Source organism: Coptis chinensis, chromosome 5, assembly GCF_015680905.1.
Source record: "Coptis chinensis isolate HL-2020 chromosome 5, ASM1568090v1, whole genome shotgun sequence".
Classification (NCBI taxonomy): Eukaryota; Viridiplantae; Streptophyta; class Magnoliopsida; order Ranunculales; family Ranunculaceae; genus Coptis; species Coptis chinensis.
In genome coordinates, this window is record NC_141460.1 from 1,970,786 (window position 1) to 2,114,964 (window position 144,179).

General features: G+C 37.9%; 6 protein-coding genes, 1 non-coding gene and 2 pseudogenes across 10 annotated transcripts; 3 read left to right on the forward strand and 6 right to left on the reverse strand.

The window, feature by feature from the left end:
- Positions 1-27,332: 27,332 nt before the first annotated feature.
- Positions 27,333-32,957, forward strand: LOC147496235 (E3 ubiquitin-protein ligase SPL2-like). 3 transcript variants are annotated; one of them, XM_086559239.1, is made up of 2 exons: positions 27,333-28,741; positions 30,757-32,957. In XM_086559239.1, the coding sequence occupies exon 1, from the start codon at positions 27,496-27,498 to the stop codon at positions 28,654-28,656; it is 1,161 nt and encodes a 386-aa protein (XP_086415365.1). In that variant the 5' UTR covers positions 27,333-27,495; the 3' UTR covers positions 28,657-28,741; positions 30,757-32,957. The 3 variants fall into 3 exon arrangements, with proteins under 3 accessions (XP_086415365.1, XP_086415364.1, XP_086415366.1); XM_086559238.1 differs by lacking the exon at positions 30,757-32,957 and adding an exon at positions 29,289-30,638; XM_086559240.1 differs by lacking the exon at positions 30,757-32,957 and adding an exon at positions 29,613-30,638.
- On the forward strand, positions 32,481-34,354 carry LOC147496236 (E3 ubiquitin-protein ligase SPL2 pseudogene; annotated as a pseudogene). The gene has a single exon (XR_015194570.1). The product of XR_015194570.1 is annotated as an E3 ubiquitin-protein ligase SPL2 pseudogene (transcript).
- On the reverse strand, positions 33,369-38,551 carry HAK5 (high affinity K+ transporter 5). Its single transcript, XM_086559237.1, has 9 exons — positions 38,083-38,551; positions 37,752-37,974; positions 36,884-37,132; positions 36,748-36,798; positions 36,342-36,602; positions 36,177-36,229; positions 35,888-36,002; positions 35,523-35,777; positions 33,369-34,828 (listed from the first exon to the last, which is right to left on the reverse strand). Exons 1-9 carry the CDS (start codon positions 38,272-38,274, stop codon positions 33,750-33,752), a joined length of 2,478 nt encoding a protein of 825 aa, XP_086415363.1. The 5' UTR covers positions 38,275-38,551; the 3' UTR covers positions 33,369-33,749.
- A 21,936-nt stretch (positions 38,552-60,487) lies between these two features.
- On the forward strand, positions 60,488-61,075 carry LOC147496238 (uncharacterized). The gene has a single exon (XM_086561471.1). The coding sequence runs from the start codon at positions 60,488-60,490 to the stop codon at positions 61,073-61,075; it is 588 nt and encodes a 195-aa protein (XP_086417597.1).
- Positions 61,076-65,704: 4,629 nt separating this feature from the next.
- On the reverse strand, positions 65,705-65,799 carry LOC147496239 (small nucleolar RNA R71; annotated as a pseudogene).
- Positions 65,800-91,194: 25,395 nt separating this feature from the next.
- On the reverse strand, positions 91,195-92,498 carry LOC147496240 (Bifunctional inhibitor/lipid-transfer protein/seed storage 2S albumin superfamily protein). Its single transcript, XM_086562436.1, has 2 exons — positions 92,151-92,498; positions 91,195-91,512 (listed from the first exon to the last, which is right to left on the reverse strand). The coding sequence occupies exons 1-2, from the start codon at positions 92,470-92,472 to the stop codon at positions 91,391-91,393; spliced, it is 444 nt and encodes a 147-aa protein (XP_086418562.1). The 5' UTR covers positions 92,473-92,498; the 3' UTR covers positions 91,195-91,390.
- An 886-nt stretch (positions 92,499-93,384) lies between these two features.
- TRNAF-GAA (transfer RNA phenylalanine (anticodon GAA)) lies at positions 93,385-93,457 on the reverse strand. The gene has a single exon. It is a non-coding gene; the product is annotated as a tRNA-Phe (tRNA).
- On the reverse strand, positions 93,458-94,557 carry LOC147496242 (uncharacterized). Its single transcript, XM_086559242.1, has 3 exons — positions 94,331-94,557; positions 94,092-94,207; positions 93,458-93,982 (listed from the first exon to the last, which is right to left on the reverse strand). The coding sequence occupies exons 1-3, from the start codon at positions 94,460-94,462 to the stop codon at positions 93,640-93,642; spliced, it is 591 nt and encodes a 196-aa protein (XP_086415368.1). The 5' UTR covers positions 94,463-94,557; the 3' UTR covers positions 93,458-93,639.
- Positions 94,558-96,025: 1,468 nt separating this feature from the next.
- DUO3 (Homeodomain-like superfamily protein) lies at positions 96,026-106,426 on the reverse strand. Its single transcript, XM_086559241.1, has 9 exons — positions 106,315-106,426; positions 105,001-106,235; positions 104,531-104,894; positions 103,390-103,474; positions 102,185-102,241; positions 101,532-101,591; positions 101,213-101,434; positions 99,430-101,127; positions 96,026-96,878 (listed from the first exon to the last, which is right to left on the reverse strand). Exons 2-9 carry the CDS (start codon positions 106,220-106,222, stop codon positions 96,630-96,632), a joined length of 3,957 nt encoding a protein of 1,318 aa, XP_086415367.1. The 5' UTR covers positions 106,223-106,235; positions 106,315-106,426; the 3' UTR covers positions 96,026-96,629.
- Positions 106,427-144,179: the final 37,753 nt, after the last annotated feature.

The window sequence follows — 144,179 nt, forward strand, 5'->3', positions numbered from 1 at the left end:
TATTGAATACAGATGTCATCTTTTGCTTAACATGAGTACCAGGCATCTTGCACTACACAAAACGACCTCGAACATCACAATGTCAGGTCGTACATCAAAGGCGGAGTCAAGAACGACTCAACTACAACAACCACGCAGTGGTTAGTTATCAATCAATTCAACCCAAGGTCCCATAAAAGGACCCTAAATTAACTTAACGCCAACGTCAGGGTTAAGCATGATTCAACTGTAATTGACACTCAAAGGCCAATTATCAGACAAATACAATCCAGGGGTCCTCCAAAATGACCCCAAACTAGCTTGCGACCTCGACAGGGTTTAAGTTGGACTCAACTATAATGGTCATTCAAAGGCTAATTATATCAAAAAGAAGTTCCCCCAAGAAGGAATGATTCAGCACGCACACCTAAGGGCACAAGAAAGCCTAGGTATCAACTACACAAATATATCAGGTCATCCACGAACGCTCTACAACCTGTTACAACCAGATGACCTATCAAAGTCCAACAGTTCATCAATTCTGAACACAAGTCGTCACACAACAAATCAAAAACAGCAAGAGCAATTATATGCAGGCAAACATCAAACAAAATCTCAGCAAGTAATTTAAATATTGCTACTTAAATACAAATTTGGATAAATACTAAAGGCCCCCAGACTATCCCAGGAAACCGACCTCAGTATCCCCATCATCAAAAATATAGTGTATCAGTAGCAAACAAACAAACAGATTGAAATATTGTTCCAAGAGACTGCAAACAAATAAATTTACCAGAGGAGATCAATACTACACAACATGAGAAACTTGCTCTACATTCAAAGGATCCAACTCATAACCCTCTACAGCAGCAGAGCTGTTAGTCGGATCATCAGCCACTTTCAAAACATCCAAGACAACATCATCAGGAGAGGCAGCTGGAGCAGCACCTAGGTCGGAGGGCAGATCAAATTGTCTACTAGCATCTGTAGCAGTACTTCCACCAGTTACCACTGCAGCCCCACTTTCGACAGATTTTTTCATGGCGTTGTACTTACAATCTAGCTCCATAAAATCTTCAATCAGAACATACTCAACCCCCACTCTCCACCAAATCAACCAGGTCATCGTACTTAGCCTAAGCTTTTTCAGCGACGGCCTGTGCCTTTCTGAACTCAGTAGCCCAGTGCTGAGTCTCTAGCTTTGAAGCATCGAGAGCAGGTCGTAACAAGGCCACATCCCCAGCCAGATCATGCACCTGAGCCCTCAGTCCAACCACCTCAGCCCTCTCCACCTTTTGCACAGCCACCAGCTTGTTATAGGCCTTCTTGGCTGCATCCAGCTCCTTTTTGTACAGGTCGGAGATGGTTGCCATATACCTCAACTTCCTGTACATGGCCAGCACCTAACAACCAACAAAATAAGTTAGATCCACAACACTTACAATGCATAAAGAAAACAAACTCAGATCAACAGAGCACTCACAAAGCATAGCGATCGATCCATCTCTTTCAGGTGCGCATCCAAGCCTTTCCCAGAGTCCAACTTACACCTATCTCCATCAAGAACAATGCTCTCTAGCAACCCTCCTGCCACTAATGTGGACTTAAAACTACAATCCCCATTCTTCACAAACTTCCTCAGCCCACTCGTAGGGTCATCATACATGACAAGCCTACTCAAAACGTCATCTCCACTCTTGTCATTTGGGGCCGCACTCCCCAACCCCTGACATTTTTGGGTAGCTGGCTCAACATCCCCAGCTTTCTTTTTACCACGGGCCTCAGCCTCAAGTTCATCCTCTTCAAAGGTACCCGACCTGAAGAAGCACAACTTTCACCAACAAGCCAGGTCGTTCTTCAGACTCAAAATGGGACCTCTTCGCCCCCTCCGTCTTAACCACTTCAGAGCGCCTCTTCATATTAGGCCTCCAGAACAAAGTGGGAGCATCACCACTTCCACCAGCACTTACACCAGCACTACCACCAGCATCTCCACCAACACTACCAACAGCACTTCCACAACCAACCTCAGAGCATTTGGAGGCAGAACGTTCACCATCACCCACCTCAGAATGTTTGGAAGCAGAACGACTTTCAGCAGCTCCTCCAGCCGTCCTCATTGGAGCAGAACGGCTATCAGCAGCTCCTCCAGCCATCCTCACCGAAGTAGAACGGCTATCTGCAGCTCCTCCAGCCATTCTCCCTCCAGCCATTCTCCCTCCAAAAATAGGTGCATTTTTGTGGCTCTCCCTCTCCATTGTAAAATCCGAGCTAGAATCAGAGATATCAACAACAGCCTTGCAAGCCCTCTTCTTTTGCTCCAGTTTTTTACGGTTGATTTTCTCTCCTCCACGCCTCTTAAAATAATGCGCAACCTCCCCTAACAAAGCTCGTTTTTCCTCCAAGCTCAAACAAGCAAGCCTTTCTATAGCACCAGTCTTAGTACGATCAAGAATATGAACCTCTGCACAAACAAAACAAATAAGTCAGAATGTCCAAAGTATAATATAACATACACACGGTATGACCTAGAACAAACGACCTACCCTCCAACCGTACAACACGAGTGTTCAACTCACAATGAGAAAGACAATATCTACCCACAACCAACAACAGCCTACGCCCCCAATTCTCATTACTTACTCCCACAATAACAGGAGACTTCCCCTTCCCGACCTGAAAACTGAAGTTTAGAGCAGCCGACCTCTTCACAGTGAAATGCTCTAGCACATCTGATAAGCAGATGTTATAGCCCCTCTTATTCAATAAATCTAACACATGGAAAATCCTCCAACTGTTCCCTACGAACTGACAAGGGGCTTTTCCCAAAAACTTCAACACCTCCACAGTAAGACGGGAAAAAGACAACCTCATCCCAGCCTTCAACTGCCCATAACAAACCACTACCCCTCCACCCCAAGGAACGTAATCACTACTATACAAGTTCCTCTCCCCACTCAGGTCGTACATGGCCAGGTCGGCCTCTACCCAACCAAACTCCTCCCTCAAAGAAGCATAACAATCCTCTAACCTAGGCCTCCTCGCATCATCAGCCATCATCTCCAATGACGAAGACGATGAAGACTCATCACCACTACAAACCCTAGCTTCAACTTCTTCAGCACTTACTGTTCTCTCTCTCCACTCATCTATCTCAACTTCGCCACTTAAACTATCACTGGTCATAGACATTATGAAAGTAAAAAAAGATAAAGATCAAGTTTTTTTCAAAGAACGCACCTGGCAAACGAAAGAGCAAGAAGGATTGTTGAGTATTTTTTTTTCTCTTTTCCTTTTCTTCGTTGAACTGGTAGAATGAAGACACAAAAGACCTTTCCAATAAAACAAAACCCTTTGACAGCACAAACCTCAAAGAAAAACACTCCTTTTCGTATTCCCACAACTGCAATCATGACTCGCTCACAAATTGCCGTGATTTTGGGTCCACGAAACCAGCCCAATAGTTCCCGCACATTTTTCAAAACCCGATTCAAATAACCAGCTATCTAACACATGTTGTCAAGCTTTATTTTACACATACTTTTACCACCAAGGATGTACATAGAACATATAAAATAAAGGGAGTTGTGTAAGTACCCTCCATTCTACACTACAGTACACGTGTCCACACACCAGGTCGTAATTTATCAGCTTGTACCAATTTACCAGAGCGTACCAGCGACCCAACCCCAAAACGTCCCCAGCATCAGTTATAACCATTTATGGAAGCAAATCAGTTAGCGCAATCCTAGTGCTCAGTCAATGCAACAATTAAGAAGACATTTACTTTGTAACATCAAAGTAATGGCGATTCTCCAAGATAGCACACAAGGTGGATCTACACTTCATAACGGCCTGGAGCAAATATGGAAGGTCAGCCCAAACATTTATAAATAGAGAGAGATGAATTACGTAAGGCTTGATTGAAGTTTACCCCAAGAAACTTGATACGTAGGCAACTCTTATCCTAAAAAGAGTACAGCCAATACCCTTTAAACTCAACATCTGGTCGTAGGTATAAAACAGCAACATCTACACTCAATAAACAAAATGGGGGGTTGGGGTGGTTAATTACAAACATACAAGAGTTACTTACAATGTTCACACACGGTAGCACTATAAGAGCTTAAGAAAACATGTATTAGACATGCTCTGGAACCTCCCATTTGTTATACATGAGGGTAATATAAAAATAACTTGTAAAGAAATTGTTTACGAAGTTACAAATTACTAGAAGGTATACCATTTTATAGTCATACTTTATTTTGATAATTATTTTGATATTATGTTCCATCTAGCTAGATTCAAATAAATACCAATTATTCACACATATCTCACTTTTAAAACCTCACTTGGTACTTCATGTCAATTAGATCAGGTTCTTATGGTGTCGTGTGATAGAAGAGAAATTGTGACATAACTAAGAATTGAATCTTAAATGCAAAACTACTCTTAATATAATACGCCAAAACAAAAGTTTGAGTAAGGAGCTATTTGTTTTTTTGGGTTAAGTTATAAGAGGGTCTTATAAGACCATGTGTTATAAGAGGGTCTTATAAGATGGTCTTATAAAGTGGTTTGTTTTTCATTTTAACTTCCTCTTATAAGCACTTGTAAAAATAGAAAAAGCAAATACACGACATCCTATAGATGGTTATTTGACAAATATAATCCTGCTTTACATCACATTTAACTTGAATAGATTAATTTGAAACAAGTGTATAGTTTGATTTTTGATTTCAAATCAATTTTGATGATTAGAATATCGATTTTAGGAAACTACCTTAATTGGCGGTGGTGGTGGTAGTGGAGGTGATGATATTGGTCTTAATAGCACGGTGGTGGTAATGTACGGTGATAGTCTTCATAGTACAGTGGTAGTGGTAGTGGTGGTGGTGGTGGTAGTGGAGGTGATGATATTGGTCTTAATAGCACGGTGGTAGTGATGATGGTGGTGGTGGTACTGGAAGTGGTGGTGGTCTTAATCGCACGGTGGTGGTGGTGGTGATAGTCTTAATAGTACGGTGGTAGTGGTGGTAGAGGTGATGATGGTGGTGGTAGTGGTGGTGGTGATGATGGTGGTGGTAGTGGCGGCAGTGTTGGTGGTACTTTTAATAGTTTGGTGGTGGTGGCTAGGGCAATGGAGTTATTTGGAAAAGAAAATAATGAAAAGGGAAGAAGAGAGAAATGAGGCTAGGGGTATATGGACGGGGGTGTTTAAGTCATTTTTCAAGTTATAAGACCTATAGAATTGAAGTAGATCCAATTTTGGTACTTATAGAATTGGAGCCTCTTATAAGACATTTCTAATAGAATGCCTCTTATAAGAGGCAAAAAACAAACAAAAAAAATATCCAAACCAAAACCACTAGGCCACATCTTATAAGAGGTTATAAGACCTCAAGGTCTTATAAGAGAGAAAAACAAATGGCCCCTAAGAGTGTAAAACCCACTTAAAACGAGTGGAAAAGAAATCAAAATGGAAAGAAAGAGATTATTTTTAACTACTATTGAATTTGATTAAACTAGAAAATAATGAAATGAATTAGAATTTGTGAAAGATGATAAAAGAATTAAATGAATAAGTTCCATCTCCAAAAATCATTTTAATGGAACTGGAGTTTGCTAATTTAATTGCATAAACTAGTTATAGACAAGTAGTTATAAAATAACCCATTGTAATTTAAAAAGTATCTATAGAATTCAAACTGCAATCACATGGTTTATGGAATTGCATGAACACGATGCCTTCCTAGATTTATTTCTCACCTTTCCGGGCCTTTGAGCTGGAGTTACAGCTGGTTCCCCGCCCCTTGACATTTTAAATTTCTGAAGTATTTTCTTAGGCAAACTGCAAGCCTTACTTGCAAACTTTCTTACGACTGTGCTGTCCAACGATTACCAACTCCGAGGAGTAATTGGATATTGCTTTACTAACTACACACGAGATATCATTAAATGTAACCGTCAAATTGTCAATTTCTCCATATATTTGAACTTATGTAAATAAACAAATTATATGGATTTGAGAAGAAGCTCTGGGAGAGAACATAGGTGGGACTCACATAGAAATTTAGGTGGAATAATCTCAACAACAACATGACCATATTTTGATAACTCCACCTTGGGGGCTTGGGGCATACCGCCTCCACCATAGTCACCTCTTACTGTGGTTTGTTGTCAAGAACAACATATTTTATCCAAAGTCATTGGCAGATATGCTTGGTGATCGTCCACTGTGGGCGAATTAACAGCTGGATGTCAGTAGAAATTATTTCTTCTACCACTAGTCTCCCCAATGTCTGCCACAGTGGTTCTTCAGTTAGTTGTTTATTCCCCTTCGCTATCAAAATCTGCTTGACACTGTTGGCCTTAGGGTATGACCCAACAAATCGCAATTTTTTTTTGTTTATGACTTCCTGTAGTTCTTATTTTTTCATAAAACTTGTGATTTAGTTGTGACCATCTTGCAGAGATTCTTCTTTGGAGGCAGGCTTATATTTGGTCCTGGCGTGAGGTCAGTTTTACTTACAATTGTTCTTATATTTGGTCTCGTTTTGTGCTTTAGTATCTCAAAGGGAGGTCTATGAGTAGCCGCACCTTATTTGCAATCTTATTAATGTAGATCTTATTGGCGGAAGATTCAGTTTAATTGAATCTACACTTTAATTGAAACACAATTTAAAAAATACCTAAAAACACTATTTTATTGAATCTCTCAATCACAAATCACACACATAAACATAACTACTGAAACCCCTAACTACAAGCTTGTTATTTAAAGTAAACTTAGAAAGCATAAACCAATAGGAACATGACATGTGTCCAACTAACTAATAGACTCGAACCATGGGCTTGGACTCCACGAAGGGGCTCACTCCCATAACATATAGAGGGAACATAGGCGCACGCCTATGACACTGACAGACTCGACTAATGTTCTACATCACTCTCCTCATTTTGATGAAGCTTGTCCACAAGCTAAAGTAGTGGAGCGTCTGAAGCTGGAAATACTGACAAAGCTTCATGCTGAAAATCTAGGACAAGATTAGGTGGCTTGGCAACAACATCTTCAACCTCATCTTCACCTTCAGCTAATAAAACAGGGCGCTTCTTCTTCTTAGGACACTCAGCAACAATGTGATCCAAACGCCACATTCAAAGCACTTTCTAGCAGCACTATATGTCCCAACAGTCGACAAAGGAGTAGCAAATGTAACTATACTTGCGTAACCAAGATAAGGTGCGTAAGTCGCACCGGTGAAAGCACTCGTTCAGCACGCAATGCATATTTAAAGGCAGTAGCCATGTCCTCAATCTCAAACATGATAAGTGCTTCACGAATTGACCTGCGCAGACCATTCAAATAACAACCCACCCTCGCTCATCGGGCTTCAACCAACCCAAAGACGAAAGTACACAACAACTGAAACTACTCAGTATATTCTTGAACCGACGACAACTGTTGTTTCAAATTCTGTAGACGAATGAACAAATTTTGATGGTACTGTTTAGGAACAAAATGCGCATATAACTCTCGGCGCATACTAGCCCAAGTGCAAACACGCCTGTAACCTTGATTAACCCTCCACATATTTAATTCATCCCACCACACCAAAACATAACCCTTCAACTTAGTGGCTGCTAATTTAACCTTCTTTCCATCATCTAAGTTTTTATAATCAAAGGCCTTTTCAATTTGATTAAGCCAATCAATAAACTCGTCAGGATCGAGTTTACCATCAAAGTAGGCACATCAATTTTAATATCACCTGCCTGACTTCTCTCCAATATTCGGAGGAAACGATTAACGTCAACAACCCCATTATCAATATTCTGAACACCATGATCTTCATCAAAATAATTAAAATGGTCATACCTTTCAAAATCACCTGCGTGACGGTTAGGGTCACGGTCTGGCCTACAAACACTTCGATTAGTAGAAGGAGAAGAAGGAGGAGATAGAGACCGACCCCTATTCTCTTGCCTTGCATTGCGAGGAATGGGTTGTTCCCAAAAATTCCTATCACCATCAACCCAGTGCTGCACAGGACGTTGGTTACCACGACCTCTGCCTCGAACCTGATTAACACGAGGAATCTCACACCCTTGTGGAGGAAGACGCACGCCTCTAGCTACCTCTTGCATTGGTAGCCCTCGATTTTGGCTATTAGGGTTTAACCTTGGCTGAAAAATCGGATCTTGTGGCCCTTGGGGGCGCACGACAGGTAGCTGGTGGACTGGTGGTGGCACTATGGGTGGAACTCGTACAGGGAGCTTTCCAACACCGTCATCATCTTGACCAATACTAACAATAGGTGGTATACGATCAGCTACTTCATCCGCCTGATGAACTTCATTGTTGTTATTTACTCCCACAACGCTGTCCTCACCATTAGTCGCTGGATCAATAGGCGCAAAAGTGTTTCGAAGAGGGATTGTACCACTACTCTGCGATGACGATCATCGCATTTCAGCCACCAACCATTATTCGGGTGGTGGTGGCGGCCGCCTCTCTCTCTCAGATGTGCATTGTTGCAGTAAAGTTCTGGAACATCTGTGTCATGTTTTTCATGTTTTCCTTTAACCGAAACATGCGAGTATCCATGGATGGAGGACGACCTCGAGTTGCTTTGTTATTCACCATAATAGCACAAAAAATTTTGACTTTTTGAAGAAAAAAAAAAATCACCGTGAACAGTAACCCTTGGTGAACAGTGATGCGGTGAATAGTATCCGGTGAACAGTACCGTGAATAATAATCCCTGGAATTAATCTGCTCCGATACTAAATAATGTAGATCTTACTGGCGAAAGCTTCAGTTTAATTGAATCTACACTTTAATTGAAACACAATTTAAAGAAGACCTAAAATCACTCTTTTATTGAATCTCTCAATCACAAATAACACACATAAACACAACTACTGAAACCCTAACTACAAGCCTGTTATTTAAAGAAAACCTAGAAAGCATAAACCAATAGGAACATGACATGTGTCCAACTAATTAATGGACTCGAACCATGGGCTTGGACTCCACGAAGGGGCTCACGCCCATAACATATAGAGGGAACATAGGCGCACACCTATGACACTGACAGACTCGACTAATGTTCTACATCGCATATCACTTATACTGGCTGCTTCCATTATTTTCACAATATATGTGAGTTTCCTCTATTTCAATCGCTTCATTTTCAATTATTAAAAGCCTTTTAATTTTAAAAGATCTTGAATACACTTCAGTATGATTCTGGAGAATATACCAGGGTATTCATTTTGAGGGGAATTTTCCTTTTTGGACATCATGGAGTACCTAATTATGTCAAACACTCAAGGACACATTTTCATATAATCTACAATTAGTTATCCTAGTTATCCCTTATGTGTACCACTGTTGAAACTCTGTGAAAGACCATGGAATCTGTTTAACATCGAGACTCCATACTTTGAAAAAAAAATAAAAGGTTGTGTCTGATTCGTATCCTCGTTTCTATGTCGGATACTACGCATGTACTTTTTTAAGGTTATATACCTCATTCTTTGGTTTTTCGTCCTCTTTGATACTTTGTCCCGTGTCAGATAATACACATACCCGTGGGAAGGTCATTAGATAAAATGTTAAAAAATGAACTCAAGTGGGTCTTAGTATTGTGATGAGTACAAAAAGGAGTCGAATTAATGGAGAAACAGAACAATTACTTCTTAAGGTGCTTTTGCTTTCTGTATAATATTCCATTCACGTCAAGTTATCCATGGCGACACAGGATTGTCTTTGCCGCTAGTTTTGAGGAATACATCAAAGAAATCATTGTCTTGACTGTGCTATTTTTTGAGTTTTTTTTTTTCTCTTTTTTGGTCTTTAAAAGTGGTTCATCTATTCTTAAGAGAAGTTTAAGATGATTTAAATGTAAATCTTCTACTTGGGATTGACCATGCACCTCTGTTTTTATTGGAAACTCGTCCCCAAGTTATGCATAGCATGGGAAACCTTTTTTTTTTCTCTAAGAATTGCTTATCTTGTACAATCACTGTTTTTTCAAAATGTGGATCTTTTGCAACTATTTTATTCCTGGAGGGGTCATAATGATGAATTCGTCCTCATTGAGTCATTCGTAAAAACTTTCTCCTGTTTAAAGTTGATGCCTATTTAAAAGTATGTTCATCCTCTTCGAAGGTGATATGGTTCTCTGTGACTGATGTAGTGGTTATGGGAGGTAGAAAGGAAAACTTTGAAATATGTTACGACTATCATTAGCTTCTATGTCATTCCTTAAACGAGTGAAGCTGCTAATCTACGATGTAATACGTGCAGATTATTATTCTTCTCTTCCTTACTTCCGCAAGGGATCCAGGTATAATTCCACGTAATTCTCATCCTCCTGAAGAAGAAAATGAAGTTACCTTTAGCTTCCATTCAGCCTGGATAGCAAACCAGGGTGTTGACTCTAGTATACCACTCACAAAAGATGTTATTGTCAACGGTATAGTCATGAAAGTCAAGTACTGTCAGACGTGCATGTAGGGTTTTTACCGATATCTCATGCATGATTCCTACGTTATATACAATTACGCTAAATTACATGCACAAAATAGCACAGTGGAAACATAAGATCGTACCTTGGTCATAGCTTTCAATTCGAAGTTCCAAGCTTTGATCTACCGGAGAAGATGATGTTCTTCGCACACTCAAGATCTTCTTCTTTTCAACTTAGCTAGAGTCAAGTTCCAACCACGAATGGGAAGCAACCTTTGTTCATGAACCAAGAACCAAGAACTGACAATGGCTAGCAATGGAGGTTACCACCTATGGAATCTCCACGAAAAACTAGCTTCTACTTTAGAAAACGTTGGAGGCCACCATTAAAGGGAGAGAGAGCTTTACTTGTATTTTGGGATGATTAATATGTGAGGAGGGGGGGTCTATTTATAGAGCTCTCCCACCTCCTCAAAATTGGATATGACTCACACGGCAAATGGTTCGTGTGACCCTAGCACACGTATCATGATATCTGTGAAGTAGCAAGTCGCAATGAAAAGCCCGACATAGTGATCTACCATGAAAGTGATCTTAAAGAAGACGAATCCGGAAACCTAATATCCGGAGAGTATGTGTATACCCCAAGATCTGTTTGTTTCATCACTTTGACAAATAGCACTCATCCCTATGAGTCCACACCATAAAGTTAAAAACATATCACATGATTCACAATTATCATCAATTGTCCTGGCCAGGTAGAATCCCAGTGATTGTGTGATAAACCTCCAGTTCTTTTACCTTTTGCACGCAAGTCATTGTCGTCAGAGTTCTACCAACTTCCCAGTATGCATCCAGTCAACCTTATAGTAAGAGCTTGTGGGGAGCAAACCAAAGTTATGAGTAGCCCTCTTATTTTCTTGACAAGGTCAAAAGTTCAAGGAGGGTACCATTCGATATGTTTTAAACAAAAAACCTATCAATTGAGCTCACATAGCAAGAATTTTTAGGGATATTTATTTTCTTGCTCTCAGGTGGTCAAATATACACATGTTGTGTGAAAACATGTCATGGCAAGAGTATCTAATTTGTTTACTCGACAATAGATATTTGTATGTCCACTCATACCATGCAAGTGTTGTCATCCCTAATGACAATTCCAAGGATACTTTGCTCCCACTTGGCAACAACCGTTTGTAGGTTTAGGCAGAATCTTCCCTATGAAGCCTGTTTCTTCTTATCCAATTATAAGAAGGGGCATGACTCGGCACTAGGTCCACCCTTCCCATAAGGTTTAGTGACTTGTCAAGCTAAAACTCCCACTGTTTAAAATGGAAGTGATTGTTCATGTGAGTGAACCAGTCAACCCTACTGACATACATATGAGATGATTACCAGTATAATGAGAATGCAATCGATCTGGAAAGAATGCACGTTTATTTATTAAACCATCAAAGTGTTCTTAGCATAATCACATCCTCTTTAACCCAAGCATTTTTACATGTTCAAGGAAGAGTTCCTTTGGAATAGGTTTGGTCAATGGATCCGCAACCATTTGATCAGTGGATATATGTTGTAGAACCACTTTCTTCTTCAGTATCATTTGTCGTGTGTAGTGGTACTTTAACTCTATATGCTTGGTTCTTCCATGGTACTTTGGATCTTTAGTATATGCAAAAGCAGCCATACTGTCAGTCCAGATGTGGACTGGTTCAGCAGCTCTTAAGAACACTGACAAGTGTTTGATGAATCGTCTGAGCCACACAGCCTCCTGTGTGGCAAAGTAGCATGCAATATATACTTAGCTTCCATAGTTGAAAGTGCTATGGAAGTTTGCTTCTTGCTGCTCCAAGATATATCACCTCCATTCATTATATAGATATATCCTAAAGTTGACTTCCTCTCATCAAGGTCTCCAGCCCAGTCGGCATTGGAGTACCAAATTAGCTTAAGATCTTTCCCTTGGTAGACAAGCGAGTAGTCCACGGTGCCTTTGAGATACCTCATTATCTTCTTGACAGCCTTCCAGCGTGCGACCCCAGGATTTGTTTGGAACCTTGATACTAACCCAACTGCATAGCAGATGTCTAGCCTTGTACACAACATTGCATACATAAGGCTTCCGACTGCGCTTGATTATGGTACATTTTTCATAGCCTGAGTTTCAATAGGATTCTTGGGAGACATTTCAAAACTCAAAGACTCTCCTAGACTTACTAGGAGATCCATTTGCTTGCAATCAATCATGTTGAATCTTTCCAAAACCTTCTTGATGTATGTCTCATAAGACAAAGACAACAAGCATTTGGGTCGATCCCGAGTTATTTTAACTCCTAAGACATAACTAGCTTCACCCATGTCCTTCATTTCGAAGTTTAATGACAACCACTCCTTAGTGGAATTTATCAATGCCTTATTGTTACCTGCTAACAAAATGTCATCCACATATAGAGATAGAATCACAAAACCATTTTTAGATGTCTTGGCATATACGCAATGGTCCTCATTTACCATTTCGAATTTGTCTTGAAGCATAGCTTCATGGAATCTCATATTCCATTATCTAGAGGCCTGGTTTAAACCATATATGGATCTATTCAGTTTACACACTTTGTGTTCCTGACCCTTGATTGAAAAACCAATGGGTTGATCCATATAGATTTCCTCTTGTAATTCTCCATTGAGAAAAGCAGTTTTGAATCCATCTGGTAAAGCTCTAAATCTGAGTGGGCAACCATTGACAAGAGGAGACGTATGGAGGCAAATCTCACAACTGGTGAGAAGGTGTCCTCATAGTCTATTCCTTCTTTTTGGGTGTAACCTTTTGCAACAAGGCTGGCTTTGAATTTGTCTATGTTCCCTTCCGCATTTTTCTTGATCTTGAGAACCCACCTGTTCCCAATAGATTTCCTGCTTGGAGGTAGATCAACTAAGTCCCATACTTTGTTTTTCTTCATCGACTCCAATTCTTCCTTCATAGCTTCCATCCACTTACTTGTATTGGACCCAAAAATAGCCTCCTTGAACGTTTTAGGTTCATCAGATATTTATATAAGTGCATTGGTCATAGATATCTCCCCTTCAATCTCAAACCGACGTTTGGGGATATGGCCTCTAACACTCTTACGAGGTTGGGATTGATCAATCAGTCGACCAATGCCATTGTCACTGGAATCAAGGTTGATGAAAGTTTCATCTTCGCCTTGTTCAACAGCAGTTATAAGGTTATCAACTTTGTAAAGTTGTAGATCCTTATCAACCTCACCCCTCATTGGGTATTGATCCTCTAAGAATCTGACGTTACATGCTTCTATTTGTGTGACATTCCCTTGAGTATCCTCCCCTAGGAAGACATACCCCTTAGAAGTCTCACTGTATCTTATAAAGACACACTTCTTTCAAGGAGCACCCAATTTCCCAAATTCTCGATTTTGAGAAGTGACAAAGGCTGCACACCCCCATGGTCTAAGATAGTTCAAAACGGGTTGTCTACAAGTCCATAGTTCATAGGGTGTTTTGTCAACAGATTTTGAATGAACTAGGTTAAGTATGTGCGCAGCCGTTAACAGTGCATCACCCCAAAATGAGAGAGGCAACTTAGCCGGAGCCATCATAGACCTAACCATCTTCAGCAGGGTTCTATTCCTTCTCTCAGAGACACCATTCTGCTGAGGGGTATAAGGAATAGTTAGCTGTCTAGCTATACCCTTATTTTCACAGAGTTCCTTAAACTCATCAGAAAGATACTCACGTCCGCGGTCAGTTCTTAAGGCCTTTATTGTCCTATCACTACTACAGAAAAGCTCATATACCACTATTATTTACAGTGGTAAAAAGCCTTTAGCCACTATTTTCATACCATGGTAACAACCACTGTGACAAATACTTCTAACAAAACCGTGGGAAAAAATACCTCTTATAAAGTCAAAACCATGGTACTCTTATATACCACGGTTTTGACTAAAACCGTGGTTAATAGTCTGAATAGTATAACTGTTTATACCTCAGTTCTTACCAAACCGTGGTTTATAGTCATTTTAAAAAAAAAATAAAAACCCCTAATTATTTGGTTCTAATCATATTCATTGAACCTGCAACCTGCCCATTTTCACCATATATATATCCACACTGGATTTAAAAACACATTGCTCAAAGAAACAATTCGTAGTGCAACATGAACAAAAGAAATAAATTTAGACATCAAACACAAAAACATTGAATTGCTAAAAGAGTTTTGAACTTTTTCGAGTCATCAATAATGAAATAAACATCCAAATTTACTTGTTCTATCAAAATAATAATGACCTAACTTGTTCCATCAATCAAAAGAGAACTCTATTTGTTCCATCTAAAATATCAAAAAAATTGTGAGACCAACACCAAACCTTAACTGGAATATATGGGTCAAAACCTAGTTAAGACACAACGCTTGGCTCGAATGCTCCATTATGCTTGGATGAATCTAAGAATTTCAAGTCGAACAACATCAAGTTCCTCTTGTGTGTATGTATCTTTGAGGGATAGATTTGTTATCTGCACGATCAAAGATCATAGAGTAATATAATAACTAAATAATGAAGAGTAACACAAAATAGAGAATGATGGTGTATGACGACCTATACCTTATTTTCAAAAGAATTATCTGAACAAACTTCCATTATTTCTCTCATAAACTTCATTAATACCCACACTCTTTACTACGAGGTTGGTACGGGACCTAAGTACAAACATGGAAAATATTCATAAACATATACATATTTTTCCAAACACACAGTATGTATGCATAAGAATTTGTTTAGTACCATAATCCTCTCCTACTTCATTGGACCTTTACTTCCTTTCCCTTCTAGTCTTTCTATTTTCATGACCGCACTTCAACATAAGATCAATGTAAAACCTAATTAGTAAGTAAAAGATAAGCACTTAATGATCTAATTATTTCATATACCCATACACACTCATGACAAACCTGTTCAAATAGATATCTATATCATTAGCTAGATGGTAGACTATGTATCGAATCTAACCAATTAATAGTCATTCGCGATAAATTAATGACAATCAAAACCCAATGTCCACTACAAAAAATCAGGCATGTATAGTTGAAAAATAAAAGACATTAAAATTACAGTATACATTCCAATGAATATGACAAAACATGGGTAGTAATAAAAACATCAGACAATATCCTTACCTTGAGTTTTGTAAAGGATAAGAATAATTTTCTTTCCACTTGTATTTTGCAAGTTTTCTATAATAATTTGAGTTTGCTCATGCCCTTTTTTTTTTGCTAAAAGGTAATTGATTAAATAAATAAAATGAAAGGTTACAAGAAAAAAGAATATGAAGAGTAAAATTTGTCTAGTGTGAGTAACATCATATGTGCACCCACCTATTACATCCCAAAATTAAGTAGTGAAACAAAAGTAGGTAGTAAAATGGTTCTCTAGGTTTCTCTCGCCAAACGAAAGTAAGTATTGAAGAGCCATTACCCACTACCCATCCATGAAGTTCGGTCATTTCCTTTAGGGCCCAACCGATGCCCTGGCCGGGAGGTCTTGTAATCAATCTATGTGCCTGACCGATTTGTGTATTTTTCTCTCATAAACTTCGACCAATCATTCTCTTCAGTGAGAAGTCCCCAAGCTTGTTTCATGAGCATTGGGAGACAACATCACGACAACTCACAAATTTGTCATAAAGAATCTTAGAGAAAGAAAAGACACAATCATAATTACTAAAACTAAAGATGAATATCTAAAATTTATAATAACACCAACAATAAAATTTTGTAGATCTTCTAACCTCATTAAGGTGGTTCCCACAATTAAGGCATGGACATCTCAGCACATTTTATAAAATACTTGACCCTTCCTCGTATTCATCAGATAGTCCATCCATAAACATCTAAGTCTTATCCATACCCAATGTCAGAAATTTAGTACGCGACTACTACATACACAAGAAAAAACAAAAAGGTCGATAAGCAAGATAAAATCATGCAATTCATAAATTTGGGCTCAATTGGGTGGTTAAAGCAAATACAAACAATAGTATAACCTTGTACTAATCAAACTATGCGCGCAAAAAGTGTAAGATAAAGGCTATAAAATTCAGAGTTGATTCTACAAGTTCCAAGTATAGTATTCAGAAAAGTTCAGTGCACATGCCATTCTACCTAGTGATATAAGAAACTCCTAGCAATCATAATATTCAGTACCCTAACTTTGCATTGAAAATTAGCATATGACTTAACATTGAAAATTCAAAAGTTGTAGCTTTCATTGCCAAATGAATTTGGCACTAAAATCACATTTAGAGATTTTAATTAGAAACCTATTTCTCATTTTGTCATATGGAAGGATGCAGCAGTCAAAGTGTCATTAGAAGTGTAAAGTTTCAAATATTCAGTGGTATTATATGAAATCTCAAACTCATCTTCCTAGTTAATTAGAGCCACGACTAAATCGATCAATGAGATAACCAATATGGTGTAACTAACAATGGCTATTGGTAATCAGACACTAGCACTATGTATGTATTGTAATTACCTTACAAAATTATTTTTTCTTAATTCTTGATAAAATATGTGTGCATATCCTTGTGACCGGCCCCTTGTGATAAGAATTAACATGTGAGCTTTGAGCTTTAAGTGCATAAGGTTGATCAAGAAGATGATTGTCAAGTTTTCAGATGTTTTGTTTTTAGAACTAATTAAATCTGCAATATAATTCAGGAACAACCAGATGTTTAGAACCTAGCTAGCTATGTTAGTGCCTCTATAACTTGTTTTGTTTTCCTCGACCACTTTCGTAAGAAGGATGTCAAATTATTCCTCGATCGTTGAATATTTGTCAAAGATTTCTTGAAGTTCTTCCTAATTAACTTTTTGATCAATTTTAAATAGAAAATAGCTCTAACACCACAAAAAATTCAATTAAAGAGGTAATGAGACTCTTTAAGGTTGACTTTGGAGGATGTTCCTTGGAGATTTGATGAACCATGGAGATCATCATATCCTGGTGAATATACGAGTTAAATTTGAAGTTGTATTCCCTCAAATTATTGGTGCAAGCTTTTGGAGAAACAAATTTCTGTTTGTGTCCACTTTGATTGGTAAAAAAGGCTTTATCATTGACATATAATCTTGGTTCAACAGGGAGATGAGGTGTACTGATTTTTGTACTTATTTTAAAAAAAGGGTACTGACTTTTGGCAGTGAAAGGTCATTCTTGGGCTGATGACAAATAGTTAAGAAGTTGAATCAGTCACCTAAAACCTTGGCCATATAATTCTCATCCTTCAGAAAGCATGGAAACCCATTAAGCTTCCCACATTCCAATGAATGCATAGAATCTATCTTTCGCAACCAAAGCAAAACAATATTCCATCTTTCTGTTTCCGTTACATACACACATCACAAACTTGAGGGTTTTTCCGGACTAGCTTTCCTAAAGCATTGCTTCCCAAGAGCCTCAGAGCACCAGAGATAACAATGACAAGTACTTTGTCTAATGTTGAGTTAATTAATTGCCGACAGTTCATGCATCCACAACAAATAGACCAAATGCCCAAATTCTCATAATTTATAAACATGATATCAACATATCTATTTTCTAATAATAATAACAAATTATACTACATGAATCAACAAACACGCATCTAACACTATTCTTCTGAAATTCTAAGTATCTAATAGAAGAGAGGATAAAGAAACCACAAACAAAACCAAACAAACAATAAACCTGCATAAGGGATAGAAGAAGAGGATTACCTGGAAGTAGTAACAACTGCCAAAACAAGTATGTAGCCTTTGTTTAGCGGACGCTCCTTGCTGCAAGACTCAATTTCGGTACTAACACAAAAAGAGAAACAAGGTTTTTAATCAAAATTATCATATACAAAAATCACTACAATTCTGGGCTTTACTTAAATTGGAGAAGAAAATTACATTTTTAGAAAACCCTATTAACATCTACCAACGATATAAAGCAAAACCACTAAATTTACAGCCAAAATCGAGAGAGAGGGAGAGAAAACCAAATACCTGATACACGAAATTGGGGAGAGATGAACAAAATCAATACTTGAAACCGATATAAGTTGAGAATTCTTTGATTTTTTGGTAACTAGTTGGGAAGTGTTCTGTTGAAAAGAGAGAGTTTTAGTCTTGAGGCGGTTTCCCCTTTTCTTTTTTTTCTTTTTTTTTTTTGTTATTTTTTTTTAAAGGGAGTGGGGTTTTGGTATATTGCTTTACCTACGGTATAAATTTTTTCGAAAACATTAGCCACCTTTTTCTGTAGAAACAATGGGGTATATAAATATGAGAAAACAAAATAGGCGTATTGGCTTGCACCGTGGTATATGGCGTTGTTGTATAATCTTATTTTTTTACAAGAACAATGGTATTTGTTTGTACCAAAATTAGAAAAAATATCCTTACCGTGGTAAGTGAGTATTAGCCACTGTTATTGGGAAAACAGTGGTTTATACAACTTTGCCAACCGTGGCTAATATGTATTTTTGTAGTAGCGTATCAAGTTGATTCTCAACAAGGTTCTTGTACTTTTTAAAACAGTCCAAGGCGTTGATTTGTGAGACATCAAGTACACGGTCCCATAACGTGTATAGTCATCTGTGAAGGTAATGAAATACAAAGCCCCATGCCTTGCTGTTACATTCATTAGTCCACAGATGTCTGAGTGAATAAGTTGTAAAGGATAAGTTACCCTTTGGGCTTTCCCAAAAGGTTTCTTGGTAGCCTTTCCAGCAAGACACCTTTCACAGGTTTCCATTTTAACAGAGGTTAAGTTACCTAACAACCCTCCCCTTGCTAAGCGGTCTATCCTACTGTCTCCAATATGTCCTAGTCTAGCATGCCACAATTGGCAACCAACCATTTTAGACATAAAAACTTCAGTTTGTGCTAAGTGTAATGTCATAAAAGAATCCATTAAATAAGCATGACCTATCAAACTGTTATTCAAAGATATCTCAAGCGAGTTCTGGAAAAAATTAAACACATAGGATTCTTGAAGTAATTTCAAAACTGATAAAAGATTTCTCCTAATTGAGGGTACAAAGAGTACTTTTTCAATAAGGATGGATCTCCCACTCGCAAAATCCAACCTACAAGTGCATGTGCCCAAAACATCAGCTACACTTTGGTTTCCCATGTGGACTCTCCGAGTTCTTTGTGGAAGTTTCCGGAAATCTTCAAACAGGGACCTATCCCGGCTTATGTGGTCTGTCGTTGCTGAATCTACAATCCAATATTGTGATGAATCAGACAGCATGACAGTACTTATCACATTGACAGCACTTAAAGTAAAACTTACCTAAGGAGAAGGACATGTCCTATCATAGTGTCCCATCTGATGACAAAGGAAGCATTCAACACTAGTCATGTCTATTGACTTCCTAGGTTTCTTTTGCTGTGGGTCAGGCTTGGTCTTTTCCTTGCCTTTCTCTTTTCCACTTTGCTTGTTCCAAGGAACCTTCCTCTTTTTAGAGTTGACAACATTTGCTTCAGTTTGAACAACATGCTTTTCATTGAGAAGCCTTTGTTCCTCAAGCTCACATTTCCTCTACACCTGTGCAAAGTTTGTGATACTGTCGTCATGCGTCAAGATAAGACAAAATTGTTCCTAAGTTTTAGGTAAAGACCTAATGACAGCTTGAATTTGCTGTTCATTTGACAGGACCTGTCCTGCTTGGGCTAACTCAGCAACCATGTTCCTCATCACCGTGCAATGTTGTGTCATAGAGGTATAGGGCAGCTTGATAAATTTGTCAAAGCTCATTTGTAGCCTCCTCACCGTGGCAGCGTTTGTACCCCAAGGTCCGCTTTTTATCGCTTCCCATACCTCTTTAGTCGATCCAAGGCCATCATACCGCATCATGAAGTCATTCTTCATGGTGCCAAGTATGGCAATTCGGCAACATTGTCTCTCGCTTGTATACTCATTGTACTTCCTAAGTGCGGCAAATATAAGCGACTTGTGTTAATCCTTCGGGTAGGTTCTCGCTCTTCTCGCTTATTACGCCAATGACCTTCCTATCTGCGAATTAGCCTAACTTTCCTAGACCAAAGTTCGTAATTCTTATCGTTTAACAAGTCCTTTTCAGGTAACATGGTAAACGGGGATTTTCCATCGGGTGCCATTCTATCAAGTTTGAATTCCAAAAATAAGATACTACGAATAAGAATCATCTCTTAAAATAAATCTAAGTAATCCACATTTTTACATATGAGATGATCATGATAATCTACTAGCATAATTCTAGCCATTAAATAAAATCAATGCATTTGACTATCAATAACATATAATATGCAAAAAATCTACTACTTAAATTTTTATTTACATGCAATAGTAAAAATCCAGATTTAAATAATTACTGCATGGTAAAAATAAACATCCTAATGTCAATTTTTCATCATGAAAAAATACATGTGAAAAATCCTAAAATTTCTAGAGAAATAATCTCATAAAATAAATTTCCATGTAAAAATTTATAAGGAAAAAAAATTTCCTAGAAAAAATTTCCACTAAAATTTTAAAAAAAATAGCCAAATTATTTCCCATAAATAATTTATTTTGCAAAAAAAATTTAAGCAATTTCTAATTAATTTTAAACAACCTAATTATTTTAAATTAATTAAAAGATTTTGAAAAAAAACTCAATTTTTCAAAAAAAAAATGTAGATCACAAGATCAAAACTACAAACAAAAACATGCAAACCATGGAAAACCTGGCTCGATACCAATGTAGGGTTTTTACCGATATCTCATGCATGATTCCTACGATATGTACAATTACGCTATATCACATGCACAATGCTATATCACATGTACAAAATAGCGCAGCGGAAACATAAGATCGTACCTTGGTCATAGCTTTCAATTCGAAGTTCCAAGCTTTGATCTACCGAAGAAGATGATGTTCTTCACACACTCAAGATCTTCTTCTTCTCAACTTAGCTAGAGTCAAGTTCCAACCACGAATGGGAACCAACCTTTGTTCACGAACCAATAACTGACAATGGCTAGCAATGGAGGTTACCACCTATGGAATCTCCACGAAAAAAACTAGCTTCTACTTTAGAAAACGTTGGAGGCCACCATTAAAGGGAGAGAGAGCTTTACTTGTATTTTGGGATGATCAATATGTGAGGAGGGGGGGTCTATTTATAGAGCTCTCCCACCTCCTCAAAATTGGATAGGATAGAGTCCCATATATACTTATCCAAAATCAGTTAAGAATAGAATCATATACTCATCTAATATAGGCTAGGATAGAGTCCTACACTCATCGAATACCTGGTGGTTATCCTTATCTCTGTGCTTTATCCTTATCAGGTCTGACCCAACCTTGTTTCTAACAAGTGCATGTTGTATTGTCCACCTCGATGCTCTCACTCTATCTGCAATAACTACGTTGAATGCTTTGATCATCATTGCCTGTGAGTTGGGCAGTGCATTGGTAAGGTACACATCCATTTTTCTTCTTCTTTTTCCCAAAAATTGTTTTGATTGATGAAAGCACACTACTATCGGTAAAAAAAAGGTGAAAGCACACTAATTCTGAACTTTGTTACTTATCTTACACTATACAAGTTGTTCCCGAAACCTTTGCTGATTTGCATTAGACTTTGTAAACTTCAAATGGAGCTGCTGAATTTAATTACTATGTACACATTAAACTGTTTAAGTTATGATCTTTAAGAACATTCATAGTCTGTATGCATGTGGAGCAGCAAAGATGAATACTGCTTAAGGCACCTACTCTATATTCTCAAGAAAAAAAAAAAAAAAAAAAAAAAAAAAATATTATATTTTAAAGGTTTGCTTTGTCGAGATTATATGGCTAATGTGTTTGACTCAGAAAACCTCCAGACGATAGTTTATCTCTCATTTAATTAGTTTCTTAATTCGTTATGAGTACTTCACAGATAATTATAATACTATATGCACGAGAAGCGATACAAGGATTTTGATTTTATTAGTAGTGTAATGCAATGATATTGGGGATAAAACATCCTTCAGATAAGTCCAATTTGCATCATGTTTTCAGTACGGTCCTGTACATTGTATAAATTATCACCTAATGGCTATTGCTGCTCCCTCATCATTCAAATTGATATGGCTCATAAAACAAGAAATGATAGTCATGATTGCTTTAATTAAGGCATAGGATGTTGTTGATGAAACCTATATATGATCAACACCCTTTACAAGTTTACAGTATTGCGGATTTTTGCAGTCTAGAAAACATGAATGCTAAAGTTTAATTTACTGGTAATTGGGTTGGATGATTGATAATATGCTAAGTTATATTGGCACGTATATGTTTGTCCATATCTGACACGGATACGAAGTGTCTGAGACGGGAAATAAGAAAAATTGAGGTAAATCACATACAATAAGTTACACGGACACGTGGATACGTATCCGATACAGATTATTTTTGAAATATGACGTGTCCATGTAACACAGATTATTATGGCATACCTTTGTATTCATTGGTGATTGCTACAACTAAATTGGTTCAATTTGTGCAGAGGAATTACCGGGTTTTTTTCATGTTTGTGACTTCAACAACTATGTTTTGCCTATGTATTTTTTTCCTTCTGCTGGTTGGACATAAGGAGCACAATGAACACACACCATTGTAACCTCTGGAAGGCTCTTAAGAAATCCTCTGTTTTAGCAACTCTCATTTTGTACACATTTGTGGCTGCTTAGTTTGTGGGTGGGCTCACGATCTTCCACGTCTACTTAATCTGCACTAACCAGGTATTGTTCCTTTCTGATTGTCACAACTTGCTCATACATTTTTTCCTCAAGCACATTAAGTTACAGTCGTTCTTTTTGCAGACAACGTACCAGAATTTCAGGTACCGTTATAGTAGAGAGACAAATCCTCATAATCTTGGATTGATACGTAATGTCAGAGACATCTTCTTCTAAAAAATTCCTGGTTCCAAAAATGACTTCAGAGCAAAACTGAAGAAGGACTACTCTTCAGCTGTCAATACTTCATTGTCATTGGGTCATCGCTTGAGTCTAGAAATGCCCAAGAAAAACTTTGACATGGAAATGGGTGGGATAAGGCAGGCTGTTCTTGCAGGGGAGTTTGATGATATTCAAAACCAAATAGATACTGTAGCAAGCTTAGAGAGATGTGGAACCCAACCAAGACACACGCACTGGGATCATGAAGGCAGCTGAGAGATCACACCCGATATACATGCGTTGGTTGCTGAGTTTGGAATGGAGCGTGGCTCAACAGATAGAGAAAATATTGGATGATTGAAGTAGTTTCTGATATCTACATCTAAAAGACGTATTGTTTTATTTATGTGTATGCTGTAAACTAGTCATCTACAGCTAAAGGAAAAGTTTTTTTTTTTTTTTTTTTTCGATAATTAGGAAAAGGCTTCTTGTATCACATATTCACGTACTAATCCCTTTAATTAAACAAGGGCTGTTCCAATCAGGTTTCAGTGTTATTGTGTGTCAGAACCGTGATATGTTGTATAAATCAGGTTTTGAAAACCAATATATATTAAGAGTCTATGATGAGGATTTTGGACATTTTACACCATTCATAACAAAATTGTTACATGTCGGTAGAAACAGTACCGAAGGTTTGAATGTTCCAGAGCAGTCCTTTTATGGGAGAGCTGTAAAAACATTTAATTGCTGGTACACGTATAATATGAATAGTTCATGCCTCGAGAAGGAGACCCCCTTTGCTGAATAGAAAATTTGCGAGAGCCTGTAAGTTAAACAAAACAAACCAAAAAGTTGGTTAGGAAATATATGTACCACAGAACGAAAAGGAAGAGACATGCAATAAACCGAAGGAGGGGGGATTCAATTCTTAGTTTTCAACCAAAGTATGCGACCACTTTATTTAACAGTATGTGCCACAGTTGATCAGTGTCCTTAATTAATAATTCGATAGCGCATACAGCAGCCAGTGTTGCTGAGTTTTCCAATTGCCATTGGTGATGCTATAAAGTCTAAACATGTAGACGTACATACCCTGAGAGAGAGAACCAATATTCTTTGAACCCCCGCCCTCAATGGCTTATATCATTTAATAGATTATATTGAGAATAGCCCATGAGGGAGAGAGTTCATAGAAAACAGATTCTCTAAGTACATCGTCCTGTTTTGCTTTCTTTAAGATAAACACTTGGATCACTTGTTTTTTCTTCTATTATCCTTAACGCTAAAATTAAAAGAGAAGAAGGAAAGGGAAGAAAAACACAAAAGGTTCGTCCATTTATATAGTACTACTCAGCATACATTTGGAATATGAGGATATCACATACTCGTGGATGTCCAAAAGCTACTGAGAAAATGAGAATCATAAGCATTACCGCGTGAAGGGATGAGTCAGCTGTTAGTAACTTTCAGTACACCTTCTTCTTATGCTCCTCCATATATTCCTCCCATGCATCAATTGTTAATTAAAGGGCAAATAGAGAGGACAGCTCACCTACCCTTACGAGCTTCCTTGCAACTTGCCATATTACCTCCTTATGGTTGATTTGAAATCAGGTTATTAAGTATTTAAGTGTTTCATACTATCATGGTCGACATCCAACTTTTAAATATATGGTCTCACGGTAATGAAGATTGATCATCATGTCCAAAATCATTCCATTTTGAAATCTCACCCGGCCATCCAAAAATCATAAAACCCATCATACAGCAACTGAATCTTGTTGTACAACTACATCAGTTACAAGAAGACCATGTAATTAAATGAATATTAATCTAATTAAGATGCATCTAAGTAGCAGCTTGTGAGCTTTTCTTTTGGCATTGTGCTCTGTGGTACTCCTAGTGCGTGGGTGGTTTAGATTATAAGGTCTATAAAAATTTGCCAATTCAACGTACTCTTTTCTGGTAATGAAAAGTTCCATGACATGATAGTAACGAATTGAAGACCGACCAGCATTGCTAAATCAAAGTCAAGTCTTAACTCTATGATCATCAGGTGAGCCTGATGGTCTGGTGTGATAACAAGAGTCTTATAAATTGATCGAGTATCCGTAGAGTAGTTGACTTGTCGATTGTCCAAACAACTGAATGATACACACTGTGGGTCATTTTGACTTTTGAGGTTCACCAAGTATTTCTCTAAGGTGATAGAGCTGATGAGTACTGATCAAGATTCTGGCAAAGGAACAACTTGTTTTCCAACTCAAATGAGACAAACAACGTGACATTCGTTATGTACAAGATAACAAGAACGCCTAACAAGAATGTATAGAGTTACTGATCGATCATTCCAATGAATTGAAGCTAGTATATCGTGGTCTTGTTTCGCTTAAGGGTAATTGTATTTCAAAAGAATAAAGGTATCAGTTACATCAAGTTACGAAGATTGTCTAAGATGGAATAAGGCATTGTGATGCCCCATTCGTTTACAAGACCCAGTATAGGGTTGTGGTCGATGTTGGAAAAGAGCTTAAAAATTAGAATTATGGAAAGATGCAAAATAATTAGACGTGAGTCACAAGGTATAAACACGTTAGTATGACACCTTTCCCAGTCCTCCCTTCCTCACTATTCACTAACAATGACGGAGTTCTCAATCCCATTGTTGACTTAAACTACAAAAAATTCTCTTACTATACTATAAAGCTTGGATTTTCTCAGCATATATATACAAAAATTTAACACTTAATAACCACGTTTCTATTTGACCTTAATATAATGCCAAGGACAAATTAAACCTCGTCGATGTACATATCTTAGTTTGACGTCTGAATATTTGTGGGTTTCCTGCTAGCTTGTCTCATTACCATTCTTAGTATGAGTGTCGTCTATACTTGAGCAGAAAAAAAAAATCTATACTGGCTTAGGAAATCAATGAGGGTTTGTCGCCATTCGTAATATCTCAATTTCAACAAGCATAAAGGACATCATCGCCACTAGGTATATGAGTCTGACAGAACTGTCCGTCCTAAAACTCATCGATCTTTCGGTCAGTTTTAAGCTCAAATCATTTTTACTTGGTTCTTGACCAATCTCAGTTACTGGATCAATGCGAATTACATAAAAAGTCATACAAGCTATATGTATGTACGTATACCTCAAGCCTTACACAAATAATAATGAGGGGACACCGTACTGGGCTCTTCATATCCACTCAAACTTATTAACCTGTAGCCTCCAAGAAGCTATTAGAATTGAAGGCTTTTGAAGGAGAAGGAGCTAGAGAAAAGACGTACCTCAGTGCAATCAAAATATGATCGAGAACTAATTAAAAAGTAACTAAGCTTTTTACCAGCCTCGCAGGCTCCCAATACATAGAGATCGATTTCAAAGACGAACTCTGCAGGATGTGATTGGGAGCCTTTGAGGGAGGTCTAAAGCTATGTCACTCATTCTATACCAAAGAGTTTCATCCGCTGTGAGATAACCCACATAATGCGATCAGGTGTTTATATAGCAATAACTATGTGGAGGTTCGTGCATGCATTACAATCCACTGAGAAGGACTAATTATTATTCGCCTATATCTATTGATGTACTGTTGTGTTTTGGGGCAATTAAATCGATATCAATCCAGAATAAGTATAGGAATCTTGATTACCTCTTGCATTGTTTCAAGAGTCGAGAGAATTGTATATCTTAATCGATCTCCACATTATGATGGGCTTGGCTACGGATACACTTGTACATTATTACAATGATTTTGGATTTTTTTTTTATCTGGTCCATCCAATGAGATCTGTTCAACTTGACTCGGCGATTGGAAAGAAGAAAAAGAAAGGTGTAGAGATCTTGTCAATATTCGATCAGAGATATGGGCCTTGAGCCCAAATAGTAGCCCAAATTAAAATAGGGCCATATATTATTGACATCATTCGAGGTAGGTGTGTTCTAACTCGTTACGAGTTCCCAGCTCAATTCTTGATGATTACACTCTCTGAGTAGTAAGTACCGAATTCCCAATTACTTTTATCGTTTTGATTAATTAATTATTACTAGTTCAATTTACTTAATTCAAAGATGTCATTAAGCGACACAGCCTTAAGTGTTCTTGCCCGTTTGGGCTTATCTAATGATGGTGCCTTTGCCGGCATTGCCATCGGTTACATTGCCGTTCAAGCCTATTATAATTACGTCTCCTCTTCCACTGCCCTCCATAAAATCACCCATGCCAAGTCCGTTCCCATTTCCGACCTCCGTTCCCTACTTGATAATACCAGTGAAAATCTCGTTGTTGTCCGCGGTTTTGTGCAAGCCAAGTCTTTCCTCAATGGGAGCTGGCAGACATTGAGGCCCAATGTTATTTCTCACGATGCTTCTGGTGAGACGGGCGTGGCACTCCAGAGAACCCTCTCTTACGTATATGATGACTGGAGTATACTCGCTGGAATCACTTCCGACTTTAAGAGACTCCCCTTTATTGGAAGAAGGAAATCCTTGAGAACCCCGAAGCAGACTTCGTTGAGGTCTGTTCCTTTCGTTCTCGTTGGAACTAGTCTGTGGCCACATCCTGAGTATGTTTCCGTCAACTTGGAGGGATCTGATCAGCCGTTACCCCTTACAACGGTTTACAGTCATTTAGAGCCCGTTAGTGTTACTCCCTTAACATTTCTCCAGGCTATTTTCGGTCATCCCTATCCTGTCGGGGTACTTGATGAAGAAAAGATTCTTCCCCTTGGTAAAGAGATTACTGCCATTGGAGTTTGCTCTTTGCAAGAAGGAAACCCGCAAATAAAAGCCTTCAAGGACCTACCCTACTTTTTAACTGAAAAGTCAAAGGATGATATGGTCCAACACCTTACTTTTAAATCAAGTATTCTATTCTGGTGCACAATCATTTTTGGATCGGCCTCGCTTGCTATACTAGGTTATTCCTCTTTCAAGAACTGGAGACGTTGGAAGGAGTGGAGGCAGCGAAGGCAAGACCTGCAAGCAAGGAGTGTTGAGATTGATGAAACTGATGATAGTACCCAAGTTCAGGACGATGACGGGACTGAGGATATTCCTGATGGACAGTTGTGTGTGATTTGTCTCATGAGGAGGAGGAGATCTGCTTTTGTTCCGTGTGGACATTTGGCTTGTTGTCAAAGATGCGCCCTTTCAGTTGAACGTGATTCATCTCCAAAGTGTCCCTTGTGCAGGCAAGCAATCAGGACTTCTGTTAGAATTTATAATTCTTGAATTGATGAATCGTCGTGTAGTCAAACTAAGTAAATTGTGCTTCAGATCCCATTGGAGGCAACACAACGCATAAAGGTTCCTATTGGTGAGATATATGTTCTTCATTTTACTTTTTCTGGTACAAGAGTCTACACAATGTCCTTTTATGGTTGTGCATTTTGATATGATCTTATTGAGTGTGAGTTGATGAATGCGACCAAGTATTTCCAAGTTCGTTCGTACATAACAATATACAATTGTATTGTTTCAGTAATACCTTAATGCAATATCTTAGACTCTTTTAACTGGAAATATATATAGTGCCTGTTTGTGCTCGAATTCCTTTGTTCTTACGCATGTGTGTGTTTTCACTTGTAATTTTTTTTATTTGTTTTTTTAAATCTTAAGGTGTACAGTACATATTTTTACTACACCAACTCATCAGACATGCCAAAAATTTTCGTTTGCTTACAATTTCTTACACATGTTGTAGACTTTGCATTTTTTTTTCCCAATTCTTTAGGAGACCATTGCATATGTTATTACACACAGGTCATGATACATGTCTGATTGCTCCTTTGGATACGAAAGTGAATGCATTCTGGCTCTTAGGTTATAGTACATAAGTTCATTACCTATCTTATTCCATGCAGTTCATCAGACATATCTTATTATACGCAGTCCATCAGACATATCTAATTTCACCTTGTATCTCGTACAAGATACTAAACGTTGAAGCCTGCCACTTGGAATACCCATTATTTTTCCTTGCGAGAAGTTGTTCCTTAAGAAACTGTACATAGCGTTAACCGCAATCTTCTTGACCAACGAGGACTCCTGTTCTGCATCCACTTCTGTTTCTTCAAAAGAACCACCCTGTAATCCTTTGCTTTTTGGAGGAACTGTGTCGTATCTTCAGCCGATTGACCGGCTATTGATTCAGCCAGAATAATATGTTGATTGATTTGTGAGAGCAGATGGATGGATCCAGATGATACACCAGGTCTATTATTTTGTTGCATGGACGACTCAGTGTCCATGGTGGATGATGCCGCTCCATGTATTTTTCCTTCTGTTTTTAACAGACCAGAATGCATTGATTCAGCCAGAATAATATGTTGATTGATTTGTGAGAGCGGATGGATGGATCCAGATGATATGCCAGGTCTATTATTTTGTTGCATGGACGACTCAGTGTGCATGGTGGATGATGCCGCTCCACGTATTTTTCCTTCTGTTTTTAACAGACCAGAATGCACGTGCACAATGCTCCCTGCCTCGAGCTGTTGAGCAGTGGCTTATCAGTGGCCCCGCCTTTTAAGGATTTAGCGGTGCTCAAACTCCTTAGGTCCTTCCATGGCATCTCTATATCCATACTGTCCAACACATCAGATCATCGCGTTGTCTCTTGGTTCAACCTGTCAGAAAAGATAACACTCCTCCATCCCCACTTTACTGATTGGAACAGATGAAACAATGACATGCACAAGTGGATGAATGTGATATTGGAGATGAAGCGTGGAAATATTGATTGAATGCCTTGCACAAGTTCGGAGTGTAAAGACCAATTCCTCGAGTTTGTTTATGTTGGGATTCACAGCCAATTCTCTCATATTTTTTCAAAAAAAAGTTAAGCCCCGTCGGTTTAGAGTTGTGGGATTTGAACGTGTGACCTGCATTAGTTTCCATACAGCTATAGGATAAATGTCTTCTAATACAGAAACTGATACCAGATGTGGTTTAGTCTCCTCATGTCTTTGGACACAGCTTGTTGCATATAAGTTATCAAGTATATCGGTATATTACTTCTAGTCAAAATGGTCTCCGTTCTAAGCTTTTTCTTGTCTTCAAAATTTCCCACTTCAGAGGTACTTGTGTTAGTTGCTACATTGTATTTATTATTGTTACTGTTGTTGTTGTTGTTGTTGTTGCTGTTTTTGTTGTAACAGTGCAGAATACCACATCATTGAGACCGTTAAATGCTAATATATTCGTATTTTACATCGGTAGTGTCTATATCTTGTAATGTAACTGCTGCCTCTGGCTCTTAGCTATATGAGGCTTCCAAGCCTCTGGAGTTTTTTTGTTGCCCAACTCTGTATTTAAGACCGTGTCATATAGGTAGCGCTTTATATGTGTAGCAGTGAGCCCGCCTTTTGCATTGCCGATCTGTTAGTGGTCTGGAAGGCAACTTTGATAACAGAGGCTTAGGAATGTATACTTCTCCAGTTCTCCGTCAGACTTGGCTGAAGTGTGCACCACCTTAACCTTTGGGAAACAGCCTAGCTTAAATGGAGACTGGGATATGATTGCAAATGCTTTAGATATCATAGCTTGGCTGGCAATAATGAAAAGCAGCAACAGCCACAACAATGTTGGCCAGTAGAGTGGATCTGCTGATCGGTAGTCATTAGCAGAGGAAACGCTTGGTGCCTGCGTCAAGTGCCATGGGAAAATTGATGTTCTTTTTTAAACAGGTCATTCACATATCAGGCATAACTGACCTGGACTTGACTTGTAGGAAGTATCAGCAACATGACTCTGGGAACTTTGTAAGGTACGCAACTTGTTCCAAATAGTCTCAAATCAGTTGCGGAAATGTGATTCTGGAGAAACTAATCTGAAAATCTGTAGTCTGGCAATCACTGTTTGGTCTTGCTACAAAAATGTTACTGCTCGAAGTTGTGAAGAAGTAAAACAAAGTTTGAATACTTGGTTCCTGAAGAAAGCAGTAAACTTCTGAGGAGAGGAGCTAGATTAGTAAAATTGTACGCTTTATTTGAATTGATCGAACAGAGAAGTGGTTAAGATCAGGGAGCATTGCTTTTGTTCGTGATGCATTTTGCTTATAGTTACTCAAATAGTTTTATGGAAAACAAAACTAAAAATAAAAGAATCAAATGCAACTTTCGAAATGGTATCGGTCACCTGTAGGACACAGTACGACACCACGAAGAGATATCCATCACCCTTGCATGCTTACGCTGAAAATAGTCTGTTATGTAATCTGGATTAAACGTAGTTATTTCGATGGAACTAAATAAAATAGACGTGATGCAAACTATTGAGTGAAGAAATGAACTAATCCAAACACTTCACCAAGTACACAATTCTGTTTAACAATCTGATCGTATCACATTACTACGCATGAAACCAGTCCACTACATTGCAACAACAACGCAAGATGATCTCCTCCCAGTAGTGACTATCAAAGTTTTGCCGAGAAGAGTGCCTTTATTGTGAGGGTACCCTCCTCTTTGAGTCTTTGAATCCTAATTCGGGTATACTAGGGGTGGATCATTGGAGTGGACCTGTTTTCATGTTGGACCTAAAACGCCATCTTCAAAAGTTATATCTTGTATCCATACCACCGGTATTCCAACAACAAAAATTTCAAAAACCCAAAATCCTATGTGACCGTTCACTCAGCAAGTAGCAATTCTTCTTCCTATATTTATTCTGAGTTTTGAAATAATAATAATGTCTGCAGACAATATTAGTTTTATAACCCGCCTGGCCATAGATACTAATGGTGCCGCAGCAGGCCTACTTCTGGTTTACTTTGCCATTCAGGCATATTGTCCTCCAATGCCAAGTCTGTCCCCATATCCGATCTCCGTTCCCTCCTTGACCATGATCAAGATGCCAAGGAGGAGGACAACCCTCTTGTCGTAGTCCGTGGTTTCGTCCAATCCAAATCTTTAATCAATGTTCTTGTGTCTCACGTTACTGGTGCTTCAGAGAACCCAGGACGAGTGGAGCGGACTCATTGTTGGCCGTTGTTGGTAAAAAAAACCCAGTCTTTCTATCGACTAAAGGCTACTTCATTATGAACTGTTCCTTTTCTACTCGTTGGTGCTGCTGAGTCTGCTGTTGGAGTTGATTTAGAGGAGGGTGAGGGTTCTTTACCGGCTACTACAGCTCACCAACACCTTCAGCCTGTTAATACTCCCTACACATTAATCCAGGCTCTTTTTGGTTGCCCTTACCCCGTTGGTCTGCTCGATGAAGAGAAGATACTTCCACTTGGGAAGGAGATTGGTGCCGTTGGAATTATTTGCAGTTCACAAGAAGATGGGAACACTCAAATCAAACCCTGCAAGGAGCTCCCTTATTTTTTAACTGGCATGACCCAGGATCAAATGGTGGCACAGCTTACCTCTAGGTCGAATTTGTTATTCTGGAGCTGTATTGTTTTGGGAACAGTCTCAGTTGGTTCATTGGGGTATGTGTTATTTAAGTACTGGAGGCGAATGGAAACAATGGATGCAGCGAAGGCAAGACTTGCAAGAATGTAGGACGATAGTACTCAAGTTCGTGACAAGGAGGATGCAACTGAGGATATTCCTAATGGACAGTTGTGTGTGATTTGTCTCATGAGAAAGAGGATATCTGCATTTGTTCCTTGTGGACATTTTGCTTCTTGTCAGAGATGTGCTCTTTCAGTTGAACATCATTCGTCTCCAAAGTGTCCCTTGTGTAGGGAAGCAATCAGGACATGTGTTAGAATTTTCTTGAATTGTGGAATCCAAGGTGCTACCAATCTCACTTTACACAAGACAGTTTTTTATTTTTTTAAGATTAAGCTGGGGTTAAGGCAGACCCCCACCTGTTATTATTGCAAAAGGTTAAACCTTACAAGCCTCCCTAAGAGTTAGATCATTAAAAGGAGGAACACAAAGACTTTATACCGACAGGCTTCAAGCCTAACATACATAATAACATACTAATCGTCCTATAATAACATAATAACACAAGACAGTTGCATACAAGTATGTCGTACATAACATTATACAATATTTCTTTTTTACTAATGCCCTGGTGCAATATTTTAGACTGCTTCAACTGAAAAGAAGTAGAATGCCTGTTACTCTTTCTGCTTATAATATCTTAGTTCTTATGCATGTGCGTGTTTTTCACTCATTTTTTTTGCTTATAATTTCGTATACGTGTTGGAGACACTGCTTCTTTTTTTCTTTACCGGCCATTACATAAATGTTTATTACCCACAGCTCATCAGACATCAAATTTCACCTTTGGCTTGGAAACTGAATGGATTCTGGCTCTTAGGTTATAGTACCATACTTCTGGAAACTTCAACATGATCAATTTCCTCATACCTCGTACAGCATACCAACCCGTAGAAGTCTGCTTCTTGGAATAGACATTATTTTTTCTCCTTGCCTGAAGTTTCTCCTTAAAAAATAGTACATATAGTTAACCACGATCTTCTTAACCAAAGAGGAGTTCTGTTCTGCAGCCACTTCTGTTTCTCCCAAAAGATATACCACCCCATAATCCTTTGCTTTTTGGATGAACTGTATCTCATCTTCAGCACCTTGGATGGATCGACTGTTTATACAGCCGGAAGAGTTTGCTGACCGACTTGTAGGAGCAAGATGGATGGATCCAGAAGACACGCCGGGACTATTATTTTCTTGCAGGCAGGACAACTCAGTGTGCACTGTGGATGATGCTGCTCCACGTATTTTTCCATCTTTTAATAGACCAGAATGCATGATGCTCCCTGCCTCGAGCTGTTGAGCAGTAGTTGTTTCAGTGGGAGCACCTTCAAGGACGTAATGTTCATGACGGATAAATTCTTTCAAGTGTTCTACTAGCTGGTGCTCAAACTCCTCAGGTCCTTCCATGGCATCATTATATCCGTACCGTACAACGCATCTGAACATCCGGTAGTCTCTTGGTTCAACTTGTCGGAAAAGATAACGCTCCTCCATTGCCACTTTACTGATTGGAACAGATTTTATTGAAACAAAGACGAGAACAGAATGGATTGATGGGATGTTGGAGATGAAGTGTGGAAATATTGGTGGAATGCCTTGTACGAGCTCAGAGTACAAAAGACCAATTCCTGGAACCCTATTTATGTTGGGATTCATGGCCAAATCTCTCATGAAATCGCTAGAAACCTTATTCCTAAGCTCAAACATGTATCTTTCTTTGTGAACATAGTGCCAAAGACCCATTATTGTCATCAGGACAAGTGAAAACGCTATTGGAAGATAGCCACCTTGTACGAATTTAGATAGGACTGAAGATAGATATACAGCTTCCATACTGCCAAACACCAGATAGAACATTGCTATCCACCAAATGCTTGTCTTCCATATAACAAGCATAATCAGAGTCACCAAATTTGTTGTGATAAACATTACTGCTACCACTGCAATGCCTGGACAAAATAGACATAGGTATGTCCTTTAGATGTCTCTTTGAAAGAAAGTTGGACTGCTTAATGGTGAATTTCGTTTTAATGCAGGTGCCCAATTGGTTTAGAGTTTGTAGGATTAGAATGTGTGATCTGCGATCAGATCGCTTTTCACCTGTAAGAACTGAGCTCATTAATTACCATTTAACTATAGGATGCATGTCTCTCTCCAATAGTGCTACCAGTTGTGTTCTATCCTCCGTATCTCTTAGTTTGTATAAGTTATTTAGTTAAATGATATACAACTTTTAGTTAAAATGGTCTCTACTCAATTATTTTCTTGTCTTTGAAATATTAAACTTCAGAGGTAAATATTTTAAGTAATGGCTACTTTGCATTTTATTTATGAATATTATTCTTATTAATATTAACACTATTGTTATTATCTGATACTACGTCATGATGTGATATTGACAGTTTGACACTATACTTGGTCCAATATAAAAGAGTGCAGAATGCCATAACAATTAGACCCCTAAGTGCAGATATATGGGGATTTTTAGGTCAGCAGTGTATTTATCTTGTAATGTAACAGCTGCCTCTGCCTGTTAGCTCTACAAGCTCCTCGAATCTGAAATTCTTTGTCCATTTATGTGTCTAAGACCGTGTCATATAGGCAAGGATATATTTGTAAGTCTAGCAAAAATAATAAGCTCACCATATGCATTCCCGATCTGTACAGTGGTCCGGAAGGCAATTGTGACTATAACTGAGGCAGTCATGATCATGTAGTTTAGCTCAGGGATATATACTTGTCCTTCATACTTGGCTGATGTGTGAACTACCTTAACCCTTGGGAAACAACCTAGACTTAGAGACTGGGATATGATTGCAAATGCTCCAGATATCATAGCTTGGCTGGCGATAATGGAAGCACCAACAGCCACAACAAATGTTGGCCAGTACAATGGACCTGCAGATAAGTGGAATCATTAGTAAGGAAAACCTCTGGACTGCTTCAAGTACGTAAGTAGATTGATACTGCTACTTGCACAGGTCATTCATATAGCAGGCATAACTGACCTGGAATTGACTTATAGAATGTATCAGCAACATGATCTGGAAACTTAGTTAGGTACGCAGCTTGCCCCGAATAGGCACAAATCAATGATGGAAATACAATGCAGGAGAAACTAATCTGTAAAATTATAGTATAGAAGTCATTCTTTGGAGTCTTGCTGGAAAAATGTTACTGCTCAAAGTTACCAAGTGAAAAAGATTGAAAACTTTGCCCCAGAACAGAGTACAAAACTTCTCAGTAGCTAAATCAGCGAGTTTCTGAAAATCCATAGAGACAGCACGCTTTACTTACTTGAATTGATCGGACAGAGAAGTGTCCAAGATCAGCAAACATTGCTTCCGTTCCTGATGCAGTTTACTTATAATTACTGAAGTAGATCTAAGGACAAATGTATAGATAATAAGTAAATAAAGAATGAGCGAGCCAGATGCAAACTTTCTAAACCGTATTGCTTACCTGTAATACACAGTACGACTCCACCAAGAGATACCCATGCGTGCTTATGATTTCGCTGAAAATAGTCTACTATGTATTTTGGATTAAAAGCGCGCAAGATACCAATATCATACTTGAATATGTTGTAGAGGCCAATGCCGGCTATAAAGGAAAACCACAAGATGATGATTGGGGCAAATGAATAGCCAACTTTATCAGTCCCAAACTGTTCGGCAGAAAAGAGAAGGATCAAGATTACCACCGAGATGCCAACAACAGCATCTGAGAAGAAAAAAGTTGGAGAAATGGTTCAGTCAAGTTTCATTAGTTGCAAAGTTACATTGCATTCATATATATAAGACAGTATAAGTTGATATAGTTAGTGCTTGATAATGAGTAGATGCTGCAGGTTTCAGAGTACAAGTACTTTGATCGAGGGCCTTTGCTGACTGCTTGATACCACTCACTGCAGAAAGCACTGCACGGCAAAGATATAAACTGGTCAAATTCGGACTATAAGCATTTGGATTGGATGAAAATAGCTGGTAGTCTATACAACTTACCCGAGATAGATGGAGTCAAAATTCCGTCTCCAATCACCATGGAACAGCCTAGAATCGTGACAAGCAAGAGCATTACTTGAGCCACTTTACTTTTCTCCAGCTTTTCTTTTATTTTTTGGGCTCTCCTTAACTGGTTTGATGGTGTATCTAGTCTATAATTGGATAGTTCCCTGTCTTCTGCTTGGTGATTAGGAATCAAGCTTACCTTCGCATAGCGACATATCAAGGAGTAGAGTGCAAATGTTCCACCTACAACAATATTAGATGTCAAACAAAAAAAATGAATATTATGTTTCCAATGTTAATGCTGTTATATCGAGTGATTTACCCCTATTTTGGTTTTCAAACAAGTATTTTTGGACACTGGTTGATCAAACAAATAGGAGGCAGCCTGATCAAAACTTATAAAACAGATCACGAAGAGTCCAGTAAAAATGTGGTAAGGAAGGGAAATAGGTTGCTTATAGGTCTATGGTCTAATATGACGATATTTTTTCATTTCCTCGCTATGCTTTTTGTGATTCAAATGGAGTACAGCAAGTTTCCTGGCAAGAACTGATGGCAGAACAGATAATCTGTACTGTAGACTAAAGCTGCAAAGAACTAAAAGAAGGCATGCATGTAGAAGGCTCATAGAGCAAGAGGGGGCCGAAACGGAGGTTGAATGCTTTAGATGAACATAAAGTTCCAATGAGGATCAAGTGATCGATTACATAATTTTATGAGATCCAGGGCCATTAAAGAATTAATTCATAATCATCTGCACTTGTAACAGAGAGACTCCATGAATTTTGATGATCAGCAGCTGAATTAATGAAACTAAAAGAAAATCAGAACTGAAGTTCTAGGGGTGTGATAAGTTACTCACCATTACCATTGTCGTTGGCACGTAAGACAATACAGACATATTTCATCATGGGTGAAAGCATTAGTGTATATATAATGAGAGACAGGACACCTAGAATGTCATCCTTGTTGTGAATCTTGTCAGGGAAAGTGCTTGAGAACACATAAAGCGGAGATGTTCCTATATCACCATATATCACACCAACGCTCTGGAAGGCCAAAAACAGCGTGGTTTTCCAGTCAACCTGATCCACATAATAGAACAGTTTAATGAGAGTTACCACTTCTAATCACATCACTAGTGAAGATAAAATGGAATAGAGGAAGAGCATGCAAGTGAAATTCATATATACCGTGGAGTTGTGGCTATGCCCGGCATTAGAAACTATACCAGCCTCCATGTTAAGGGAGTCTACACGCCCGAGCTTGGCCCATGAGACCTGTCTCTCTTTCAGAGTGCGCTCTGGTAATGTTGTTTCGACTCCTTCCACTTCTCTGTCTGTGTCATTTTTCTCAACTGGATCTTCCATTACTGAATTCTCCATCACTCTGTGAAAGTAGTCTTGTTGCCTCCCGCCATATTTATAGGTACAAAAGTCAAATGATCAAGCTGTTGCTACTCTATTCACTGAAGTATAATATTCCAACTTGGTAACATATATCTTTTTAGTTTATACATGGATACCTAATATGTGTCAGCACGATTAACCTGGACTCGAGTGCTTCCAACTTGGTAACAAATATCTTTTCTTTTGGCAATAAGCCATTCAAATTCAAGCAAGTATTTCCTTTCCTGGGATCTTGGAAGTTGGAAGCAAGGATATCGTACTATCTCTATGAATAATCTATCAACTAAAGTAGCTGGTGGACCAAAGAAACGACCTATGTAAGAGTGTACTGTGTGTACTATGAAGTACGAACAATCTCAATGTTACGTAAGACTTTGGTTACCTGACCATGATATATCAAGTTATCAACAATCAATATTACAAATTAGGAATCGGAGGGAGTACAAGATCTCTGTAGAAGATTATTTCTACGAATGGCTTTAAGGAGTCATCAGAGTTTTCTTTATCCATGTAGTAGTGATTGACTATCATTACCATTTGAGCATCACCAAAGGGTTGTCTAAATTTACACAGCCCACATGTGTTTCTTAAAGAAATTTACACAATGGGTCTGGACGTCTGGTCATCTAGCGGGTAAAAGAACATGTCCAATGTACCAATGGCATTTTTTTTGCAAAATGTGCAAAAAATAAATGATTTAAAACAATGAGAATGCAGCACTTGTGGAGTCCCATTTTTTGAAATAGTGGGTAGAACTAATAAAGTTTAATGTGTAAAACTATATTTATTTTTAAATATTCATTAAACATTTTTAAGTTAAAAGTCATTTTACACATTCCCATTGGTAAAGGTTTTTCAGAGAAAATTTTGTAAATTTATACTAAAGTGTTTTGAACATCCCCATTGGTGATGAAAAAGAAGTTCATCCCAAATGTACATTGCAGGTGCAAAGCCTTTCTGTATCAGTCTTGATACAATTATTTGGTTTATATGTATTTGTGAAGTGACTTCAACAGGTCAGATAGTAGAATTCTTTGGTGTATGTATGGGCGGATCTATGAGTTGGCTGACTTGGGCTGTAGCCCCTCCTGACTTTGCTCAAAAAACAATTTTATAGTGGTAACTATTCATAATTTATACTCCAAAAAAATCTTTAAAAAAATAGCAGTATGTATTAGTTCCTGTAGCCCCCTTGGTGGAGAATCCTACATCCGCCCGTGTATGTCATCCTGAATGTATTTCTAATTATGAGCACTGCTCTTTTTCTCTGTATATATAATATATGCTTTCTTATGGAAAAGAAGACCTAAGAACATTGATTTGGTGCACTATCTTTGGTGTATGATCTCACTCAAAAGGGTCTGTAAGCTTATTTTGATCTAAGGGAACATCCCCTTCTTTTGATGTTATTGCCAAAATAAACACATAATTTAAGCTCTTAGTAAAAGGAATACATAAACTCTATCGACAGTTCGTCATATGAGAGAATTTAGGGGTATGCTGACACCAACCAGCCCGCGTGCTATCTTAGTTTGGAATGGACAGATTGTCTCATCTCATTATTGAGTGGTTTATAGTTATTTTATTTATACAAAGTCGTTGCAATTATACATACTATGATAATATTTAGTTGACCCGTAGATCACTCGAAAGCAAATTATCCATTTTTTAAAACTAATATTCCCCTTTCTAATTGAAGTAATTAATCAACTGAACCTATGGATGTGCCCAATTGTATATTTGTGACCGACTCAGTTGAAATGTTGAGACATTAAGAAAAATAAATGCAAATGTAGATTACAAAAGTTTCATGCATGGTTGCGAGGCGATAGAATAATATTTGTATCACTTGAGAATGTGCTTTTGGATTGAGTTGAATAAAGCTAATAATTCCTGTATGGGACACTGAAATTGTTGTTGTTGTCTACATGAAATACATGAACTTGGAGTTGTTGGGATTTTTTTATTTTTGGTATAGTGTTAAGCATTGATTGAGAAAGACTACAAGTAAATAGTGTTGCTTAATTAGTTGACTTTGTTGGATGCGCCCTACATAAACGACACTTCGATCAACTTGACCTCAATAAGGAAAAGATAGGGTTACAAAGATGCTTCTCTTCGTAATTTGTTGTTATGGATTTATAAACTAGTTTGGATGTGGAGACAAGTACCAATCCCTATATCTAATTCAACTTATTTTAATATATAATAGAGACTTAACGTTATTGTATAATTTGGTCTCGTTAAATTTGGGGGAAATTTGTCCAAAACCCTCCACTTTTGTCACCACTTTTGAATAAACACCCCACATTTGTAAACATCACGATTTTCTCCCGTTCCGTCTGACATCCATCCAAGTTCTGTTGGTATTTCACTTAATACCAAAATTACCCCTCAAGAGACATATACGTGACACTTAGTTTCACTCAAGTTACTGACCCTAAGATGGGTTTAAAATCAAGGACTACGAATTAGCCATGTGGCAAATCAAAATCAACTCTTTTTTGTTTTTCCCCTTAGCCCAAACCAAGCCAGCCACCAGTATTGTCTTCTTCTTTCTCTCGACTTCTGTAGATGTTGTGTTTACTAGACAACGACCTGATGATCTGTGTGGTAGGGAATGGCTGCACTCTTCTTGGGATAAGAGTTGCCTACGCGGTATCAAGTTTCTTGGAGTAAACTTGAATCAAGCCTTACGTAGTTCATCTTTCTCTACTTATAGATATTTGAGCTGACTTTTCTTATTTGCTCCAGGCCGTTATGAAGTGTAGATCCACATTGTGTGCTATCTTGATGATTCACCATTACTCTGCTGTTACAAAGTTAATGTCTTCGTGATTGTGGTGTTGATTGAGCTCTAAGATTGCGCTACTTGGTTTGTGATAAGAGCCTAAAACTGTAGTTTTAACCCCTAAAAAATCGTACTTTTAGACCAATTATGTGAATAATAAGTAAGAGTTAATACTGATTACGTGTTTTTATGCATTTCAGGCTTCAAAGTCCATTATGTGCAGAAATGTGCCACTTTAGCGAGATAAAGGAGCAAAGGTCGGTTTCTAAGGAGTTCTGTGATTAAATGCCAATCTTCAAGAAGACAAAGCCTCTGTAAAGCCTGGTCAAAAGATGAAAAGTCAAAGTCCACGCGGCGAAATAGTCACAAAAGTCAACGTAACTCCGAAGACCATATCTTTGGACTCAGACCTCGGAATTGGGCCTACCTTACATCAAAACAACCGGCTCGGAAAGAGCTTTCCAATGGTCTAAGCCTTGATCCAATTAGAGGAGCAGAAGTGGACGAAAAGTCTGTTGAAGCCAACTACAGTTGAAGAGGCCTTTTTGGACTGAAAGAATTGGGTTTTGGGCCTGATTCTCTGGCCCAAAACATGGATCCAAGCCCATGCACGATTTTTGGATCTGAACATATAAAAACCAAAGCTTAGCTCTTTGTTAATGGTAGCTAATTAGACCTAAAAATATAGATAATTCTAGATCTAGATTTAATTGTTTTTAATTTAGTTTAGCTTCAATTCAATTCTTGTTTTAGATTAAACTCTTAGAATCATTGTTCTTAATTAGTTTGATAAATAAAATAGCTATTTGTCAATTTCGATTCTTGTCATTTACAATTGTTTAGATCTAAATTCCCTTATTACGTAGATAGTTAGACCTAAATTAGTTAGCCTCCATTAATTAGTTTTAGAACTTAGTTTGAGAATTTCAATTAGTTAATTAATTAGTTTTTCATATCTTGTTTTAGATCTAGTTTCATGTTTAATTAATTACTTTAGAACAAGTAGATTATTAATTTAGTATTTGAATCATTGTTTTATTATTCATTAGATTAATAAAATATTGTTCTTGGTAATCTAGTTTCATTTTCCATTTACTTATTTAGTTCAATTCTTAGATTCAATTATTTGTCTTTATTAAATTGAATAGATTTTTGCATGAGTAGTTTCCAATTGAGTTTAAATAAGCAAAGTTTCAATCTTTATATCATGTCTTGTTCGAATTCCATTGGGAATGATAGCGTGATGATTCTCGGCTAAACCTCCATTAGAGGGGGTTAAGAAGCCTTGATGAAAGCTTGATTCCGATTATCGTAGAGTCGTCGTAATTTCCTTTCCACTCTAGAAATGATTAGTTCACCATGAGAATGGGTGTAATCGTTCACATGCTAGTTATGAATTGGTAGAAATATCATGTGTAATTAGGGATTAGGAGTAACCAGATTGTTCTGCGAAGCAGTTCAATTCGGATTACGACGATTCATCGTTAGTGGATTAAGTTGAGCTAAGGTGGAATCAATCCCCCTCTAACTCCTTATCATAGAATCAACGTAGTATTCCCATAGTTGTTTAAATAGTCGACTAGTTGCATCTTGTGGGTAGTTGCATCGTAGTCTAGTTATCATTTTGTAATTATCTCATTAGACTTAGAGTAGAGTAATTAGACTAGAAAACACAGCATACGGAAGGACTAGGAGTGGAACGAATCATCTACTCCACTATATCTCATAGGATTGAGAGTAGAAATCTTTGATAAATCTAGACTCGTATTAAGTTTTAGTTTACTTACGTTTTGAGTTTCATCTTTCATTTCGTAGGTAAATTATCTTTTATTCTTTATCAAATGGCGCCGCTGCCATCTTAGTTTCACTTTCGCATTGTTTTCATAGTATAACTCATTTTCTTAAAGTCCCATTTCACCCACCCACCCTTGTTCGATTCTAAGCTGTGGTTGTCTTTTTCAGCATTGAACTTCGTCGGACAAAAAAAAAAAAAAAAAACGGAGCCCTTGACTTCGCTTCAGGAAGCACTTCATTCAAGTTATTGGAAAGTTCGAAGCGACCCGCTTCCAAACACCGTAACTTGAACTTACAATCGAAAGCACCCACCTCGCCCCAAAGTGAGCGCATCCACGCTCTGAGCTTAATTTTGCCGGATTTCCACAGGTTTGATTCGAACTTTGATTTTTCAAGTTTTTCAGTGTTCTAACTTGTTATATACACTGAACACGCGTAAACAAGACGTTATTCATAAGCGAAGCAAGGACGCAATCAGGTATTCCTTTCTTCCACACCTCGCAACTCCTGTTAGAGGTTTTATAACACCCCGTGTTTTATTATATTATTTTTCATAATAATAATAATAATAATAATAATAATAATAATAGGTTAAACTAAATATAGATAACTATCAGATACGGATAAAAGCCCGTAGGTAAATGGATAAGTGTTGTCCTTGTTTTTCGGAGAGTTTTCTCTCGTAGAGTTTTTGAGAAAAAAAAAAAGGGAAGTTTTTGTGTTGAAAAGGAAGTTTTTCCGGTAGTCGGTTGATAGTCTCCGAGCTAAAGGTGAGTAGAGAATACCTCAATTCATTTAAACATGAAATTTCTTACTCTTACAAAGATGTTTTGGGTTTACCAACAAAGTTATCTTCGCTATCGGTTTTACCTTTCTTCGCTCATGTTAAGTTTACGTGTTTACTCCCTCAGATCTATGTAGAGGAATTGGAGAATACCTATTGTGTTCACATGATAAATTTTATATGGTTTAACCATCGCGGATCGTTGGTTCGAGATTGTAGACATTGTCGAATGAAAAATCTGCCCCAATCCTTTGAAATAAAACGTAATACATAATTTGTTTATGATTACCGTAAGTGGAACTAGATAAGTATCTATCGTTTCTGTGATTGGTATTGACGGCAATTAAGTTGGTGTCGTCGTGCGATTGACCGTCGAAGCTCTATCCGACAGGCGTTAATGGCGACACCCCGGGCGCCTTCCGAAGAATGAAATTCAAACCGGGATTTGGTTGTTTTGTGTTGGTTGTTGAGGTAGGTTTGAATGTTGGTAGTTTGTGGGGGGTTGAAGCTTTGAACATATGTTAATGGCGGTCGGATCTGTGATTGGAAAGCGATTTCAAAAACTAAGAATTTGGGGTTTCTTGAGGAATTAAAGTTTTGGGGTTTTACATCCTAACCAATTTCGGTTGGTTAGTTTTGGGTGGTGTGTTAAGGCTTTTGGGTGGCCGGAAATTTGGGTTGAAGCGCTGGAGAAGAAGAAGGGGATCGGCCATTACTCCTGATGCTTTGGTTGGGTTTCATTTGAGTTGGGCCGGACCACACCAGTTTGATCACTTTGGGCCGGTTTCTTAAATTTTTGTGGGCTTAAGTTTTGTGGGCTTAAGTTATTTTGGGGCTTAGGTTATTATGTGGGATTAAGTTATTATTTTTGACTTTGGGCTTTTGGGTTTTTGGAGTTAGATAAGTTTAGACTGTTTGACTGCTGTTGACCTTTGACCGGTTGACTGCTAACCAGTCAAACCTTTGACCAGGGTTGACTTTGACCAATTGATCCAAAAGTTGACTTTTTCCTAAATTATGATTCGGTCTATTAGGATAAGTCTAGGACTATTAGCCTGTTTGATTTAGGCTAAGACCTTTATATATACGTGTGTATGTGTATTAACTGCTATGTGATATTTCAGTTTTGTGATATGCAACATTATGACACTTAGACATCTCTATAATTAATAACGCATAAACAAATTTACCGCACTCTTTTAGAACTCTCCACGCCTCAAGTTTTGGATTTTAGCTTTATGACTGTTGATGTCATAGGTTAGGTGGGCATTTATTGAATGTGCCATAAATGGCCCGTTAGCGTTATATATGGGTATTCATTGAATGTGCCATGAATGACCCGGGTATTCATTGAATGTGCCATGAATGACCAGATTGTTTGGACTACCCTAGAGAGGAACTAAGGTATTCGCCTTGCGGGTTAGTTGTATTCTTTGAGTGTACGGGAATGTAGGGTTGGGTATTCCTTGAATGTGGCGGGAATGACCTAAGGTACATAGGTTGTGAAATATGTGTATAAGAAAAGTAATTGATTAATTAATAAGAGAAATTAAGTTGATTGTGCGAGTGTGTTAGGTTTACTTTTGAATGCCTAATATAATATCTACAAAGGTTATATAGAAGTTCTAACTTTCTTTTGCAGGAGGGTAGAACTTAATAACATTTTGTGCAGGGACGCGGTCCTACCCTTATACAGTGGCGGACATCGGTAAGTGCAATTCAATTATTTAGATATTAAAAGGAGTTATTAGAATGAGTTAATAAAATGGAAGTTAATAAAATGGAAGTTTTGCTTGGGAAGAAACTATGCCGGTTGAGATGACGGAACTACACCGCCTTCCAAGTGAGAATGTTTAGGTTATGATAGATTTAAAGTGTTAGTTGGATAAGTAAAGTTTGAAATGTTTATATCTATTTAGTTCTACTCATACCAAAAAATTCAATTTGTCAACCCATGTTTGCTTTGTTTTGGCAACGTGGGTGTGTTCTTGGGAACATAGGTGGAAGGCAAATGGAACCGCCGGCGTTTGATTTGGATTCTTGCCTGGAGCAGTCCGTTAGTTTTCTTTTAGGTCTGATTCTTATTGGAAGGATGTAATAACGTAGTTTACATTTTAGTATGACATGAGAATACGATGTTGAGGACCTGTTATTCTTAGAATATTATATTGATGTTTTTTTATGGAAGATAGACTTGTATAAAGTAATAAAGAGAATTTTAGAGATTGAATTTGTGGTTAAGATTGTTTATGATGTGGGTTTTAGGTTTTGATTTGTGTTGTATCCACCCCGTCATAGCCTGGGTTTTTAGACAATTGAACCAAGTGATGTTTGAGATATTTATATTTCAAATATTCATTTTTTTAATTGTTTAGAAATTGGGCTGTGACATTTTGGTATCGAGCTTAGGTTAGCCTAGATAGTGAAGGTCTAGGTGATCCTCGGAATGTGGTGATTGGGTGTGTTTGAGTTTAAGATGTTTGGAGTACTAATAGAAGTCCGTTTTGTTTTAAGGTGATGGCTGGAGATGACAACGACGCATCGGGTAATCTTGGAAGTAATACCATATCTGGCGATTTGGGATCAATATTAACTTTCGGTTGGTGCAAACTATTCGGAGGGTCAACATGCTAATCTAGGAGATCCTTTTGTTAGGAGAAACAAGGATTTTGTTACTTTAGGAGGCCAGAAGTTCAAGGGAGAGAAAGGGACCATTGATGCTGAGAAATGGGTTACTATGTGTGAGTCCGTGTTTGCTAAGATGCAACTCACTGAGGTGCAGAAGCAAGAATTGGCTTCTCACCAGTTGGAGGGGTCAGCTTTATTTTGGTGGAGGTCTATCAAGGATAATGTGGATGTGGAAACTATGACTTGGAAGGATTTCCAGGTAAGATTTGAGGGAAGGTTTGTTCCTAATGCTGTTAAGGAGCAATTAACTGAGGAATTCTTTCATCTGACCCAAGGAGGGAAAAGCATTCTGAGTCACGTGACTAAGTTCAATGAACTATCGAGGTATGCTCCTTATCTAGTGGATACCCAAGTAAAGAAGAACCAGAAGTTCATCCGTGGACTAGAGCCATATCTATCGAGTTATTTGATACCCTTTGATTCGAAAACTTTTCGATCGCGTGTTAGATTTGGCATTAAGATATGAACAATTGGATAATAACCGAGATGAGAAGATTAAAGAGAATGCCCCAAAACAAGCCACTTACACCTTATTTCTACTCAGCCACGCCAAGGGCGAGAAAAAGTCGAAGATCACCCATATAATAGGCAAACCAATAAGCATGTGAATAAGGGCGAGTGCTTCAGCTAAAGAGATTTGATGGTAATTGTTTGAACTAGGGGGAGGTTGGACATACTATTCAAGATGTTCTAAACCCAATGAACTAGTAGGCAAGTGTTATAAAATGTGGACCACCGGGACACTATGCTAAGAACCTGACCGGTTAATGTTAGGTATGTTTGAATTTGTTGTTTGCTAGTTTCCTTTATTGGTACTTAGCATGTAAGAATTTATCGTATGATTATAAAAATAAAATGTTGGTTGTTTTAATTGTTAGCTCTTATGAAATTTATAATTGAAATTGTTCAAATGTTATAGTGTTGTTTTCCTAACGGAGTTTTCTATTTTAAATAAGTATTGGCTAAAGAAGAAATTGTTATTTTAAAATTTCATATTTGAGTAATTTGGAATTTACCCAAGGAATAAGAAAACCCTTTTTGATAAAGGTTGGATTTGAAAGTTTTATATATTGTCCAAGTTATGTATATCGTTGGTGTGTGATCCAATATACATAACATCTCTCTCAGATGCATCGTTGGAGTTGATCCAGTGTATACATGTACACCGTTGGAGTGTGATCCAGTGTGCATACCACACATTGTTGGTGTTTGATCCTATGTGATGGTAGAGAGTTAGTATGCATCGTTGGTGTGCGAACCAGTGTATACTTGCATATCGTTGGTGTGTGAGCCAGTGTGTATGCATCACATTGTAGGTGTTTGATCCTATGTGATAGTGGACATAGTATAGGTCGTTGATGATATGAATCAGACTATACGTTTTTCGAACATGTGGTGTTTGTGAGACCCTGAGAGAAAGGTTAAATTTTTTTTTTTTTACAAGATGGTGGAGGGAATTTGTGAGTTTTTTTAAGTGAAAAGATTTGACTGGGAAGATTGTTGGGAAATGAAATTATTAAATGTATATTAAAGGTGGAACGCTTGGACTAGTTGGGAAATACTAAGAGAGGAACTGATTGCCTCGGTGTGAGAGGAACTACCTTGCCTTCTTAGTATGATTTAACTCGAAGAATATGAGTTTTGATAAATTGAGAAATAATGAGTTTACTTAAGTGTTGACAATTGAAGAAACTAATTACGTTTATTCTTTTAAGTTGCATATGCTAGCGTAAACCCGTATTTTTGGGTTCAATACGTATATAGACACACTTTCAAAGTATGTGAGTTGAATATTAGTATGCCTATCTATATGATATTGTATATGTGTATTCCTTTTAAGGTGTGTATACTTGCGTATACACGTATGTCTCTTTTTATTGGTTGACGTACTGTTTGTTTGGTTAATCTACACTCTACCTTGAATCTCGGGACGAGATCCTTTTAAGGTGTGTATATTATAACACCCCGTGTTTTCTTATATTATTTTTCCTAATAATAATAATAATAATAATAATAATAATAATAATAATAATAGGTTAAACTAAATATAGATAACTATCAGATACGGATAAAAGCCCGTAGGTAAATGGATAAGTGTTGTCCTTGTTTTTCGGAGAGTTTTCTCTCGTAGAGTTTTTGAGAAAAAAAAAAAGGGAAGTTTTACTGACAGCAGAAAAGGAAGTTTTTCTGGTAGCTGGTTGATAGTCGGAGCGCGCTAAAGGTGAGTAGAGAATACCTCAATTCATTTAAACATGAAATTTCTTACTCTTCTGAAGATGTTTTGGGTTTACCAACAAAGTTATCTTGCTATCGGTTTTACGCTTTCTTGCTCATGTTAAGTTTCGTGTTTACTCCTCCTCAGATCTATGTAGAGGAATTGGAGAATACCTAATGTGTTCACATGATAAATTTTATATGGTTTAACCATCGTGATCGTTGGTTCGAGATTGTCGACAGAAAAATCTGCCCCAATCCTTTGAAATAAAACGAATACATAATTTGTTTATGATTACCGTAAGTGGAACTAGATAAGTATCTATCGCGTTTCTTTGATTGGTATTGACGGCAATTTGTTCGTGGTCGCGCGATTGACTTGTCGGCTCATCCTGAGACGTTAATGGCAAAGACACCCGCACGCCTTCCAAGAATGAAATTCAAACCGGGATTTGGTTGTTTTTGTGTTGGTTGTTGAGGTAGGTTTGAATGTTGGTAGTTTGTGGGGGTTGAAGCTTTGAACATATGTTAATGGCGGTCGGATCCGTGATTGGAAAGCGATTTCAAAACTAAGAATTTGGGGTTTCTTGAGGAATTAAAGTTTTGGGGTTTTACATCCCAACCAATTTCGGTTGGTTAGTTTTGGGTGGTGTGTGAAGGCTTTTGGGTGGCCGGAAATTTGGGTTGAAGCCACCGGAGAAGAAAAGGATTGGCCATTACTCCCCGATGCTTTGGTTGGGTTTCATTTGAGTTGGGCGGACCACACCGGTTTGATCACTTTGGGCTTTTGGGTTTTGGAGTTAGATAAGTTTAGACTGTTTGACTCATTGTTGACCTTTGACCTTTGATCACGACTACCAAACCTTTGACCGTGGTTGACTTTGACCAACTTGATCCAAAAGTTGACTTTTCCCTAAATTATGATTCGGTCTATTAGGATAAGTCTAGGACTATTAGCCCGCTTTGATTTAGGCTAAGACCTTTATATATATCGTGTGTATGTGTATTAACCGCTATGTGATATTTCGGTTTGTGATATGCAACGTTATGACACTTAGACATCTCTATAATTAATAACGATAAACAAATTTACCGCGACTCTTTTAGAACTCTCCACCTCAAGTTTTGGATTTTAGCTTTATGACCGCTGATGTCATGGGTTAGGTGGGCATTTATTGAATGTGCCATAAATGGCCCGTTAAGCGTTATATATGGGTATTCATTGAATGTGCCATGAATGACCGGATTGTTTGGACTACCCTAGAGAGGAACTAAGGTATTCGCCTTGGTTAGTTAGTTGTATTCTTTGAGTGTACGGAATGTAGGGTTGGGTATTCCTTGAATGTGGCGAATGACCTAAGGTACATAGGTTGTGAAATATGTGTATAAGAAAAGTAATTGATTAATTAATAAGAGAAATTAAGTTGATTGTGCGAGTGTGTTGGGTTTACTTTTGAATGCCTAATATAATATCTACAAAGGTTATATAGAAGTTCTAACTTTCTTTTATAGGAGGGTAGAACTTAATAACATTTTGTCTTGAGAGACCGTCCTACCCTTATCGATGGCGGACATCGGTAAGTGCAATTCAATTATTTAGATATTAAAAGGAGTTATTAGAATGAGTTAATAAAATGGAAGTTTTGCTTGGGAAGAAACTATGCCGGTTGAGATGACGGAACTACCTGTCTTCCAAGCTGAGAATGTTTAGGTTATGATAGATTTAAAGTGTTAGTTGGATAAGTAAAGCTTGAAATGTTTATATCTATTTAGTCTACTCATACCAGCAAATTCAATTTGCTGACCCATGTTTGCTTTGTTTTGGCAACGTGGGTGTGTTCTTGGGAACATAGGTGGAAGGCAGTGGAACCGCGGCGTTTGATTTGGATTCTTGCCTGGAGCAGTCCGTTAGTTTTCTTTTAGGTCTGATTCTTATTGGAAGGATGTAATAACGTAGTTTACATTTTAGTATGACATGAGAATACGATGTTGAGGACCTGTTATTCTTAGAATATTATATTGATGTTTTTTTATGGAAGATAGACTTGTATAAAGTAATAAAGAGAATTTTTAGAGATTGAATTTGTGGTTAAGATTGTTTATGATGTGGGTTTTAGGTTTTGATTTGTGTTGTATCCACCCCCGGCATAGCCCGGTTTTAGACAATTGAACCAAGTGATGTTTGAGATATTTATATTTCAAATATTCATTTTTTTAATTGTTTAGAAATTCGGGTCGCGACATTTTGGTATTGAGCTTAGGTTAGCCTAGATAGTGAAGGTCTAGGTGATCCTCGAATGTGGTGATTGGGTGTGTTTGAGTTTAAGATGTTTGGAGTACTAATAGAAGTCCGTTTGTTTTAAGGTGATGGTCGGAGATGACAACGACGCGCATCGGGTAATCGAAGTAATACCATATCTGCGCGATTTGGGATCAATATTAACTTTCGGTTGGGTGCAAACTATTCGGAGGGGTCAACATGCTAATCTAGGAGATCCTTTTGTTAGGAGAAACAAGGATTTTGTTACTTTAGGAGGCCGAAGTTCAAGGGAGAGAAAGGGCCATTGATCTTTGAGAAATGGGTTACTATGTGTGAGTCCGTGTTTGCTAAGATGCAACTCATTTGAGGTGCGAAGCAAGAATTGGCTTCTCACCAGTTGGAGGGGTCAGCTTTATTTTGGTGGAGGTCTATCAAGGATAATGTGGATGTGGAAACTATGACTTGGAAGGATTTCGAGGTAAGATTTGAGGGAAGGTTTGTTCCTAATCTGTTAAGGAGCAATTAACTGAGGAATTCTTTCATCTGACCCAAGGAGGGAAAACTGCTTTACGAGAACGGGACTAAGTTCAATGAACTATCGAGGTATGCTCCTTATCTAGTGGATACCCAAGTAAAGAAGAACCGAAGTTCATCCGTGGACTAGAGCCATATCTATCGAAGTTATTTGATACCCTTTGATTCAAACTTTCGATCGCGTTTAGATTTGGCATTAAGATATGAACAATTGGATAATAACCGGAGATGAGAAGATTAAAGAGAATGCCCCAAAACAAGCCAGACTTACACCTTATTTCTACTCACCACGCCAAGGGCGCAGAAAAAAAGTCAAAGATCACCCATATAATAGGCAAACCAATAAGCATGTGAATAAGGACGCGAGTGCTTAAAAGAGATTTGATGGTAATTGTTTGAACTAGCGGGAGGTTGGACATACTATTCGAAGATGTTCTAAACCCAATGAACTAGTAGGCAAGTGTTATAAATGTGGACAGCTGGGACACTATGCTAAGAACTGCACTGGTTAATGTTAGGTATGTTTGAATTTGTTGTTTGCTAGTTTCCTTTATTGGTACTTAGCATGTAAGAATTTATCGTATGATTATAAAAATAAAATGTTGGTTGTTTTAATTGTTAGCTCTTATGAAATTTATAATTGAAATTGTTCAGCATGTTATAGTGTTGTTTTCCTAACGGAGTTTTCTATTTTTAAATAAGTATTGGCTAAAGAAGAAATTGTTATTTTAAAATTTCATATTTGAGTAATTTGGAATTTACCCAAGGAATAAGGAAAACCCTTTTGATAAAGGTTGGATTTGAAAGTTTTTATATATTGTCCAAGTTATGTATATCGTTGGTGTGTGATCCAATATACATAACATCTCTCTGTATGCATCGTTGGAGTTGATCCAGTGTATACATGTACACCGTTGGAGTGTGATCCAGTGTGCATACCACACATTGTTGGTGTTTGATCCTATGTGATGGTAGAGAGTTAGTATGCATCGTTGGTGTGCGAACCAGTGTATACTTGCATATCGTTGGTGTGTGAGCTGTGTGTATGCATCACATTGTAGGTGTTTGATCCTATGTGATAGTGGACATAGTATAGGTCGTTGATGATATGAATCGGACTATCGTTTTTCAACATGTGGTGTTTGTGAGACCACGAGAGAAAGGTTAAATTTTTTTTTTTTTTACACCAAGATGGTGGAGGGAATTTGTGAGTTTTTTTAGTGAAAAGATTTGACTGGGAAGATTGTTGGGAAATGAAATTATTAAATGTATATTAAAGGTGGAACGCTTGGACTAGTTGGGAAATACTAAGAGAGGAACCGATTGCCTCGGTGTGAATGGAACTACCTTGCCTTCTTAGTATGATTTAACTTTCGAAGAATATGAGTTTTGATAAATTGAGAAATAATGAGTTTACTTAAGTGTTGACAATTGAAGAAACTAATTACGTTTATTCTTTTAAGTTGCATATGCTAAGCGTAAACCCGTATTTTTGGGTTCAATACATTATATAGACACACTTTCAAAGTATGTGAGTTGAATATTAGTATGCCTATCTATATGATATTGTATATGTGTATTCCTTTTTAAGGTGTGTATACTTTTTATTATACACGTATGTCTCTTTTATTGGTTGACGTACTGTTTGTTTGGTTAATCTACACTCTACCTTGAATCTCGGGACGAGATCCTTTTAAGGTGTGTATATTATAACACCCCGTGTTTTATTATATTATTTTTCCTAATAATAATAATAATAATAATAATAATAATAATAATAATAATAGGTTAAACTAAATATAGATAACTATCAGATACGGATAAAAGCCCGTAGGTAAATGGATAAGTGTTGTCCTTGTTTTTCGGAGAGTTTTCTCTCGTAGAGTTTTTGAGAAAAAAAAAATGGAAGTTTTACTGACAGCAGAAAAGGAAGTTTTTCTGGTAGCTGGTTGATAGTCGGAGCGCGCTAAAGGTGAGTAGAGAATACCTCAATTCATTTAAACATGAAATTTCTTACTCTTACAGCATGTTTTGGGTTTACCAACAAAGTTATATTGCTATCGGTTTTACGCTTTCTTGCTCATGTTAAGTTTCTGTGTTTACTCCCTCTGTATCTATGTAGAGGAATTGGAGAATACCTAATGTGTTCACATGATAAATTTTATATGGTTTAACTACTGTGATCGTTGGTTCGAGATTGTCGACAGAAAATCTGCCCCAATCCTTTGAAATAAAACGAATACATAATTTGTTTATGATTACTGTAAGTGGAACTAGATAAGTATCTATGCGTTTCTTTGATTGGTATTGACGGCAATTTGTTCGTGTCGTGCGATTGGACTGTCGAAGCTCTGTCACAGACGTTAATGGCAGCACACCCAGACGTCTTCCAGTAATGAAATTCAAACTGGGATTTGGTTGTTTTTGTGTTGGTTGTTGAGGTAGGTTTGAATGTTGGTAGTTTGTGGGGGGTTGAAGCTTTGAACATATGTTAATGGCGGTCGGATCTGTGATTGGAAAGCGATTTCAAAAACTAAGAATTTGGGGTTTCTTGAGGAATTAAAGTTTTGGGGTTTTACATCCTAACCAATTTCGGTTGGTTAGTTTTGGGTGGTGTGTGAAGGCTTTTGGGTGGCCGGAAATTTGGGTTGAAGCGCTGGAGAAGAAGAAGGGGATTGGCCATTACTCCTGATGCTTTGGTTGGGTTTCATTTGAGTTGGGCCGGACCACACCAGTTTGATCACTTTGGGCTTTTGGGTTTTTGGAGTTAGATAAGTTTAGACTGTTTGACTGCTGTTGACCTTTGACCGGTTGATCGGCCAATCAAACCTTTGACCAGGGTTGACTTTGACCAGTTGATCCAAAAGTTGACTTTTTCCTAAATTATGATTCGGTCTATTAGGATAAGTCTAGGACTATTAGCCTGTTTGATTTAGGCTAAGACCTTTATATATACGTGTGTATGTGTATTAACTGCTATGTGATATTTCAGTTTTGTGATATGCAACGTTATGACACTTAGACATCTCTATAATTAATAACGCATAAACAAATTTACCGCACTCTTTTAGAACTCTCCACTCCTCAAGTTTTGGATTTTAGCTTTATGACTGTTGATGTCATGGGTTAGGTGGGCATTTATTGAATGTGCCATAAATGGCCCGTTAGCGTTATATATGGGTATTCATTGAATGTGCCATGAATGACCGTTGTTTGGACTACCCAGAGAGGAACTAAGGTATTAAGCCTTGCTGGGTTAGTTGTATTCTTTGAGTGTACCGGAAATGTAGGGTTGGGTATTCCTTGAATGTGGCGGGAATGACCTAAGGTACATAGGTTGTGAAATATGTGTATAAGAAAAGTAATTGATTAATTAATAAGAGAAATTAAGTTGATTGTCTTGAGTGTGTTGGGTTTACTTTTGAATGCCTAATATAATATCTACAAAGGTTATATAGAAGTTCTAACTTTCTTTTACAGGAGGGTAGAACTTAATAACATTTTGTGCAGAGACGCGGTCCTACCCTTATACAGTGGCGGACATCGGTAAGTGCAATTCAATTATTTAGATATTAAAAGGAGTTATTAGAATGAGTTAATAAAATGGAAGTTTTGCTTGGGAAGAAACTATGCGGTTGAGATGACGGAACTACCCTGTCTTCCAAGCTGAGAATGTTTAGGTTATGATAGATTTAAAGTGTTAGTTGGATAAGTAAAGCTTGAAATGTTTATATCTATTTAGTCTACTCATACCAGCAAATTCAATTTGCTGACCCATGTTTGCTTTGTTTTGGCAACGTGGGTGTGTTCTTGGGAACATAGGTGGAAGGCAGTGGAACCGCGGCGTTTGATTTGGATTCTTGCCTGGAGCAGTCCGTTAGTTTTCTTTTAGGTCTGATTCTTATTGGAAGGATGTAATAACGTAGTTTACATTTTAGTATGACATGAGAATACGATGTTGAGGACCTGTTATTCTTAGAATATTATATTGATGTTTTTTTATGGAAGATAGACTTGTATAAAGTAATAAAGAGAATTTTTAGAGATTGAATTTGTGGTTAAGATTGTTTATGATGTGGGTTTTAGGTTTTGATTTGTGTTGTATCCACCCCGTCATAGCCTGGGTTTTTAGACAATTGAACCAAGTGATGTTTGAGATATTTATATTTCAAATATTCATTTTTTTTAATTGTTTAGAAATTCGGGCTGTGACATTTTGGTATTGGAGCTTAGGTTAGCCTAGATAGTGAAGGTCTAGGTGATCCTCGGAATGTGGTGATTGGGTGTGTTTGAGTTTAAGATGTTTGGAGTACTAATAGAAGTCCGTTTTGTTTTAAGGTGATGGCTGGAGATGACAACGACGCAAGCATCGGTAATGGAAGTAATACCATATCTGGCTGATTTGGGATCAATATTAACTTCGGTTGGTGCAAACTATTCGAGAGGGTCAACATGCTAATCTAGGAGATCCTTTTGTTAGGAGAAACAAGGATTTTGTTACTTTAGGAGGCCGAAGTTCAAAGGGAGAGAAAGGGGCCATTGATCTTTGAGAAATGGGTTACTATGTGTGAGTCCGTGTTTGCTAAGATGCAACTCAATCGAGGTCGCGAAGCAAGAATTGGCTTCTCACCAGTTGGAGGGGTCACTTTATTTTGGTGGAGGTCTATCAAGGATAATGTGGATGTGGAAACTATGACTTGGAAGGATTTCCAGGTAAGATTTGAGGGAAGGTTTGTTCCTAATCTTTGTTAAGGAGCAATTAACCGAGGAATTCTTTCATCCGACCCAAGGAGGGAAAACTGTTACTTTGATGCACGCGACTAAGTTCAATGAACTATCGAGGTATGCTCCTTATCTAGTGGATACCCAAGTAAAGAAGAACCGTAAGTTCATCCGTGGACTAGAGCCATATCTATCGAAGTTATTTGATACCCTTTGATTCAAACTTTCGATCGCGTGTTAGATTTGGCATTAAGATATGAACAATTGGATAATAACCCGAGAGATGAGAAGATTAAAGAGAATGCCCCAAAACAAGCCAGCTTTACACCTTATTTCTACTCACCACGCCAAGGGCGAGAAAAGTCGAAGATCACCCATATAATAGGCAAACCAATAAGCATGTGAATAAGGGCGAAAGTGCTTCGCTAAAGAGATTTGATGGTAATTGTTTGAACTGCGGGGAGGTTGGACATACTATTCGAAGATGTTCTAAACCCAATGAACTAGTAGGCAAGTGTTATAAATGTGGACAGCTGGGACACTATGCTAAGAACTCTGACCGGGTTAATGTTAGGTATGTTTGAATTTGTTGTTTGCTAGTTTCCTTTATTGGTACTTAGCATGTAAGAATTTATCGTATGATTATAAAAATAAAATGTTGGTTGTTTTAATTGTTAGCTCTTATGAAATTTATAATTGAAATTGTTCAAAGATGTTATAGTGTTGTTTTCCTAACGGAGTTTTCTATTTTTAAATAAGTATTGGCTAAAAGAAGAAATTGTTATTTTAAAATTTCATATTTGAGTAATTTGGAATTTACCCAAGGAATAAGGAAAACCCTTTTGATAAAGGTTGGATTTGAAAGTTTTTATATATTGTCCAAGTTATGTATATCGTTGGTGTGTGATCCAATATACATAACATCTCTCTGTATGCATCGTTGGAGTTGATCCAGTGTATACATGTACACCGTTGGAGTGTGATCCAGTGTGCATACCACACATTGTTGGTGTTTGATCCTATGTGATGGTAGAGAGTTAGTATGCATCGTTGGTGTGCGAACCAGTGTATACTTGCATATCGTTGGTGTGTGAGCCAGTGTGTATGCATCACATTGTAGGTGTTTGATCCTATGTGATAGTGGACATAGTATAGGTCGTTGATGATATGAATCAGACTATACGTTTTTCGAACATGTGGTGTTTGTGAGACCCTGAGAGAAAGGTTAAATTTTTTTTTTACACCAAGATGGTGGAGGGAATTTGTGAGTTTTTTTAAGTGAAAAGATTTGACTGGGAAGATTGTTGGGAAATGAAATTATTAAATGTATATTAAAGGTGGAACGCTTGGACTAGTTGGGAAATACTAAGAGAGGAACTGATTGCCTCGGTGTGAGAGGAACTACCTTGCCTTCTTAGTATGATTTAACTCGAAGAATATGAGTTTTGATAAATTGAGAAATAATGAGTTTACTTAAGTGTTGACAATTGAAGAAACTAATTACGTTTATTCTTTTAAGTTGCATATGCTAGCGTAAACCCGTATTTTTGGGTTCAATACGTATATAGACACACTTTCAAAGTATGTGAGTTGAATATTAGTATGCCTATCTATATGATATTGTATATGTGTATTCCTTTTAAGGTGTGTATACTTGCGTATACGCGTATGTCTCTTTTTATTGGTTGACGTCTTCGTTTGTTTGGTTAATCTACACTCTACCTTGAATCTCGGGACGAGATCCTTTTAAGGTGTGTATATTATAACACCCCGTGTTTTCTTATATTATTTTTCCTAATAATAATAATAATAATAATAATAATAATAATAATAATAATAGGTTAAACTAAATATAGATAACTATCAGATACGGATAAAAGCCCGTAGGTAAATGGATAAGTGTTGTCCTTGTTTTTCGGAGAGTTTTCTCTCGTAGAGTTTTTGAGAAAAAAAAAATGGAAGTTTTACTGACAGCAGAAAAGGAAGTTTTTCTGGTAGCTGGTTGATAGTCGGAGCGCGCTAAAGGTGAGTAGAGAATACCTCAATTCATTTAAACATGAAATTTCTTACTCTTACAGCATGTTTTGGGTTTACCAACAAAGTTATCTTCGCTATCGGTTTTCTGCTTTCTTGCTCATGTTAAGTTTTACGTGTTTACTCCCTCTCAGATCTATGTAGAGGAATTGGAGAATACCTAATGTGTTCACATGATAAATTTTATATGGTTTAACCATCTGTGATCGTTGGTTCGAGATTGTCGACAAAAATCTGCCCCAATCCTTTGAAATAAAACGAATACATAATTTGTTTATGATTCTTGTAAGTGGAACTAGATAAGTATCTATCGTTTCTTTGATTGGTATTGGCGGCAATTTGTTAGTAATCGTCGATGCGATTGACCGTCGAAGCTCATCCACCGAGGCGTTAATGGCGACACCCAGGGCGTCTTCCAGTAATGAAATTCAAACTGGGATTTGGTTGTTTTTGTGTTGGTTGTTGAGGTAGGTTTGAATGTTGGTAGTTTGTGGGGGGTTGAAGCTTTGAACATATGTTAATGGCGGTCGGATCTGTGATTGGAAAGCGATTTCAAAAACTAAGAATTTGGGGTTTCTTGAGGAATTAAAGTTTTGGGGTTTTACATCCTAACCAATTTCGGTTGGTTAGTTTTGGGTGGTGTGTGAAGGCTTTTGGGTGGCGGAAATTTGGGTTGAAGCACCGAGAAGAAGAAGGGGATTGGCCATTACTCCTGATGCTTTGGTTGGGTTTCATTTGAGTTGGGCCGGACCACACCAGTTTGATCACTTTGGGCTTTTGGGTTTTTGGAGTTAGATAAGTTTAGACTGTTTGACTCCTGTTGACCTTTGACCGGTTGACTGCTGACCAGTCAAACCTTTGACCAGGGTTGACTTTGACCAGTTGATCCAAAAGTTGACTTTTTCCTAAATTATGATTCGGTCTATTAGGATAAGTCTAGGACTATTAGCCTGTTTGATTTAGGCTAAGACCTTTATATATACGTGTGTATGTGTATTAACTGCTATGTGATATTTCAGTTTTGTGATATGCAACGTTATGACACTTAGACATCTCTATAATTAATAACGCATAAACAAATTTACCGCACTCTTTTAGAACTCTCCACGCCTCAAGTTTTGGATTTTAGCTTTATGACTGTTGATGTCATGGGTTAGGTGGGCATTTATTGAATGTGCCATAAATGGCCCGTTAGCGTTATATATGGGTATTCATTGAATGTGCCATGAATGACCAGATTGTTTGGACTACCCTAGAGAGGAACTAAGGTATTCGCCTTGCGGGTTAGTTGTATTCTTTGAGTGTACGGGAATGTAGGGTTGGGTATTCCTTGAATGTGGCGGGAATGACCTAAGGTACATAGGTTGTGAAATATGTGTATAAGAAAAGTAATTGATTAATTAATAAGAGAAATTAAGTTGATTGTGCGAGTGTGTTGGGTTTACTTTTGAATGCCTAATATAATATCTACAAAGGTTATATAGAAGTTCTAACTTTCTTTTACAGGAGGGTAGAACTTAATAACATTTTGTGCAGAGACGCGGTCCTACCCTTATACAGTGGCGGACATCGGTAAGTGCAATTCAATTATTTAGATATTAAAAGGAGTTATTAGAATGAGTTAATAAAATGGAAGTTTTGCTTGGGAAGAAACTATGCGGTTGAGATGACGGAACTACACATCCTTCCAAGCCGAGAATGTTTAGGTTATGATAGATTTAAAGTGTTAGTTGGATAAGTAAAGCTTGAAATGTTTATATCTATTTAGTCTACTCATACCAAAAAATTCAATTTGTCACCCATGTTTGCTTTGTTTTGGCAACGTGGGTGTGTTCTTGGGAACATAGGTGGAAGCGCAAAGTGGAACCGGGCGTTTGATTTGGATTCTTGCCCGGAGCAATCCGTTAGTTTTCTTTTAGGTCCGATTCTTATTGGAAGGATGTAATAACGTAGTTTACATTTTAGTATGACATGAGAATACGATGTTGAGGACCTGTTATTCTTAGAATATTATATTGATGTTTTTTTATGGAAGATAGACTTGTATAAAGTAATAAAGAGAATTTTTAGAGATTGAATTTGTGGTTAAGATTGTTTATGATGTGGGTTTTAGGTTTTGATTTGTGTTGTATCCACCCCGTCATAGCCTGGGTTTTTAGACAATTGAACCAAGTGATGTTTGAGATATTTATATTTCAAATATTCATTTTTTTTAATTGTTTAGAAATTCGGGCTGTGACATTTTGGTATTGGAGCTTAGGTTAGCCTAGATAGTGAAGGTCTAGGTGATCCTCGGAATGTGGTGATTGGGTGTGTTTGAGTTTAAGATGTTTGGAGTACTAATAGAAGTCCGTTTTGTTTTAAGGTGATGGCTGGAGATGACAACGACGTTACTGGTACTGGAAGTAATACCATATCTGCTGATTTGGGATCAATATTAACTCAGTTGGTGCAAACTATTCAGAGGGGTCAACATGCTAATCTAGGAGATCCTTTTGTTAGGAGAAACAAGGATTTTGTTACTTTAGGAGGCCAGAAGTTCAAGGGAGAGAAAGGGGCCATTGATGCTGAGAAATGGGTTACTATGTGTGAGTCCGTGTTTGCTAAGATGCAACTCACTGAGGTGCAGAAGCAAGAATTGGCTTCTCACCAGTTGGAGGGGTCAGCTTTATTTTGGTGGAGGTCTATCAAGGATAATGTGGATGTGGAAACTATGACTTGGAAGGATTTCCAGGTAAGATTTGAGGGAAGGTTTGTTCCTAATGCTGTTAAGGAGCAATTAACTGAGGAATTCTTTCATCTGACCCAAGGAGGGAAAACTGTTACGGAGTACGTGACTAAGTTCAATGAACTATCGAGGTATGCTCCTTATCTAGTGGATACCCAAGTAAAGAAGAACCAGAAGTTCATCCGTGGACTAGAGCCATATCTATCGAAGTTATTTGATACCCTTTGATTCAAAACTTTCGATCGCGTGTTAGATTTGGCATTAAGATATGAACAATTGGATAATAAACCCGAGAGATGAGAAGATTAAAGAGAATGCCCCAAAACAAGCCAGACTTTACACCTTATTTCTACTCACCACGTCAAGGGCGAGAAAAAGTCAACATCACCCATATAATAGGCAAACCAATAAGCATGTGAATAAGGACGCGAGTGCTTCGCTAAAGAGATTTGATGGTAATTGTTTGAACTGCGGGGAGGTTGGACATACTATTCGAAGATGTTCTAAACCCAATGAACTAGTAGGCAAGTGTTATAAATGTGGACAGCTGGGACACTATGCTAAGAACTGCACTGGTTAATGTTAGGTATGTTTGAATTTGTTGTTTGCTAGTTTCCTTTATTGGTACTTAGCATGTAAGAATTTATCGTATGATTATAAAAATAAAATGTTGGTTGTTTTAATTGTTAGCTCTTATGAAATTTATAATTGAAATTGTTCAGCATGTTATAGTGTTGTTTTCCTAACGGAGTTTTCTATTTTTAAATAAGTATTGGCTAAAGAAGAAATTGTTATTTTAAAATTTCATATTTGAGTAATTTGGAATTTACCCAAGGAATAAGGAAAACCCTTTTGATAAAGGTTGGATTTGAAAGTTTTATATATTGTCCAAGTTATGTATATAGTTGGTGTGTGATCCAATATACATAACATCTCTCTGTATGCATCGTTGGAGTTGATCCGGTGTATACATGTACACCGTTGGAGTGTGATCCAAAGTGTGCATACCACACATTGTTGGTGTTTGATCCTATGTGATGGTAGAGAGTTAGTATGCATCGTTGGTGTCTTGAACCCAGTGTATACTTGCATATCGTTGGTGTGTGAGCCAGTGTGTATGCATCACATTGTAGGTGTTTGATCCTATGTGATAGTGGACATAGTATAGGTCGTTGATGATATGAATCGGACTATCGTTTTTGAACATGTGGTGTTTGTGAGACCACGAGAGAAAGGTTAATTTTTTTTTTACACCAAGATGGTGGAGGGAATTTGTGAGTTTTTTAAGTGAAAAGATTTGACCGGGAAGATTGTTGGGAAATGAAATTATTAAATGTATATTAAAGGTGGAACAGCTTGGACTAGTTGGGAAAATACTAAGAGAGGAACCGATTGCCTCGGTGTGAGAGGAACTACCTTGCCTTCTTAGTATGATTTAACTTCGAAGAATATGAGTTTTGATAAATTGAGAAATAATGAGTTTACTTAAGTGTTGACAATTGAAGAAACTAATTACGTTTATTCTTTTTAAGTTGCATATGCTAGCGTAAAACCCGTATTTTTGGGTTCAATACATATATGGACACACTTTCAAAGTATGTGAGTTGAATATTAGTATGCCTATCTATATGATATTGTATATGTGTATTCCTTTTAAGGTGTGTATACTTTATGTATACACGTATGTCTCTTTTTATTGGTTGGACGTCTTTGTTTGTTTGGTTAATCTACACTCTACCTTGAATCTCGGGGCCGAGATCCTTTTAAGGTGTGTATATTATAACACCCGTGTTTTATTATATTATTTTTCCTAATAATAATAATAATAATAATAATAATAATAATAATAATAATAGGTTAAACTAAATATAGATAACTATCGATCACGGATAAAAGCCCGTAGGGTAAATGGATAAGTGTTGTCCTTGTTTTTTCGGAGAGTTTTCTCTCGTAGAGTTTTGAGAAAAAAAAAAAAAGGAAGTTTTAATCGACAAAGAGAAAAGGAAGTTTTTCCGGTAGGCGGTTGATAGTCGAGGCTAGCTAAAGGTGAGTAGAGAATACCTCAATTCATTTAAACATGAAATTTCTTACTCTTACAAAGATTTTTGGGTTTACCAACAAAGTTATCTTGCTATCGGTTTTACGCTTTACTGCTCATGTTAAGTTTTACGTGTTTACTCCCTCCTATCTATGTAGAGGAATTGGAGAATACCTAATGTGTTCACATGATAAATTTTATATGGTTTAACCATCGCGGATCGTTGGTTCGAGATTGTCGACGAGAAAATCTGCCCCAATCCTTTGAAATAAAAAAGCGAATACATAATTTGTTTATGATTCTTGTAAGTGGAACTAGATAAGTATCTATCGTTTCTTTGATTGGTATTGACGGCAATTTGTTAGGTAATCGTGCGATTGAATTTGTCGAAGCTCATCCACGACGTTAATGGCAAAGACACCCGGGCGCCTTCCATAATGAAATTCAAACTGGGATTTGGTTGTTTTTGTGTTGGTTGTTGAGGTAGGTTTGAATGTTGGTAGTTTGTGGGGGGTTGAAGCTTTGAACATATGTTAATGGCGGTCGGATCTGTGATTGGAAAGCGATTTCAAAAACTAAGAATTTGGGGTTTCTTGAGGAATTAAAGTTTTGGGGTTTTACATCCTAACCAATTTCGGTTGGTTAGTTTTGGGTGGTGTGTGAAGGCTTTTGGGTGGCCGGAAATTTGGGTTGAAGCGCTGGAGAAGAAGAAGGGGATTGGCCATTACTCCTGATGCTTTGGTTGGGTTTCATTTGAGTTGGGCCGGACCACACCAGTTTGATCACTTTGGGCTTTTGGGTTTTTGGAGTTAGATAAGTTTAGACTGTTTGACTGCTGTTGACCTTTGACCGGTTGACTGCTGACCAGTCAAACCTTTGACCAGGGTTGACTTTGACCAGTTGATCCAAAAGTTGACTTTTTCCTAAATTATGATTCGGTCTATTAGGATAAGTCTAGGACTATTAGCCTGTTTGATTTAGGCTAAGACCTTTATATATACGTGTGTATGTGTATTAACTGCTATGTGATATTTCAGTTTTGTGATATGCAACGTTATGACACTTAGACATCTCTATAATTAATAACGATAAACAAATTTACCGCTCTTTTAGAACTCTCCACCTCAAGTTTTGGATTTTAGCTTTATGACTGTTGATGTCATGGGTTAGGTGGGCATTTATTGAATGTGCCATAAATGGCCCGTTAGCGTTATATATGGGTATTCATTGAATGTGCCATGAATGACCAGATTGTTTGGACTACCCTAGAGAGGAACTAAGGTATTCGCCTTGCGGGTTAGTTGTATTCTTTGAGTGTACGGGAATGTAGGGTTGGGTATTCCTTGAATGTGGCGGGAATGACCTAAGGTACATAGGTTGTGAAATATGTGTATAAGAAAAGTAATTGATTAATTAATAAGAGAAATTAAGTTGATTGTGCGAGTGTGTTGGGTTTACTTTTGAATGCCTAATATAATATCTACAAAGGTTATATAGAAGTTCTAACTTTCTTTTACAGGAGGGTAGAACTTAATAACATTTTGTGCAGGGACGCGGTCCTACCCTTATACAGTGGCGGACATCGGTAAGTGCAATTCCATTATTTAGATATTAAAAGGAGTTATTAGAATGAGTTAATAAAATGGAAGTTTTGCTTGGGAAGAAACTATGCCGGTTGAGATGACGGAACTACCTGTCTTCCAAGCTGAGAATGTTTAGGTTATGATAGATTTAAAGTGTTAGTTGGATAAGTAAAGTTTGAAATGTTTATATCTATTTAGTCTACTCATACCAGCAAATTCAATTTGCTGACCCATGTTTGCTTTGTTTTGGCAGCGTGGGTGTGTTCTTAGGAACATAGGTGGAAGGCGATGGAACCAACGTTTGATTTGGATTCTTGCCTGGAGCAGTCCGTTAGTTTTCTTTTAGGTCTGATTCTTATTGGAAGGATGTAATAACGTAGTTTACATTTTAGTATGACATGAGAATACGATGTTGAGGACCTGTTATTCTTAGAATATTATATTGATGTTTTTTTATGGAAGATAGACTTGTATAAAGTAATAAAGAGAATTTTTAGAGATTGAATTTGTGGTTAAGATTGTTTATGATGTGGGTTTTAGGTTTTGATTTGTGTTGTATCCACCCGTCATAGCACAGTTTTTAGACAATTGAACCAAGTGATGTTTGAGATATTTATATTTCAAATATTCATTTTTTTTAATTGTTTAGAAATTCGGGCTGTGACAGGTTTATACTAGTATATCAGGATTGTTTGGAGTGTTGACGTGTTTAGCTAAGTTTGGTCTTAACCTTGTATGAGATTAATGTCTGGTCGAACAAAAACACCAAACGTAATTACACAACAACGTCAACAAACAATTCTATCTAGTATACCACCCACTACACCTCTAGCTACTATTTCACACACACCACCGATATAATGCGGCGGAAGGAGAGACTCCTCTCTCGACTTCTACAAAGCCTTGAGGCGATAGCCCCAAATCATGCATCGTTCTACCAGACCCGTGGGGGGATTTCGAATCCCCCAAATATTTTAATTTGTTACCCGTTTTCATGGTCTAGACCATGAAAAACCTTATCGGCTACATCGTGGGATTGAACAAGTCATAACAACATTCCACCATCCTACGGTTGGTGCGAAACAAATTAAACCGAGGGTATTCCCTTTCACCTTAGCCGATAAAGGCGTCTTGGTTAAGCTTAAAACGCCTAATTCTGTGGACTCGTGGGCTAAACTTGTTCAATTGTTTATGGAACATTTTACCCACCCCTAAAGACGGATGAGATGCTTTCCAAGATTCATTTCTTTTCGACAAAATCCTCATGAATCATTTTCAGAGGCTTGGAATCGTTTCACCGATCTCCTTATAGAGTGTCCACATCATAACTTAGCGAAAGACACGTTAGTTCGTGCCTTTTTCAAAGGACTTCTACACCACCATAAAGAAGTCCTTGACATAATGAATGGGGTAGTTTCTTAAGTAAAGGAGCCTCGGAGGCTTATAAATTTTAGAGGATCAAACTAAAAGCGAAATAACAACTCTGGGGGTTAGTGACGATATCCACCGCTCCACTAGTTCTTCTAATACAGTTAAGGCCGCCGGTATGTTTGAAATTAAACACGATCCCGAGCTTAAAACTCTAATCGAATCACTCACTAAAAAGGTAGAGGCCATTTTTGTTCAACAAAAGTCTATCCCCGTCATGAATGTAAATTCAAATCCATGTAGTTTCGGTTTGGAGCCCCGAGCATTCCGACTTCCATTGTCCTATAGCCTATGAACAGGCTTGTTCCATTAATAGTGAACCTAACGCCTTTGGAGACAAAATCCCAACTTCGTTGGAGAAATAACCAACCGTCACACCTCCGGTACAATAATCAATATGTTAGGCCAACGCCGCGGTTTTATCCAAGCTCCACCACGACAAGGACAGGGTCAGGGTAATTTTAATAATTACAACAACCAAGTGCAACCTCGACAAGGTCAAGTACAAGGTCAAGGTAGTTATAATAATTATAACGCTAATAGAGGTATCGTTCCGGTAAATAATAACTATCAAAATCCGCCCATAAATAATTCACGCGAGATAGTTCGGTCCACACCACCCATGACTCGTTACTACACCCACACAAATCAATCGTCTTGACACCTTCATACAAGTGAGCCAAAAACTTTTCCAAACCATGGCTCAATCTAACCAACAGCTTCTACAATCCGTTAATAATTTAAGCCAACAGTTGGCCCAAGATAAAGCCCAACCCAAAGGTGTGTTTCCAGGTCACGCAATACCTAATCCTAAAACAACAAACACATCCTTTGAAGTAACCGATAATACTAGTAATGAATATGCAAATGTAGGTGAGCTAAATGCCATCACCACTCTCCGTTCTGGCAGAGTGGTTGATAACAAAGTAACTATGCCTATAGTTACCCCACCTGTAGCCCCTACACCTGTTATTTTACTAGATTCCGAAATAGAAACTGAAGAGCCTACCACTGTAGAGGTACCAGTTACAACACAACCTAAGAAACAGAAAGCCAAGGTTAAACATCCAGGTGATACCATTGCTAAATATAAAGAGAAACCACCGTTTCCACAAAAATTAGCGATGTTAACTAGGAATACAAATTATGAGGAGATTAGGGACGTTTTCAAGAATCTAACTATAAACCTTCCCTTCCTCGAAGCTATTAAAAAGCTACCACACCATGCTAAGTTTCTTAAGGAGTTGTGTACTACTAGGCGTAAGACCAATATACCAAAAGACGCCTTTTTAACAGAACAATTCCCAACTATATCTGAACATAATGGAATTGTTAAGTACAAGGACCACGGTAGATCCCATTGTCTAACGACCTTAGGAGATTCCTATCGGCGACCGTTATTATTACACGGGGGCTAGTGTTAACTTACTCTGTTTTATTTGTATAGACAAATAGGTCTAGACGAGATGCAACCCACTAAAATGAGGTTGCAATTAGCTGATCGGTCTATTAAGTATCCTAAGGGTGTGGTCGAAAATGTGCTAGTAAAAATTCAGGATTTCTACTATCCGGATGATTTTGTCATCCTCGATACAGAAGTCGCTAACGACTCTGTCCCGATCATCTTAGGGCGTCCTTTCCTGGCAACTGCCAATGCGCTCATTAATTGCGCGATGGTTCAATGTCCATGTCTTTTGGCCATCTTTTTCATTGAAGTAAATGTTTTAAAACAAAGACACATTTACCCGATTCATCTATGGATGGAGAGGTTAGCATGATCGAGAGCTTCGCTCGAGATTATTTCAACAACACGTTCCTTGATAATCATATGCCCAAATTTCTTTCCTTTGAAAGTTCAGACTCCAACATTTTCATCCCTACACTAGTCGATACACATATTATGGACGAGGACGAGATAGATAACTTTCTCAAAGATATAGTGGACTACCATAGTAATGTGGATATAACCAATCTAGATGAGGAATTCAAGGAGTTTCTTAGAGCAGGTGATGATTCACCCTATCAAGAACTACTTTGCACAACATCCACCTCGACTCCCCTCCTTCCACCCTTTCAAAGGAATCTCGAGTTTGCACTCGATCCTTTCGTTTCTCCCATGCTTCATAATTTTTTAAATCCACCTAGTAAACAAATACTTGAGAAGGACAAACCATTTGACACCTTCATTTTCAGACTTGAGACAGTCCCTACCTACACCATGAATGAGTTTTGTGCTAAACCCACATCCTCATTGTCTACATGCTTTCCCTCTACAACTTATCCATATCCACCATATTCTCCACAACCATTCACTTTTCCACACTTATTCACTAGGACACCCTCTCGTTCAAAAATGAAAAAGAAGGTGAATGCTAGGTTACGTTATAGGTCTATCCGACTTCGCTGTCAGTTCACTAGGTTGCGTCATAGAAAATCTTGGTGCTTGATTGTGTTTGGATATGTTTTCTGTGATATTTATTTATGGAATGATCCACAACTATTTCGGTTGTTGATATATGATAAACTGCATGTTCATACATATGTTTAGATAAAGTCTCGAGTATCTGACTATAAACGACTCAATTTTTGTGTTTGGTGCATTTCCTTTCATTTTCATATATTGGTGAGTGCACCATTAAGGTAACCGGGCCCTCCCTATAGAGTGTGTGGCTGTAAGTACCGGATCCTAAGTCCATGTTTAACATAATTCACGTTTTCCACTCTTGCATATTTTCTCGGATTTCTGAGTCATGTTTCTCTATGGGGTGAATTATGTCTTTCTTGCTTATTATTTTTCCTTATAAAAGTAAAAAAAAAAAATAAATAAATAAATATATATATATATATATATATATATATATATATATATATATAAGAATAAACATAGTAATCTAGGAAGTCTCGGAAATCTGACTTTAAAAGACCCACTTAAAAAACAAATTTTCTAAACTTTGTTGTAAAAAATTTGTTTGGGGGTGGGGTGGTCGTGTTTCCATCCTAGAATGTTTTATGTCCCATTAGAGTTGTTTAGGCCGTGTTTAATTGTAATTTGATTCGGGTTGACATATTCTATGAATTTATAGTTCATTCGTTCGCATAACGTATGTCATGCACGCACTTCGAGGCATTTTCCACTATCTTATATGTCATCCACGGTCGGAATAGAGTGTTTTATGGATCATTGGATTGGAAATTCTCTCCTGATCATTTCCATATCTCATTCGCAAAAATCGGACTGGTAACGAAGCGGCAATTTTAGTTTGAAGTTGCACGAAAAATCGAAAAATTCGAAAATTTCGAATTGGGCTTGGGCCCAACCCGCGCGCACCGGCAGCGCACCTGCGCCCCTTACCTTTGCACCAACAGTCGCGTTCTTCACTTCCAAACCGCCATTAACAACCACCAAAGCTTCAAAACCTTAAAAAAAAAAAATTAAGTAATTAATTAAAAAGAAACCTAAACTAACCCACGCCAACCATAAAAAATCCACTTCAAATCTTCTCTAAAACCAAACAACCACCAAATCCACCAACTTACATCACCAAAAACCACCGAAAATTACAAAAATTCAAGTTGTCGCGCCACCACCACTATTTGTTTCATTTGGTTGACTTAAATTCCAACCCCACATCCCATTTAAACCCCCACTACATTCCTAACACTCCAATGGCTCAACAACGTCGAATTTTGCTGGAGCAAGCATTTACTGGCGACCACTTCGCGCCGTTTTACGGTGACGAAATGATTAGTAGAGACTGGAATAGCTTGTGGTACTCGACCGAAGCCTTTTACCACGAAGACTTAGTCCGACGGTTTTACAATACGAAGGAGTTGGAGGGGAGTAGAATTTTTGTTATGGTGGCGAAGAGGAGGAAGGAAATAACTGCTGGGTTGTTGGCTGAGATTCTAGGCATTCCACCTAGAATCCATCTGGATGCCACGTTACAGGAGTCCCAATATAATGGGGTAGAGCCGTTGATGAACGTGACAGTTACCGAAGGGAACTACAATGCGAGCTCGCATTGTGTTCGCCAGGCATCCCTCAGAACCAACCAAATGGGTGCATTTCGGATGGATTGGTCTAACGCCCTAGGAAAGGAGAAAGTCAGCGACATCGGACTGAACTGCCTCCACATGTTATGGATACTCCAGGAGCAGAAGTACGAGTTCTGTATCTTGGAGTTTATGCTTAACATGATTAGGGGAGTAGGGAAGTCTATTGCACCTCTCCCTGTGTTGATAACCAAGATCATCTTTGAAGTTGAGGCGACTCAAGGCGTCGATAGGATTTACCTCACCCTTTTGAATCCTCTTATCTATAAGGATTGTGTCCAACGAGTTTGGAGGTTGCCTGAGGATAGGGAAGAGGATGAGGAGGATGGTGGAAATGAGAATGCCTCGGAGGATGAGGAGGACTTGACTTGTTTTGATGTTGATGCCTTGTAGAGGTGTTGGTCGAATCACGAAACACATGGCCGTAATTCATCGTGGCATGCGTTCACTCAACACTATCTGCGAAGACCTCCGGACTCAACAGGCTACTATCCATCATAACTTCGAGATCCGATCCCAGCGGGGGGACGAGCGGTGGTCCAAATGAGGACTGAGCTAGAAGCTCAGCGCCAGTATCGGGCCGACATGCTTGCACGATTCCCACCTCACGGGGATTCTCCTTCTGAGGACACACCATCGAGGCACGAGCGTCGTCGCCGAAAGACGAATGGTGCTGGCCCATCGGGAACTCAGGAGCCATCTCCTGAGCGTGTGCCCTCCGCTACCAGTACCGAAGTGGTTAGGGATAGTATAGCTTGATGTTTTTGTAGTTTTATTATTGTTAGTTGTTTTAATGTAAGTTTTAATTCCGTAATTTAGATTTTGTAGTAAAAGGGCATTTAATACCAATATTAATATAATGTCGTTATTTTCATTGTGTGTGGTTGTTTAATGTTGATCCCACCTTCCCAAATTGTTTGGGGGTGGTGTTATCTATTCCAGCATGATTTTATATGACCTTCGTTTTAGAAGTTATTGCGGAGCCAGAGTGAAAATATGGTCGTTTGGGCATATCTATGAATAAGTATCATGGTAGGATGAAATCTCGATAAAATAGGTAGATTCTATCCTAAATTCAACCTAAAAGATACTAGGTTTGTTTTAGAATCAAGAAAATGAGTTGTTTCCGTTTTCGGGTTTGGAAATTTTAGTATTTCGAAACCGCCAGTAAAAACTTTTGGCAACTTCCCCGATCCGTTTTAGCAACTTAAAACCTATATAAACTTCATTCATTCTACACTCACAACCCACACTACACCTAACTTCCATCACTCACCTTTCACTCCCACGTTTCCCGCGTTTAAGCCTCATTTTTCGATCTTGACACCTCGGGCCTTTGCGCTTGGAGGAGCGCCTTTCAGCGCTACTGACTTCCGTGGACCAGAAAAATTCCAGCTTTCTCAGCGGGTTGTTCCCGGGTCATTCGCAGCTATTCCGAGCATAATTTTGAGATGACATCTCCTACATTGATACCGAACAGTCTTTTCGAAGATTTGTTCCAAAGCACTACTTATGGTGCTTGGTTTTGTGAGGCGATCACATACGTTAGGGCCGGGAAACGCTTATGGTAAGACCCAATGCACTTTATTCTCCAACACTAGCATCTTATTTTTACGATAACTGCATTTTCTTTGAGAGACCAGATGGAGAACAAGTGTTTTCCATCAACATTGATGATGAACCAATGGAAATTACCAGGTTCTTGCTAGCATTTGTTATTGGACTTGCTATGCCCGCTGAAATATAAGACCCATGGTGCTATTGAGTAGATAATATGTATGTCTACACTTATGAGTTTTTGCATGAGTCCTATGGTGCAGACATTTTCCGTATCGAGGACCAAGGGGAATATAACGTCGCCTTTGGTAGCCTGTCCATGAACATATGAACTGTTATGTTTTGGATCATGCTAAATATTTTAGGGGAATGGCGTTTTTCTTCTGTGAATGATGCCACTTGCAGCGTCTTCCTTGCTTTAGCCACGGGACGTATGTGCCATGACCTTCCCAGAACCTTGATGTCTAGTTTAGCACAAGCCCATAGCATGAGGCATAAGTATCTACTTATGCCTGTTCTAATTTCCCGAATTATGTTATGTTTCTTTCCTGTTTTTTGTACACGTTTCACGGATTGGATTACGGTCGAAACTGTACGACCCACCAATAATATTATTCGATCTTTCTGTGCAATGACTTAGCAAGGGTGGAGGATACAACCTCATCAGGTTGCACCCTACACCCCGTCAAACCAAGTGGTGCTTAATAGGTTAGCAATAATAGATGATAAATGGCGGGAAGCCTGGCAAATTATCATGGCATGGCAGGACGCGAAGGAACCTCACTTCTTTATAGAAGAAGATGATGAGCAGGATGATGAATAAGTGGGAGATAAGGTAAGTTTTAATTCTAGTTAGTGTCTGCTTATGTCCCAAGCAATTTGATTCTTGTTAACCCCATAATAGGTGGAACTCTTATAGAGTTGAGTCAGTTTTTATTTCCTATATTAGTACGTTCTAACTTTGTTTTGCAGATGTTCCTGAATTTCACGCGTTCAATGGTATTTTTCCTACCCTCTTTATTTAAATGCTTTGAGGACAAAGCATGCTTCTTGTTTGGGGGGGGGGGCATAGAAACACGTGTAATTAAGGCATCTGCTAAGATATAAATATGTATAATATGCATTTGTTTTCTAGTTAAAATTTCAAAAATTCAAAAATATAATAAATAAGTTCATGCTATACACTTAGGAATATTGGTATTGTTTTCCTTCTCTATGCTCTTAATAATCTAGAAGTCTCATGTAGCTTTTGCACTAGAATAATTTTTAGAAACTTAGGTTAATATATAGGTAATAATCTTTGCATCTATCTATAAATATATTACATGAGTATATATGATTGTTAGCGATAAGTTTAAAAATCTAGGCTAGAGTACTTATTCTACAAATCCTGTGAGAATATAGCCTAAAGCCTTATATGAGCGAAAACATTTGAGAAATGACACAAGGGAGAAGTAAAATCCGGATAGAGAAATCATCGTCCACTTACTTGATCACTATGCCATATCCTAAGCGAGAATTTAGGCCCTCTTTGGATCAATATAGCCAGAAATTCAAACCTATTAATTATTTTCCGCTAGTCGCCCCTCTGAGCCTTTCTTTAGCCTTCCATAAACCACAAATCCTTTACCCTATTACAAAACAAAACAAAATAAAAAATTCAACCTACCCAATTTAGATAAGTCTGAGAATAGAATGAGGAAGAAAGAAGAAGAGAAAAACCTGTGTAAACAAAAGTTAGTTAATTGCTTCAGAAAATAAAGAAAAAAAGTTTCCATCCAAAGAAAAGAAAAATAGAAATAGAAATAAAATAAAAACTCCAAAAAAATAGCATAAAAGGAGTCAAAAGCCAAAGAAAAAGAAAAAAAAAATATATAGCTAAGGATGGAAACAAAGTGTAGAAGCAAAAGTAAATAACAAGATTTTCTCTAGTTACATAATATGAAGACTCTATTATCTCAGACTTGTCCTTTTTGAATATCCATTTCCTTCCTTCTTAAACCATCTCCTAATCCCATGACACCTAATAAAGACCTCTAGCTCAATTAGGAATAGGTTAGTGTGATAGTAAGTGGCGGATGTGTTTGATCGACTCGCTTTCCTTGTTATCATTGAGATTGTAAGGTAAAGTGTGCCCATTACTGGAGGAGTAAAAAACTTGAGTGGAAAAATCAGTGTTGTATCTTGACTATTATTGTGAGAACCTACTTAAGGACGCTATCCCGAGTTTCAGAAACGAACCTGCTAGGCATTTCATAGTATTACTCATTGTATATATGTTTATTGTAGATGATTGATTATTATACATATATTAGCTTAGGTTTCGACTTGATTACTCTATATGCATTGCTAGTGAGAGGTATAGTTAATTTAGAGCATGAATAAGGAAACAATAGTTTTATTTCTTAGTCGTTGTAGTGTAGATGAAGTTTGTGAGTACCTTCATTGGAAAACTCTCACGAGACTATAACTCATCCACTAGGGAATTCCTAGTGGTTTAAGGCCTTGTTGCATATGGTCAATGCAATCGCACTCAGTGAAATGAGAGTAGATAAAACTCCATTTTTGGTCACTTATTCTAATTTCTCATCTTTGCTTGAGGACAAGCAAAATGCTGTTTGGGGGTGGTTTGATAAGAGCCCAAAACTGTAGTTTTAACCCCTAAAAAATCGTACTTTTAGACCAATTATGTGAATAATAAGTAAGAGTTAATACTGATTACGTGTTTTTATGCATTTCAGGCTTCAAAGTCCATTATGTGCAGAAATGTGCCACTTTAGCGAGATAAAGGAGCAAAGGTCGGTTGCTAAGGAGTTCTGTGATTAAAGGCCAATTTTCAAGAAGACAAAGTCTCTGTAAAGCCCGGTCAAAAGATGAAAAGTCAAAGTCCACACGAGCAGAAACAGTGCATAAAGTCAACAGAACTTCCGAAGACCATATCTTTGAACTCAGACCTCGGAATTGGGCCTACCTTATGTTAAAACGACCGGCTCGGAAAGAGCTTTCCAATGGTCCAAGCCTTGATCCAATCAGAGGAGCATTAGTGGACAAAAAGTCTGTTGAAGCCAACTGCAGCTGAAGAGGCCTTTTTGGACTGAAAGAATTGGGTTTTCGGCCTGATTCTCTGGCCCAAAACATGGATCCAAGCCCATACATGATTTTTGGATCTGAACATATAAAAACCAAAGCTTAGCTTTTTGTTAATGGTAGCTAATTAGACCTAAAAATATAGATAATTCTAGATCTAGATTTAATTGTTTTTAATTTAGTTTAGATTCAATTCAATTCTTGTTTTAGATTAAACTCTTAGAATAATTGTTCTTAATTAGTTTGATAAATAAAATAGCTATTTGTCAATTTCAATTCTTGTCATTTACAATTGTTTAGATCTAAATTCCCTTATTACGTAGATAGTTAGACCTAAATTAGTTAGCCTCCATTAATTAGTTTTAGAACTTAGTTTGAGAATTTCAATTAGTTAATTAATTAGTTTTTCATATCTTGTTTTAGATCTAGTTTCATGTTTAATTAATTACTTTAGAACAAGTAGATTATTAATTTAGTATTTGAATCATTGTTTTATTATTCATTAGATTAATAAAATATTGTTCTTGGTAATCTAGTTTCATTTTCCATTTACTTATTTAGTTCAATTCTTCGATTCAATTATTTGTCTTTATTAAATTGAATAGATTTTTGCATGAGTAGTTTCCAATTGAGTTTAAATAAGCAAAGTTTCAATCTTTATATCATGTCTTGTTCGAATTCCATTGGGAATGATAGCCGTGATGATTCTCGGCTAAACCTCCATTAGAGGGGGTTGAGAAGCCTTGATGAAAGCTTGATTCCGATTATCGTAGAGTCGTCGTAATTTCCTTTCCACTCTAGAAATGATTAGTTCACCATGAGAATGGGTGTAATCGTTCACATGCTAGTTATGAATTGGTAGAAATGCCATGTGTAATTAGGGATTAGGAGTAACCAGATTGTTCTGCGAAGCAGTTCAATTCGGATTACGAAAATTCATCGTTAGTGGATTAAGTTGAGCTAAGGTGGAATCAATCCCCCTCTAACTCCTTATCATATAATCAACGTAGTATTCCCATAGTTGTTTAAATAGTCGACTAGTTGCATCTTGTGAGTAGTTGCATCGTAGTCTAGTTATTATTTCGTAATTCTCTCATTAGACTTAGAGTAGAGTAATTAGACTAGAAAAGACAGCATGCGGAAGGACTAGGAGTGGAACGAATCATCTACTCCACTATATCTCATAGGATTGAGAGTAGAAATCTTTGATAAATCTAGACTCGTATTAAGTTTTAGTTTACTTACATTTTGAGTTTCATCGTTCATTTCGTAGGTAAATTATCTTTTATTCTTTATCAGTTTGCTTCCATAAATGGCTGTAACTGATATTGTTGGACGACTTGGGTGTTGGGTCGTGGAGTACGGTCTGATGGTGTGGGATGAGCTGAAGGTGGACGACCTGGTACGTGGATGCGTGCACTGTAGTGTGGAACGGAGGGTACTTACACATCCCCCTTTATTTTTTATTCGTTCTTTGGACAGCTGTCGTATGGAAAAAGAACGGTTAAAAAGTAAAGTTTGAAAGCACGTGTCTGACAGCTGTTTGTTTTGAATTTAGGTTTTGGAAAATGTGCGAGACTGTTGGGCTGGATTCGTGGGCCCGAAAGTACGGCGTTTTGTTTGCGAGTAATGATTTAGGTGTTTGGGAGCACGAAACGTTTTTGTAGTCTCGAGGTTTTGGTAGCTGAAGGGTTTTGACTTGTAAAGCGTTTTCGTCTGTTCATTTTTCAAGCAAAGGAAAAAGAAAAAAACAGAGCGAAAGAACGAAAGAAAGAAAGAAAAGAAAGAAACAAAGTTCTTCTTCCTTTGCTATCAGGTTCGTGTTTGACAACTTAAAAACTTGATCTTTTACTCTTTCTTCGATTTTGCAATGTCTATGACTAGTGATAGTTCGAGTGGTGAGGTTGAAGTTGATGAATGGAGAGAGAGAACAGTAAGTGGTGAAGAGGTTGATGATAGGGTTTGTAATGGTGTTGAGGCTTCGTTGTCTTCATCGTTGGAGACGAGGGCTGAGGATGCGAGGAGGCCTAGGTCGGAAGATTGTTATGCTTCTATGAGGGAGGAGTTTGGTTGGGTGGAGGCCAACCTGGCCATGTACGACCTGCGTGAGGAGAGGAATTTGTATGGTAATTACTATGTTCCTTGGGGCCGGGTAGAGGAGTAGTTGTTTGCTATGAACAGTTGAAGGCTGGGATGAGGTTGCCTTTTTCCCGTCTTACTGTGGAGGTGTTGAATTTTTTGGGAAAAGTCCCTTGTCAGTTCGTAGGGAATAGTTGGAGGATTTTCCATGTGTTGGATTTGTTGAATGACAGGGGCTATAACATCTGTTTATCAGATGTGTTAGAGCATTTTGTTGTGAGGAGATTGGGTGCTCTGAATTTTAGTTTTCAGGTCGGTAAAGGGAAATCTCCTGTTATCGTGGGGGTGAGGGAGGAATGGGGGCGTAGGCCGTTATTGGCTATGGGTAGATATTGTCCTCATGGTTTGGAGATTGAAAATCGTGTTGTACAGTTGGCTGGTAGGTCGTAATGTGTGTATGGTATATTATAATTTGGACATTCTGATTTGTTTGTTTGTTTTTTTTTTTTTTTTTTTGCAGAGATTTCTATTCGGTTTCGTACTAAGGCCAGTGTTATTGAAAGGTTTGCTTGTTTGAGTTTGGAGGAGAAACGAGCTTTGTTGGGGGAGATAGCTCATTATTTTAAAAAGCGTGAGGGAGAGAAGATCAACCGTAAGAAGCTGGAGCAAAAGGCGAGGGCTCCCAAGGCTATGGTTGCTCTTTCTGATTCTAGCTCGGATTCTGCCATGGAGAAGGAGAGCCAGAAGAAAGCACCTGTTTCTGGCATGAGAAGGGCTGGAGGGGCTGGTGATAGCCGTTCTGGGGAAGCTAGGACAGCTGGAGGAGCTACTGAAAGCCGGTCTGCATCCAGACGCTCTGAGGTGGGTGATGTGAATCGTTTGGCATCCCAACGTTCTAAGCTGGGGGATGGAGGACGTTCTGCGTCCAACCGCTTCTCCTTTGGTGATGCAGATCGTTCTGCATCCAACTGCTTCTCCTCTGGAGATGCGGGTGCTGGAAGTGCTGGTGGATAGGGTAATGCTCCCACTTCGTTCTGGAGGCCTATTCTGAATAGGCGCTCCGAAGTGGTTGAGTCGGAGGGGGCTAAGAGGTCCCGAACTGAGTCTGAGGAACGACTTAGTACTGTGGAAGGTCGTACTTCTTCAGGTCGGGTACCTTTGAAGAAGATGAACCTGATTGATTTGGCTGTTGACGCTGGGGTAGCTGAGGCCCGTGGTAAAAAGAAGGTAGATGATGGTGAGCCTGCTGCTCAGCAATGCAAGGGGTCAGGTAGTGTGGCCCCAAGTGAAAAGAGTGGAGATGACGTTCTGGACAGGTTCGTCATGTATGAGGGCCCTATTAGTGGTATGAGGAAGTTTGTGAAGAATGGGGATTGCAGCTTCAAGTCCACATTGGTTACTAGAGGGTTGATGGAGAGCGTTGTTCTTGATGGAGATATGCGTAAGCTGGATGGTAAGAGTCTGGAGGTGAACCTGAAGGAGATGGATCGGTTGTTGTGCTATGTGAGTGTTCTTCTGTTCTGAGCTTGTTTTCTTTGGGTTTTGTCAATATAGATATGATCTAATCTTAATTTGTTATTTGTCAGGTTCTGGCCATGTACAGGAAGTTGAGGGATATGACATCTCTCTCCGATCTGTACAAGAAGGAGTTGGATGCCAGCAGGAAGGCTTATGGCAAGCTGGTGGCCGAGCAACAGGTGGAGAGGGCTGAGGACTCAGGTGTAAGAGCTTGGTGGGAAAGTGGCTCTGTTGTAACTCTCTCTTGACTCTGCAAAGCTAGAGGTTCAACAATGGGTCACTGAGTGCAAGAAAGCGCGGACCGTTGCTGAACGAGTTGAAACTAAATATAATAACCTGGTTAATTTGGTGGAGGGTGGTGATACTTATGTTCTGGTAGATGATTATCTAGAGCTAGATTGTAAGTCTGAGCTCCTGAAGATGTCAGTTGAACGTGGGGCTGCAACAATGTCTGCTGAAGATACTGTTGCAGATACTAGTAGACGATCTGACCTGCCGATCGATCTAGGTGTTGTTCCAGTTGTTCCTCCAGTTGTTCCTCCTGTTGTTTCTCCTGTTGTTGTTGTCTTGGATGTGCCTCAAGTGGTTGTTGATCCGACTAGCAATTCTGTTTCTGCAGAGGGTTGTGAGCTGAATCCTTTGAATGTGGAGAATCTTCCTTGTGTTAACTGATCTTCTTGTGCTTGTAAGTTGTTTTGATGGTGGGTGAAATGTTTGAACAATATTATCTTCTTTGCTGAGTTGATACTGATACTGATACTTTTGATTTTTTGATGGGGGTACTGAGGTCGTTTTCTCAGGATAACCTGGGGGCCTCTAGTATCTAACCGATTTTTGTAAGAAGTAGAAATATTTAGATTACTTACTTGTTTTGTTTTGATATTGACTTTGAGTGTTGCATGAATGTGATTGCTTTGATTGCTTTTTTATTGTTGTTCGACGACCTGTGATGTGTAGCTGAAGTATTGATGAACTGTTGAACTCGGGTAGGTCGGCTGGTTGTATCAGGTCGTAGTGCTTTTGTGTACGACCTGGTTGATTTGTGTATTTGACACCTGGGATTCGCCATGTTTAGGTGCGTTCGAGTCGTTCTTTTTGGGGGAAATCTCTTATCTTGAGCTTTTGAATGGGCATTGTAGTTGAGTCTAACTTAAACCATTTCGAGGTCGTAAGTTGACCTAGGGTCACCCCTGGATTGTATTTGTCTGATAATTGGCCTTTGAGTGGCAATTACAGTTGAATCATACTTAACCCTGGCGTTGGTGTTAAGTTGATTTAGGGTCCTTTTGGGGGACCTTGTTTGAATTGATTGATAATTACCCACTGCGTGGTTGTAGTTGAGTCGTTGTAGACTCCGTCTTTGATGTACGACCTGACATTGTGATGTCCTAGGTCGGGTTGCGCACTGTAAGATGCATGGTACTCATATAATGCAAATAATGATATCAATACACAAAATATTAATGAAATTTTATTCGTATCGACTTATGTATCTGGAGAAAGACTTATTGATAAAATCGCTTTAGGATAGCTGTATTCCAAGGTCGGGGAAGCATATCACCGAGCTGAGTTTTGATTGAGTATGTGTCATTTCCAATGACTTTGTCAATAATGTAGGGGCATTCCCATGTTGGGTCGAGCTTGGCTGGAGCTAGTGTCTTTTTGAGGACTAGGTCTCCAACTTGAAAAGATCTTGGGATGACCTTCTTGTTGTAAGATCATTGGATTGTTTGGTGGTACCGAGCTAGGGATATTACAGCTGCTTCTCTTCGTTCTTCTAGGAGATCAACTTCTTTTGCCAAGATGGTGTCATTGTCTCCTGACTCAACGATGTTAGAACGTGTGGTTGTAAGTGTGAGCTCTGATGGTATTACTGCTTCTGTTCAATTCTGAAGCAAAGTGTGAAAGGAGACTCATTTGTACTGGTTCTGGCTGTTGTTCTGTATGCCCATAGAATGTTCTCGAGCTGCTCTAGCCATTGGCTTTTCTTGCTATCCAACTTCTTTTGGAGGTTTTCTTTGATGGCCTTGTTTGTGGCATCTGCTTGACCATTGCTTTGTGCATATCTAGGTGTAGAAAATGCTTGAGTGATGCACCATTTTTGTAGAAAAGCCTACCAGCAAATTGGGTTCAGTTGTCCATGACAAGGGTCTGGGGTAGACCAAATCTTGTGATAATATTGGTCCACATAAAGTTGATGACATTAACTTCCTTGACTTGGACTAGTGGGATTGCTTCAACCCACTTGGTGAAGTAATCTGTGGCTGCTAGGACGTATTTGAGCTTTGTTTTCTTTTGTGGGATGAATGGTCTCATGATGTCTAGCCCCCACATATGGAAAGGCCATGGGCTTGCAATGTTTATCAATTCTCTTGCTGGACTTAGGTGGTTGTGGCCAAATATTTGACATTGGAGGCATTTAAGAACATACCTTTTTACCTCGATATGCATCCCTGGCCAATAACACCCTTGGGCTATTGCTTTATGTGCCAGAGATCTTGCTCCGGCCTATATGTGGCCGCATTCACCTTTGTGGTTTTCGTCAAAAATGAGCTGGCCTTCGCGTGTAGTTATGCACCTTAAGTGGGGCCCTCCTGCGGATTTACAGAATAATCGTTCGTTGATTACAGTGTATCTTGGGGCTCGAAATTGTATTGCACGAGCATTCTTTGCCTCAGCCGGCAGCTTACCCTGTAAAATGTATTTCAGGAATGAGCCTATCCAAGATTGAGTGATTTCCTCTTCGGATGAGGGCTGAAAGTCGGTGAGGCTGTTAACACTTTATTTCTGGTATGCGGGTCTTTCCAGGATGTCTATGTAGACTGTGCTGGGGCAAACCTCTTGGGTTTTTTAGGCTAAGAAAGCTAGACTGTCTGCATGTCTGTTATCTTCCCTGGGAATGTGCTCCAATGAGAACGTTTTGAACGAACCAATGAGGTCACTGACGACCTGAGCGTACTTTGCTAGGTTTGCTCCATTCGTGACATACTCTTTAGTGATTTGTTTGACGATTAGCTGGGAGTCGCTATAAGCTTTAAGCTTTGGGACTTGTAGCTGTTGTGCCATGCGGAGTCCTGTGATCAATGCTTCGTATTCCGCTTTGTTGTTGGACGTTGCAGAATCGATCTTGATTGATTTTTGTAGCTGGGTGCCTTCTGGTGATGTTAACACAGCCCCCAGTCTACTGCCGTTGTTGTTGCACGCTCCATTTACGTAGAGGTGCCATGTGACTGGGGTGGTTGGTTGATGGAGTGAAGTGATGGGCTCGGGTTCCCAGTTGATGTCCTCGGCGGGGAAGTCTACAAGGAAATTAGCAACGACCTGTCCTTTGCGAGACGTTCTGGGAACGAACTCTATGTGGTGTTCTCCGAGCTCTTCAGCCCACTTGGCCATTCGAAATGTTTTTGTTGCTTGGAACTCGAAGATTTGCTTGAGGGGTACATCGGTGATTACCTTAATATTGTGAGATTGGAAGTAAGGTCGGAACTTCCGAGCTGAGTAGAGTAAAGAGAGCATTGCTTTTTCCATCGGAGAATAGAGCTTTTCTGAATCTGCCAACGTCTTGCTGGTGAAGTAGACTGACTTTTCGATTCTTTTGTGTTCGCAAAAAAGAACTGAGCTGATTGCAAAGTCAATTGTTGCAAGGTAAAGCCCCAATGTTTCTCCTTCCTCTAGTTTGGACAGGACGTGCGGCGTTGATAAATAAGCTTTCAGGTCGGTGAAGGCTTTGTGGCACTCATCTGTCCATGTGAACGTTGCGCCTTTTTTGAGTATTTGCAGGAATGGTCTGCATTTGTCAGATGCTCGTGAGATGAATCTGTTGAGTGCTGAAACCATGCCTGATAACTTGTAAATTTGTTGCTTTGTGGTTGGTGCTGGCATCTCAAGGAGAGCTCGTATTTGTTCTGGGTTTGCTTCAATACGCCTTTGTGAAACGAGATAACCTAAGAATTTTCCCGAGGCTACTCCGAATACGCATTTTCTTGGGTTGAGCTTCATCTTGTTTTGGCGAAGTTGTTCAAAGGCTTCTTGCAGGTGGGAGATGTGATCGCTTGCCTTTTCGCTTTTGACCACCATGTCGTCTATGTAAACCTCCATAGTGTCTCCTAGCAAGTCTTTGAATATTTTAGTGACCAGTCTTTGGTAGGTCGCATAGGCGTACTTCAAGCCGAATGGTAGGACGTTGTAACAGAACATTCCTTGCTCGGTTACGAAGGATGTCTTTTCTTGGTCTTCTTCTGCAAGCGGTATTTGGTTGTATCCACTGTATGCGTCCATAAATGATAAAAGCTCGTGGGCGCAAGTTTGATCTACCAGTATGTCGATCATTGGTAGGGGGAAGCTGTCTTTTGGGCAGTGCTTCTTGATGTTGGTGAAGTCTATGCAAAGTCGTACCTGACCGTTCTTCTTTGGGACGGCCACAATGTTGGCTAGCCAGGTCGGGTACTCGACTTCTCTGATGAATCCAACATTTTTGAGTTTTTCTATCTCTTCATTGTTGGCTTTTTGAAATTTGAGTGCTACTTTCCTAGGTCGTTGCTTGACAGGCTTGACTGTTGGATCTACATTTAACTTGTGGCAAGCGACCTGAGGGTCGATTCCTGGCATATTGATATACGACCAAGCAAAAACATCTTTATTGAGAGATAGAAATTTAACAAGTTGCTCCTTAAGCTTGGGGTCTAAATCAGCCCCTACATAAACAAACTTTGGGTCATCCTCTGAACCCAGATTGACTTTTTCTCCTAGTTCTACTTGAGCTTGTCTGCTGCAGTTGCTATAGGGTTGGAAGTTTGAGGGTCTTGCTTCTTTGGGACGTATTTGTCTTCGACGACTTGAGGCTTGGGTGAGGTCGTTGTGTTGACGTGGTTGCACCAGTGAGTTTCTAGTTGGTTGCTTCTGAGCTCCATGATGCCTCGGGGACCGGGAAATCGCTGGACCTGGTGGAGAGTTGATGGAATTGCTTAGATCTTGTGAATCCATCGGCGTCCTAGAATGGCAGTGTAGGACGACTTGACATCGATCACACTGAATTGTGTTAAGGTTTTGACCATGTCTTCTTTTTCTCCAATAGAGACTGGAAGGATGACATCTCCAATGGCATCTGTGCGATCTCCGTTGAACCCATAGAGCAGTGCATTTGATTCTATCATCACCAAGTCTGGCAGGTGCATGTCCTTGTAAGTTTGATAGAAAAGTATGCCGCACGAGCTACCTGGGTCGATGAGGACTCTTTTGACTGTTCACCCATTGATTTTGATGTGCACTACCAGGGCATCATTGTAGGGTAGGCACACCTTGTCTAGATCCTCTTCGGTGAATGAAATTGTTGTTGTTGTTTGAGGGTTGGTGGGATTGATCACCTCAACTTTGTGTGAGAGGTGGTAGATTTCTTGAAGCACTCCTACTCTTCTGCGCTTCTCCCGACCTGAGGTTTCGTCGTTTGAGGTGTATGTAATCATGTTGATTACTTTTTCCTCATCGTGGTCGGAGGAGTGTTGTCTTCTATTGTGCCTCAACCAACTTGGAGATTTAGATCGTCGGGGATGTTCTCGCTTACATTGTTGGCGAGGTCGCCGTTGTCGTTGTTCGCCTCGCTTACGTATTAAACAGCATCCAGCTTGTGCCTTAGGTCACTTTCTGGCAAGAATTCTTTCAATTTGCCTTCCTCCACTAAGTCTTGGAGGTAGTGCTTGAGGCTCCAACAATCATTGGTGTCGTGGTGGTGGAGCTTGTGGAAATGACAGTATGGACGTTCTGGTAGGGCGATCACCTTGTTAATGTTGGGATTGAAGTATGGTGTTGTATATATCTTTTTCAGTATCTGACTCGGCGTCCTAAAGAAGTTGGAGAATTCCCTCTTTGTGTAAGAAGGCTTGCTGGAGCTGGCTCTCTTGTTGTTGTTGTTTTCTGAATATTGATGGCTTTCTTTGGGTCATCGTCTATCGCTTACTGCAAGGACTTCTTTTCCTTTGCGCTGGGCCATCCATTTTTCGTATTTGATGTACTTGTCGACTCTGTGATACAGGTCATCTAGGGTCTCTGGCTTGTTGCGCATGAGGGACCCTGCTAGGTCGGAGTCATCTAAGAGGGCGTTTGTGAACGCAGACGTTGCAAAGTTGTCTTTGAGTCCTGCTTCCAATAAGAGGAGGTCTTTCTTAAAATGTCCTAGGAACGCACGGATTGTCTCGCCACGCGCTTGTCTTAGCTGGAACAGCGAGTCTAGGTCGGCCTGCTTCTTCCTATTGTGGACGAATTCTGCCGCGAATGTTTCGGCCAGTTTGTCAAAGTTGCTAATGGAATCAGGAGGGAGTGTGTAGAACCAATATATGGCTCCGTCCTTCAGGCTGACTGGAAAGAGTTTGCAATTAAGGTAGTCGTATTCTGGCGCGCTGTGAGTGTGAGGGTCTGGCTGAAACGTGCTACATGATGGCCTGGACACGAGCTACCGTCGTACAGTGGGAACGTTGGTTAGATGAACTCTGAAGGCGGCTGCTTGTGACTGATTTTTGTTGTGAATGGTGACGCCTTGTATGTCTGGAGCATTTTCTGGGCAATCTGGAGTGCGCTATCATTGTCATTCGCCTTCTCCAATCTTTACGCGAAGTCTTCCAGCCTTTGATTGGTGGTGTTGGTGAGGGCTGTGACGACGTTGTTCTCCACTACGTCTGGAGGGTCGATGTTGGCGTTGGAGGTGGTATTTTCACGCATCGTTTGGTTTTCTTGTTGAAGTGCTACAAATGACTCCTGTAGCGTCTTCATCTAATCTGCTAATGCTTGTAATTGTGCTTCCATGGCGGCTTATGTGTGACCAGCTTCGTGGGCTTGAGAAAATGATATGTGTCTTTTCTCAAGAGAACGAACCAACAGACGGCGCCAATGTAGATGTTGTGTTTACTGGACAATGACCTGATGATCTGTGTGGTAGGGAATGGCTGCACTCTTCTTGGGATAAGAGTTGCCTACGTATCAAGTTTCTTGGGGGTAAACTTGAATCAAGCCTTACGTAGTTCATATCTCTCTACTTATAGATGCTTGAGCTGACTTTCTTTATTTGCTCCAGGCCGTTCTGAAGTGTAGATCCACCTTGTGTGCTATCTTGATGATTCGTCATTACTCTGCTATTACAAAGTTAATGTCTCTGTGATTGTGGCATTGACTGAGCTCTAAGATTGCGCTAGTTGGTTTGCTTCCATAAATGGTCAGAATCGATCTTTGTTAGACGATCCGGGTGTTGGGTCGGTAGAGTGCGGTTTGATGGTGTGGGGACGAAATGGGGTGGACGACCGGGTATGTAGACGCCGCGTAATCAGAAGTGTGGAACAGAGGGTACTTACAACTTCTATCGCTTTTTTTTCCCCCTTTTTTGAGACGAGTTGTGAGGACGTCAATTCCATTTATCAAAAAATGATTTGGAAACCATACCAACATAATCCAATTCGTCTATTAGTGAATTTCTTCCACTAAAAATGAACAACCTCTTTCAAATTCGTCTCCTCACTTGAATTTGGTTGATGGGACATCTATTTTCCCAAAATATGAAAACATTCTTTTGAGTTTCAGTGAGGTTTTAAGTGATTGGTTAATAAAATATGGTAATATATGTTGATTAGTTAGTGATAAGAGCCCAAAACTGTAGTTTTAACCCTGTAACAGTCATACTATTAGACCAATTATGTGAGTAATAATTAAGAGTTAACACTGATTACGTGTTTTTATGCATTTCAGGCTTCAAAGTCCATTATGTGCAGAAATGTGCCACTTTAGCGAGATAAAGGAGCAAAGGTCGGTTACTAAGGAGTTCCGTGATTAAAGGCCAAGATTCAAGAAGACAAAGCCTTTCTAAAGCCTGGTCAAAAGCTGAAAAGTCGACGCGGGCAGAAACAGCACACAAGTCAGCAGAACTTCCAAAGGTCGTATCTTTGGACTCAGACCTCGGAATGGGGCCTACCTTATGTCAAAACGACCAGCTCGGAAAGAGCTTTCCAATGGTCTAAGCCTTGATCCAATCAGAGGAGCAAAAGTGGATGAAAAGTCTGTTGAAGTCAACTGCAGCTGAAGAGGCCTTTTTGGACTGAAAGAATTGGGTTTTGGGCCTGATTTTCTGGCCCAAAACATGGCTCCAAGCCCATGCACGATTTTTGGATCTGAAAGTATAAAAACCAAAGCTTAACTCTTTGTTAATGGTAGCTAGTTAGACCTAAAAAATATATATATAATTCTAGATCTAGTTTTCAGTAAATTAATTAAGTTTAAGTTCCATTTTCAATTCTTGTTTTAGATTAAGTCTTTGAATCATTGTTCTTGATTGATTAGATAAATAAAATAGTTATTTTGTCAATTTCAATTTTTGTTATTTCAATTTTTAATTCTTGTTGATTATCATTTCGTAGTTTAAGTAGATTAAAACATTGTTAGTTAAATTAGTTAAGTTAGAATTTTAATATGATGTGTAGTTATAATTCAATGGGAAATGATGGGTTGATGACTCAAGGCTAAAACCTCCATTAGAGGGGTTGATGAAGCTTTGATGAAAACTTAGTGGTATAGTGTAGAAGCGTTGTAGAATCTATTCCACTCTAGAAGGTCGTGATTCGCCATGAGAATGGGTGGATGACCTCACATATATGCTAGTTAGTATTTGGTAGAAATGCCATGAACACTAGGGATTAGAACTCGAAATTCTTGCCGTAAGAACGTGAGAATCGAGATACAAGAATCTATGCTAGGTTATTAAGTTGGATTTGAGGTGGATTCAATTCCCCTCTAATCCTTTATCTAGATTCGAAAACAATCATATTTCCATAGCATTCGTAGTTTAAATTCAACATAATCAATTTCATATTGTATCGTAGTATAACACCCTTCGTAAAGCTCTCATTAGACTTAAGACCGATTAATTAGACTAGAAAGCATTCCATGCTAGAGAACTAGGAGTGAAACGAATTTGTTACTCCACTCTATTTCGATAGAATTGAGAGTAGAAACTTTGATAAAGTATAAGGCACTTAAGATAGTTTAGTTTACTTACGTTTTGAGTTTCATCGTTCATTTCGTAGGTAAACTTTTATCATTTTAACTTTTATCAGTTAGTAAGAATGTATTATTTATTAAGTGAGTGTGATTGAGTTTTAGTGGTTTAGGGGTTATTGAAAGATTGGATGTAAAAGAGGTGATGTGTCTTGATTGGTTTCGAGTGATCGATAATTTAATCGACGAAATTTAAGGAGATTTATGTTTCTGTTCGTGAGAATGAATTGGAGAAGAAAGATGGGGTACTACAATGCATCTAGGGTGGACAATAATGGTATGGCCATTAGTTTGTGGGTATGGGCTTTTTATATTTATGGCAACCCCCCACATTTGTAAACATTACAATTTCTCCAAGGGTAATTTATAAAAAAAAAAACGACAAAAGAAATCTTCAAGGGTAATTTATAAAAAAAATGACAAAAGAAATCTTCAAGGGTAATTTAGTCAATGTACATCACTGAGGGATATTTTTGGTATTAGGTTAAATACCAACGGAACTTGGATGGAAGTTAGACGGAACGGATGGGAAATCGTGATGTTTACAAATGTAGGGGGTTTATTCAAAAGTGGTGACAAAAGTAGGGGGTTTGGACAAATTTCCCCCCTTAAATGTGTCCTGCCCTTAAGACCAATGCCCAATTATTTTCTTCCATGTCTCATCTATATTTGGGTTTTTTAGACTTTGGTCCTACGCATAGTTGGTTTATTAGGCTTCGGTCCAAAAAAGCTTGAATATTAGACTTTAGTCCTAGTTCTATTTGTTCACCGTTAGTCAACTCAGTCCTATGTAAGTCAACTGAGTTTGATCACGTTAACTAACGGTGAACAAACAGAACTAGGACTAAAGTCTAATATTCAAGTTTTTCTGAACCAAAGTCTAATAAACCAACTATGCCTAGGGCCAAAGTCTAAAAAGCCCTAAATATTTTACTAAAAAGATGTTAGAATATCTTGAGATACATAACAGAGAGGGCAAATCTAAATCTACGACATACATCATATGTAAGTGGTTCGCTATGAATTGAAGATCCAAGATTTTGATAAAAGTGACTTGAACAACATTGCTCAAGAGGTTAAAATGATGAAACTGATTGACCACCCAAACGTTGTTAAAGCCCATTGTGGTTTTGTGAACGATCGTGATTTGTGGGTTGTCATGTTGTATAAGCGTATATAGAAGCGGGTTAAGTTCATCGTATACTCAATACTGCTTATCCAGATGGGTTTCGAGATAAGGCAATTATCTCTAAGATTTTGTATGAAGCATTGAAAGGTTTGGAGTATCTTCATGAGCGTGGTCATATCATTAAGATGTCAAAGCTTGAAATATCTTACCTTGGTGTTTTTGCGTGTCTTTTTTATTTTTGGGATAGGCAAGAAAAACTATTACATGGACACCTCGCCCCCGGAGATTATGTCAATAGAAGAAAACTTAATTATTTCATTACGCAGGTTGCATTTTCTTGCATTCCTCTCAACTGATTGATTGGAATATAATATAAGACACATATCTTTCACCAAAACTTAAGAACACAACCTGCAAAGATACAAAGTAAATGCAGATTGAGGAGAATGTCATGTAAACATGCATGCTATGATTCTAGGTGGACTCTTTTTGAAACAAAAGATGTTCATAATGTTGATATGCATTTGGAGAAAACCAGAAATCACATGCAATATCTTTCATAAGTGATTTTTGTTTATGGTAGAACATATGAAGTTTTATAAGCCTAGAGTATGCACTCTCTCATTTATAGTATGGGTGCACAAGAAAAAAAGGGATTCAGTCTACCATAAATAATTTTTTTTCGATAATTCAAAACATCAACAATTGAAAGGGTGATTCAAATAACCAATCAAATAAAATAGGTAGTTTATTTCAAGCAAGTTTTATTGTGATAGAATCATAGGAATTACGAAAGTAGTAGAATTCAGTTCCAGGAAGAAAAATAACAAAAAAAAAAGTTTAATTCTCTACGTAAACTATAAACTAGCAGTTTTTGCATTAATTAATACGAGAAGGGGTTTTTGATAGATCATTGCACTCTCTCATTTGTATATGGGTGCACAAGAACAAAAAACATCAACAATTGAAAGGGTCAATGCATGGGAGATTCAAATAACCAATCAAATAGGTAGTTTATTTCAAGCAAATCATATAGGCAAATAGTAGGAATCGCGCGAACATCATTCAAATATAATGGAGGTTATTATTGCAGTCTATGACAACTCAAGTATCATAAAGGGGGGGTTTACAACAGGAACTATTTAGAATTAGATGACTCTTTTAGAGCACTAAATATCATAAATGCTATTGAGCACATATATGAGTTCATTTCATAACATATTGTGTTTGGGGTTTGGCATACAAATTAACAACTTATCAGGATCCAAATCACAAGAATAAGGATAATGGTTTTTTTTTTTTTTTTTTTTGGCAGGAAACAACGTTGAAGTTTTTTAAGCAATTGCAGTTATGCATAAGATTATAAAGAATATGAAGAAATATAGGCTTTTCCTAATATGGTTTTTTTACAAAAATATTGATCGAACGTTCTAGTTTTAAGAGGCAATATATTTAAAGGATCTCGGGGTTGTCCATCGGTTCTAACCATTCCTAATTTTGTGACACGTGTTATGTTAGCCATTTGAGCAGGTTTTGTGTTATAAGATTTTGTTTTTTGTGGGACAAAAAAATCAGTTATGCTATCAGGTCAAAATTTCTTTTCATATTTTATTTAAACTTTTGTCTTAGTCAAGGGTAGCTTCTGTGGTTTATTTTTTTACATTGTAATTTCTGGCTTTTGTACGTACTGATGTTTATCCGCTCAGTATTTTTTTAGCAATTTTCTAGCTTTTACCCCTCCCCGGGCTAATTAGCTTTACCCCCACACCACATCCAAGTCAGCCATGCTTAATCATATCTTTTTTATCAATGCATGTAAAAAGACTTCATTGTCCTTTGCCCTTTTAATAGTTTTCTAGTTTTACTCCCCCCGGAACTTAGGCTCGACCCCCGCTTCATCTAGAGGTTTACCACCATAACTTAGGCCAATTAGCTTTACCCCCCAGTTCTTTCATCTAGAGATTTACCCCCAAGACCACAACAACATCCAAGTCAATCGAGTTTGGCATGTTTAGTCAAGACAAATGAAAAGACTTTAATGCCCTTTTCTATGTATAATTACATAAATACCATGTGACTTTGGTAAAGACAAAATTGGAATTCAAATCATCTAGGACACATGTCATGATCTTGTGAACTCTATCCGACGGCTACCACCAATCCTTATCAAATGACATCCACACCTTTATCATTATGAAATTACATAATTACCCTCACGGTTGTTAAAAGCTATATGTATGCTAGGAGAAAACCAACTGTAAAAGGGCAATGAAGTCTTTTTATGTGGTAGTGGTGTATGGCTTGGAGAAGATAATGATATAGTGACAGTAGTGGTGTAATTTCATAATGTTAAGGGTGTGGATGTCATTTGATAAGGATTGGTGGTAGCCGTCAGATAAAGTTCACAAGGTCATGACATGTGTCCTAGATGATTTGAATTTGAATTTTGTCTTTGCCAAAGTTACAGGGTATTTATGTAATTATACCTAAAAAAGGGCATTAGAGTCTTTTCATTTGTCTTGACCAAAAACATCACGGTCAAACTCAGTTGACTTTGATATATTGTGGTCTTGGAGGGTAAATCTCTAGATGAAATAACTGGGGGGTAAAGCTAATTGGCCTAAGTTCTGGAGGGGGGGGGGATAAACCTTTAGATAAAATAACTGGGCAGGGGGTAAAGCTAATTGGCCTAAGTTCTGGGGGTAAAACTTGGGGGAATGTTTTTTTAGTCTTATTTACATTTTCTATGTACTTAACTGTTGTTTTCTTTGCTACGCGTCTACACAATGTCGAAGTTACATTGATATTTTCAATCATAGTAGCCCTCAATAAACAAAAGTTTGACTGAAAAAAAATATATATAAACATTTACATTACTATGAAAAAGTTGGACATCGGAGTAATCGGACTTTATATATTACAACAAATAAATAAATTACAACACAAAATAGCTAGAATGAGAAACTGGGAGAAATAAAAACAATACTGTTAGCACTCCAAATTATGATTTTGAAGGTAGAAAATGCTCAAGCGGGCGTGGCCTATATATTATTTGACGCCCATACAACATGAATGAACATCAATAAAGCAAGAGCTGGCATCACATCCACACTGAAAAACCTGGTAGCACCATTCGACGAAGTATTCTTGTTCTTTGGCATGTCTGCAACAACATCACAAAAAGCCTTATTCAATTTAATTTCTATCGTCCAACTTACTTCGGTGGATTGCGACTAGAAAATCGGCTTGCCAGATCCGTTGAACAGTTTTGACGTTTCAGAACAGGACATACCAGTTGTTTTTTACGATTCTATTATGTGCCTAAATCTTCTGAGTTTTGGTAATATTGCGAGCATATTTATTATTATCACTTTTGAAATTTCAGCCAGTTTGAGATTCTGAACTATTACCCTTCCTGAGTTCCGGATCAAGATATTCCACCATCGGCAAATCCACAATACTATTTCTCCCTAACTAGTTAATAAGTCTAGCTTTAATTTAAGGGTTAACGAGTGTTACTCACTCTAGATGGGAAATTAGGGTCTTCTCTCTAAATACACACAAAAACAATACGGTTAACCCAAATTGATTTTTATTATTATTATTATTATTATTTTTTTTTTGGGAGAGAGAGGAGACCCTAATTTCCCCATAGATCATAATTGGCTCATCTAATGGGGCCAGGTTCAAACAAAGTATGTCCATCAGTCTCTGTGGTAGACAAAAATATTATTTCGACTGAGTCTACTTCACAACGTAACTACCCAAAACGAAAATAAAATGGGATGATATTAGACTTACTTGCAAGGCAGGCAATGGGGTTAACATTCTGCCCACATCTACCCGGTAATTCTTGGGCTTCCGTAATATTGACGCCTGCTCGCCCAGCAGCAGAACTGGTTTTACTGCTAACCATGTTACAAAGGCATTGTGGGTCGGACTTGATCACGGATTTTAGAGGATCACAGCAGCTACTAGGTGGGTGCTTGGTCCCATTGAGGTAGTCCAAGCAAGGAACTAGCTGATTTATGCATGATATGTCCTGAGCCAATGACACAGACACCAACATTGCCAAGATGAATAACACTCCAGAATCAAATAAGCCCAAAACTTTCGTTGCCATGTTTAGGTTCAAAATCGTGTTCCTTTGGTACTGGTTAAGACTTGAGATGGCTGGGAGCTCTGCACTTATATATAGGAGCTAGATATGGATGACTGGAAGGTTTTCTTTTTAGGTCCCGTTGGGGTTGGTTATCTAACTTGAGGTTTACAGAGTGGAGTCAACCCTTCTAAGAGGGATTAGGCAAGGTGCGGTTCCGGACATCATAATTTCGTCACAAGTAATGAACTGTAATCTCTCTAATATGCCACATCCATTCTTAGCTTATGCGAGTAAAAGTCATCATTGGTAGAAAGTAGAAACAATATTGGCCTCAAAACCCTTGATTCTTACAAAGAGTAAGGCACACTCTATGCTCATTGTTACATGCAATTTGGAAAGACATCCAAACAACAGGCACATTCTATGATCATCACACATGTATGGAAAGACACGGAGAGACAAACTTCTCAGCTGACTGTACGTGCAGCCGATAAAGGAACCACACTTCACGGAGACAGTGAACTTCAAGAAGGCGGACAGATGATGAACCCGGGTCCCTATCCGGTCGTCTCATCTCATCCCATCTCAGCCTCTTCGGGAATACTTAGCTAGCTCCCCAGCTCTTGTTCCCCTCCAGTCCTTTGCATGGTAAGCCTCTTTTCAAGTTTACTTGAGATTTTGGTAACACTTTTGTAAAGAGTGTACGATCGTTACAAAGTTACAATGGATGAGCTCTACATGCATTTTTACTTTTTTAGCTTGTGCGTGCACAGGCAACACATAAAATTTGTAGCTTCTTATTTTTAATTGAATTTAACCTTACCGAGCAACAAAAAACGCAAAGAATTTAAAACAAAAATGACTATCAATATAATATTAATCAAATCTTTCAAGCAAAAAGTATTTTAAAATATAAAATTAAATGAATTTCTTTGCGGTGAGCGTGGATCGAACACGCGACCTTCAGATCTTCAGTCTGACGCTCTCCCAACTGAGCTATCCCCGCTTGGATGTCTTACTCTCAACGTAAGGCTAACTAATAAATATAAAACAAATGTACATTCAACTGAAGGATTTAGCTTTGCTGACACATTGACCACCTACAAGTTATAAAGAACAAAAAAAAAAACGTACAAGAAAGCTACACGGAACATGATGTGTAAGAAAAGATAGTCCCTGTGAGTCAGTTTAATGAGCAGCAGGATCAACTCCAACAGATTTCATAGTGTCGGCTTTAGGAGGATGCGCAAAGGCGTCTCCTCGAATAGGATCAGAAATCGCAGGATCTCTCTTGAAATCTTGGATGTGGGCGACCTTCCTAAAGAATGAGTTGCTTATGAATTTCTGGGCCTCGTCCACCACAGAATCAGGGTCCTCCACCTCCGGAATCGTCTCTCTTCTCTTCTTGCTCAGACGTACGGCCGGCGAGTTCTTCAAGTGGTGCTTCACTGTATGAAATCCTATCGCCGCTTGTAGTATAATCAGCCCAAGCGCAACATACACTGGCACAAACTGTCCCTTCAACATTGCCCTGCGACAATACGTACAACAACTTTTGTACTTAACTACATGCTCAAGGACAACCATATGCATACACGTACATACAGCTTGTATAGACGTATAGTAATACAATTTCTTACCTTGGGAACTTGGTATTGCCTCTTTGATCAGAATGGGAACCAACAAACTCAGCTGCACTTGCAAATGTTCTTCTGTTTCCTCCCATTCTACTCATCATCATTGATCTCCAATATGCCTGCACCAAAAATTTGTTTCAACAATGCATTATGCACGCACAGGCGGGAGTAAATTTCTTGATTATACAAATCTAACTTGAACTTTTGGTAACTGTATATGGAGATATTTTCTACGCACTCACCGTTGCTTTAGAAGCCATCATATAATTGAAGTGAATTACTTCACAAAATTTCCAGTTCGCTGATAACAAGATTAACTTGAAAATTGATGTGTAAATCTGTGTCACACTTCTAAGATTCTGATATTTCTGCATCCACTTTATCTTTCACAGTTACATTCCACTACTACGTACATATATATTAGCAGTAAAGGCTGTTCGGAGACACATGGTGCTCAGCCAGAAATGAGAAGACACATGGCACCAGTTGGCAGTACATGTTCACGCAGTACCCCCACGTTATGACACTTGACACGAGTTTCTGTTTTTCTTTTCCAACTCTTGCTTATCTTTACAAAAAAAAAATTGTTAACTCTTATCTTTACAATTTGAGTGAAGGAATTTAAAACTTAACACCAAACCAAAGTGAAACATATGCTGCAGTACTCGGTTAATTTTAAAAAAGACGTAGTAAGTGTCTAACGCTTCAGTTTATAACTCCTATAAGACTTAAATCTCAGGATTTCTCTTAAACGAAAATATTATATAGTGTCTTGCACATTTTATATAGTGTAAATAAGTTAGTAAGTGTAAATTAAAACAAAAAATCAAGACACTATATAAATTATTTAAGGCACTATATAAACTGCCCAATATGTAATGGACATGTTATTTTAAGAGAAAGTCTGGCCTAAATCGAGTTCTTGATATATATAATATAATTTTATGGACACAGAGACAACGGAAAGTTGGGAAGACAGAAGACATAGTAGAAAATTTACTTGAAGCTAGGTGTTTCATGTTCATTTCATTGGAAATTGACTTCCAAAGAACTTCTTCGTGGCTCAAAATGTTTGACACGACTAGAACCGCGTATCCCTGTTGCTGTTGACAAGGGATTCATAATTAGAATCACCACCAACATGGTTTCGCAACTGAACATTACAACGAAGTCCTTTTTGAAGGGAACAAATCTCACTTTTGTACATCATAATCGTTGTTAGAATATAAGATCTTATTCAGTGTGCTTTGGCAACCTCGTCATTTTATGCTCTCTAAGACTACCTGGAGTTTGCTAAGCACCAACATTTTAGGATCGTTGTGAACCATCCCAAATGTTTAGGGTATCCGTGTCTCTAATACTGTTGTTAACCAAATCCTGTTGAACCGATTGAGAGTTATTACTACTATGAAGGGCATTAGCTACAGGAGAGTCAAATTAGATGCTGATGTGGCAGTAGAACAAGGACACTGGGAATTGGGGAAATTATTAGGGATGAAATGGGGAACAGTGTGCTTACTAACACTGGAATGCTGGATACAACACCAATGTTTCAGTGGTCTACCAAGAACTGTTAGCCATTAAAGAGGTATTACATGTTTGCAAGACGCTGCATTATAAACACAAGTGGAAGTGATATCGGACTTTATGCGTGTTGCACAGCCACAGACAATCAAGAGAATGGAGGAACCTTCGTGGTTCGGTATGAATGTATTAGAATCCATCTTTCCATGGTTCCTGCTTTTGAATATGTTGAATTCAAGCATGTTTACAGGGAGACTAATAAGGCTGATGATTGTGGCCTCCCCGTGTACTTAATAAATGTAGCTATGTGTTGATGTTCCATCCTCTTTTGATGAAAGACTTGGCAAAATTGTAATGGAAGATTGACTACGTATTGCGTATCAAAGATATAATCCCACTTAATCGTCAAAAAAGAAAAAAAATGTTCACTCGTTGATATTCCATCTTTCCAGGAGTCCATATTCTATCTTTCCAAGAGTACCGTCCTGTCTATGACTGCAGAGACAGGCGAAATCAAAGACATGAACTAGCTACACCTCTCCGATAATGTTGCAAAAACTGAACATCAATAGGACCATAGGAAAACTACTCATGGCATTGTTATGAAATTATATCTACAACAAAATGACTTGACATGCATACAAAAATTACTATAGAAAAAAATATTTAACCTGTATGGATTAGAACCAAAGCAAATCAAATCTGCAGCCTTATTTGAAGCACTATCTTCTCTAGCCAACTGAGCTATTCCACGAGTGGGGTAAACTCGAATATGGCGGTCTGCCCCTATTTGTGTGTTCTTCCACCTGCATATCCGAATCAATGCTTCCACCGGTTTACTAGTAATACTGCAGTTGAGTCATCTCCTTACCTGCTTCCAGGGTTTCCTAGTGGTAAGACCATCACTTTCACCCGGTTTAGAATCGTCGATGCTCCTGGACTGTTACAATGATGATCAAATTTGACAGCAGTCTTGGATGATCTCTTCAGAAGAGATAAAAGAAGCTGCCAGCTAAATCATCCCCGTTTTGACTTTCTCCGAGTTGACTTCAAGTGGGTGGCAGATGAATCTAAACTCAACTGCAATGAACAAATTGACGTATCTTTTACTTTGCTGGCTGATCCCAACTTACGAGAACGAGAGCTAGACCGGGTGGTGACAGGTGCATTCTCTTTTGGAGCTCTAGAGATCCGTCGTACGCATAGTCGATCTTTGCAGTCCCTTCCGCTTAAATTTTTTTTGTCCACACTCAATATTGGGAGTTCCTATTTCAAGTATTGACACTCAATTAGTAAAATATAAGTCAATTCTAAAAATGAAGTAAATAAAGAAAAGAGTGCATTGTCTGGTCCTGGTACCTTTATTTCACTTTTTCAAAGGACTTACTTTAAAAACCAAAAGTCTCAATTCAAAACAATTTTACTCACAAGTAAAAATGTTTGTCAGTAAGGAGTAAGGACCTTGAAATAATCCAACGATGCTGGGATCAAATATACTTAGCTTAAAAGGGAGTTTGAAACACGGATATGTTGTCCAATTACAGTCCACAAGGTTTTATTCTGAGTTAAGAGAAACTTCAAGAACACTTGCGAGGAGGAGGATATCTTAAAGGCAGATAGGATCTACTAACAAACTAAAACAACAAGAAACCATCCCCAATCCACAAGAAGACCTTATCTAAATAACCCAAAAATCATTTGTATGCAAGCACTGATAAACTACGTAAGGTCTCCTGGACCCCATCCCTTTTCCTTCACAGACGCTCATATACTAATAGATAGTAAAAAGTAGGAATGCCTGCAGAGAAAAATCAACATGACAACATCAAGATCGATGCTCCCGAGTTAAATGGTAAAATGGATAAAGATGTTTTTGCCGACTAAATGACAAAGATTGAAAGATTTTTCACTACAGGTCAATCTGCTCAAGTGCGGGCGGCTTGAGGGTACTTGATTACGCCCAAGTTTCGTGAAATGAACAGGATGCAGCCTTAACCATGCAAGTGAGAGGCACATTCTTTATACCCCTCCGGTTCAAGTTATTAATAGTTTGAATCCTACGCAGTAAGCCACCCAACAAAAGAAAAGCACCACAGAAGCGTAGTCCTTAAGCCAAAGTGGGGAAGTGGGGAAGTGGGGTGGTGGATGTTGCCCTGCCTTAGCCAAGTCTAGCACGCTCATCTAAAAAGTCCGCTATTTTGAAAATTTAATTTATTTAGGATATCTGAGTTGGCAAGGATTGTGGCAAATCCCCATCATAAATAAAAGCGTGTACTAACAAACATTTTGGTTGATAACTACAAGAGTTTGAGATTTAAGTTGATGTTTTTAGGGTTCTTAGTGACGGATTTATCTTTTACTCTTCTACTTTTACTAGCACCGATTGATGTGATTCATCCACTCTTGCTTCCTCGCTGAAGACCATGTTGCAGACTTTCATCTATGCGACACTCTTCAAGGAAGATCCTACTATGTCAGAACTGTGTAGTGTGTACTACTGAATCCAAATCATTAGGACGGCACTAGAAAACTTTTTATTCTTTAACAGTTTTTGTTTGATTTCAAAGATACTGCTCCACTTGAGATCACAATATAATTTATGGACACTTGACTCATTTTGAATAATCCATGGATTCAATGCAATTTAAAAATTATATAGAAATAGGTAAAAAAAAAGCCCAAGAAGAAGAAGAAAATCAGAAAAGAGAATGTATGACTTTAAAACCCTAGGTAGCACCCTCCAAAGCACGGATACCTCTACACAATTGCATTGTGTCAGTGTCAGTGTCGGACGCGGACACGGCAACGGACGCGGCTTAAACACATGTCCGACGCGGCACATGTGTATCCCACGTGCAAGGGTAGTTTGGACACGGCATGGATGCGGACTGGACGGGAATGAAAAAAAATATATAATATAATAATAATAATAATATCAAAATAATAGGCCCAAAGGCCCCATTCTGAATTTTGAAGAGCTAAAAGTCCAAACAGACCTATCGCCTCCAAAAACCTTCATTTCTGCAGTCTGCACTCTCCTGCAGAATTTTGTTCTTGTGTCCTTGGAATTCTTTTCTTATGCCTCCTATGGCCTTAATTATGTTATGAGCATGACTTATTAGTTATGTGAGGTGACTTTATGACTCTTTTTATTGTTCCTGTGGTTATGAAATTTGGAATATTATGATATATGACTTACAATCTAATGTTATATCAATATAAAATATATTTTAAAATGTTATTTGAAATCTGCGTCCTCACCGTGTCCGCGTCCTACCTAAGAAGCACAGACGATGCAGTTGCGGACACCGGCACGGCAAACCTAACTTATATTTATACTCACTTGGTGTAACTACACCAAGATGATGATGATGATGATGATAGTAATAGTAGTAGTAGCAATAATATATGTAATATCATAGTCAGAGGACACATTTTCTTGGTTGGATAGAGTGTTAATGGTCAACTTAGAAATAGAACATTTAAAAAATAATTCATCTATGAATAGATACCCCCAAAATTTTGAAAACAAATTTCAGTAGTATGAAAGAAATAAACAAATGGCAAGAGAATGCTTTCAAACAAACTCAGTTATACAAAATACAGTATAGCGGGTAAAATTCTATGATATCTTGAAATTAAACCATCTTCCTATAGAAATGATTGATGGATTGATGGACCTTTTATCAGGAATACCTGGGTAAGATATCAATCCATGGAATTAAACTTAACATAAATTACACATAGCAGATAAACAGACAAACAAAAATATCCAGTACACAAGAACTGCACAATCATAAAAGAGAAAGATATGTACCTTAGTGGTGACAAGCTGTTCAGTATCGTATTCTTCTTTGTCAGAATCATCAATCTCTTCACACTCAAACTCTACATCTTCTCCAATTTCGTCCTCTGAGTCGCTCAACTCTTCCTGTTCCATAACTATTTCTGGAAGAGACTGATCGCCAACATTACCTTCGGTATCTCCACTTCTATTGTTCGGTGGAACCAGTTCATGATCACCCAGGACACGCAGTTGACTGCTGGAACTTCTTGCTATGGATGCTGTAGAGCAACTTTCACATCTTTCTTTGGACAAATTATTCACTTTATGGGCTTCTGTTAGGCTTCCACCATCCCGGAAACAATGTTTTGAAGCATTATGATTGTGTTCAGTTACTTTTCTGCCCTGTGCAACTTTTTCTTTCCTTGATGTAGAACTCAAATGTATCTCTAAGTCCAGTTCACTTGACTTCTCGTATGGGCTGGTAGGCTTAGCTACAAAAGCTTGTGGATAACTGGTGGCATGTGGTGCAGTCATAACAGATTGGGGAGAATTTTGAGGTTGATCCAAATTTTGTCGAAATGGTTCTAAATTCACTGGCGTGTAATCAGCGGAAACAATTGATGAATCCTTATACACCGCATCTTTCCTTTGCAAAAGTGGATGAAAGTCAATACCACTTGATTTTTTGGACTTATCTGAACTTAGCAATTTGTAGAAGCTATCAACTGTTGAACTGGCACGTGATGGCTTACAAAATTGCTTGAAGTTTTCTTGAAGCTGATTTCCTGCTGTGGAATTGAATATATTAGATGTACTAGAGACTATTGGGCAGTATGCCAAATGCCCATCTTCTGGGGCCTGTAACAGCAAAGGATGCATCTGAAGATCTGATTCAGTGCCACTTTCCTCTCTAACAGGTTGATCCGAACGGCCTCCTGGATCTTGAGGACATTGAGTAATGATACTGTGATGGGAGGGAGTAGTTTTGTTCACATCATTGACTGAAACCCTCCTCCCTGTTTTGGCAAGATGAGGTGACCTTCGGACCAGATTTTCGGCATCAGTACCACTACTAGTTATCACAGTAGAATGAGACGATACACAATGATAACTTTTAAAAGCCGACTGGGAAAGCACACGAACAGATGGGGGAAGGTTCACAGGGGGTAAGTCAGGTGCTAACTTAACAGGCCGGGCATCATTCCTTTTACGAACTCTACGTGGCCGCAAACTGGCAAGGCTCTTGGAGGATTGGGACAAGAAATGTGGACTGAAATGATTGGAAGCCACGGCATAAGATGTATTATATGTAATATGAGTCAAATGAGAAATTTTCTGAAAATATTGTGGGAACTTGGAAGAAAGATATTCACGAGTGTAACCATCTAGATGTGGCAGTTCTCCAGACAGACAACCAGCTGGTAAACCACTGACATAAACACGGTCTCGTGGTTGCAAAATACCAGGTCGCAAATCACTTCTATCGTTGCTGGTTGGAGTAAATTTATCTGAGTCGACTCTTGCGTTTGCAGGTCTCCAATCTCCTAAAAAGGCTTCATGCACATACGCTTCATCCTCATCGTCCACATTATCATTTCCACTTTTCTCCTCTTCAGAAGAATTATTAACCGGATTCTCCTCTTCAGCAGAATTATTAACCAGATTATCCTCTTCAGCAGAATTATTAACCAAATTATCCTCTTCAACAGAATAATTAACCAGATTATCCTGCATCCATATTAGGATCATGAGGCCAAAATCGCCTGGAATAGGAAGTTCACACCAAAGAGAAATAACATAAATAAAGACCCACCTCTTTCTGAGATGCAGCATGCCAACTTGCCATAGCTGCAGATTTAGACATTTTTTTCTGCAAGGCATATAAACGCCGCTTCTCTTTTTTAGCTTCATCTGACTTATAAGACTTCTGAGTTCCAAGAGCAACCCTCCATTGCCGAGGTAACAAGGAGGGATCCCTATATGGCACAATAAATTGCCATACTGACATCCAATCAAGCTTAAATCTCTTCAGACCCTGGAATTAGAGTCAACCCATATTCTTAGATTTTTCTGAACAATAAGAAAAATTGTAAACAACAAGAAAAATCAACAACCTGACCCTATTTACTCACCTCATAAATTCGAGCCTTCTCTTCTGAAGTCAAAGGAGAGGTCTTCATCTGCCGTACAGCCTACATAAACAGATTTCTTAAGCTTACTGGTTAAAATAGGATGACTTATGAAACTTCAAAAATTTAACAATTGATAAAATCATATAAACACAAGAAAATAAGAAGGTAGTACACTAAAATGAAGCAAAAATAAATATTTTATCATTTAGTTAAATATATATATAGGGAGGGATAGACCCACATTCATTATGCCATATCATGCCCACATTTTCGACATACAAATGAATTAAGTCTGGGTTTTTGTGGATAAGATTTGCCCACATTGAAGATCATTCTCACAAAAAATTATCCTGTTTGGATATGTTTAACCTGGTCAAAATTAGTAGTCATTTCTGAACTTCTATCTAACGGTCCAAAACTCTCGGATTTCATAACAACTTTTGATATGATTAGAATTCTTTGAATAAGCTGAATTTTTGTAAGCATGTTCTCCATAGTGGGGGGATCATATATGTAAAAAAACCGCCCTCAATTCAACTTTCAAGTCCACATTTTTCTTAAATGTGTGCATAATGTGGCTCTAATGAATGTGACTCTATCCCTCGCCATTCAGGGGCATATGTTGTTTGATATGCAAGGTAACGCAAATATACCTTTATAGGATTCTCAGGTGCTTTAGAAGAACAGCGGTTTTTCTGCCTAACAAAGATCTGCAACACAAGAGTTACAAGGTATCAAACAGCTAGACTAATAATACACAACAATGTAGATATGTCCTGTAACTATTCCCCTCGGAAATAAGTAAAAACACAGAGTACCAGTGACCGTACAAGTTTAAGAATAGATCTGAAGATAGCAAGTCTGTACACAACTTTATAGTGCAAAATAACAATTGACTTTATCATTATCCTTAGACGACCAACAGGAACGCTAAGATCTCCCGCATCAAGTTTCAACCTCTTTTATCCATGTTATTTTAAATTATATTTGTTGGAACAAAGAAATCTAAATTTCTATACTTGTTTTGTTCTTCTATTGCCACTGAGAATGTGTTTTGGATCACAGTTCAACATGATGTTGCCTGTTACTTTAATTTAAGTCCAGATAAATAACAATGACATATTCAATCAAACATAATAATAGAATAGTGCGGCAACAAATAATCCAGCTTATCATCCGTGTCATGCCATAAAAGCTTCAAACAAGGAAGATCGCTGAATTAGTAACTAAAGATTAAAACTGGTCGAACTAACTATTAAAGTTACAATTTGGCCAAGAACGAGTATTTGGAAAAAAAAGGATACCCTCCAAAATTTTCTTCTTCGTGTAGACGACTATGATGCATGAAGGACTCTCAAAATCAACAAAAAAAAAAGAAAGAGGGTAAAGATAATAACCAAAATAGATGCATTATGTATGAACAGAGTGTGACACTCATCGAGTCATTATTGAGATCAAGGAGCTTCTATTTGATTGGCCTCATGAATCTCCACTTTTAACGGCACAGACAAATTAAGTGATGCTGCTCTTCCAATCATTCAGAAAGTACTCAATAGATATCAATCTTCACAATTTTAGCTGAACTACCAAAACGAAAAACTGAGGAAATAATAAATTATTAAATAAATAAATAAACGTAAAAACGAAAATTTCATAGAGATGAACAAAAAGTATTTACAAATAGAACCATTAGGGGAAAAAAAATCAAAATCAGTATAAACAAGAATGGGTAAGAGAACAATAGAAATAATACCCAATAACAAAGAGGTGTACAATAACACGGGGAAAAACAGGGGGAGAGAAAGAGAACTGGAGAACTGAACCTATGACATGCCACAAATTTAAGAAATGTAACAACCTGATGCTTGGATTTGCACGGTAGATAGCGTTGCTGAATTGCCTTCCAGTCAGTGTTATACTCCATCATGCCCATTGCAAGTAACCTGTGAAACACATCCGAAGAACATAACGAACAGAAAACCATTAGAAATAATCATTTTCCCTTTGGTAATTTTTTTTTTAAAGGTAACAGATTTAAACATTCAGGGATGCAAAACATGAAAACAGAAAATATAACCACCAATCCATGACATTGTAAAGAGAATGCTGCGCTAATAAACCTTTAAAGGAATCAAAGCTAGAATTTCATGTCTGAAAATTAAAACAAAAAAACTGAATAGAAACATGCATTGAAGTTGTAAAGAATGTCACCTAATTGAGTCTTATCTTATATTAGTCATGCACATAAATGCAAGCCATCCATGTCTGATCTTAGGTATTTCAATACAAATCACATGAGACAGAAACCATAAACTGAAGATCATTCCACAGAACTCAAAACGAACAAATTTCCATAAACTGATTAGATTTGTCACAAATAACTGATTAACTGAAGTGCATGTCAAGTAAATGATAATGACCTCTAACCTTCCCACCTCACTGACTAACTGAAGTGCTTAGCTAATGTGAAATTGAGGTGGTAATGTGGTATAGACCTTTGACCATCCCACTATATCTGCCAACTAATTGTGGTCATGAAAACAGAATTTTCTTTTTTTACTTTCTAAAATGCAGGCATTTATTATAGAAGAGATACGGAGGTGATGGAGAGATTCACCTTACACTAGGTAATAGAAGCTAGAGCATACCATAAAAATTTGGGTCCAGGGTCTTGGGATCAAATCCCACCTTCAGCTGGCTAAGGGGCATTTAAGGATTTAGGGTAATAATGTCTTAACTATAGAAAAAATGTGAATATAAAGATAATAACAATAGAAAATAAGAAGATACAACATAACAGGCATACAAAACATAAATAACATGCACAGCTAATGACCTATAGAAGCTACAAAAAACCAGAATACAGTATCTTCAAAAACTGGTGGTGGTGATATAGGAGAGAAGAGTAACGACATGCAAAACCAGTAACTAGAAGATGTCCCACTATTATAATGGGCAAGAGTAGGGTAACAACAGGAGTACAAGCATATTAAACTCACTCGTCCTCTGTATCAGTGAAAAGCACCCTATTTGCAACTGACGGCGGAGGCGGCTTATGTGGATATAATGCTGGATTGAATAACGGGTAAAATCTCTGTGCCAGTGAAACAATTCTCTTTGGGGCAGGAGCAATTGATTGCTTCTTGGTTTTTTCCACAAGTGTAGCAGCCAGGGTCTTCTTAGGTGGCTGATTAGGGTTCGAAGATGATGAAACCGCACTGGGTTTGTGGGAAGTAGCTCCTCTCAAGGATTTGCCATTAGCCTCGCGAGATGGGGGGATGTCACAAACGGGAAAAAGAGGTTCTTTCGCATATCGGTCGCCACCCAAAGCTTCTACATAACACAGTTGATTCTCTTTAACGGCTGCGAGATGGGTCATAATCAAAAAGCAACAAGTAAAAATATCAGAACTATGAGAAAGTCTACTGTTTGTTATCGAATATATGTCAACTATATATATTCCACCTACCTTTTGAAACATCGGCAATATAGCTCCCTACTAAACTAAGAGGCGCTGCATCGAGAATTGATAGTACCTGACCAGTTACTCGAGGCACCCACTGACAATCCTTGCTCATGGGACGGACTTCTTTTTGTGGACCAGGTGAAGAGGTTTCGCCAACAGGGAAAGGCAACTGATCAGACGCTGATGGCTGGATGTAAGGAGGGCGAAAGCAATAATCAGGATAGGGAACCTTTCTCTGTGACAATAATACTTTGTCTCGACTATGAACCAATTCTGATAACAATCTTCGAGTTTCAACAGCAATTTCCTGACGAGAAGGATCAAGAACAGACAGAGAGAACACCTGAACAAGAAGCTGAGTATGCTCGTGTATTAAACAATGTAACTGCCCTATTTGATGTGGAGTGAAGCCGCTTAGTGTACCGCCAGCTTTCGGAGAGCTCTCAGGCAATGAATATTTCCAAGTAAGTGCAGGATAAGGTACAAGGGGTATTAGAGGACGCAACGGTCTGTTACCTTGCCCTAAGAACTTTCTGTTCTGTCTAGTCTGAGGCCGACCTCCTCTCTTCTTTCTCTCCAAGTTTTCATCAAGATCACTATTATCGAGTGCCTCTTCAATTTCAACCTCAAAGTCGGCATCATTATCTTCATCTTCATCATCTACATTTCCATTTTCCTCTACACACTGGTCTTCGCTTTCTCCCCCACCCAGTAATACAGCAGCAAGAAACTTACGGTACTCTTGTTCGTCGTCAACATTACATTCCTCATCATCATCCGTTCCCTGGAGAAACGTCTCCAGCTCATCAAGTGAAAAATTGGCAAGCGAATAACGAGCCCGAGTGCGTCTACAAATAGCATCCTCATTATCCAATTCCATAATAATATGATCATCATTTCCAGTATCCAAAGTAATAATATGATTCTCGTCGGGTTCAGGAAATTTCCTCTTTTTAGGTGGTGGTGAATGTGGTGGTGCTCCTTCATTATTATTAGTAGTAGTAGTAGCAATGGGTGATAAATGTTCGTTTTCAGAGCTGAGACTAGAGGAGGCTTCGGGTGAACAAGGATGGTCCTTGATAAATGGGTTGAAATCAACATCATCATCTTCTTCATCTTCTTCTTCAAATTCTACTTCTTCTTCTTCTTCTTCTTCTTCTTCTTCTTCGTCGGGTGGCAAAGAATTGCAATCTAATAATGGCCTCACTTTCTTCCTCATCCTCATTTTACTTTTCACTCTGACAATAATAATAATAATAAATAAATCGTTAAAGAAGAAGTGGAATTTTAATCACAAACAAATCCAATCGCACGCACCTTGTTTCTTTCTTTGTTCGACGGTTTGGGGGTTACGACTTACGATGATAATAAATCTGTTTTGTTTTGTTTTGTTTTGAGTTCGTGTTTTATTTTCTGGGCCGGACCAATTCACCCACGTACGACTTATACTACATCCCAATTGTTATGGTGGGCTATCAGAATACATGTCTAAATTTCAAAATATCGTCGCACCAAATAGTATAAGTTATATCGACTCGTGTATGTACTATACAGTATAGCCCACGTAGATGATTGATTATTACTACTATGTACTAGTCGTGTTTTTTTATTCGAGTTTATACTTAGTCGACTAAAAAGACACGCTGATGATCGAGATGATAAAGTAAAGATCAATGTGGTAAATGCTAGTTCTGATCACCTGGCCATCATGATAAATCTTAATGATAAAGATGATATTAGAGGAGAACATGAAAAACCTTTTAAATTTTATAACATGTGGTTCACTGATAGTACTTGCATGCCTGTTATAGATACTGTTTGGAATTCTATTTCTCATGACTTGCCTGATATTAATGTCATTCTTAAAAATAAGATAACTAAACAACATCTCTCCATTTGGAATAAGAAAGTGTTTGGCAACATCTTTACCAATATTAAAAAAGTCAATAAAGAGCTGGAAGAGGTGTTGAAGAAACCTTTCTCTCTATCCAATTATGAAACAGCAAAAGGTTTAAAAACTGAGCTGTTTGAGTGGTTGGTTAAGGAGGAAAGCTTTTGGAAACAGAAATCCACTATTCACTGGTTGAAGGAGGGGGGGGGAAAAATACTAAGTTTTTCCATCTTTCAACCATTTTCAGAAGAAGGAAAAATAGCATAGAGAAGCTACAGAGGCAAGGGGGAGGATGGAGTGTAGGGAGAACTGAAGTAGGGGAGAATATAAACTCCTACTTTAGAGCTCTCTTCAATTCTGATCATCCCCAAAGAAATGATAGTATCCTAAATCTGTTCAAACCCTATATCACAGATAAGGAAAATGAGAGCCTTACTGCCATTCCCACTTATGAGGATATTTGGAGAACAGTTAAAAAGATGGGCAGCCTAAAGGCCCCTGAACCTGATGGGTTCCAAGGGTGCTTCTATCAAAACACTTGGGATATTGTGGGCAGTAGTATTGTTGCTTTTGTGCAGGATTTCTTTACTAAGGGGGCGCTTAACCCCACTTTTAATGAAACGTATATTGCCCTTATTCCTAAGATAAATAATCCGGAGACTGTGGCTAATTTTAGACCTATTAGTCTTTGCAACTTTTGTTACAAAGTCATCTCTAAGTTGTTAGCCAATAGATTAAAGAGGCACCTAAACAAGATTGTTTCTCCCTTTCAAGGGGCTTTCATAAAAGGGAGAAATATAGGGGATAATACTGGTTCGGCATGTGAGCTCTTTCATCATATGAAAAACATGAAAGATAAAAAGAATGGGTGGGTTGCTTTAAAATTGGATATGGCAAAAGTCTATGATAGGGTAGAATGGTCTCTCATAGATAACATCTTTGAGAAGTTGGGGTTTAGCCAAAGGTGGAGAAATTTGATTAAGCAATGTATATCTACTGTTTCCTTTCAAGTCCTTTTGAATGTGACTCCTCTTGATAAGATCATCCCTGAAAGAGGCCTTAGACAAGGGGATCCTCTATCCCCCTATCTTTTTATCATTATGTCTGAGGCTCTTTCAAGGATGATTGCCAAAGCTGAGGAGGAGGGGAAAATCCATGGGATTAAGATTAGAAGAGCTTCTCCTCCTATATCCCATCTTCTCTATGCTGATGACTTAATCCTGTTCACTAGAGGTAATCTTAAGGATGGGGGTCACCTCAAGGACATCCTGAAAGACTACTGTGCTGCTTCTGGGCAATTGATTAACTATGATAAGTCAAGCATTTTCTTTAGTAGGAACATGAAGTTTAGAAACAAAATTAAGTTAAAAAAGTTCTGGAAAATGAGACTTTTTGATCCTAAGGATAAGTATTTAGGGATACCTATTATGCTTTCTCAAAGGAAGGCAGAGGATTTTGACTTCTTAGTGGACAAAATCCATAACAAGATTAAAGGCTGGAAGGCTAAGGTGCTCTCACAGGCTGGAAGGGCTACCCTAATCCAGTCTGTGGTACAAGCCACTCCTATCTATAATATGTCAACATATATGCTTCCCAAGTCTACCTGTGACAAGATAGATAAAGCATGTAGAGATTTCTTTTGGCATGGTACTGATAATTCAAAAAGTGTCCATACCATTGGGTGGGACAATTTATGCAAACCCAAATCTGCAGGAGGTTTGGGATTTAGAAAGATGAGAGACATAAATGTAGCCATGTTAGCCAAGCTACCTTGGAAAGCAGCTACTGATTTTGATTCTATATGGACAAAGACTCTTGCAAGTATTTATGGAAAGAATTGGATTGGAGAAGTATGGAAACCACCTGGGTATGCTTCCTATTTTTGGAAAGGCATACACAAAACTTTCAATCTGATTAATGGGGGTTTGATATGGGGGATCCATAGTGGGACTTCCACATCTGTTCTGGATGACCCTTGGGTGCTCTGTAATGGGAAACCCAAGACTCTGAGAGAACTAGGGGGGAAGATCCCGTGACTTTGAAGATCTTCATGTGGTGACTGTTCGGTGAGGATAAGTCCGGATGGGATGAAGCAAAGCTCACGACTTTCTTCCCTCCTTTCTTAGTTGCTAGGATCAAGGAAGTGTTAATCGGGCCTTTGGGACAAGGGAATGATAAGATGGTTTGGAGTGGGGAGAAGTCAGGGAAACTCACAGTGAAATCTGCCTATAAACACATATCGATGGATAATGATATAGGGCAGAGCTCTAGCCTGAATACTCATACTGTGAAGCACATTTGGAAAGCTAGAATCCCAGCTAACCTCCAGCTGTTCCTATGGAAAGTGTATATGGATGCTTTGCCAATGGGGGATAGGCTGGAGGCTAGACATATGGTGGGGGATTTCTCCTGTCCTTTGTGTTACAAGAGTATGGAAACAGATAGTCATCTGTTTTTTGACTGTGAATGGTCCAGACTTCTGTGGTTCACATCAGGCTTAGGTCTGAGAATGGAAAACAAAGGCAGCAACAATGCCAAAGTATGGATCACAAAGTTTCTTAGTTGGTGCAATAACAAGAGCCAACACATATCTCAGGCAGGAGTCCAGGCTTGCTATCTGCTAAATAACATCTGGAAAACAAGAAATGAAGCTAAGTTTGAACAAAGGGTTCCAAACAGGGAAAGAACAATTAGAAGAAGTGAAATGGGAGGCCTACAAATGCAACAATGGCTTTGCAGAAAGCAAAAAACAGAATGAGATCTCTAACCCCCCTGAGTTTACTTTAGATAGATTGAAATATGATTTAGATGCTATGTTCCCTGAGATTCCTAATGATTGTGTTATCTTAAGGTTTGATGCTGCTTTTCAGGCTTGCTCGGGGAGGCAGCAGCTGGTACAATAGCTTGGGACTCGGAAGGCAAAGTGGTAGGGGCAGGTACTAGGAAATTCAAAGCCAGGTCAGCAGAGGAAGCAGAGATGGTTGCAGCTGAGGTGGCTATAGGACTGGCCCTTGCTTTTGGGTGGACTGAAGTGTATATAGAAGGGGACTGTTCAGAGGTTATAAAGGCACTAAATAGCCAGTCTTGTTCATGGTTGTATGAGAGCTTGAGAGACTATGTTGCTCAGTTAAGCTCTGCTTTTGAGTTTTGTAAATTTAAGTGGATAAACAGGGAGTCTAATGGTGAGGCTCATCAGTTAGCAAAATGGGCCTCCCAAATGCAACAAAGGGATCAGCTACCACACTGTATCCTGACAAACAAGATTACCCCTGTACTGATCTAGTTCTATGAATATATAAGGTATTATCGAAAAAAAAAAAAAAAAAAAAAGTAAAGATACATGCTCGTATGAGGTCAATTTCAGTCATTGTGTTGCTTTATGAAATTTGAGATAACGTCGGCAAGTCTACATCTCTTATTCGATATGGAGAGTGGTTGAAAACTAACTTGTTTTTAATAGCATCGTTAAATTTATTAAACAACGTGACTCAAATTCTACATACCTTCTCATCTCATCACTAAAGTTTTCCTTCTCTATTTGTTAGTTTCTCTTTCCCAATGGATTGTATCTAAAAACGAAACCTCGACAAACATACATGCTTGTGATAGTGCCACACGACTCATGAGTTGTGACACATCTCCGTATGAAGGCCTCATACTATAGGCATCACAACTTTGTTTGCTCAATTCTTGGATAAAGTCTAATCAAAGTATTACTTGGTAGTGTGGCTCCTTGGCTCCAACATTAAAGATCAATTGGTATCGATTGTATCAGCCATATAGTCGATTTTAGAGAAGTTCTATATGCCAAATTTGTGTGGTCTACGGGAATCCATTCTTTCAACTCTTGAAGCAAAACATATAGTGAACAATGCTCATTCTATAAATTATGCGTACCTTAATGGTCAACTTGTCGCACTTTAAATTGAAAGATCATGAGGCTCTTTGGACCTTCAGCTTAATTAAGAGCAATACAACCAACTCCTCCTTTATATGCTTCATGAGTTTTTAACTCCACGTCTCATTCATGGTATTATTTCAGCATCATGAAAAATAATGATTGAGGCTCTTTAGACGTGATACATTCAACATCAATATTGTTTTTGGATTTTTTTTGTTTCTCCTCTTAGAAAATCACGTCTTACTTCTCTGTTAAACACTTAAACCAATGTGGTAGGCCATTGATTTTGTCTGCTTTTCATTGATTTGGAAAGTGGAATTCTTTCCTAAATTGGTTTGTTCTTATACAAATGGGATATTATGAATTTAGGAAAGGACTTCTTTGGTTGCTAGGACTTCTTCGATTGCAAGGACTTCTTCAATTGACTCTTTTGAGGAGTGCTTACATGGCAATTAGCTTAATAGATAGAACACCACATAGGAAAGAAATCGTCCACCTTTTTTTTTTTTTTTTTTTTTATCAGCAAGCGAGGTTGTTAACGAGGTCCCCTACTCAGCTTTAATATAGAGAGAGGTGATATAAATATTTATTTAACAATCATCTTAACTCTTTTTCCATGTAAAAGTGATGTCTTTATACACATATCACTACTAAAAAAAGGGTTTTTTTATCTCGATTCCAAAAATTGGGTAATTATCTCAGTTGTACTAGAAACCGATATAATAAGTTCCATGAATAAGTTTTTAGCAACAAACAAATATATATTATCTCGATTCTATTTGGCTGAGATAATAAAACGTAGATTTTATCGCACTAGAGTATAACTATTGTAATTGTCGATTTGATTATCTCACTTCATCTGAGGTAATTGTGATATGCTTCAAAGAGTGATAAGTTTTTATCACACTACATACTAAAAAAAGGGTTTATAAGCATATAGCCTCCCACAAAGTAATGGAGGCTTACACCTCTAGGTTAAGATTTTTGCTTTGCTGAAGTTGTCAACTTCATGCATTACGTAGCAAGAATTTCAAAGCATTACATGCACTCATTCGATCATTGATAAAAAGTAATTATATTGAAAAAAGTAATGGCACCCAACACAATCTACCTAATTTACCGTAAACTAACTAGCTAGTAAGTTTGGAGTAGTTTAAACCCCTTAATAGTAGTCTATTTATGCCAATTATATTTATAATAATATAAGTTTATCACTATCTATTTGTTTTTGTGTATTATAGGTCTTAGAGTTGAATACACTACTAAAACAGTGGAGCTAGCCTTGTATAGAAAATTGCAAAACCCAACCAATAAAATACTATTTTGGATACAACCTTAAGTGTTAAAAGATCAATTTCAGAAAAGATCACTCCTAGCTTGTCCATTTACATGTCTATAAAACATACATACACAATTTACCAAAAACCGACAACTAAATCCTATAGAGCATGAAGCTTACAATATGTTCAACATAATAAATATGCAATACTCCCTAATGAAAATATATAGAATGAATAAAAAATTCTGGAATTTGAAGATGCTTTGTGAATTTAAAATTGAATATTGACCTTTGCCAGTGTACCAAAATTTAGGCAATTGCTTCAAACTTTCTTCAATTTGAAATATGAATTTCCAAAAATGTATTAATTGAAGCCTAATAGCAGGTTAAGGAAGTGATATCCAATTAAAAAACAAAAAATTAGAACCCTACGAAACAATTGAATAACTGAATTTGATAGAACCCTAAACATAAAAGTGGAAGAAAAGAAGAAAGAAACTACCGAAACCCTAAGCAAAATTGTTGGAAAAGCTAAGAAGAAAAGGAAGTAGAAGAGCAGCGGTAATAGTTGGAGCATGAACACAATACTCTTCTTCAGGAAGTGTGTATAATTGTCTTTCGTGCAGGTCGTAGAATGCGTGCGCGAAAGTTTGAAGAGACCGTGTCCTTTTTTTTTTTCTTTATTTCACCGAGATATCATGAACGAGATTTAAGGGAAACCACAATTATCTTAGATGAAGTGAGATAATCAAATTGACAATTACAACGGTTATACTCTAGCGCAATAAAACCTACGTTTTATTATCCCGGCCAATAAGAATCGAGGTAATATATATTTGTTCGTTGCTAAAAACTAATTCATGGAACTTATTACATTGGTTATGGAACTTATTACATCGGTTTTTAGTACAATTGAGATTACCCAATTTTCGGAACCGAGATTAAAAAAACCCTTTTTTTAGTACGACCTTTTCTTTTTAAAACTCCTCCCAGCTTTTGGCTCCAACTGAAGACTTGTTTGATTTGCTTTGTGTGACGGGGGACCATAGTTTGTTAAGATTCCGCTATGAACAAGCAATAAGATACGAAGTGGTGTTTTTGTTTCTCAGAATAATTGTCATGAGATAGTCCCTCTACTTCGTCATGAGTACATTAACAAATCTGATATTCTTAATATTCTAATGCATGGCACTACACAATAACAGGCTATTTGCAACGGCAAAGAAACGTTGTTAATAATTTTCGCAATGCTTTTTAAGCATTGCAAATATGGCGTGGGTAAAGTGTTGGAAATTTTTGCAACGGTTAATAAGCATTGCAAACAGAAATTTCCAACGGTTATTAATCGTTGCAAACAGAAATTCCCAACGCTTATTAACCGTTGCAAGAAAAATTTTCCAACGATTTTTAAACGTTGCAAATATTATTTGTATTGCTTGTTTATGTCTATTTCGTACAAAATTTTAGTAACATTTTTAAATTTGTAACGGTTATAAGCCGTTGCTGATGGGTTGCAAATAAAAAAAAAATCTCATATTTTATAGCGAAATAGCTAAACCTGCCCCATTTTATTATTTTATTAGGACGCACTTAATCTACAAAAATAACACTACTTGTTATAATATTGAAACAAACATCTCATTTCCATATTGAAACAAACATCTCATTTCCATATTGAAACAAACATCACATTTCCATGATAAAATCCTCATTACCTTTTCATACCATTTGACAAGTAAATAATAGCAAACACAAGCAAAAGACTGAAAAAATAGGATATTTGTTAAATATGCAATATAACTTCAAAATATTTTCTAAGAGTTACAAATTCATATTTACAAATAAGAGTAACATATTCAATACGATTTTCCAAACAATCTCGAATCATTGCAATACCAAGTATTGGTGATGGCTTCACTCACTATAAATCCTAGTGCGGCTCCACAAAGTCCATCTAATTCCTAAAAATTCACAAAACAAATAATGAACTTACAAATACAATAGTACTAATTAAACTCATGCAATTAATTAAATATTTGAAAATCTACCTAAAGAAAGTAAGAAGTTGAACAAATGAGAAAATGAAGAGTGAAATTTTAAGCTTTTACCTTGATGAGGAGCTTAAGGTGAGCATGATCATTTGATTGGGGAGCACTTATTTTGTTTTGCTTCTTGCTTTTCCCTCCATCGATCAAATTGATACCCTACACAACACACTGAACAACACATTAAACAACAACAAAATGATATATCTAGCTATTCTAAAAGGCTTTGAAACACTTTATATATAACAAAAGAACCACTTCTATAAACCTAGGACTGTCCAACACTTTATATATAAACAAAAGCACCACTTCTATAAACCTAGGACTGTCCAAAAATATTGTCCTGCATCAACATGTACTAGCAAGCCATGGACCCAACATAACTCTAAAAAGGAAGGGTCGGAACATAACAATGTATAGAGCAGATCGACCTACTTTGTAACTTGATTAGAGTGGTACCCCCGGTGCTAAGTCCAACTTTAGCTTAGCTTCTGACTCGAATCGGACATCTTGCCTTATTCCGTTTTTAATAAATGGAATGGAGGCTAACTGCTTATAAAAACTTTACCTTTGCTTTCTCTCTCTAGTAATGAAATGAAATTCCTTTTCTTCTTACTTAAGAGGGCGTAAAAGCAAGTAAGAAAAAAGAAGGTGGTGCGCGTGGAAGAATGGACAAGTGGGAATTGAACCCCCCGAGGGCAAGCAAGCCCTTCTACCCCATTCGATTATCTTCCGACAACCATTCACTCTTCTATCACCGATCGACGATTCAGTATGCAAGATCAGCCTCCTCTCCATATAATGATATTAAATAAATAGGCGCAGATTGCGATACGATCTGCCAATCGCGTAGGAGCTGGAAATAGAGAATCCCGTGATAGGCAGGGCGGCGGAATCCACCCAACGGGAAATAACGCTTCTGTTATGGCAATGGGTGCGGTGTGACCGCGAAAGATATCGTGGGAGGGAGGGCAAAAGTGCTTTGATTTATGATTCTTTGAATTGTTCGGGATTTAGAAGATGGGAGGACTGTGGACCTTTATGATATTTCTCAATAGCAATGGCCACCAGATAGCACTGAAGTGAAGAGTAATCAACAAGCTCCATCTTCTGGCTGGATAGCATGGAAGAGAAAACCAACGTGCTTTACTTCACCAAGTAAGAAACTCGCCTTGTCTTGAATCCTCAATTTTACTTTAAGTCTCATGAACTCATCCGTATATTGCTGAACGGACTGTAGATATTGTTGCCTCAAAAACAGCCATTGCTTAAGCAAGGCCCCCCGGATCCACGGACGGTTAGCACATCTAAACATCTGCTTTTGAATCCAGTCCCCAAGGTTGTTAGCTCTGCCTCCCTATTGAATACCATTCGACTCCTTCTTTCTATCGAGTTCAGCACCGAGCCTCCGCTTAATGGAAAACACCTTTATTTTGTCCTGCACCCTTCTACGAGCTTCTACCAAGGATCAATGTTATACCTTTCAAACGCCGATGAAGCAGTAGAAGCGCATGCAGTAGCTGATAAGAGCCCAAAACTGTAGTTTTAACCCCTTAATAATCATACTGTTAGACCAATTATGTGAATAATAAGTAAGAGTTAATACTGATTAAGTGTTTTTTATGCATTTCAGGCTTCAAAGTCCATTATGTGCAGAAATGTGCCACTTTAGCGAGATAAAGGAGCAAAAGTCAACAGAACTTCCGAATGCCATATCTTTGGACTCAGACCTCGGATTGAGACCTACCTTATGTCAAAATGACCGGCTCGGAAAGAGCTTTGCAATGGTCCAAGCCTTGACCCAATCAGAGGAGCAGAAGTGGACGAAAAGTCTATGGAAGCCAACTGCAGCTGAAGAGGCCTTTTGAATTTGAAAGAATTGGGTTTTAGGCCTGATTCTCTGGCCCAAACCATGGCTCCAAGCCCATGCACGATTTTTGGATCTGAATGTATAAGAACAAAAGCTTAACTCATTGTTAATGGTAGATTAAATAGTAGAGAATTAGGATAGATAGCTTAGAATAGAAAGTAGCCATTAAAATAGCTTCTAGATCTAGATTTAATTGTTTTCTTTAATTAGTTTCAAATCCCTTATTAGATTAAACCTTTGGATCTTGTTCTTCAAATTAATTAGATCAATAAAGTAGTATTTCTTATCAATTTCGATTTTTGTCAAATCCAATTCTAGATCTAATTTCAATTCATGTCCTTATTTCAATTTAGTCATTAAATTAGATTTCATTATTGTTAAATTAAGTAAATTTCAATGCTTTATATTATGTTTAGTTTTAATCTAAATGGAAATGATTATGAATGATTCAAGGCTAAACCTCCATTAGAGGGGTTGTGAAGCCTTGATGAAAGCTTGAGTCCGATTATCGTGGAGTCGTTAAGTATTTTTTATTTCCACTCTAGAAATGATTAGTTCACCATGAGAATGGGTTTAATTGTTCACATGCTAGTTATGATTGGTAGAAATGCCATGTATAATTAGGGATTAGGAATAACCAATTGTTCTCAAGCGATTCATTCGATTAGGATTTACGACGATTAAATCGTTAGTGGATTAAATTGAGTTAAGGTGGAATCAATCCCCCTCTAACTCCTTATCATAGAATCAACGTAGCCTTCCCATAATTATTTAGATAATCGACTAGTTGCATCTTGTGGATAGTTGCATCGTAGTATAATTCCCTTCGTAAAACTCTCATAGACTTAAAAACGACTAGTTAGATTAGAAAACATCCATGCTAGAGCACTAGGAGTGGAACGAACTTATCTACTCCACTATATCTCATAGGATTGAGAGTAGAAATCTTTGATAATTCAAGCACGTAAAAGTATAAGTTTAGTTTACTTACGTTGTGAATTCATAGTTCATTTCGTAGGTAGACTATTCATTTTTATCATATTCATTACAGTTATCAATTTTCATTCTTATCAAATGGCGCCGCTGCCATCTTAGTTGCACTTTAGCATTGTTTTCATAATAGAATTAGTAATTTTTAAGTCCCATTTCACCCGCCCACCCTTGTTTGATTCATACTTGTGGTTGCCGCTTTTGATTTTGGAAAAATTCGCGAGAAAATACAGGAAGCCAGGCTTCAAAAGAGAAGCGACCAGCTATGTTACCGGAATTTGATCAATACAATCGAAGCGCCAGCAAAGAGAGCGCCACCAGCTAAGTCAATGGACTTTCGAATTTACATAGAGATGCCACGCCAGCAAGATATAAAAGATAAGCCAGCGCTTTTAGCTGAAATTTCCGGTTTCCACAGGTTTGCTTGAACTTCGAGTTGTCAAGTTTTTCGTGTTTTATTCTCTTATATACACGAACACGCGCATAAAGACGCTATTCATAAAGCGAAGCAAGGACGAATCGTATTCCTTTTCTTCCACACCTCGCGATCTCCTGTTAGAGGTTTATACTAGTACATCGAAATTGTTTGGAGTGTTGCATGTTTAGTTAAGCTCGACTTAGCCTTGCATGAGATTAAGGTCCGGCGAACAAAACACCTAACGTAAATACACAACAACATCAACAAACAAGTCTATCTAGTATACCACAAACTACACCTCTAGCTACTATATCACACACACCACCGATATAATGGGGAAGAAAGAGACTCCTCTCTCGGACTTCTACAAAGCCTTGGCGATAGCCCCAAATCTTGCATCGTTCTAGCGGACCACCGGGATTTTCAAATCCTCCAAATATTTTTAATTTGTTACCCGTGTTTCATGGTTTAGACCATGAAAAACCTTACCAAAGATCGTAGGATTGAACAAGTCCTAACAACATTCCACCATCCTACGGTTGGTTGAACAAATTAAATTAAGGGTATTCCCTTTCACCTTAGCCGATAAAGGCGTCTTGGTTAACTGCCCAAAGCGCTAATTCAATGGACTCGTGGGCTAAACTTGTTCACCTGTTTATGGAACATTTTTACCCACCCCTAAAGACGGATGAGATGCTTTCCAAGATTCATTTCTTTTCGACAAAATCCTCATGAATCATTTTCAGAGGCTTGGAATCGTTTCACCGATCTGCTTATAGAGTGTCCACACCATAACTTAGCAAAAAGACACGTTAGTTCGTTGCCTTTTTCAAAGGACTTCAAAGATCACCATAAAGAAGTCCTTGACATAATGAATGGGGTAGTTTCTTAAGTAAAGGAGCCTCGGAGGCTTATAAATTTTAGAGGATCAAACTAAGCGAAATAACAACTGGGGTAGTGATGATATCCCCGCTCATTGGTTCTTCTTCCACCGCTTAAGGCTACCAAGATGTTTGAGGTTAAATCAGATCCCCGAGCTTAAAACTCTGATTGAATCCCTCACTAAAAAGGTAGATGCCATTTCTGTACAACAAAAGCCAATCCCCAAGTATGAATGTAAATTCAAATCCATGTAGTTTCTGTTGAGTCCCGAGCATCCCGATTCCCAATCGTCCCTATAGCCTATGAACAGGTTTGTTCCATTAATAGTGAACCTAACGCCCTTTGAGACAAAATCCCAACTTCGTTGGAGAAATAACCAACAAGTCACACCTCAAGGGGTACAATAATCAATATGTTAGGCCCTACATGAAAGCTTTAACCAAGCCCCACCAAGACAAGGACAGGGTCAGGGTAATTTTAATAATTATAACAACCAAGTGCAACCTCGACAAGGTCAAGGTAATTATAATAATTATAATGCTAATAGAGGTATCGTTCCGGTAAATAATAACTATCAAAATCCACTAATAAATAATTCACGGAAATAGTTCCAAGGAACAACACCCGTGAACACTACACCCACCCAACCGGATCGTCTTGACACCTTCATACAAGTGAGCCAAAAACTTTTCCAAACCATGGCTCAATCTAACCAACAGCTTCTACAATCCATTAATAATTTAACCCAACAGTTGGCTCAAGATAAAGCCCAACCCAAAGGTGTGTTTCCAGGTAACGCAATACCTAATCCTAAAACAACAAACACAGCCTTTGAGGTCACCGATAATACTAGTAATGAATATGAAAATGTAGGTGAGATAAATGCCATCACCACTCTCCGTTCTGGCAGAGTGGTTGATAACAAGGTAACTATGCCTATAGTTACCCCACCAGTAGCCCCTACACCTGCTCTTTTACTAGATACCGAAATAGAAACTGAAGAGCCTACCACTGTAGAGGTACCAGTTACAACACAACCTAAGAAACATAAAGCCACAGTTAAACATCCAGGTGATACCATTGCTAAATATAGACAGAAACCACCGTTTCCACAAAAATTAGCCATGTTAACTAGAGATACAAATTACGAGGAGATTAGGGACGTTTTCAAGAATCTAACTATAAACCTTCCTTTCCTCGAAGCTATAAAAAAGCTACCACACCATGCTAAGTTTCTTAAGGAATTGTGTACTACTAGGCGTAAGACAAATATACCAAAAGACGCCTTTTTAACAGAACAATTCCCAACCTTATCTGAACATAATGGAATTGTTAAGTACAAGGACCCCGGTCGATCCCATCTTGTCTGATGCACCTTAGGAGATTCCTATCGACCACCACCGCGTTATTAGACACGGGGGCTAGTGTTAACTTACTCCCATTTTATTTGTATAGACAAATAGGTCTAGACAAGATGCAACCCACTAAAATGACGTTGCAATTAGGCTGATCGGTCTATTAAGTATCCTAAGGGTGTAGTCGAAAATGTGTTGGTAAAGTTTCAGATTTCTACTATCCGGCTGATTTTGTAGTCCTCGATACGAAGTCGCTAACGACTCTGTCCGATTATTTTAGGGCGCCCTTTCCCCAAGCAACCGCCAACGCGCTTAATTAATTGCCGTGATGGTTCAATGTCCATGTCTTTTGGCCATCTTGCTGTTGAAGTCAATGTTTTAAAACAAGGACACACGATTACCCGATTCGTCTATGGATGGAGAGGTTAGCATGATCGAGAGCTTTGCTCGAGATTATTTCAACAACACGTTCCCCGATAGTCATATGCCCAAAAATTCTTTCCTTTTGGAAAAAGTCGGACTCCAAATATTTCCATTCTTACACTAGTCGATACACATATTATTGATGAGGGCCGGGATAGATGACTTTCTCAAAGATGTAGAGGACTACCATAGTAATGTGGATATGACCAATCTAGATGAGGAATTTGATGAGTTTTTCGAGTAGGTGAAATTTCACCCTATCAAGAACTAACTTGCACAACATCCACCTCGATTCCCCTCCGCCACCCTTTTTCAAAGGAATCTCGAGTTTGCACTTTCGATCCTTTTGTTTCTCCGTGCTTCATAATTTTTTAAATCCTCCTAGCAAACGATATCTTGAAGGACAAACTATTTGACACCTTCATTTTCAGAATTGAGACACTCCCTACTACACACACAATGAATGAGTTCAATTGCAAAACCACATCCTCATTGTGCAAAGTCGTCTTTCTAAAACTTATCCATATCCACCATATCCTCCACAACCATTCACTTTTCCACACTTATTTACTAAAACACCCACGATTCAAAAATGAAAAAGAAGGTGCATGATAGGTTACCTGATAGGGTTATCCGACTTCGTTTGGATTCCACTAGGCTGTGTCTTAGGAAATCTTGGTGCTTCATTGTGTTTGGATATGTTTTCTGTGATATGTATTTATGGAATGATCCACAACTATTTCGGTTGTTGATATATGATCAACTGCATGTTCATACATATGTTTTAGATAAAGTCTTGAGTATCTGACTATAAACGACTCATATTTCTGTGTTGGTGCATTTCCTTTCATTCCAATATATTGGTGAGTGCACCATTAAGGTAACCGGCCCTCCCTATGGAGTGTGTGGTAGTAAGTACGGATCCTAAGTCCACGGTTCACATAGTTCACGTTTTCCACTCTTGCATGTTTTTCTCGGATTTTTGAGTCATGTTTCTCTATGGTGTGAATTATGTCTTTATTGCTTATTGTTTTTTCTTCTAAAACTAAAATAAAAAAAAAAAAAAAAAAATAAACATAGTAATCTATGAAGTCTCGAATCAATTTTAAAAGACCTATTTGCTAAAAACAAATTTTCTAAGCTTCGTTGTAAAAATTTGTTTGGGGGTGGGTGTTAGTGTTTTCGCATACTAAAATGTTTTATGTCCCATTAGAGTTGCTTAGGCCGTTTTATTGTATTACGATTCGGATTGACATGATCTATTCATTTAGATTTCATTCGTTCGCATAACTTACGTCATGCACGCACTTCGAGGCGTTTTCCACTATCTCGTATGTCATCCGAAGTCGGAATAGAGTGTTTTATGGATCATTGGATAGGAAATTCTCTCCTGATCATTTCCATATCTCATTCGCAAAAAATCGGACATGTAACGGCGGGAATTTTGATTTGAAATTAAAAAAAAAATCGAAAAAATCAAAATTTCGATTTTGGGCTTGGGCCACCCACCCCACCCATGGATGGAGGCCTTCGGCCATCTTACCTTCTCACGAACAGTTCATCGCGTTCTTCATCTTCCACCGCCATTAACGCCAAGCTTAAAGTTCAAAACCCTAGCAAAAAATAAAATTTAAAAAGAAAATCCAATAAACCCACGCCAATATCAAATCCTAACATAAATCTTCTCTACAACCAAACCACCACAACCCCCACCGATTTTAAGCACTAAAACCACCGAAATTTATAAAATTGGTGCTCGCCACCACCACTCCATCACCACCATCGCTTTTAGGTCGGTCAAGCTAATACACCACCACCACATCATATTTAGACCCTCACCCATTCCAAACACTAGATGGCTCAACCGAATCATACCGAGCAAGTTTTCGCCCGACCATTTCGCCCGTTTTTACGGTGGCGAAATGGCTAGTAGAGACTGGAATAGTCTCTGGTACTCGACCGAAGACTTCTACCATGAAGACTTGGTCCGACGGTTCTACAACACCAGGGAGTTGGAGGGGAGTAGGATTTTTGTGATGGTCAGGAAGAAGAGAAGGGAGTTGACTACAGGCCTGTTGGCTGAGATTCTAGGCATTCCGCCTAGAATCAATCTGGATGCCACCTTACAGGAGCCCCAGTTTGACGGGGTAGAGCCGTTGATGGGCGTTACTGTCATCAATGGGAGTTACAATCCAAACTCCCATTGTGTTCGCCAGGCATCCCTCAGGACCAACCAACCGGCTTTCGATGGATTGGTCGGAATGTCCTAGGCAAGGACAAGGTCAGTGACATCGGTCTGACCTGCCTCCACGTCCTATGGGTACTCCAGGAGCAGAAGTATGATTTCTGCATCCTGCAGTTTTTGGTCAACATTATTAGGGGTTCGGAAGGTCTTTGGCACCTCTCCTGCGTGCTTATTACTAAGATCATCTTTGAAGATGAAAGCAACTCCTCGCATCCGAGAGGATTTACATTACCCCCGCACCGTAACCCGCGTATCTATAGGGAGTGTGCCCAACAAGTATGGAGGAGCTGAGGATAGAGAGGAAGAAGAAGAGGAGGGGGGACAGCGGGATGATTCGGGAGGAGGATGAGGAGGATGGGACTTGCTTTGATACACGGATGCCTTCCGGAGGTGTTGGTTCGATCTTTGGCGCATGACTATGCTTCATAGGGGCATCGTTCACTCAACACTCTCTGCGGACCTCCGGACTCGACAGCGACCATTCATCACAACTTCGAGATCCGCACCCGGAGGGAGGATGAGAGATGGGAGCAAAGCGGGCTGAGATGGAAGCCCGCGCCCGGTTTAGAGTGGATATGCTAGCACGCTTCCCACCTCATACGCCTCGCCTCGAGACACACAATTCACGGGCATGAGCGTCGTCGAAGAAGGACGACGATTGCTGACCTTCCGGAGCCCGGAGCCACCACTAGAGATCGCGGCCCCCGGCCACCAATGGCGCGAGGAGTTTAGAGAGGATGAGGAGTGATAGTCGAAGTTATTTTTGTTTTATAAGTTGTTGTTTTCTTTACTTTTGTTGTTTTTTTTGTAATGTAACTTTTATTTCCGTAATTTGAATTTTGTAAGTGAAAGGACCTCCGAATGAAAATTTTAATATAAGGGGTTATTTTCAGTTTGAGTGCTTGTTTCATATTGACCCCACCTTCCCAACTTGTTTGGGTGGTTTGATTATGTCAAGTCGTATTTTTATAAAACCCTAGTGTTAGAATTTCTTCATGAGTAAGGTGAAAATATGGTAGTTTAGGCATATCTATGATTGAGAATCATTGTAGGATGAAATCTAGATTAAATAGGTACATTCAATCATAAAATCCAAATAAGAGATACCGGTTTGAATCGGAATCCGGGATATGAGTTGTTTCCGCTTTGAGTTTGGAAATTTTAGGATTTCCTAAACCCGTAAATTAGTTTTGGCAACTTTCCGATCCATTCTAGCAACTTTAAACCTATATAAACTTGATACAATCTACCCTCACAACTCACACTACACCTAAACTCCATCACTCACCCTTCACACCCGCGATTCCCCCATGTTTCGTCTCCATTTTCAAAAAAGCAGAACTTCGGAGCGCCGCTTCTAGTTAATACCTTCACACCCCTACACTTCGTCGAGAAAAATTTGCTCGAGCGCCAGCCAAGCCAAGTCAAACGACCCGCCGCTAAGTTATCGGAATTTAAAATACATAGAGGCGCCGCTTTATTTTGAGCGCCACCGACTTCTCCGACCAGAAAAATTCCAGTTTTCGCTACGTTGTGCCGGTCGTTTTGCAACTATTCCAGAACGTAGTTTTGAGATGACATCTCCCATAATAATACCGAACAGTCTTTCAAGATTTGTTCCAAAGCACTACTTACTACGGTGCTTGGTTTCATGAGGTGATCACATACGTTGGTGGGAACCTCTTATGGTAAGACCAAATGAACTTTATTCTCCAAAGACTTGCATCTTATTTTTATAATAACTGCATTTTCTTTGAGAGACCGGATGGAGAACAAGTGTTCTCCATCACCATTGACGATGAACCAATGGAAATTACCGTGTTCTTGCTAGCATTTGTTCTTGGACTTGCTATGCCCGGCGAGAGATACAAGACCCATGGTGCTATTGGGTCGATAATATGCATGTCTATACTTATGAGTCTTTGCACGAGGCTTATGGGGCGTGCATTTTCAGATTGAGGACCAAGGGGACTATAACGCGTTGCCGCGGTAGCCCGGTCCATGAACATAGGAACTGCTATGTTTTGGATTATGCTAAACATTTTAGGGAATGGCGTTTTCTTACGTGAATGACGCCACTTGCAAAGCTTTTCCTTGCTTTAGCCAATGGACGCCGGTTCTATGACCTTCCCGGGACTTTAATGTCTAGTTTAGCACGAGCCCATACCATGAGGCATAAGTACCTTCTTATGCCTGTTCTAATTTCACGTATTATGCTATGTTTCTTTCCTGTTTTTTGTACACGTTTCACGGATTGGATTAAGGTAGACACGGTGCGACCCACCAATAGTATTATTCGATCTTTCCGTGCAATGACTTGGCATGGGTGGCGGATACAACCTCACCAGGTTGCACCCTACACCCCATCAGACCAAGTGGCACTTAATAGGTTAGCAACCATAGATGATAAATGGCGTGAAGCCTGGCAAATTATCATAGCATGGCAAGACGCGAAGGAACCTCACTTCTTTATAGAAGTAGAGGATGACGAAGATGACGAATAACAACGGGAGTGGAGGTAAGTTTTAGTTCTCATTGAGTGTCCGCTTATGTCCCAAGCAATTTAATTATGTTAACCCCATAATGGGTAGAACTCTTATAGAGTTGTGTCGGTTTTATTTCCTATATTAGTACGTTCTAACTTTGTTTTTTGGATGTTCCCGAATTTCACGCCGCTTCAATGGTATTTTTCCTACCCTCTTTATTTAAATGCTTTGAGGACAAAGCATGCTTTTGTTTGGGGGGCATAGAAACACGCGAGTAATTAAGACATCTCGTTACGATATAGATAGACATAATATGCATTTGTTTTCTAGTTTAAATTTCAAAATTTAAAAAATATAAATAAATAAGTCATGCTATACACTTAGGAATATTGGTATTGTTTCTTTCTCCATGCTTTTAACAATCTAGAAGTCTCACATAGTCATTTGCATCGTATAATTGTTAGAAACTTAGGTTAATACGTGAGGTAATAATCTTTGCATCTATCTATAAATATATTACATGAGTATCTATGATTGTTAGCGAAGTAAGTTTCAAATCTAGGCTAGAGTACTTATTCTACAAATCCTGGAGAATATAGCCTAAAGCCTTATATGAAGCGAAACATTTGAGAAATGACACAAGGGAGAAGTAAAATCCGGATAGAGAAATCACACGCCCACTTGCTTGATCACTAAACCATATCCTAAGTGAGAATTTAGGCCGCTCTTTGGATCGATATAGCCGAAATTCAAACCTATGAATTATTTTCCGCTAGTCGCCACTCGAGCCTTTCATTAGCCCTTCCATAAACCACAATTCCTTTACCCCTGTTACAAAAACAAAACAAAATTTAAAAAAAAAAAAAAAAAAAAAAAAGAATAAATCAACCTACCCAATTTAGAATAAGTCCGAGAATAGAATGAGTGAAGAAAGAAGAAGAGAAAAAAACACGTAAACAAACAAAAAAAATTGTTAGTTGCTTCCAAAAAATAAAGAAAAAGAAGTTTCCATCCAAAGAAAAGAAAAATAGAAATAAAATAAAAACTCCAAAAAATAGAATAAAGGGAGGCAAAAGCCAAAGAAAAGAAAAAGAAAAATATGGCTAAGGATGGAAACAAAGTATAGAAGCAAAAGAAAATAACAAGGTTTTCTCTAAGTTACATAATCTGAAGACTCTATTATCTCGACTTGTCCTTTGAATATCCATTTCCTTCCTTCTTAAACCACCTCCTAATCCCCCTCGTAACACCTAATAAAGACCTCTAGCTCAATTAGGAATAGGTTAGTGTGATAGTAAGTGGCGGATGTGTTTGATCGACCCCGCTTCCTTGTTGTCATTGAGATTGTAAGGTAAAGTGTACCCACCGCATTAATCGGAGTAGCTTAAACTTGAGTGGAAAAATCGAGTGTTGTTTCTTGACTATTATTGTGAGAACCTACTTAAGGACGCTTATTCCGAAGTTCTCGAAAACAAACCTCGCTAAACATTTGATAAGACTACTCATTGTATATATGTTTATTGTAGATGATTGATTATTACGCATATATTAACTTAGGGTTTTGACTGGTTATTCTTGTGTAATTGCTAGAGAGATGTATAGATAGTTGAGCATGAATAAGGAAACAATAGTTTTATTTTCTTAGTCGATTGTAGTATAGATGAAGTTTGTGAGTACCTTCACTAGAAAACTCTCACGAGGGCTATAACTCGTCCCACTAGGGAATTCCTAGTGGTTTAAGGCCTTGTTGCATATGGTCAATGCAATCGCTTTCAAATAAACGAGATTAGGTAGAACTCCATTTTTGTCACTTATTCTAATTTCTCATCTTTTGCTTGAGGACAAGCAATATCTTTGTTTGGGGTGGTTTGATAAGAGCCCAAAACTGTAGTTTTAACCCCTTAATAATCATACTTGTTAGACCAATTATGTGAATAATAAGTAAGAGTTAATACTGATTAAGTGTTTTTTTATGCATTTCGTGCTTCAAAGTCCATTATGTGCGTAAATGTGCCACTTTAGCGAGATAAAGGAGCAAAAGTCAGCAGAACTTCCGAATGCCATATCTTTGGACTCAGACCTCGGATTGAGGCCTACCTTATGTCAAAACGACCAGCTCGGAAAGAGCTTTGCAATGGTCCAAGCCTTGACCCAATCAGAGGAGCAGAAGTGGACGAAAAGTCTATGGAAGCCAACTGCAGCTGAAGAGGCCTTTTTGGACTGAAAGAATTGGGTTTTGGGCCTGATTCTCTGGCCCAAACCATGGCTCCAAGCCCATGCACGATTTTTGGATCTGAATGTATAAGAACAAAAGCTTAACTCATTGTTAATGGTAGATTAAATAGTAGAGAATTAGGGTAGATAGCTTAGAATAGAAAGTAGCCATTAAAATAGCTTCTAGATCTAGATTTAATTGTTTTCTTTAATTAGTTTCAAATCCCTTATTAGATTAAACCTTTGGATCTTGTTCTTCAAATTAATTAGATCAATAAAGTAGTATTTCTTATCAATTTCGATTTTTGTCAAATCCAATTCTAGATCTAATTTCAATTCATGTCCTTATTTCAATTTAGTCATTAAATTAGATTTCATTATTGTTAAATTAAGTAAATTTCAATGCTTTATATTATGTTTAGTTTTAATCTAAATGGAAATGATTATGAATGATTCAAGGCTAAACCTCCATTAGAGGGGTTGTGAAGCCTTGATGAAAGCTTCGAGTCCGATTATCGTAGAGTCGTCAGATTTTCTATTCCACTCTAGAAATGATTAGTTCACCATGAGAATGGGTTTAATTGTTCACATGCTAGTTATGATTGGTAGAAATGCCATGTATAATTAGGGATTAGGAATAACCAATTGTTCTCATGGGCGATTCAATTCGATTACGAATTTATCTCGTTAGTGGATTAAGTTGAGTTAAGGTGGAATCAATCCCCTCTAACTCCTTATCATAGAATCAACGTAGCCTTCCCATAATTATTTAGATAATCGACTAGTTGCATCTTGTGGGTAGTTGCATCGTGAGTATAATTCCCTTCGTGAAAAACTCTCATAGACTTAAAAACGACTAGTTAGATTAGAAAACATCCATGCTAGAGCACTAGGAGTGGAACGAACTTATCTACTCCACTATATCTCATAGGATTGAGAGTAGAAATCTTTGATAATTCAAGCACGTAAAAGTATAAGTTTAGTTTACTTACGCCAGAATTCATAGTTCATTTCGTAGGTAGACTATTCATTTTTATCATATTTATTACAGTTATCAATTTTCATTCTTATCGTTAGCCGACCTTTGAACCAGCTTTCACACGCGTTAAGCCATCCCGCCCGATTGCAACATTGAAAGCCGCTCGAAGTCGTTATTCTTTCACCGTAACTAAAAGCTTTCGAAAGTACGGGATGGTGGGTGGTGGGTGGGGAAAAAAAAAGGTTAGATAACGAATGAGGGATCACGCCTGGCTATCTTTCTCACTAAAGGACTAACCACCGTGTCCACTACCGAAGTGGTTGACGATCCTTCTCGATCGCCTGCTCGCGAACGATCAAATGAGGGCTAAGTAGCACCTTCCTCAAAAGTTGTCTATTCAACTAGGGCATCAGCAGCTTAAACTGGAGATTCAGCTAAAGGATAAGCATCAGTGTCTAGTTCATAGGGTTTCGGAGCTCTTTCATCCGTAGCAGTTGATCCTAGCCCATATGTAGCTGCTTGTGAGGAGGTTTCTGTTGGGGTCTGTTCATTTGTTGGGAACCCACCTTTCCGGAAGGGAAGGTCTGGGTCCTTTAACTCTTCGGATTTAGCCAATAGTGGATTCAGACACCACAGATGAGACGGGCGATTCGGTTGATGATAGAGCCACAGAGCAAGGGTGCACTTTGAAAGGCAAGGTTGGCTCGTAAGCTCAACTCACTCGAGAAGCGCAAACAAAGAGCTTTTTTCGCGCATTGAGCGAGCAGTTTTGGTGGTAGTCCAGGTTAACACACTTTCTCTAAGAATGAGTTTCACGACGAGTCCAGATTCGACCCTCGACAGTTTAGCTTAACGCTATCATTCCAAGAAAAAAAAAGAGCCAGCCAAGCCAAGTTAAGTACATTACCTTTCTCATGCCTGATAGCCCGAACCCCCTCTTTATGCTATTTCTCATGAGGAAAAGTCATCCATCCACATTAAAAAAATTTGACGAACAGGGATGAGTCGGAAAAATTGTCTATAGTATTTTCGAACAGTGTAAAGAAAGAGGAACTTTAGCCCTTCTCTCAAAATTTTGTGCATTTGCATTCAAATCTGTTAAGAGTCTTGTTCAAACATGATCTGTTGGATGGAAGGAAAAGAAAAGAGAACGGAAATTCGAAAAAGCAATACAACAATAATTAAACATACGTGTAGCATTTGTGCAAGTGTTTTCAGTTCATTTTGAGTATGGAGTGTTTTCTCGTTATTCAACTACATCTATATAGAAAAAAAGCTCTTCAAACAAATGACAAACATAGCTATAAATCATATAATCAGTTGGCATATTATTTACATAGTGGCCCTGTGGCGAATGACTTAAACCATGGACTATATTTCACATAAGTGCAATAAAGTCAACATATTTAAATTATAATATTTCATATCTATACGGAACTTTCATTGTTCATGAATTATTTTCTCTTCTCATATTTATTTTCTTTTCCAAATGGTGTATGGTGCATGAAAAGAATTAGAGATTTAGAGGGCCTGGACTGGCCAAACTATATATAGAGTTTAAAGGTCGAAATGACATTACAAGGCCCCTAATGACACGACTAGTTATCATCATCGCCTATTAGTATACAAAGAAATGAGGTCGATTCATGTCCAACATTAGTGGTCACACAAAAAACCACTAAAAATTTAGGACAGAAATTATGTAACCAAGTTTTCTATTGTAGTGTATATATAAAATGAGATAAAAAAAATACCTTCAAGAAAAATATTACCGGGCCATTCTACACTACATCCCTTTGCTAGCAAAATTGATTTCAAAGTCGACATGAAATGCTTATTGAAAGCAAAATTTTCCTCGAGAAACTCTCACCAGAGAACAATTTAAGATTTCACTTTGCAAGCTTCTTTTTATGAGTTCCCTTACCATCCATATGCAAGAGAATCATCACTATCATCAAAAAGACAAGAAAGAATTTATTCGCCCATAGCAAAGAATAGTCCCACACAGATCGCCAAATGTGTTAAGAAACCCTTGTACCTTAAACATTTCCAACATTATATAGGCAGGAGATGAAAACAACCAATTCAATAAGCTTACCACAAAAATTGCTTACAGAAAATGTTAATGTGAATGTTTAACCGATAGAAGAAGCCAATCGCTTCAAAGAGATAACTCCCCTTGCAAGAATTTTTTCAAGACTTTTAACCATTGTTATTTTGATAAACGAAGTATATGTCTATTTAATGTCAAAGTCCTAGACGAAAGCAAAAAGAAACCAACCAAAACAATAAGAAATGACTTAATGACAAAATTTAACTCTTCATATAAAGCATATTTAACTACTATGCATTAATAACGACCAAAATCTGAAAAAAAAAAAAAAAAAAATATATATATATATATATATATATATATATATATATATATATATATATATATATATATTTTTCAACAAATTGATAATTATATTCAAATAAATAAATCCCGGAAAGAGAGTGCTACCATTATGAAATGCTAACAACTTTCACTTTGTTTCCGCCAAAACAGTATAGAGTCACACAAATAAACGTAGACTATAATTCTAGGCACGACTTCATTTGCAAGTTCTAAGCTTCGTGCCACTGGAATAGTATGCTACAGCCTGCTTTAACGGATGATGCAATTGAAGGTTTCAGTACTTTCTGACTAAGAAATGATAATAGCACGACTGAAACTCTAATCTACTAAGTTACATTGACATGGATATATGTGTCTATACCAATACGGATATGAAGTGTCTGACACGATAAAATATCAAAAAATTGAGGTTTATCACAATACATGGACGCATAGAGACGTATCTGACACAAATTATATTCCAAACAAAAAATCAGACCAAATGAACATGTCTGTGTGTGACTATGTATGCCAAACAAGAACCTCCTATAATACCATTGTTAATAAATCTTTCATTTTTTTTTTGTCTATTGCAAAGATTTTCACTATAAGTGACCAAAAAGGGCCTTTGAAGTCCAAAATACAATAGCATGTTTAGCACAAAGAAAGGTTTTAACATTTCTTTTACCTCAGGACAGAGCACATTGATACGGATTCCTTGACGTTTGTGCAGAAGAAGTGATCTAGTAAATAACACCACACCACCTATGGTATTACCATACCAAGGAATAATGCATCAGGCAGTAGAAAAAGACAAGTATGCATTCATAAGTGAATAGCAACTAAGCAAAATAAAAGAAAACACGCCTTTGGAGCCAGAGTATATAGGGTCTGGAAGCATCGGATAAAGTCCCAAAGCAGACGCCATGTTTATAATCACACCCTGCTTCTTCCCCCCTAGCATGGCTTGTATCTGCACATGGAACAAAAATTGAATATGGCTTATATAATGTCTAATACATTGATAAATTTGTAATAACAAAAACAAGACTCACACCTTATGTCACTCTGATCTTATATATAAACAACAAACTCAAAGCTCTGTCTCTCTCTTGGGGTGTCCAATTTTGTTTAGTTGAAAAAAGGTTAGTAACGTTGTTCAAGTCTATGCTTTATTTGCATTATGATATATATATCTTGTAGTAATTCACATACAATGGGTTGATTGAATTTTGATCACTTATTTTATGTATGTGATTTCTTAGGGGGGTTTATTTAATTTGCATATTGAATGACTTGTAACTTGTACTGTAATATTCTAGTAATATTTTTGTCATTACCACAATGTGTTAAATTTGTATGGTCTCATTTTGATGGATATTTATCAAGTACTTGTTGATCTGGAAAGGAGAGACGAAAGTCTCAGTTTGTTTGTGGATTGTAACACAGCAAGTTTTAAGTGGGTGCTTTGGCTAATTAGCCATCCTTAGAGATCGAGTTAGAGACTGCTTAGAGTACTTGGAATGAGCTCACTAGGAATAGGATTGGAGCTATGTATAGGTATGTCAGTATTGCAAATAGAAATTAGACATGTAGAGATAAAGAAGCATGTATTTGTAATGAGTAAACCCAAGAACAGTGGGTTGTAAAGACAGTTTAGCTCATTGCGCTTATTGACTCCTAAGGAGATACATTAATGAAAATGTACACGATAGGCAAGAAGTAGAGTGTTGGGCAGCACCACCATTTGTACAAGTGCACTGCACATATGATGTTTCACTAAGAATGTAGATTTGGGTAGGGAACATATGGGGATAGGGGAGTAAGAAGTGAGTGAAGGATCATTTTTCAGACACGTTTTTTTAGGAATAAGGGTAGGGAGGCTTATAGAGGATAATTAATAATGAAATAATGTGTAATCTTCTTTGGTTCTTTCGACTGATTTCTAAGTTTTCCAAGCTGCTATTGCACATTGCAAAAACTCTAGAGCAAGAACTCTAAGTCTTTCTTGTTCTTTGTTTTGACAATTTCTTACATCCCTTATAAATAAGGAGAGACCTCTCATTCCAGACAAGGCCATCTCCTCCGACCACTTACTTTCAAGATTCAATTTTTATTTCTCAGATTCGTTAAAATAAACACAAATAACAAAATCTAGCTTCAACGATTTGGAATTCACAGGTTTTGAATTAAATATACCTTGAAATCGTCACCTCATGCTTCTTCAATTCTCTTTCTGAGCTTTTCTCCTTGAAATTATTCAAAGCCGAAATAATCCCTTTCAAATGAGTGACAAAAAAAATCAAAACCACAAACTAATTCAAAACAAAACAAAAAATCAATCAAAATCAATTTAAGAAATTATTACTTTGAATGATCTGGATCTAAAAACTCTTCTTCATCTTCTTCTGAGTTGGTGGAGTGTATGTGGAGAGAGGGAGGAGACTGGAGAGTCTATCGGCGGAGAGAGAGCGAGAGGAGAGAAAGTAAAGTTGTGTTTTATATTTCAAAGATTTTAATTTGCAACACTTGGCAAATGATTTTTAAGCGTTAGCAATTAATTTTTGAAATTCACTGAAATAAAGTAACGATTTATAACATTACTAACGCTATATAAGCGTTGGCAACTTGCTAACATTACATAACCGTTGCAAAGCAAAAAAAGTCTGTGTTGCAAATATCCTATTATGGTGTAGTGTGGTAAACTATTTGGTCAAGCTTGTATAGATGTGGTAAATGTGGTCGTCTTTATGGGTCTCTTGACGTGCATTTCTGTTGATCAGACGAACAACTTGTTCAGAACTTGGTATCCTAGTTGCACCGAATTTAGATTTAAAAGATAATTTTGCCACACTTTCAGCAGAAAGTGTTGTGGAGTTCCAGCATTGTGTGGATAACATCTTGGACATAGATGGATACGGGGGGCGGGGGGTAGGTTCAGGGGTCGCACTCCCTGAGATTAGAAAAGCTTCACTTCCACATAACTAATTGTCTACAAAAAATTTCAAACGATAAGGAACACCCCTCCTCCCCGCCCCCGCAATTTTTGCGAACTTCGACTATCACACCCTAAAATTTTTACAACTATAGTGAGATTATAATCTTTGGGTGATGATACCAGAGGTCTGGAGGTCGGACCCCGCCAGCATCAAAGTGTTACTGATCTCATTTAAAACAGGCTTGCCAATAAAAAATAATAATAATAATAATAAATAGTATGAAAAAAAAACTAATAAAAAACATTCCAATAAGCCAACGTTTTTTTTTAATTCTTTTTTTGCTCTTACAAAATTATAATTTATCATTTATTTTGAGTCCAAAACCATTAAAGAATGACAAATGTGTCTTTGAATGTTTGATAGGTTAATGAAACTAAAACAAAGCTAAAGGCCTCAAGCCTAACTGGTCAGTTTGTATAATCTAATCACCCATAACAAACCCGTAAGCTCTCACTCCTATCTTTCACTCTCAATTCTTAGTCAGACCTCAACCCAAAAAAAAACAAAAAACGAAAAACAAATTCAGAAAGGACTTGTGGCGCAGTTTGTTGCACGCTTGTCCTAATTATTTGTAAAACTCGTTATCATTATCAATAAAATTTTCACGTGCTAAAAAAAAACAAAAAACAAAACAAGATAATTTTTTACTTTCAATGTTAATCTTTTATAGTTTTCTCCACATGGTAGTAGGATTATATAAACTTATAACATTATAGGAAGTTAACAATTTGTTGAATTGTTGTATACTAGATTATGTAGATATATATAGACATAGTAGTATCAATTAATGGCTTAAGTACTTAAGTAGTTAACTTCATCAGTCCATAGTCAATTCTTAGTAGTCAACACACTCTAGTTTTGTGAATTGAAATAAATGTATAATTTTGTTAATCTTTATTGTTTAGACTTCTGGCAAAAAAAAAATAAAAAAAATTGCATACTTTTTTTTTGTGGGGTGGGGTGGGGTGTGCACATAATCTCGCATCTCCTGGCTTAGAATCCTAACTCCGTCCCTAACCTTGTCCCAAAAAAATTGTGAACTTTTCATTAGAAACTTGGCAGCCAAAATGGGTAGTAGAAACTAGACAAAGCATCACGGTCCTGGGCGTCTTAACAATATCAGAGTAATTCGGCTTCACGTACTTGAAGAGGAAAAGTTCCATAAGATAGTTTACCCAATCTAAAAATTGCCTTAGCCATTTCAATTGTTAGGAATTGAACTTCTGCATAAACACTTTCATAATGTCGGTTAAGTTTAAGCGCATAAACAGTTACCCCTACCACAAGGCCTTCGAAAAAGTATTTTACCATGTCCACGGATATGTTGGAAGGAAACTTCTTAACCCTAAGAGTCATGTGTTTTTAATATTCATTATTATTTCTACAAACATAAAAGTAATTAATTTGTATGGTGAGGATCATAAATATATCGGAGTAGGCTGATAAGTTGAGATATTTGGGGTTTGGGAATTTGGGAATCCTTTATTTAAGCTAGTCATGCACATTTTAGCTCGATAGCCATGCATGCACATTGTAGCTCGAGGGGAAAGTATTCAATACATAAACTAGTAAGAAATCACCAATAATATCTTATTATGATCGAACTCTAACTAACAATGAATAAAAAAAATCAGGCAAGGATTCTTCTATATTTTTTTTACTAAGTGAGCAAGAGTTTGTATTATAAATGCATGTAAGTATGTACCATGACCATAGATGGATATAGGGGGGTGTGTGTGGGGGCGGTCACACCTTCTGAGATTATAAAATTAAGTTTCACTACCACATAACTAATTGCCTAGAAAAATCATCAAAATATAAAGATTCACACCCCCAATTTTTTTTAGCAAACTTCCACTACTGCACCCCCAAAATTTTCACAGCTATAGTGAGAATATAATCAACAAAAAAAAAATAGTATGAAAAAAAAAACAAATAAAAAATATTCCAATAAACCAACATTTTTTTTACTTCACTTTTTGCCCTTACAAAGTTATCATTTATTATTCATTTTGAGTCCAAAACCATTAAAGAGTGACAAATGTGTCTTTTAATGTTTGATGGGTTAATGAGACTAAAACAAATAGCGAAAGACCCAAAGCCCAACCGGCTAATTTGTATAATTCTAATCACCCATAACAAACTCGTAAGCTTTCCCTCCTTTCTTTCACTCTCAATTTAACTCTCAATTCTTAAACAAGCATCATACCTCAATCTAAAAAAACAACAAAAAACAAAAAACAAATTCAGAAAGGACTTGCGACGCAACTTGTTGCACGTTTTTCATAATTATTTGTAAAACTCGTTATCATTATCAATAAAATTTCCACTTAAAAAAAAAGTTTACTTTTAATGTTAATATTTTATAGTTTTCTCCACATGATAGCAGAGTTATATAAACTTATTGTATTATATAGATATATATATAGACATAGTAGTATCAATTAATGGCTTAAGTGCTTAAGTAGTTAACTTCGTCCATCCATATTAAATTCTTAGTAGTGATCGCACTCTAGTTTTGTGAATTGAAATAAATGCATAATTTTGTTGATCTTTATTGTTTAGATATTCTGATAAAAAAATAAAATAAAATTGCATATTTTGGGGGGGGGGGCACATAATCTTGCACCCCCTAGTTTAGAATCATGACCGAGGCTGACGATGAGAAGGAGGTTGAAGACAGCTTGGTTAAAGTAGACGATGAGCCAAAACTTCCATTTGATTTCTAAATGGGATCCTTTGTCAGTAGATAAAATGATCACACTGTTTTTGTTTTGTGAAGTTAGTTTTTATGTGGCATACAATAGCGCGCTTTGGAACATTTACTTTGCATTACGGCACAATTCTGTTATGACAAAAAGTTGATTCTGTCGCATAAATCTCTACTATCTTAAATATCCTGGGCTAAGCTACAGTCTTGTAATAGTAAAATATTAATTAAAAATGTGTGACTCTTGGTCACTTTTTTCTAGACGGTTTTGCCCCTTGTTTCTATTTTAAAATTTCAATATTTGCCATGCAAAAACAATTGAAGTATTTTGGAGGTAGTTGGGGCATAACTGTAACTACAATTTTTTTTTTTTTGTTGTTTAGTGAATGGAGAGTGGGTCTATGAGTGACTTAATTTATTTTTTCATGAATTAGGTGTGTGACAGGTAAGGGTGTAATACGGGGCACGTCGGGTCAACTGCGGGTCAAATAGTGATGGGCTGGGTTGAGCTGGGTCTAGGAGATACAAATCCAGTGGTCCCTGACAGGGTGGGGCAGGGCGGGTTGAAGTGTCATGTCTTAGTACCACCACCCCGGCCTATTGGGTCAGCATATGGGGCGGGTCATCTGGGTCGGATGGAAATTGTCATTTTAACCCAATTTTACACTAAAAAAAAAAAAAAAAAAAAAAATCAGCAAGTAATATCTTTCCAATTCACAACATAGAGAAAATTAATGGAATCAACCAATGAAAAATAAACAAAAATAAAAAACTATAACTTGAACCCAAAACCATATATATCTGAAAATTTGAAACTTTTTTATCGTGATTTACTATTTGAAAATTGATTATCTTCCATAGCAAGATAAATTGAAGATGGGATGATCTATTGTACAAAACAATAAAATATAAACTAAAAGAATTCAAAATTAATTCAATTATGAATGATTCATCTTCTTCAAAATTCGAAAGTTGAATTTGAACTCTTGATATTTGCCCAATGTTCAAACTTGAACATTTGAAATTAATGTTGAACTCATAAGTTTGTGTTCATATCTCTCAAATTTCTACAAAAATTAGAAGAAAATATAAACAAAATACAAAAATATTCGAGTTAGAGTCTTGAAACGGTGTGGGTCAATGGGGTTGAGTCAACCGCTTATGGCACGGTATGGGTCAAGCGGCTCGACGGGTCAGGTTTGAGCATAGAACCTACACCCATATCCCAACCATGTAGAAGCGGTGGTGGGTCGGTTTTCGGGTCGGTGTGGATTTGGGTTGCAGGTGAAGACCAAGTGTCCTACTGGGTGATGGGTCAACGAATTTTTTTACACTCCTAGTGATAGGTGCGTAGCACATACACCATACTAGTTGTGATAATGTAGATAAAATGATCACACTATTTTTGTTTTTGTGAAGTTTGTTTTTATGTCGCATACAATAGCTTTGAATAATTTACTCTGCATGCATACATAATTTTGGTTATGACAAAATGTGCATTTATGTCGCCAAAATCGTAATAATGTAAGAACGCATTAGATATGCTTCGCCTATGCCAAACGCAAGGTTTTCAATTTTACACTTGCAAATTATCCAACACCACGTGGCAGTAAACGAAATTGGCTTACTCCCATTACACGTCCTCTTGTCGTAAAAAAAATATAAAATAGTTATACTGTTACTGGAGTTACTGGATAGGACTTCCTAACAAGTGCCCCTAGCTAAAAAAACAAAAGAAACTCTAAAATTATGATTTTGCCCGTGTCTTATTAGTGATTTTAGGCATAGTAAAAAAAATCTCCGATTTTTTCAAAAAAAACGTAAATAGTCTATGAATTGACAGGTTACTGAATTTCAAAACGAATAAACAATAAAAACGGTAAAAGTCTCCAAATTCTCGATTTTTTCCGATTATTTTGATGATGGATAGATTTCTATTAATTTTTTTAAATATTTTACTTTCTAAATTGCAATTATTTGGAGAATATCATAAGATATAACAAGACTTTATATATATATATATATATATATATATATATATATATATATATATATATATATATATATATATATATTTGTAAAATTTATATATTTGTAAAATTTGAATTTGATATATGCTCGAAGTAACCCTGACATGATGCAAAATCACACACTACATACTATTTTATGTTTTAATTATTTGTGGCTTTCTCGATTTTTCCCAATTTTTTTAACGAATTTGTACAAATTAATAATTTCTTCTTTGCCGAATTGATGCCAAATTCCGAATTTGTGACTATGATTTTTTTAGGTACAGATATTTGGAAGCCTCTTGGCATGGTTTTGTTTACTAACTCCTTAGAATTAATCTAGTTTTGATTTTACACTATGAACAATTATACTTACCTGAAAGTGGTGTGGATTGAGTTTGAAACGCTTGATACTGCCTTGATTCTATCACATCATCACTGTATTTTGTTTTGAACAGCTGCAATATGAGTGTGCTCCGACAGGTGATCCATGTTCATAATAATGTTGTGCTATGTTGTTATTATTACTTGGCAATACTACCACTTAAGCCTATGAACTTGCTAAAATATATCACTTTACCCCATATACTTTTTTTAGAGCGCAAACCACCTTAAACTTGTAATAAGATATTTTACCTTAAACAAATAATCAAAGGCCCAAAGCCCAACTGATCAGTTTGTATAATTTTAATCACCCATAACAAATCCGTAAGCTCTTTTTCCTTTCTTTCACTCTCAATTCTTGAACAGACGTCAGACCTCAACCCAAAAAAAAAACAAAAAACAAAAAACAAATTCATAAAAGACTTGCAGAGCAGCTTGTTGCACGCTTGTCCTAATTATTTGTAAAATTTGTTGTCATTATGAATAAAATTTCCACTTAAAAAAATATTATAATAATAACTTTTTACTTTCAATGTTAATCTTTTATAGTTTTCTCTATATGATAGTATGGTTATAGACTTATAACATTATAGGAAGTTAACAATTTGTTGAATTGTTGTAGACTTGTAGACTAGAATATGTACATATATAGACATATAGTAAAAGTGTAAGAGAGAGAGTATCAATTAATAGGTTAAGTGCTTAAGTAGTTAACTTCGTTAGTCCATATTAAATTGTTAGTAGTCAACGCACTCTAGTTTTGTGAATTGAAATAAATGTATAATTTTGTTGATTTTTATTGTTTAGACATTTTTTTTATGGACGGAGGGTGGTTGTGTGTACATAATCTCGCACCTCCTGGCTCAGAATCCTGGCTTCGTCCCTAATCTTGGATTTTCCCCAAAGTGATGTTTGGAGTGCACTTTATAATGCAATGAGAGTCCTTTATGAGTTTGAGAGGCTATTACATTTGAGAGTGGTCAATTCTGAAATGTTGACAAGTTTGACAAGAGAGCATATCATCCCAGCAGTGGGAAGTCTTACCTTCAAAAGTGATTGTGAAAGTTTTTTTCCATAACGCTTTCGACATGGGGCTGTCATTTTACTTGTTATCTAGTGTTGGACTTCTGGATTTTATCGATGCTAAGGTTTTAGGTAGTGTTTTATTCCTCTACTTTAGGACTGTGCCCCCGTTTTTTATTTTTTGTTCTGAACTTCTGATAACTTTTCTTGTTTTTTTTGCAGCCTTGAATTTGAAACTGGGCGAATCTCATGATTATGGTACGTACAAGGATTTCTTAACAGCTGAAGAGAAGTTTGAGAATTTCAAGCACATCCCAAATTACCAATCAGTCTCCATTGGGCAATCACTTGGTGATTTAATTTATTTTATCTAGTCGAAGCAGATGTTAGTATAGTTCTTGGATCATACCCATATCTTAGGGGAGTGGGGCAGCACTTAGGTATCAGTTTTATCCCCTTGTTCCAGTGGGTGATGGGCAAGGAGCGTGAAGATTGTTTGGATATATGGGGTTGCAGGAGCGGGAGACTATTCACCGGTCGAGAGTTGGTGTGAAATACATGTGTTTCTTTTGGGACACGCTGGGATTGATGAGAATTGTCTCTCAATGAAATGTGGAGTTCTCTGAAGGCGAATGGGCCAAGATTGTATTGAAAGTGTGTCAAGTAAAGTTTCAATGCTTCTTTCTTGAGACTGATAAACGTAAAAAGAATAATTTACTACGAAATGAACGTTGAAACTCAAAACGCAAGAAAATTAAACTAAATTACGCGTTGCTATAAAAAATTTCTATACTCTCAATTCTATCAAAATAGAGTGGAGTAAAAAGTTCGTTCCACTCTCAGTTCCTTAGTATTCAAGTTTTCTACAATTGACTAGTAATCCAAAGTTTAATGAGAGCAATGGTGGAGGTTTTATACTACGACGTGAATTCTAACGATAAGATACGAATAACGAAATGACATATATAAAGATGTGAACTTTACTACTTTTAATTAACCAATACTTCAAATCTAATTAATGACTAAGAATTGAATAACAACAATTGAAATTAGATCTAATAAATTGAAATGACAAAAATTGAAATGACAAAAATTGAAATGACAAGAATAACTATTTTATTTATCTAACATAAATGAAGAACAATGATTTAAAGGATTAATCTAAAACAATGAATTGAAACTAATTAATTTAACTAATTGAATTCAAATAAAACTAGATCTAGAAGCTATTTTAATGGCTACTTTTTACTCTAACCTATCTACCCCTCTAACTTAAGAGCTAAGTTTTATTTTATACAAAGGAGGAGACCAGATCCACAATTTCGTGCATGGGCTGAGGAGTCATGTTTTGGACTGGAAAATCGAGCCCAAAGCCTAATTTCTTCAGTCCACAGAGCCCGTTTCAGTTGGCTTCGACTTCAGCAGACTTTTCGTCCACTTCTGCTCCTCTGATTTGGTCAAGGCATAGACCATTGGAAATCTCTTTCCGAGCCGGTCGTTTTGATGTAAGGTAGGCCCAATTCCGAGGTCTGAGTCCAAAGATATGGTCTTCGAAAGTTCTGTCAACTTGTGCACTGTTTCTGCCCATGTTGACTTTTCAGCTTTTGATCGGGCTTTACAAAGGCTTTGTCTCCTTGAATCTTGGCCTTTATCACAGAACTTCATATCCCAACCAACCCTTGCTCCTTTATCTCACCAAAGTGGCACATTTCTTCACATAATTGACTTTACTGCCTGAAATACATAAAAACACATAATCATCATTAACTCTTATTTATTACTCGCATAATTGGTCTAAAAGTATGATTATTGAGGGGTTAAAACTACAGTTTTGGGCTCTTATCAAACCACCCCAAACAACATTTTGCTTGTCCTCAAGCAAATATGAGAAATTAGAATAAGTGACCAAAAATGGAGTTCTAACTACTCTCGTTTCGCTGAGTGCGATTGCATTTACCATGTGCAACAAGGCCTTAAACCACTAGGAATTCCGTAGTGGACGAGTTATAGCCTCGTGAGAGTTTTCCTGTGAAGGTACTCACAACTTTATCTATACTACAACGACTAAGAAATAAAACTATTGTTTCCTTATTCATGCTCTAAATTAACTATACATCTCACTAGCAATGAATATAGAATAATCAAGTCGAAACCTAAGCTAATATATGCATAATAATCAATCATCTACAATAAACATATATTCAATGAGTAATACTATGAAATGCAATAGCAGGCCCGTTTCTGAAACTCGGAATAACGTCCTTAAGTAGGTCCTCACATAAATGTCAAGACAAAAACCACTCTGATTTTTTCCGCTCAAGTTTAAGCTACTCCGGTTAATGCGCAAGGCACACTTTACCTTACAATCCTAATGACACACAAGAAAGCCAGAGTCAATCAAACACAACTGCCACTTATTATCACACTAACATATTCCTAATTGAGCTAGAGGTCTTTATTAGGTGTTGCGGGGGTTAGGAGATGGTTTAAGAAGGAAGAAAATGGATATTCAAAAAGAACAAGTCTGAGATAATAGAGTCTTCGTATTATGTAACTAGAGAAAACCTTGTTCCTTACTTTTGCTTCTACACTTTGTTTCCATCCTTAGCCATATTTTTCTTTTTCTTTGGGTTTTGACTCCTTTGATTCTATTTTTTTTTTTGTTGGAGTTCTAACTCTTATCTTCTTTTATTTGTTTCTTTTCTTATTCTTTTATTTTTATATTTGGATGGAAACTTTCTTTTCTTATTTGAAGCGACTGACAAATTCTTGATTTCAAAGGTATTTCTCTTTTCTATTCTTCATCTCTATTCTCAGACTTATTCAAAGAACGGGTAGGCTGATTTTGTTTTGTTTGTTTGTTTGTTTGTTTGTTTGTTTGTTTTTGTTTTTGTTTTGTTTTTTGTTTTTGTTTTTTATTTATTTATTGGTTTTTGTAACAGGTTAAAGGATTTGCGATTTATGAAAGGCTAAGGAAAGGCTCAAAGGGGCGACTAGCGAAAAATAATTTCATAAGGGTTGAATTTCTGGCTATATCGATCCAAAGAGGGACTAAATTCTCGCTTAGGATATGGTATAGTGATCAAGCAAGTGGACGTGTGATTTCTCTATCCGGATTTTACTTCTCCCTTGTGTCATTTCTCAAATGTTTCACTTATATAAGGCTTTAGGCTATATTCTCACAGGATTTGTAGAATAAGTAATCTGGCCTAGATTTCAGAAACTTGCTGCTAACAATCATAGATACTTATGTAATATATTTATAGATAGATGCAAAGATTATTACCTACATATTAACCTAAGTTTCTAAAAACTATTCTAATGCAAAAGCTACGTGAGACTTCTAGATTATTAAGAGCATAGAGAAAGAAAACAATACCAATATTCCTAAGTGTATAGCATAAACTTTTTATTTTTATTTTTTTAATTTTTGATATTTTAACTAGAAAATAAGTGCATATTATACATATCTATATCCTAACAGATGCCTTAATTACATGTGTTTCGATCCCCAAACAAGAAGCATGCTTTGTCCTCAAAATATTTAAAATAAAGAGGGTAGGGAAAATGCCATTGAAGCGCGTGAACTTCAGGAACATCTGCAAAACAAAGTTATAACATACTAATATAGGAAATAAAAACTGACGCAACTCTATAGGAGTTCCACCCGCTATGGGGTTAATAAGAAATAAATTGCTTGGGACATACGCAGACACTAACTGAAACTAAAACTTACCTGCACTCCCACTTACTCGTCCTCTTCCTCATCATCCGCAAAGAGATGAGGTTCCTTCGCGTCCTGCCACGCCATGATAACTTGCCAAGCCCGTCGCCGTGTGTCATCTACTTGTGCTAACCTGTCGAGTGTTACTATGTCTGATGGGGTGTGAGGTTGCACCTGCCATCCCGGCCAAGTCATGACTCAAAAAGAGCGAACCACCCAATTGGTGGGTCTCATGACTTCGACCATTTTCCAATCTGTGAACTGGGTACAAAATTCAGGTAGGCAACTGAGCATGATGCGGCAAACTAAACCAGGCATAAGAAGATACTTATGCCTCATGCTTTGGGCTCTCTTAAGACTAGCCACTAATACTGGGGAAATGTCATATCGGCGACGTCCCTCAGCTACAGCAAGGAAAACGTCACCAGCGGTACTATTTACAGAGGTAAACTGCCAATCCCCTAAAATATTCATCAGGATGAATAACATGGTGGTGCCTACATTTAGGGACAGGCTACCAAGGGCTATGTTGTAACTCCCTTGGTCCATTATATGAAATACCCCTCCCCCGTAATACTCATGGAAATATGTATAGTCATAGAGGTAGGCATTATCGGTCATATATCCCCACGTGTGAATAGGATCAGGTATTGGTATTCCCGAAACTAACGCTACGACATACTTATTGAATTCTAGTGGCGTTATCTACCGTGACGGAGAATTCTTGTTCTCCGCCTTGGTTACAATAGAACTTAACATTATTGTAAAAAATTCAGTAAGCTTAGGTGAATACGAAATCGGCATTTTTTACGATGATGCCTCCAAAATTTAACACTGCAATATCCTTTCGCGGAACCAATTTCCATAAGTCTCGCTTCCCAACAAGTGTTCAAAGGACTGCTCCAGTATCAGTATAGGAGGAGTCATCACAAAACTACTTTCTAGAATAGCTGCTACTATCCTGGAACAACCCTCGGA

Coding starts and splice junctions, on each gene's coding strand:
- LOC147496235 (XM_086559239.1), top strand. CDS start 27,496: ATGTCATTAAGCGACACAGCCTTAAGTGTTCTTGCCCGTTTGGGCTTA.
- HAK5 (XM_086559237.1), bottom strand. CDS start 38,274: ATGGAGAATTCAGTAATGGAAGATCCAGTTGAGAAAAATGACACAGAC. Junction 37,975..38,082: donor GGCATAGCCACAACTCCACG/GTATATATGAAT, acceptor TATGTGGATCAG/GTTGACTGGAAAACCACGCT. Junction 36,003..36,176: donor TCTCTGTCCGATCAATTCAA/GTAAGTAAAGCG, acceptor ATAATTTTACAG/ATTAGTTTCTCCTGCATTGT.
- LOC147496238 (XM_086561471.1), top strand. CDS start 60,488: ATGGCTGGAGATGACAACGACGTTACTGGTACTGGAAGTAATACCATA.
- LOC147496240 (XM_086562436.1), bottom strand. CDS start 92,472: ATGGCAACGAAAGTTTTGGGCTTATTTGATTCTGGAGTGTTATTCATC. Junction 91,513..92,150: donor CCCCATTGCCTGCCTTGCAA/GTAAGTCTAATA, acceptor ATGTTGTTGCAG/ACATGCCAAAGAACAAGAAT.
- LOC147496242 (XM_086559242.1), bottom strand. CDS start 94,462: ATGCAGAAATATCAGAATCTTAGAAGTGTGACACAGATTTACACATCA. Junction 94,208..94,330: donor TGATGGCTTCTAAAGCAACG/GTGAGTGCGTAG, acceptor TTTTTGGTGCAG/GCATATTGGAGATCAATGAT. Junction 93,983..94,091: donor GGCAATACCAAGTTCCCAAG/GTAAGAAATTGT, acceptor GTATTGTCGCAG/GGCAATGTTGAAGGGACAGT.
- DUO3 (XM_086559241.1), bottom strand. CDS start 106,222: ATGAGGATGAGGAAGAAAGTGAGGCCATTATTAGATTGCAATTCTTTG. Junction 104,895..105,000: donor TATTGCCGATGTTTCAAAAG/GTAGGTGGAATA, acceptor CCCATCTCGCAG/CCGTTAAAGAGAATCAACTG. Junction 101,435..101,531: donor AGAAGGCTCGAATTTATGAG/GTGAGTAAATAG, acceptor CTCTAATTCCAG/GGTCTGAAGAGATTTAAGCT.